This window comes from Plectropomus leopardus, chromosome 12 (genome assembly GCF_008729295.1).
Source record: "Plectropomus leopardus isolate mb chromosome 12, YSFRI_Pleo_2.0, whole genome shotgun sequence".
NCBI classification, from domain to species: Eukaryota; Metazoa; Chordata; class Actinopteri; order Perciformes; family Serranidae; genus Plectropomus; species Plectropomus leopardus.
The window spans coordinates 32,266,360-32,410,538 of NC_056474.1; the positions used below are offsets into that span (position 1 = coordinate 32,266,360).

The following is a 144,179-nucleotide window of genomic DNA, read 5'->3' on the forward strand; positions in this document are numbered from 1 at the left end:
TTTTGTACAAGATGCCAAAAAAAGACAAAACGCAATCATGTAAGAGTCATTAGCCCCCTCCAGTCTCAGCCAACCTACAGGCGTCCACAGTTCAGCTCGAAGGGCAGCAGAAGGGCACTTAGTCAAAAAGAAAAGAAAAACTTGTCCTCCACATTCTCTTAACTTCATATCTGCAGAGGTACTTGTGCGGTTCGCTCCTGGAATAACGTTTTTTGTTGACTGATTAAAACACTTTCCTCCATTCAGTTAGCTGTGAATGGCACATGTAAAGCCACGAGAAACACAAAAATGGTTATTTGGTAACCCAGGAGAGATTAAAGAAAAGCCTCACAGTTTCAACTCTCAATACAAAATACAGATATTTCACACTCAATTCAAGACTGAAATTAGTCTTTGAAGAGGTTACCTCTGATGGAGATTCTTGGACTCCACTGTTGAGCTGGTTAATTTACATTTCTACATCCATTAACCCTTTGAAACCCGGAGCAACATTACTTTTCCTGTGCTGCTTTCATACACATTTCACAAGAATTTAAACCTTTGCACCCTAAACAAATTAGCTTGATTTTTTTTCAAAAGCACAGCAAAGATGCAGTTAGCAACTTTGTCATAAATGTTCGCGAATTGCAAGAAATATGTATATTTAGAAAATTATTTATTTAAAAAGAAAAATGTTGGGAAAAAATGCCTAAAAAGCTAGGGAAAATGTTTAGGGAAAAATAAAAAGAAGCTTTAATAAAAGTTTTAAAAAACACATAATTATGATTCTTTTAGCACTTTTTTTTAGGTCACTTCTGTGTTTTTTTCATTCTCTCCTTTTGTTTTTAAATGAATTTTCACATTTTCAACAGTTCTTTTGCTATTTTATGGGGGTCATCTCTTTCATTGCTTGTTGCCTTTTCCTCATATCCCGTTGCCAAGTTGCATGGGTTTCAAAGGTTAATTCTCATTCCCCAATCAAATATTTAGGACTTTTGTCCCTTATTGAAAATTATTTGGTGAGCTCCATTTTTGGATCCATGTGCAGTGAAGATAGGTCAAGAATCAGGTGGTTTTCTTGAATATCCCATTAAATGGAATTTGTTTATATTTTTAAATGACTTTTCTTAAAACTCATCACAAATGTACACAGTCTCTATATTGAGTTTGTGGTAAGATGATGCTGTCCTGAGCCCTGCATTGGTCTGAATCTTTCCTGAAGCGGTCTTTGACATGAACATGAGTGTGGCTGTGGTGTCTCTGTTAGCAGAAGTCACTGTCCTCAGCCCCGTACAGGTCAGCTAGTTTCCTGAACCTGGGCCCCCAGTCACTCAGGTAGTGGTAGTCCTGCTCGGCCTCAGATGACGCAGAGCCCAGTGAGCTCAGTGACTCGGCCACTGAGCCAGCACCCTCGTAGGCATAGGTGGCCAGTGAGTCATACGGCGGTGCTGTCGGGTTACAGTCGTTCTCCAGCACTCTCTGATTGATGAACTCGCGCACGTCCCCATTATCCCTTGTCGCCATGCCGACTGGCGGCATGATGAGGCCAGAGGCGGCGGGAGGAGGGCGGCGGTGTGGTGGATACAGCAGGGTGTCAGTGGGGATGATGTCACGCCTCTGTTTGGCGGACTCCTCTAGGGCGGCGGCAGCGTCCGGGTGTCGCAGTGCTCCGATGTCGAAAGCCTGGGTGTCTTCCTCGCCTCCGCCCTCGTCATTGTAGCTCACTACGTTGTCCCGCACATCCTCCTTAGAGATGATGAGTGGCTCCTGCTTTCTTTGGCGTTTCAACGCTGTGAACAGAACCACGATCACTGCAGAAGACAACAGCAGAAAGACACACGATTAGACATATTCACAGGGAACAGCACTCATGGCAAAATACAGACAAAGAGGACAGATTGTAAATCTGAAGCCCATTCATGTACCACTGAATTCATCAAAAAAGTACTCTAGCATCCATATGTGGCCATTTTCAAAATTCAGTGTTTCTCAACCTTCTTTCAATTTCCTTTTGTTGCCTTTGGAGTCTTAGTGTCACAGTTGGAGGCACTAAGGTTTTTTTTAATCTTCAATATACCCCTTAGAAACTGTTTGGTGCATTTCACACGCTTTTTTTGTTTAGCTTTTATCTGTTATTTTATTGTAATTGTTTTATCTTTGTAAAGTGTCCTATAGTGCTGAGAAAGGCGCTTATCAATAAAATGCATTATTATTATTATTATTATTTTCGTTCTCTAAGTTTTGATAATTTTGGCTGTGTTCATGCATATGGCATACATTTGGCAAGATTGTGAATTTTTGTTTAATCTGTGAATTTCCAGCTCACCTTCTACAATAAGTCTAAAATACACTGTGGAAACTAAATTGTTACATTCAGACTGTTGAGTGCAAAAAATGCACCAATGAAACCTATCCAAACAGCCATTTTTGATCCCACAACCATCAGAGCATAAAAACATGCATTGTATGATTTCTGGGTGTCATTCTGGGCTTTTGACTTAGAATTGGTCATTTTGGCTATTTTCCACCTGACAACATAATTTTCACCATATTTGGTAAATGGAGAAAATACATGCTATTTCCACTAGATGCACTGTCACAATCAATGTCGATGCTGAAAAAAAAATCAACTTAGCATGAAGTATATTAAAATAATTCAGTTATTTAATTTTTTTTTTTATCCAAAACATTGTTACATCATGACAAAAACCTGGTATTCAAAAGGTTAAAATTAATGAATATTTGATATTTATAATTAGAACTGATGTTGGTTGAAAAATGGAGTCAATGGAAGTAGGAAAACATATTCATGTATAATACTTTTTAAAGCTTGATTTTGACAAGCACATTTTGTATGCAGAGCGATCCAAGTGTGTGCAATATTAAAGCGGGCACTAAGGCTTAATGGATGCCATCCTGTCACATTTCCAGTCTGTATGTGTGAGCATGGCTGCCTGAGTGAGTTGGGGGTATGTAGTATAATAAGTAAATCAAAACGATCGGTAAACTGTGATGGATGTAACAAACACAAACAGATAGACTGGTTTATATTGTTCCTGTCTGCATTAGGTTTCTTTTTCAGTTAGGTGTGGCTAACCTGGGGATTTGTTTGTAATAGCTGTGATTGTGTGACCACTCGTGTTTCTTGAATTGTCCGATTTCCTTTTCGAGATGTTGCCAGATTCCCAAATCTAAGCAATTAACGTGGTGAGTACTATCTTAGGGTACAGATAGGGCTGCGCAGGCCGGTTACAGGCAGCAAGAAAGGACAGCAGCCTTTGATTTCAGAGAGGGCTCAGCCATAAATAATCATGCAGAACATTTGATTGGCTAAGCTCATGCAGGCCAGTTTGAATTTAAATCAAGTCAGAGCACAGTGGGAACAAGAAAGAGCAGAGGCGGAGTTAAGGTCAGGGAACTGAAATAACCGATAATGCATACACAGAAGCACTGCAAATCACAGCATGAAATGTCTGCAAAGGAGCAGGGGAGCGTCAGCTGTGCTGTGAATGAGAGAATATCAGATACTGAGAGAAAGTGTTAAGGTAGATACAGAAATACAAAAGCAGAAAGATTTGTTTAGATAAAACTGGTGGTGACTGCACAGTGTGTACACGGCAAAGAGAGCAAAGGATGATGATAAACAGTGGCAGAAAAAAACAAAAGAAAACGATGTCATTGTAGAGGTGATGATGAATGCATACATATCAACACTGCTAAAATACTACAGCTTAAGGCTGCCTTTGATTCATGTTGATTTCAAATAGGAGCCAGACTGAGAACTAGGCTCAGAATTTGCTATTCTTTCTAGTTTAGATGCACGTCTGAATATACTTCCTCTGTAGGCTTGGGTGGTATCAGTGTATACCAGGGTATTTATATATCCAAAAGGTATGTTATGTGTGTAACTGTCATAAATACAGGTGCTCCTCTTTCTATTAAACTCATTGTATGTAGTGCACAGCACATCAGGGTGATGAGAACTACCTTCAGTGACAGAAATCATCTTTGGAAAAATTGATTCGGTGTGTACATTGAGTTTTTAGTTTGGCCTATGTCCTATTCACTAACATGGAGAGGCAGGCTTTATGACCTATACTGCAGACAAACAGCAGGGGGCGATCCAGACTGAAAAGTTACACTTTGGGGGAGCTGTCATGTTGTCCATGTTTATATAAAGTTTTTGGGTGGAACAAACAGCTCAGTTGAATGACACAGTGACAGCTAGTGGTGGAGGGAGAAGTTACAGGACTATAAACAGCCAGACGCCAGTAGGCAGAGAGAGAGAGACTATAGGTATAACGGCATGTTTTTTATATCGAACTTGGTGAAATGAGGATTTATTTGGGCCAAGCTGGAGCTGGTGATAATTGGAACAGCAGACATACTAACTAGGTTACTAGCAAGAGTAACCAAGCTGGTCTGGTTGAGATTTATTTTTTTGACTTAGAATTAAAAGTGTCAGAATATATTGCATACTGCCCAAGCCCATTCCTCTATTTGTGTGAGTAACATTTTCTTTTTCTTAAAGACACTGTTCTTTGAGCATGATCACACCTACAGTGCAGTTTCTTTGCTGAGAACATTGGTCTGAAAGTTAGTGTATTTTTGTGCACAGTTCCAAGCACACAGGACTCAGCATGATGAGTATGATGGACCTGTCTGCACTTTTTGCTGTAATTTATCTTCACTACTGTTCATCCCAGTTGAGAGCACTTGAAGAACTATTGTAGCTGAACATGAGCAGCACTCCAGAAAGTAGTTTGCCTGAAGTTCATTTTGGAATTGCTGGCTATTATACAAAGTATATCTACATCTATTTCTTTACATCAAAACTTTAATTTTGGGGTGGAAATTATGTTTGTATTCATAAACCCCAGTTTTGGAGGACAGCTGACACCCACATGTCAGTGTCGTGATTGGGGGCCACCTGATAAAGCAGGAAAAAAATATCTGTTTCTTTTAAGGGCTGTAACTATACCTAGTATTGATACCTCTTGCACTGTACCATACTGTGTAAGACATGCTTTCATATCATGTTGTGTTGTATCTAATCAGATTGCATCATACCTCATCATACATTATTAGACTGTGCATTGCATTGAGATGTACCATACTGTCATATTATATCATATCACATCGTATTACATTGTATCGCATCGTGTTGTATAGGGCTGGGTATTGTCAAGAACCTCACAATTCAATTCAATTTCGATTCTTTTGGTCATGATTCGATTCAATTCGATTTTGATTGGATACTGATCCAGTTGCTTCGATATCGACTTCAGTTATGTGTGTTGATGTCAGAAATAACCAAATAATTCATTCGAATACCTTCTGATGTGTTCAATAAAGTGTGTATTTTCCGTACTGATTTGAAAAAAACTGACACCAAAACTTATTTTATGATGACATTATTCTTTTTAAATGAAAATTAAATCTTAAACAAAGTACAGAAAAGTACATGTTTTTGCCTGAGCCGAACTTAACAAAAGTAATAAACATTCATGCAGGATTTGTCTACCTGCATTTGTGTGTGATCCACAGCTTTAGCGTTAGCAACAGATTGCAAAACATCTGCATGTTGTCGGCTCAAATGGTTATGTAGGTTCGTTGTATTGTTGCAGTGTTTAATCACTGACTCACGAGGCTCACACACGATGTAACTACTATCAACTTTGTGTATCCAAAAGTCGGCTTTTAATGTTGTTGGCGCTGATTTTAACACACTGCTACCTCCGCTATTGTCGCCGTGATCTCCGTCACCTCCAGAGTCCAATATCAGACAGCGCGCCTGTCGGTGTCTCTCAGGCTGCAGTTAGCGTCAGACGAGTGTGTCCCTGTCTCACTGCACATCCCTGTAACATCTGTAACAGCTGGTTTACTCCCAGTAAACAGCGGTTTACCAAAACCTGTCCATCACAACTGCCCCCCCTCCCCCGGGGCTTTTAGTAACCCCAATGCATGTACAGTTAGCTCAAACCACACTTCAAAATTCCCATCCTTTTTTGCTCGCCCCCCACTCCTTTCTCTCTCCTCTCTTCTTCTCTCCTTAACCTGACCAACATATCCCACTCTCACTCTCTCACACTAATTAACGGAACAGCTGTGAAGCAGAGTTATACATGCACAGTTAAAAGTTAACAGTCCAAGTGATGTTGTACTCCTTTATCAGAGCCCTTTAAGAGATTAAATTGTTTATTCTAGTATACTATCCTATATCAGCACTCATGGAATGCCTCTCAATCAATCGAATTGCATGGTCGGAACTAACTGTTGTATAATTAAAAATGTTCCGTGTGTCTTGTATCATATTCATATTCATGTTGGTATTTATGCTGTTGCTAGGGCAACAGCTTTGGTCCCTATTAACTTCCTATAGACCACATCACAATGCTTATTTAAAATATCTTATGGATAAAACACTCCATCAGTTAGTTCTGAGCCACCTAAAAAATGGGCCACAAAAAAAAAAAAAAAAATCAGTATCAGTTTGTGTATGCTAATTTTACTATATGTGTAGCATTATATCCTTTGGTGCCATATTTTATCATAAAATGATGTAATAACTTAACATTGGGTATCTTGCTTGATTTTTCGTGCCTTTTGTGTTTTTAGCTTGATGTCTGCATTTTCACATTATTTTATCTTTTACTTTCTGTTTTGTTTTTGTTGTGAAGCACTCTGACATTTGCTCTTAAAGGTGCTATAAATAAAACATATTATTATAATCAGTCTAGCATTTACAACCTGTCATTCAACAAATTCTTTATTTTATAATCCTTATGTACAAACTTGTCAAACATCAAAATAATCACCTCAATTAAGGCATTACTGCTATTTTATCTTTCATGCCTTTCATACTTTCAAAAAAAATCCACATATTCCTGGACAGTTCCACATTCAAATGAATATTAGAAGTTTTTAGAATTAAAATATTTTCATTAATTTTAAACTCACATGTTCTCATCCATTCTTTCTTCTAGAAACTCCCATTTATTTTTTTTTAAATGTTTTACAACTTTCATTCATTGTGGTAGTTATTCAAACACATTTAAACTCTTTAGAATATTTAACCGTCTTTGCAGCTTGGTAAAAGTAACCCTTTTAGATTTTAGTGTAGACTGTAGTGTCAGCTTTTCACCATCCAGCATTCACACTGCAATTTTTAAGGAAAATACCTTTTTTTTTATTTTATAAGAATTGGACTGTTTACATACTTGACATACTACACCCTTTAAAATCCCCACCTGGAAAAAAAAAATGGAATTTAAAAAAAATCCATTGTACTATTCCCAAAAAGTTTTAAAAAATCTTATGATTTTTTTTTCACCATAATTGGGGTGTGTGTGTGTGTGTGTGTGTGTGTGCGTGTGTGTGCAGAGTAGAGGTTGTTGATGGCTGGCTGCTCTCATCTCTCTGCACTCATGTTCACATGGACACTGTATTACTGCCCTGCCTACATCCCTGACTCACATACAGCTCGCGGGTGGGAGCTCACTGTAATTACTGCTGTTGCACGGTGACAACCGCAAATGAGATTTATCGCTCCTGATTGTATAGCAAAATAGATGTGGTAATTAAAGAGTTATTCTAAATCTAAGGGGGGTAGCACAATTACTCATTCATTTATTTTTTCAGTGTCATCTAGCCGACTCTTCTGACAGAGAGCGAGAGAGAGAGAGAGAGAGAGAGAGAGAGTAGGCAGGTTTCCATTACAGATTTGCGCAAAATTTCAGCGATCTTATCGAAATGTTGATAAAACACAACTGTGAGATGACTGTGTTTCTATTGAGTGATGTTCTGTGAATTATCCTCTGGCAGAAACATTCCAAGAAGCATGGTGATGGATGTTCAAAACATCAGCAGCTTTATTTCTATGTAGCCAGCCGTCATTATTTCCAATCCAAGGCCACGTAGGCGTGTTTTGGAGCCATAATGGAAAGGCAAGCCCCTTATACGTGAGAGTGGCCATGTATGAGGTATCTGGGAGGTGATAGTCCACTATTTTACAGAAGAATTATGGATTCAAAAGTTGTGGATGATCCGCTCAACTTTTGAGGAGTCGTGAGATCCAATAACAGCTCTTGTAGCTCCTGCTACATCATGAGGGAGACAGTTCCTACTGACAAGCACATAGTCATAGCATCATGTGACCTTTCTAGGTCACATGATGCTATGACTATGTGCTTGTCAGTAGGAACTGCCCAAAAAGTGTTTCTATTACAGTGTTTTCAAAATATGGCTTTTTTGAATCACCTGAAATGCCACCTCATGAGTGTTTTTGCAATAAATGACAAATATTGACATGTTTCCATTAGGCGTATTTTATCTTCACAGTTTCAATTTGCGTAATTTAACGGTCTGTCTTGTGACAGAGTGACTGCTGTCTCATAGACAAGGTCCAATGCAGGTTAAATACAGATCTGTACGTAAATGCCACTATCTGCATTACAAAAACCACTGTGTGCAGGAAAGCTGTTGCGAATTATGGACAAGGGGACAGAATTTTCTAAATTGGGCCCCTCATCCACACCCACACCTACACCCACACAGTGTTGCATAGACTTCAGTGTTCTTGCCTACATAGTTGCTGCAGCTTCTCTGATACACAGAATGTTGGCGTTCAAGATCTCTGTCTGTAAAATATTCTAAAATTGGTGTAAAATACTGGTAATAACTATAATATACATTTTTCTTCTGGCCATTCAAAGTACTGCAAAACAAAAAAACAAACCATGAATGTGGCACAGCATTCAGTATGACATCATTACACAGACTTTCTCCAGCAGCCCCAATTTCTGGCGTCCCTGGTGTGTGTCCACTAAGTCTGCAATGACTGCACTTTCAGAGGCATAAATATGTATTCATTTTCCCAGCAGCCCACTGGACTGTGACCACTGCATGAATAAGAGGATAAGTGGGGATGTGGTGGCAGATGAGGTGCATTCATTTCCATGTGAAGTTTGATTCTGACGAGCGGCAGCAGCAGAGAAGAGCTATGGACCCACATTGTTTTCTATCACAGCAAATGAGAAAGCATGACGCCAAACAACATGTGTACAGTGCTGTACAAATGAATCCACTGCAATGGCTGTAATCATACATGTTGTGTGCACCCATATTTCCCTTCAATTCTGTAACTGTACATTTCCTGCTATTTAGGGCCAAAAGACAAGTCCAAACTGTTCCTGGCACTGGAAGTGTGACAAACATATTGCTTTTGTAAAAATTATTATTTTGCTGTGCTATCACATGTTTGAAGGGCTTAGGATGCTCAAAACTATACGGAAATTGGCACACATGTCAAAAGTAGCAAAACTGCAAAGATGTGCAGTGATTGGACTGCGCTGTGGCCAGATGGGTCCACAGAACCACCCAATGTGTAAAAAGCCTCAGCTGGGACAAAGCTGCTCGAAAATTAATAAAATTTGGTACCCATATTGCTGTCATCGTCTTCAACATGTTTCTCATTGGCTTTCATTAGCTCCGCCCAACCAGGTTTCAGCCATCTTGAATTTTTCATTTTTAATGTATTGTAAGCACATTTGTTCATACTTCTCACAGAGGGTTTATTGTATTATTTTCAAATTTGGTTGGTAAAGCATTCCAACTAATATGATGCTGAACTGCACGAATGAGGATGTCAGAGGTCATGTGACATTGCACCATTTTAAGTACTTTACAGATATGGGACATTTCAAATCTCCACTGAGGGCATCGTACATATGACTGCATGCCAGAACTGGCCAAATCGTCCAATCTGGTCCACTGGATGACTTTGCACACCTAATATTAGAGCACTAGTGAAGGCTAAGAGGTGCCAGCTTTCAGCGTCAAGTTAAACAGTGAGGAGCCGATGATTCTATACTCACTCAGCAGTATAATGGCACACAGCAGGATGGCAATGAGCGCTCCAGTGCTGAGTCCAGGCGAGCTGCTCAGAGCCTCAGCATTACACAGCTCCATGTTGCCTTCACGGTCACATGTGCACACCCTCACAGTGAGAGTGCCCGTGCTGCTCTGCATGGGGTAGTCGCCATCGGTGATCACCACAGGAACCAGGTAGACGCTCTGGTGAAGACGGCTGTAGCTGGCACGACGTGTCAGGATGCCAGCGGTGTTATCTGAGAAGGAGAAAGTATCATTGTAGCATGCATGCAGTGCACAGTGTGCGTGACACTTTGTCACACAGCAGCAAGCCAATAAAAATCACTTTATTAGCAGGCTGGAGAGAAAAATGTGGGTCCAAAAAGGCAAAAGTCACTTGTTCTGTATCAGTGAGGAGACAGAGCATGCGGATAGAATCTGTTTTACAACTTCAGGCAAAGAAACCATCCAGCAGACTCGAGTGACACAAACTTCATTCATCTAACTTATGTCAGTACAAGAAAGTTTCACAATCAAAAAGCAGAAAGGAACTATTTCTGAGTAAAAGGATCACTGTAGAATCTTCAGATCTCAGAACAAATAATTTAAAAATCTCTTAAAATTACATACCATGTCCTTACGAACTAACAGCCCACACGTAACAGTGGAGTGTTTGTGAGGCAGAAAGAACATGAGCATTTGTTACGAGTACATACATATTGAAGTATGAGATTAATGATGATACGATTTTTGTTATTTATTTGTGGGAATAGATTTTCTGGTTTGTAGTTCTGAGTCATTTATTTGTCCTGGATGTCCTACAAGAGAAATACAAGCGTGAAGGAATAAGCCAACATTTTAAGAAATGCATTTTTTCTTTCAGAGATTTAGAAAAGAAGATTGATATCACTACTCTTGCAACAGATAACACAAATTCAGCCAATCCTTGTGAATTCTGCACAAGCTTGCAATTTTGTCCAATCACCGCAACTCTACCTTTAAATTTTCCATTTAAAATGGGTGAAATGTCATTTTGTTGTAGAGCTGCATGCAGCGCATCGATTCACTCAGCCACTCTCTCTGTTAATCATGGGACTGCTGCTGCAGGACCAGAGCTCTGTTACTGGAGTCACAGACAAACAGTGACAGGGCTAACAGTTAGCATCACACGGCTAATGGTACCCAACAGTTTTTTAAGGTCTAACATCAGTCAAGCTGTTTTGCTGTCAGTGTGAGATTAACAGCTTGGTGTCAGATGTTAACTATGGCTGCAGGGCCTCTAGAGCATATTTTGCAGAGTGGCAAAATATGGTAAGTAGGTGTGTGATCAAGTTGTGTTGTGTTAAGTCTTACTATTCCAGCAAATTGTCTCTGCAAACTCATCAAATGGGCCGTTCTGTCAGTGTTTTCAGTGTAAAAGCGTAATGCCAAAAGCCAACTGGAACACGGCTGGACAGTATCAGATGAGAGCATGCTTGGACAAAACCTGGGATGTTGTTATCATATGCTGGTGGACAGCCAGATGGCACTGGACGTGTCCACATGCAACTCGCACAGGTGGCATCACTTGAGAATGCAGCCGGATGGATCCTATAGTGTACGCATGAAACGCTGAAGGACAGCGTTAGGTAATAACGCTGCCATTAACAACATGACATCAGGAACATGAGTGCACTATAGAATGGGTGGATGGGTCCCAAAAACAACTGACTTCCATGCAGGAATCCAGAGTTCACTTCCCATATGGATGTGTGTTTTTTTTCTATACCATATCAAATTCTGTGGGAAACACTGAAGCCTCATAATGACATAAACTACTCCTTCTCTGAAGCAGCATCACAACTTTTTTTTGCAATTTTCATTTGCCCCCACAATGTCATTGCAAAAAAAAACCCTATAAACATGACAACTTGGATCATAATTTTTTAGGAAAGATGCTATGAAATCAGGCATTTTAGGTGGCAACAATCACAAAAAAAGGCTAGAAAATCCTGGAGATTTCTTTTCATCTAGCTCTTAACCAGAAAGTAAGTTAGCTATTTCCAAATGTCCAACTATACCTTAAAGACAATCTTAACATAAAAAATAAGTAATAAAATCTTTTGAGATGTTGTCCCACCCTGCTATATAACAAAGTATCTGGACCCTAATCACTTCATTTGACAATCACAATGATTATGGTATTTTGCGTTACAGTATGACTTAAGTTTATCAGTGTACTGTCAACTGATACGTTATTATCATTGGGGAATAATGCCTGTTCAGCATGTCTCTGGTTTGTCCCACCTCCGTTGTCTCGGACAGTGAAGTTGCTGCGATGTGTCCCTTCAGGAGCCAGGCTGAAGAAGAACTTGTGTCCCATTGATGGCTCATCAGCGTCCACCGCGCTCACTGTCTGGATCCGCTGTAAGAGACACAAACACATGTTAACAACATGCGAGTGGAGTTGAGTGAATTAAGAGCAGTCAGTGAGTGGGACACAACTGTCAAGGTTAAAGGTTGTGTTCACAGTGACAGTCAACACTGCCGTTCTTGTTGTGTGCTTCCAACACAACAGCTTGACTCTGATCAGCAGCATAGTGTCTGTGCTCTGTAAGTCAGCAATATCTATACACATATTAATATCATACCCAAATAAGACAGCTGGGTTTACTACATCATACACAACAACTAATTCAATGACTGCCGTCAACCCTTTGTAACCTGGATGGACAGTTTTTTTATGTGCTGCTGCATTTCGACACCCTTCACACGCAATTACACCTTTGAAATCTGAGCAAAGAGGTTTAATTCTCCGTGATGATATCGGAAAAGGCAATAAGCAAATTGCAAGAAATTGGTGAAAGGTGACAAAAAACATTGAAAACCTGAACATTAATGTTTAAAAAAGAAGAGAGAGGGGGAGAGGGAGGGAAATAGAGAGAGAAAGTTACTTTACTTTAGAACTGATTTTGAATTAATACATTGTTGTTAATTGCTTCTCTGTTGATAATTATGTACTTATATGTATATGTATATGTATATGTATATGTATATGTATATGTATACATATATACACACACAGAGAGAGAGACATAGAAATATTGATATAGACACACAGAGAGAGAAAGTTGGGCCTGTAAATTTAATAAATATATAATGAATGACTGCATGTAATGTATGTAAAATGATTTTTTTGTGAACTGCTTTGGCAATAACATATAGTTTTTCATGCTAATGTGTAACTATACAGGCAGTGTTTTTCCTTCTTGGCATGTTGCCTGTAACACCTCCACTGCTGCCCTTTGGGTCAGCTGCAGGGACGTCAGCTGGAGCCACCGTTCACTGATGTTTCGCCCCCTACCCAGTACATCTACCAGTGGGGGTGGACAGTGGCCAGTTGGGGACGTCTCCCCGCCACTCCCTGCAGCTGGCACTATCAGGGTGTTGTACCCCATGCACCATCCCTTCTCCGTAGCTACAACCAGGACCTTGACTTCTCGGCTTCCTCTGCACGCTCTTTAATGGCCCTCTTCAGTCTTGCTCCAGTCATCCCAACTAACAGTAGAAGTTGTATTGCCGACTTCCCCACAAAGCCCTTACATCCGACTTCAACTGGGTGAATGGCTGCATTCCAGCCTGCCTCCCTGCACTCTGCTGCCAGCTCAGAATATTTATGCCGCTTGAACTCATTTGCTGCTGGTATCCCTTCCTCCCAGGGTACAGTAAGTTGAATGACGAGGACCTTCCTCGTCGCTGGAGACCACGATGTCTAGTCTTAGAGTCGTCTTTGTGATCTCAGATGGAAATACTAGATGCTTCCCCAGGTCAACCTGCATTTCTCATGCTTTTACAGGTGTGCACAGTGATGTCTTTCTTGGTGTAGACCTCTGGGCATTTGCTCCAGCCCTGACGAAGGACATGAGCTGCTGATGGTGACTTGGAGAGTTGTTTGCTGTCACCCTGCAACTCTCCAGCAGCTCAGCCAGCTCCCATAGAACCTGATTGCCCCACCATGTAAAGTGCCCTTGCGCCAGTGCAACCTTGCACCCTGCCAAGATGTGTTGGAGGCCAGTGTTGATGTTACTGCACAAAGGGCACCTTCCCTGACTCCCAAACCACTGGCAGTGGTTTCAGGGGCATGGGAGTGTGTTGTACGCTGCCCTTATCCGGAAGCTAAGCCGAGCCTGAGGGTTGTGCCAGATGTCTGCGCAGCTGCTGATGGTGTTGCTTCCCACCATGTCCACGGTCTTTGATGGCCCTGTGAGACTGCTTTGATGTAAGCTGCTCCTGTTCCACACAAGAGGCCTCCTCAACAACTATGCTCTTCCTTTGCTGCGTTGATGCTTTGGAACAGAACTGCACAGGTTCGTCACAGCCCAATCCTGCCCCGATGTTTTACACAGACTTTACACAGACTGCAGTGTGGGGATGGCTTTTTCAACTTCTGCCGATGCCCTCCACCTTTTCCCTGTTCGGACATCCACCTCTGCACTTCTTAACATTTGGTCCCTGTACTCCCCCAACTCAAGCACTCCTGCTTGTACCCAATAGTGAAAGACTTCAAGGGAAGCTGCAGCGTGTTTTTACTAAAAAGACTAAAAAGCAGTGGGGGAGGCCCAGCCACTTCCTGATGTAGTTGTTGACAACACCATCCATCCTGCTGACTGCTGATGTTGGCATTTCAGATCTTGAGAGGCCACATGATGCACTGGTAAAGGGGGAACTGATAGCATCACATCTTGTATTTGCCTGGAAGTTGGCTGCTGTCAGTCTTTGCCAGGCCATCCACTAGCTGCTTCTGTACCACTCTCCCCATTTGTCTGTCCGAGAGCTCTGCGGAGTACTCCCTTCCAAGGCTACAGATTGGCTGCTCTTCCAACCACAGAATTTCCTATCCTCCTGCACTGAAGCCTCTCGATCCTCACTCCCTTCTGGATCGAGAGGCTCCGAGATTTTGACGGCTTGATCTTCAGTCTCGCCCATGTCAGCTTATCCAAACGCTTTAGGAGTCTTGAGGTACATGGGGCTTTCTGCAAGATGGTTGTTACATCATCCATGTAACTTCTCAGTGCAGGGAGTCTTTCTCCAGATGGTACCTTCATGCCTCTGGCTACTTGCCTTGCTCCAATTAAGATGACCTTAAAGGCAGTGATGTAGAATATGGGAGAGATGGAGCACCCCATGGCAATGCCAACCTCCCAGATCATAGAGGCATGCTCGATACACCCGAGGAATACTGGGAGACAAGCCTTTAGACAGCCTGTGTCAATATAGTTGTTGCCCTTAATGAAGCTGGCTAACCTTTTCGATAAGACAGGGAAGAAGATTTTCCCCGCCACATTTAACAGAGCTTTACTCCTGAACTGGCTGATGGTTGTAAAATTCTGTTCTTTGGTGGAACTTTGGCTCCATCTCAGTATTCGTCCTTGATATACTGCTCCAGATCTTCTTTGGGGATGTCAAGCATACTACTTCTCTTCTCATCAAGCAGCTGGCAGGCATACCTGAAAGGGTCTTTGAAGAAGTCTCTTCTCTCCTTCTCCTTGCTTTTCCTCCTCCTCCTGATCCGATCTGCCCTTCGAAGTGTAGCGAGCCTCCGTTTGAGATTGTTCCACAGCACCTTCAGACTGGCTTTGTCCACCGGGGCTGCTTTCCTCCACCTCTTGCTCAGCTGGTGTCTGTTGTGTATCAGCTCTTCAATGTCTTTCTCCCTTCGTCCTTTGTTTCTGGGTTGCGGCTTGTCTGGGTCTCATTTCGCCGAATCTTCCTCTGCACTCCGCGTAAATGATGTTGCCCACCATGTTCAGTTTGCAATCCGCTTTCCCTTGCAAGGAGTGCTCAAGGACTCAGATGTTCATCGAGTCTGTGCCAGTCCTCCATGTTGTTTGACCTAGGCCACTTGATTTTAATATAGCTAATTTGAATTTCAATTTGAGAGGCAGAAATATTAGAAAATTACCAGGGGGAGTCTATACCTATGAATATGAGAATTGACAAAAGGTGACAAGAAAATGACCTGAAAATTAATTCAAAAGGAGAGAGAGAGAGAGAGAGAGAGAGAGAGAGAAATATTAGAAAATTATCTCAAAAGGGATGAAAAATATCCAGAAAGTATACTTGTGAATATTGGAATTACAGATTAAAAATATGTTAAAGAATTTATGTTTTTTTAAAGTCTTTGTTTGTTTTTGTTTTTTTCTCTTATCTTCTTATTAATTTGATGGCCATTTTTTGGGTCATTTCTTGTTAACTCATTACTTTCTTCCCATGTTTTTGAAAGAAATCAAGCCAATTTGCTCAGGTTTCAAAGGGGTAATAAACCCTTCTGTCTTTTCTGTCATTATACTTAAAATATTGCTGTTTTCACAACTTTATTAGTTTTGTTTTCATGTAAAAGCTATGTTCTTGCCTCTATTCTACATTATTTGCTTTCTTTCAGTATTTCTCCTGAGTGTGTTCAAATGGGACTGAACAGAGTGCTTCCCGTGGAGCGCTGAGGAATGAAGCAGCAGCGCTTGAAAGCAGTGTATTTGGCTTTATTTGAGCAGAACAATGAATGTTTGGATCTCACTGAGTGTATGGACTGACAGTGGAGGAGCAGATTATGCTACAGTAGAGGTTTGGTTCGAAGTTACTCTGGGTGTTTTGATGCCTGTTCCCACAGTGTAAACTTGTCACCACTGGGATCCATTGTAGCTGAGTGAGCACAGCTGCCATTCTCTGTGAAGAAGCACGCTGCAAACTTTTTACAGCTAGCTTTCAAGTCTACAGGGGTTGAGGGCTTCTTACTCCAAACATAGACTTTGGGTGGGGAATAACTTGAAAAGCCAACCAAAACTGACAAAAGAGCTGAATGGAATCTCACTGGGCTTTAGGGTGTTGGATGGATCTATGAATTCAGTGTGGAATATGAGCTTCAATGTTGAGTTGAAAAAAGGCAACATTAGGGCTGAGTAACAATACTGATGCACACTTTGAGTTTCACTACCAATACCAAAACAATGATGTCTGATATCTTAGTCCAGCAAATTTAAACATATTTTAATCCTTTTTCCTTGAACAGAATGGCAAACCTACACAACACATCTGTGTTAAATAAAAGGTCCTATGAAATCAAGTCTGACATTAGAAATATTTGTTGTTTGAGATTAGGAAATTCTTGATGAAAGAATGAATGAACATGTTGAAGAATCTGACCTCACAATTGATGCCACCTTTACCACACTACACTACACTACACTACACTACACTACACTACACTACACTATACTATACTATAATACACTACACTACACTACACTATACTGTCTGGCTGTCCTCTTGCGTATTATAAAACTGTGACCGATTCTGTTTGGCCTCATTCTCAGTTGATGTTGTCAAGCGGCATATCATGCGCACACGAAAGTGGCTTTTGGCGTCACAATCTTACAATGAAAGCACTATCAAAGCTGCAGCATTTCACAAAGTGAGAATGAGAATGGGCTGATTCATCAGGTGGACCAAACAAGAAACATGACTGGTAACATTTCTACTGCTTCATGTGTATAAGGCGTCTGTTTAACTGTGTTAAATCATAACGACTTTAGAAAGTGGTGATATGTTAACATTGTGTTTGGCTTCCCTAAACAAAAACAATGAATGCAGCTCAGAGTAGCGATAAATCCACATCACTGCACTGCAGGGGCTCTGGTGGATGCTGAGCCCTGGGGAGCTGTACAGAATACTCCTGCTGTTTCTCAGCTGGTGACTATATATGTATTTTTTCACTTTGTACCTACACTCTTATTTAATTGAATGTGAGACACTAGCTTTGAGATTAAAGACTTTAACAAAGATTTATGTCAATAGCACACACGTGCACATGCACACATACGCCGAACAAATCCGGAGCCTGAGGGAAGCAAAGAGGGATATCCAGCCAACAAATACTGATGATTAACAGTGATGGACAGATGAAAGGCCAAAGGAATTAAAGGATAAAAGGACGGCAGGATGACAGGGACCTGAGGAGACCAGTGGCAGCAAGCCACCACAATGAAGAATGTCAGGATGCTGGACTGAGTGTGTGTGGCATCAGCACAGTCTGTTTGCACAGTGACTTGTGTTTTATGGTGTTATTTTTAACCTGTTGTGTGTGTGTGTGATTACACATACAGAATTTAGTTTTTATCCAATTAAATATGGCATGATATTAGATGCATGATATACGTATGTGTGTGTGTGTGTGTGTGTGTGTTGACACCCTGTTTACAATAGTTAATGTATGAAAGCTACTGTCAGCATCCATGACAGATTAGCTAGTCAGCACCACAAAGAAAGAAAGCAAGTGGTCTCCAGGAACACAGCCAATGAGCTTCACAGCTGCAGGAGTGTGTGTGTGTGTGTGTGTGTGTGTGTGTGTGTGTGTGTGTGTGTGCGTGCGTGCATACAGTATGTGCACATAAGCCTGTGTGCTTTAATCACATTAGTTGCATTTCATACAGTATATGATGATTCAAATCAGTGGCATTACAGCAGAGTACAATTACACTAAGTACGGTTTAAAGCATTCAGATTTTTGACTGATGAAATATTCAATATTACAGAGGTCTAACAAAGTCACAGTTGTTTCCCATTGGACACAAAAGTCCTGAATTAGAAAGCTAGAGGGGAAGCTAGCTAACAATGATTTATGCCAACACTTACCTTGGTTCAGTGGCTGTCTAACACACATAAAACAAAACCAGGAAAAAAGTCTGTTCTCTGTTAAAAGTAACGCCATGTGGCTGTATGCCTCTGTGCACCAGTCAAGTTGCACTTACAGTTTGCATCTATGTCTGTGAAAACATGGTTGCTTCAAACACAGAAGATCTCTACAATCAGCACAGTTTCAGCATTAGTGTCATGAATTCAGTATCTGACCAAATGTCCCTTCTATTCCTGAGATATGATGTTGGGTAATGGCCAGAAAAGTGTTTTTGCAGAATACTATAATGTCACAGGTGACCTTTGACCTCTTAGATATAAAAGTCAACATCAGAACATCATTAAATCCTATGAGACGTGTGCAAAATTTGAGCATATGAATTCTTACATTATGGCCAAAAACATGTTTTATCACACTGACCTTCGACCTTTGACCATCAGATTCTTATCACTTCATTCTTGAGTTCAAGTGAATGTTTGTGCCAAATTTAGGGAAATTCCATCAATTCATTCACAAGAATGAGATGGAGCTCAAGGTCTTAGTGGCCAAATTCTAATCAGCTCATCATTGAGTCCAAATGAATTTTTGTGTCAGATTTTTAAAAATCCCTATAAGGTGTTTTTGAGACATTGCTTTCACAAGAAGAGGTGAGTGCAAGGTTACCATGACCTTGACCTTTGCCCACCAATGTTTAATCAGTTCATCCTTGAGTGTATGCAAAAGTTTTTGCCAAATTTGAAGAAACTCCCTTGTGGTGTTCTTGAGATATTACCTTCACACAGTGAGACAGATGAGGTCACAGTGACCTTGACCTTTGACCTATGACTACATAAGTGCAACTTGAAACCTTAAAATAATCCTTAAAAATTTCTTAAACTCTGCAAAAAGGAGGTTGGTTTCTTGCTCTGTAGTGCTGACCAGTTAATCTATCATGGATGCTGACATGAGCCTTCATGAATTAAATATAAATCACATAAACCATGCAAAATAAATTGTGCCTGATTCATGTAAAAAAATTTAGCAGTTTTTGTAGAAAAAAAAGGAATATTTCAGATTGCCGTGATGCACTTGTATATATAAAAATATTAAAAGCATGAGACATGTTGACCTATATTCATCAAACCCAGAACAAGGGTCAGTGTGGTAATAATGGCTGATTCCATGCAAATGCTGTGTTGTTCTATTCATAAGAGGGGATTATCAGCTCACTCTAGCCTCTTGCACTTGGCATATCCCATAAGCGATTCATAAAAGCGCAATAACTGGAGTACCACCTGCTCTGCTGGGTGGCCTATAGAGCGAGGTTGATCAAGTTCAGTGTTTCACACTCAAATAATATCACACAGCAGCCACTGGTTGAAAGCAGTCCACCACTACAGTATGTGTGTGTGTCTGTGTGTGTTTTATATTTATGTATAACAGTGTGTGAGTAACCTATTTATTTTTGTAAATTTTTTGTAAATCTGACTCTTCAATGTCATGGGAAAGGTAACATCACTCTGCAGTAGTCACGGGTATTTATTGCCTCTGGCTCTTATTAGCACTAATGGAAACACAACACCCTAGTGAATGCGTTAATTTCAGCTCCTTAAATGGTAAGTTGCAATTATACGCCACCACTAAAGACCGCCCGACTGTGCCCAAGCAGCACTAAAACATCAATCCAAATTAGTCTGCAAGCTCTCTTTTTTTAAAAAAAGAGAGGGATCTATAAAGAGAAGTAACCACTGTAAAGTTTTCACAGGCCCATGTCAATGCTCATTTACTGTTTACCAACTTATTTTTCAGCTTGTTCGTGATGTGTAACCTGACACAACAAAAAACAAAACAAACAAAAAAAAAACAATCTACACACAAAAAGACAAACTTGTCTGCTGCAGAGCCGTGTACACAGCTCTATTCGACCAGCAATGGGAAAGGACATATTTAGCATGGTAAAAAGGTAAAAAGTGGAAAAGGGGCTTTAGACTGAGTATTAAAGGTGTTCCGGACTAAGATTAGATCAGTCTGATCTGTCTGATTCATGTGATTCCATCCCTCTTACATTGGACAAAAGAGATGAAACACTCCAATTTAACAATTTGTCTTCTTGACTCGTCATGAGCGCTTACTTTATAATAAGATCTGTTCCATCCAGCGCTGTTTGTTGCATTTTGTGGGTGCGTGTGTACTGTAGGTCTGTGTGTGTGAGTGTGTGTGTGTGTGTGTAGGTGCAGCAGCGGCACTGTCTACAGCACTGAAAGGGAGCAGAGAAGATCGATTGACAGACAGAACATGTCACTTAGTTCGGATCCTGCTTGTAGGAAACAGAACTTTCCACTTTCTCGAGGAGAGAGAGAGAGAGAGAGAGAGAGAGAGATATGCAATAGTTGTTTGTATGTGGCTCCCCTGCTGATTCTGACAAAGAATCATTCCTAAGTCAGAGCTCCACGCTCTTATGTGACTGCTCTGATTGAATACATTTATACCAAAATAGGTTCAGATTATGTAATCCTGACATATAACCTATATTATGATGTACTGGAAGAAACCAAACAAATCTATGTAAGATCAGACATTTAGCACCCTCATGTAGACAGAATGGAAAGACACGGACATTTTAGTGTTGATTTCTTGAGCTATGGCCAAAAAGCATGTTTTATGAACAGCCAGATTCTAATCAGTTCATTCTCGAGTTCATGTATACGTTTGTGCCAAATTTAAGGAAACTCCCTCAAGGCCTTCAGAAAATGTGTTGATGAGAATGAGACGAATGCAAGGTCACACTGACCTTGATCTTTGATTTATGACCACTGTCAGTCAATTTTTGAGTCCAAGTGAATGTTTGTGCTTAAGGCAACAGGGTATAGTGTTCAGGAAAATTGTATGTATTGCATAATAGGAGCAAAGTTATAATAACTCCAATTGACTTTTAAAAGTTGCTGCAGACCGAGAGGACACAAAACCTGCAGTTCCACCTCAGAATCTCCCCTCATGCTCTGCCTCCAGCCCAAACACTTAACTCATTTTATTGAACAACAGCCAGAGCACATAGTAATTATATGAGTATGACACAACATATGACATTGTGCTGGTTGCTCTGATTGAAGCATTTGATTATTTTTAGTCGCAGGAACCCTCTAAAATGAAAAATGTTAGGAGCGTTTATCTAATCAATGGCGTCAGCCAAAGCTACAGTGTTTATACAGCTAGCGCCTATTTAGTGTCTTTATGACTATGTTGGTGTGTCTTGTGTGGGATTATTATGTTAATTTAAATTCTAATATACTTTATTTTCCTGACAGTGCAGTCCTGTCCTGTTCCACTCTCTGCTCTGTCTGTCATTTCTCTGCACACAGAGCCCCTGCTGGCTGGGGTGAAGTAATAATTAGCAGCTTCTCCACATAGCCACGGCAGTTACGGTAAAATAATTCGGGTAATTGCTTAGAAGAGAATAACCTGTGTTTAAAACAGGATGCAATAAAATGAGTGCTTTTTTTGTCATCATCTTTTTTCTCCACAAGAAGCACAGAGGCCTGCAGGGAGACCCCGATCTAGTCAATTATGTGTAAAATACTTGGATGTGCTAAGCTATGAGGGCAGCAACACATTTTCATGTGTCTTTTATCTCTCTTTACCCTTACCCTTTCTTATTTTCAAAGTGAAATAAACATTGAGGAGGCAGGACTGTCAGTATGAGAGCGCTCTGATGCTTGTGCTGCTCAAAATGACAAACATAGCTGGTGGCAGATTAAATCAGATGATGCTAATTAATATTAATTCTGTGAGTAACTTGCTTGGTTAATGTGCTCTTTGCGTGTTAGTGTCTGCACTCAGCAAAACACTGCTGGCGAGAGAAAGAAACACCACTATATCAGATTGCGAGTCTGCGGCAAAACCGGCAGTGGTGAGTCTTCTCTTCATGTGCGCATCAGTGTCAGCATTCCTGAACATAAATAACAGATGCAGACGAATACCTAGAGCATAATATGTAGACATCGAAGTCCACTGCAAAGCTGCAACATGTGACAACTTTGCATGATAATGTGTTGGCTGCTCAAATGACCCTCTGTTACAAAATCTCCCTCTGGAGTCAAAGTGCCAAATACTTTTTGTCAAATCTTGATCATTACATCTCAGTTGATCTATACATCTGCAATCTGTATTAAATACTTATCTCTACTCAATTAACTTGTTTCTCTTGATTTAAATAGTAGTGAACCCGAACCCACAGATCTCATTGCTTGGACAACCAATTTTGATGCTGCTTAACCATTTAAAACAACATTAAATTGGTACGACTTCTTTCGAAAACATGGGTAAAAGGTAAAAATGATACAAACAAGAAAATTACCTGAAAATAAGCAAAAAAAAAAAACCATTAAAAAACATTAAGAAAATTTCCTAAAAAGTGCTGAAAATAACAATAAAATATCTAAAAATATTTATATTATTACTATAGCTTTTTGGACATTTTCTTGCAATTTTGAACATTTCTTGCCAAGTTGGTCACCCCCCCCCCCCCCCCCCCAAAAACAACTTTTTGGAAAAAAAAAGAACACATTGCTGAAGTTTCAAATAATGCAGCACAAGAAAACTGCTGTCGATTCAGGTTTCAGAGGGTTTATCAGATCAAGTCTGCTTCACTGTCAGAATTAAAATGGAAAGCGTCCCCGAGTACAAAGTAATCGTCACTCTTGCCTCTATCTGAGCTTTACATTATAACATGTCTAATTTCCCAAAGTGTAAAGTGTTCAAGCATACGTACCTGACCTGCCTTGGTCCTCTCACACACAAAAGTTTCATATGTGGTGGCAAAGGTGGGGGCGTTGTCGTTGATGTCCAGCAGGCGGATGTATACAGGAACATGGCTGCTCTGACGGGGATTATCTGAAAGGCAAACACAGGAGAAATAAAAACCCAGCTCCTCTCTCACACACCTCCACACACTCACTGTGAGCTGTCTGCTTCTCCAGCCACTCCACTGACAGCTACCACTGCGCAGCTCGCTGCCTTGCTTAAGGGCACCTTGTCATTGGCTGATGGAGGAGAAAATTAGTCATAATGTTAGTCACATTTAGCCTCCTTCCCTCCTGTGTCTTCACCCTCTGAACGCACACACAGACAGCAAAGATCAAATGCTGAAACAGGAAAGTAAACAACAAAATAAGTTTTCAAGATGTAAAAAAAAAAGCTATATTTCTGGAGCCAGTCTGTTTATAGAGTCCTGTCATTTTCCCAGCATGACTTAGTGGAAGCCAGGAAACCAATCAGGCGTCCATTTCACACTTCAGCCTGAGTCAAACTGTTTGTGGAAGCTGGCACTATTTGATGGGAATAAAACCTGAAACCAGAAAAATACATTTTTAATTCAACAATAACTAAACATAACAATATTTGGCAGGACTCTGTTTTCATGATAGGATGGGGAATCAGCACCAGGCAGCCCTCATTATTTTTATGTACATTTCTTTACATTGGCTGTACAGTGAAGCTTAACCCTTTCCCCCGAGCAAGTTGGTGCGATTTCTTTCAAAAAAAGTAGAAAAAGGCAAACAGCAACTTGGTAAGAAATGTTCTACAAATTGCTAGAAATAAACACATTTAGAAAACAATTTTTAAAAATCTATAGGGAAAAACCTTATTTATAAAAAGCATTATATTGTCATTATTATTCAAAATTATATTACAAAATTGTAATAAATTGTAAGCATTTATATCGAGGTCATTCACTTGTTTTTTTTTTAAGTTTTGTTTCATTTTCTCACACTAATTTTTCGCTTTCCAATTTTATTTTTACATTTTGTTTTTCATTCTTTTCATTTCTTCCCCCATTAATTTTGCTTAGTTTTCTTGTTTTTGCATTATTTATCATTCTTTTCCCAATAATATTCAAGATTTTTTTTCTTTTTTAAAAAAAATATTTTTTTCTTTGTCTTTTTTTCACTTATTTTCGAGTAATTTTCTAAATGTTTTAATTTTAAAATGCCATTTTTAACTGACTTACTGAACTCAGTGGCGATGACCGAGATGTTGTGCCAGGCGGTCTCCTCTCTGTCCAGGCTTTTGAGCAGGAACACAGATCCGTTCCCTGGATAGACGTTGAACAGGCGATCCATGTCAGTGCGGCGGTCGATAGAGTACCTGTAACCAAACCAGTAAGTGAGAGGGCGAGAGAGGGTCAGAGGGTGAGATGAACCACAGTAACCTTTGGATCTGTCCCTCAGCAAGGAGTCCCTACAAAGAGCAAAATAATTGAATCCTCTCAATCTGAGTCTTTAAAGCAGTGAAAGGTACGATGGGAGATCATAAAGTCTGCATCACAGCGGGCGTGAACTGCTGTCTCAAGCTGCTATGTTGCTTCCCACAGGAGCCTGTGGTCAAATGAGCCATGAGCCCTCTGACCAGACAAAACTAAAGCCTAAGGTTTTTATAATAACCCAAATCAAACTATAATAATCACAGAAATGTTTCTACGGAGGCCTGTTAACTTTTGAGGATAAATAACAAATAGTGTTTGCCATAAAAATATGCAGAAAAGTGTCTTCACTAACCCACATTTGAATACGCCACTGAGAACAAATGGTATTCATCAGGACATAGTTAAAGGAATAACCTCACATTTTAGGAAACCATCTTGTTCACATTATTTCACAGATCAGCTTCATGATACTGTGTTGAGTACAATTTGAAGTTAAAAATATGCATACCAAACCTGGAGTAATCAACACATGTCCCATAAACATTTGTGTTTTAACCCCTTTGAAACCTGAGCAACTTGGCTTGATTCCTTTCAAAAACATGGAGAAAAGTTAGAAGTTGCTAGAAAATTACCCAAATTTTAGCGAAAAGACAAGAAAGAAAAAAACAAACAAATAAAAAGGGTAAAAAACAAAACAAAACAGAAGATAGGTAATAATAATTCTAATAACAACAGCAAAATTTAAATAGTCTTCTGTACATTTTCCCCTAATTTTTAACTATTATCTTCTAGCAATTTCTCTCTCTCTCTCTCTCTCTCTCTCTCTCTCTCTCTCTTACCAAATTTTCAGGGCATTATCTTTTCCCTAATTTCTTTCAATTTGTGGGACATAGTTTGCCAACTTGCTCAATGCGTTTTTAGTCGTGTTTTCAAAAGAAATCAAACCACTCAATGGACTGTAACTACAATTAATTTGTACTGAAACTGCTCCTCAACACTGTATGTGTGTGTGTGTGTTGATAGATAGAAAGATACAGTAGGCTATATACTGTACATTGATATAGTGAATACTAAATGAGATTAAATTAGAATACATTAGATTAAATTCAGAAAACAACCAACATGATAAATAATACAATACTAAACCACAGAAATGGTGATACTTTGATCTGTGAGGCTGGACAGAAAAAGCGCTGTTGTACAATGGCCGACCTTGATATTCTAACAAATGGAATCACATAATTGTGCTGCTCTGGAAGCTGCTGCATTCTGTTCTCTCCTCCTATTCAATCTATCAGTAGCTGGCTCAAAACAGCAGCGCTCCTTGAAAATCTCTACCCAGTGACTGTGGACTGCTCACAGAGCATTCTCTATTTTTGAACTAGTTGCTGAATGCAGCTATTCACGGCTTTACAGCACTCCATAGATAATAGAAGTGAGATGCCTTTGCTTCTGTCTTTTTCTCCTGCCTGTCAAAGCGCAGGCAAAGTGCTCTGTGAACAGGAACTGCACATTGTACTGTATGTGAACAGTGTCAGTGTCTGGATCAAGGCTGGTTTCACTATCGACTCCAAAATATAACATCACACTGCTGTCAGCTGTTAATTATGTACCACTCAATCTTAATTATTGTTTTCCATAGAGAGATATATGAATCTGAAAGGAAACATTTCTACAGTACACCCTGCCTCATAATTAGAAAGCACTCAGCAGTAATAATAGTTCACTGACGCAATGTGAATAGCGATATAGTCACACACACAAAGGCACAAACACAGGAATAATTGGAATAGTGTCTGTGTGTGTGTGTGTATGCGTGCCCCCTTATGACACATCATTTTAAGAGTACTCCATGGTTCCATGCCTGTTTTAATTGGAATACGTTCCTCATCAGTTGCCTGCTTTCAATGTGGGGAAATAAGGGCTTAGTTCCAGTCTCCAGCTGTGCTGTGTCCTGCCTGCTGCTGCTGTCAGCTGTCTATCCATGCAGAATGATTATTTCCGTTTAGCTTATCCTACACGTTTTACCCAATTTTAATTTAGTCTATTACCAGTTTATAGACCAAATCACAATGTTTATTTAAAATAACTTAGGGATAGAAAACCGCTGCGTCATGTACATATGATCAAATTGCACTGAGCTCTGCCTACGCTGCGTTCATGGACCCACAAGACATCTGAATTTAGAGAGGGGACACAGAATGATACAAAGGGACACATATGTATTTAAAATCATCATCAGCCGCCACACATAAACTCTACTTCTGTGGGAAACACTGGAGCTCAAACTGTCCTAATTCCATGCATCATCAGTATTGGACAGTGCTGCGGTGAGGCGGGGGGGGCTTTAGATCCAGCCTGTGGGTGCAGCTTCCTGTTGTGTATGTTTGTAGTCAGCAGTTTTTACACACAGACGGCTCGGTCTATAATCTTAATAGTGATCACTATAGCACCAATCTTTTAACCTACTTCTCATTTCTCCTCTGTTCCCCCGCTCCTCACACTCCTATCAGAGCTCCTCACAAGCCTTTAGAGAATCCAGGTCCATTTGAAGTCAGACTTTATCCGACTTCAATGTCGTTTTGCTGAGTTTTTTAAAACGTCAGGACAAGAAGTGAAGATATGCCAACTCTGGCTCTTGTGTTTCAGGCTGCTGATGATAAAGCACTGACTATTACCGCTTCATGACAATGCAGTTAAAAATGATTTAATTGGCTATAGGCTAAAAAATCTCCATCTGGAGGAATATAAGCCGAGCACCAGCCTTACAGAGTAGATATGTATCCTGTAGCAGAAAAATAAACACGCAATTTATTTTCAGATGGATTTTAAAGCAGCTAAGTACACAGTTTCCCCAAAATGTGTGACTCATCAGGATTGCAAAGTGGGGCTGCAAGAGAAAAGAGTGTACCATCCCCACTGAGCGCCACGCCACACATTCACCTTATTTATCCAGATTTATCTAAATCCTGATATCAGCAGGACACTGGCAGGCTCCAAAGGCTCACATTAGGTAAAGTTGGTACAGCAGCTGTGACCAGATGAGTTTTTTTCTAAATTGAAAAATTAACAACATGTCCCATCTGGCTCTACTGCTGTCAGCAAGCACCAATGCTGACATAAATAATCTTATATCTCTATAATTGAAAAAAAGAGAGATTTGGTGATTTGAATAATAAATGGACTGTCAATCCGCAACAAACTCAAGTACAAAATATAGCTGATAGTAGCTGTCGTCTGTAACTGGAAACTAAAGCTGGACTTTACACACTTTGCTACAAGTTTTGCTCACTTGGGCACACTGCAGGAAAATAAGCACATTTCTCATAATGTGATGAAAACACAATCTCAGCTACAGTCAATAGAATTTGAAAAAATGAAACACAGTCCAGTAAGACTGAAACTCTCTGAATTCCAAAAGTGTCTCTGAGAAGTCTAGAAGTAATTTAGTGGTCGCCTTAAAGCAGTGATATTCAACTTATGGCCCGCGAGCCAAATATACCCTAATACGGTGCTGGGTGACCCCCAACCATTTTCTAAGTCCCAATAAAAATAAAGTGACTCACACTGGGAATTTTTTTTGTACTTTTAGTATACATAAGGTGCCAGAGTGCATAAAAAAGCATCTAAATAGAGCATGTGCCGGTGGAGGATCCCCCACAGAGGTCCTAGCTAAGAAACTAATGTCCTTAAATCCTTGAAAAGTCCTAAAAACGTCCTAAAATCTTTGAAATGTCCGAAGATCCAAGAAATTTTCCAAAATCCTAGAAACACCTTAAATCATACAAATGGCCTAAAATTCTAAAACCACCCTAAAATCCTAGAAACATCCAAATCATAGAAATGTCCCAAAATCCAGGAAACATCCCAAAATTCTAGAAGCATTTTAAAATCCAAAAATGTCGTAGAATCTAAGAAATGTCCTGAAATGTCCTGCTGTGACTGGCCACCTGGCCTCCTGTCATTTTGCAAAAGTGGCCCCAAAGCAGAACAAGTTGAGTGTCCCTGCCTTTAAAGATTCCATGGGTTAGTTCATAATCTATTTTTAAGGAAAGTTAAAAATGAAAATACCACTGAGGTTTTTCCTTACTTGACCATGCTGCGAACTCTATCAGGGTCCATGGCGCTGACCGAGCCCACAGCCGCGCCCACCGCAGCGTCCTCCTTCACCTCCATCAGGTAGCTGGCTTTGTCGAACAGTGGCGGCTCATCCTCGTCTTCCACAGCAATCCGAACCGTGGCCATGTCTTTGGAGCCTGCGGACATGAAGCGAGGGTCCACCTGGGTGTTCTGGACCTGGATCTCCACAGTGTACGAAGGCTTCTTCTCAAAGTCCAAAGGCTGCAAAGGCAAAGAGAAAAAACAGGACACACAGGAGGGATTATAGCGGATCCTCTCTGTTGGTACAATCATGGGATCTGTGGAAACGTAAAGCTCATATTAACACTGCCTGGAAAAGTAAGGTCACCAATCGACTTTATTAGATTTATTATATGTACAGTTATACAGATGGACAATGTACATCTGATAGGACAATATTCTGACTCCAATACAGCTCATGTTAGCATCATGTTCTGTTTAAATATTCTGAATTAGCCCTTTTTCCAAATTTAGCATTTTCTGATTAAAGGGATAGTTCACCCAAAAATTTAAATTCAGCCATTATCTTGTCACCCTCATGCTGATGGAAGGTCAGGTGAAGTGTTATAGTCCACACAACCACTGCTGGGGGTTTTCTGGAAAAAGGCATTGGAGTCATCTCCAAAACGATTGAAGCAAATGGTGACCAGGATTCAAATGTAAAACAGAAACATAATATAACTATAAAATGTCTCCATACTGTTCGTCCAAAGTTGTCCAAGTGTCCTGAAGCCCCAACATGCATTTTTTTTAAATAAAAAATGTCACTGACACTATGTGTTTGGGCATAGTTTGTTCTACATTTTAGTGATGTCCTACATTAGAAGCTACAGGCTACAGTACAAAATATGGCTAAAAATATGGTGTCAGTGACGTTTTTTAAAACATCTTTGCATGCTGGGGTTTCAGGACACTTGGATTACATTGGTCGAACAGTATGGAGGCAATTTATGGTTTTATTATGTTTTTTTTTTTTTTTTTTAAGTTTGAATCCTGATCACAATAAGCTTTATTTGTTTGGGAGATGAGTGCAGCCCCTTTTTCCTGTCAAAACTAAACTATAAAATTTCACCTGACCTTCCATCAGCATGAGGGTGAGTAGAGAATGACTAAGAGTTTCATTTTTGGGTGAACTATCTCTTCCAGACATAAAGGATATGCCTTTTTTATTCAGGCTTTAGGGACATTATTTGGGCATGTATACAGAGCATTCCCGATATAAATCTGAAAAAGGCTTTGAACGGCATTTTGCAGCACACTCCTGTCACAGATAAGTTGTCACAAACCAACTGTCAGTTTCTCAGGCTGTGAGGGAGAGATGCATTGCCAATAGAAAGGCCCACATTTCTGGTAGGAAGGAGAAAGGCGCCTACTTCTTAACATTATGAAAACTTGGGTATTGACAGGTTTTTTGGATATACGCAAATTTCAGACAGTGCTTGCACAGTTCAACAAGTCCACCACCTTTGAAAAACCTTGAAAAGAATCCAATTTTGATGCAAAGCAGCTCCAGTTGTTCCACTTTTTCATATTGTCCATTTTCGATGTGATAAACATCATGTTAGGGCGCGTTAACGGGATGTAAATGGTAATATTATATCACATTCATTTGTAATTAGTCATATAAACAACTTAATGTGAATACTGTGTTTTTTGGAATAAAGCCAAAAACCAAAGACTTTGTGCCTGCAAACCTTCTTACAGAGCATTTTTGTCTCTTTTAAGGCAATGACACACCAAGCTAACCCCCTCATTTCCACCAGATCCGTGTTCAGTCCAGCTCCGATACGTCACAGCAGATGGAGCAAATAGATTACACTCTAATCTATGTGTTAATCACTGGCTCCACTGTGTTGTGGATCGACTCCATCTCAGCACCGACAGTCAGGATGCTTGTGGATCAGATACTCAAGGCTTCTATTTTTGCCGGGCGCCAGAGCACTTTGCATCAATTCAGCCGAATTGAACACAGAGCAGACAGGAAATCAGACAGCGATACAACATTAAAACATCTGGTTAATTTTCAAAAAAAAAAAAAAATCTCTGTGTTTACATCTGATCATATTTCACTTAAATACATCAACAAAAGGTCACAATGAGCAGATCCAGGCCTGTATTAATAGGTCAGAGGTTTTCAGAGGTCACGACCGACAACACCGACGAAGAGAAAACCACAAAATTATTTATGACACTTAACATCCTGTTTTATAGGGAGAGCCACAGAAAGGAAATGGCGTGGAACAATTTATTGGGAGTTATGGGAGTGAATGGAGTTACTACTTCTTCTTCTGTACTGACATTAATTTGCGTGATTCTGCAATTAAAAACTCTGATTGGCTGTTCATCTCAGCACACGACAAAAGAAACATGAGTGAGGAAAGTAAACAAAGAGCTTTAGTCGTAGGAAGAGATTATGAAACAAATTTATATAAGGTCAGATGGTGTTTCTGTAGCAGAATCATTTCCTGGTGGTTTGTGTTGTTGTTCACTGGCACACTGTAAATATGTTTTGTTGTTTCAACACTGGACTGGATTGTGTTGTTAATGTGCTAACTAGCATCACAATTCTTCCTTTACTCTTGCTTCTTTATTATGTTGTGACAGGGTTATCACCTGATGCTTTCCTTTAGCATTTCATGCGAATAGTTCAGTCTGGCCATTTTCTTAAGTTTTCTTATTTTCTCCCACTTGTGCGTGTTGCATGTGGACACATCCAGTGGTGTCTGAATGCATTCTCTTGTGACGGCGTCCAGCTGCATACTTGGTGTCATGCTCACATGCCAAAATCCCTGACAGAACGGCGCTCTTGGATGAGCCTGGAGTGAGAATGGGCTGCTGACCTATATTGACATTTAGACATCAAATGCACATGCTGACAGCTTATTCACTTGACAAGTGGCAGTTCGGGATATATGGTACAGTTATTGATATAAGAACTGCTGTAGTATCATGACATACTATGTTAAATAAAGATAAGCCTGAAATGCAGACTAAATTTTTATGTAGGCAGGACTTGTGAAGCAGGCAAAGATTGTTCTGGCCAGCCAAAACACTAACAGTTTGTTACTGTACATATTCACAGTAGCATTGATATCATGCAGAACATCACATCTACTTGTGATCCATCAAGGGAACGACTTTATTATATGATTTAATTTGATTCCTGAGCTGTAGCGCATTAAAGGCAGGAGTCACAGAATGTGTGAAAATATCTGTATCAGGGTTGTCTGGGTGATAACAGAATGAAAAGAGCAGCTTATGCTGTTAGAGAGAAGTCGAACATTAATAAAAATGTGATATAATTCAGCTAACACATTCAATATGATACGATAATAGTTTTTAAAAAGTGCAAATAATGTTGATAAAATGTGCTTATTGATATTGGCTGTGACAATGCTGCATGTTGTTGTTTCAAACAAGAACAAGGCATCAGATTTAGCCGAGCAGCTCGACATGAGCCGCCGCTGCTTCCTGAAGGAATCCTGGATATTGTGCTCATCTTGTATCCTGCTGACAGAGAATCATTATTTCTTTGTTGAAACTTGAAGATTTTCTTAAGGTTGTGTCAGCAACAAGAACAAAGGAATGTCTTAAATATCAATGGTGATTGTACATCAGTAAACAGGCGCTGTGTGAGGACACTGATAAAAAGCTGCCGTCCTGTGTGGTGGTGCCTGCTGCAAAGGCTGTGACTGCGGGTTGTGAAGGTAAAGATGAAGAAGTTTAATTTGGCTTCTTTCATCTGTCAAGCATGCCCAGGCTTTGCATATTTAACAGTACGTGTAAAACAGACTACGTGGGCAGGATCCTTATGAGTGCAAAGTGTGGGATCTGCTGAATCACTGTGTTACATTCATTTGATTTAACCAATGCCCAGAGAAAAATATCCAGATAATTAAAAGCTAGCCTTGTTTGAACGTGGGCATCAGGACAGCAATACATTTTCACATTATTTACTAAAGATGCAGTTTGAACTCTGCTTTTCATTCTGTGTGTGTGGGCGAAACGGTGGTGCTGTGGTAAGTGCTGTGGCCTCACAGGAAGAAGGTTCCAACTTGCCGGCTGGCTGGGTGAAATTTGCATGTTCTCCCCATGTCAGAGTGGGTTTTTTACAAGTTCTCCAGCCTTCTCCACACAAAGATATACAGGTCATGTTAATTGGTTACTCTTAATTCCCCGTAAGTGTGAGTATAAATGTCTGTCTGTCTCATTAGCCCTTTTTACACAGAGATGGCACTAAAGAGCCACTACAGAGATCCTTCTTTATGGCGTCTTTGCATTTTTACACACAACCAAATGACAGCTGCATCATGTCCCTCCAGTGTGTGATTTTGGACAGCATGCCAACAATGCAGAAACAAAAAAGGCATGACATGTAAAACAACAGCGTCTGCCTCTGGTGTTAGCAGTGCTTTCTAAACATTAACAATGACATAACATGTCAATAACAGTAATTTATTGTCCCTGTTTTACAGTGGGTGCTCTTGTCCTCTGTTCAGAGGGTAAGGAGCTCCCAAATTTTTTCTTCTCTCAATTTATGGACATTTTCGACTACTTTTCTGATTGATAGCTGCTTTTTAAAACTCCTGCAGTGGGTCTCACACATAATACACTGTCAAAACATCACAACCGTCCTGTCCAAAAGCCCATTCTGCCAGCAGTCCCTTTTACACAGTCCTTGATTCTGCGCTGTGTCTACCTCTGTGCCAGCTCAAAGGCAAGACAACTGTGCCCCCATTCTGCATTCTCACCTTTTATACAGAACAGCAAGGTGCAGTAATGGCTGTTTTCATGGACAGCACCCAACTAACTCTAAGCAGGTAGCAGTCTCGCCATCCGCACATTTGACTGTGCAAGACACCAGGGAGGAAGAAGTTTTTAAAATCTCTGTGCATTCAGCTCTCAGGACTTTTGTAGCTTCTGTTTGGTTTGGAGTTCAGTTTCTTTCCTGCCTCCCTTTTTCGCACTTCAGATCTCTGCGTTCTTTTACTGTTTCATGTTTGCTTTCAGACAGAGTCTACTAAGTCACAGCTGATGAAAACCCAACATTTCCTAATTATCCAGCTTCATAATAAAATCTTCTACGTAACTAAATAACAGGGCACTTTTATTGTAAAGCATCTTTAGGAAATACAATGTGTTTGGCACCAAATTAGTGGAAAGTTGTTAGTTGCTTTTCTTCAATAAAATCAAGTCTATTAATATGGCAGGGAGGAAAGTAAAAGCCCAAACAGCCACAGTGAGATGTTAGATGCAGAGCTGGTGACCTGTTAAGGGTCTGCAGCCCCCTGTGATCCTCAACAGGATAAGAACTTAATTTCATTCTGTGATACTGGAATTTACTCTGCTGTTAATTTACTAGCCTATATTTCATATTAAGGTTGATATATTGCCTCTGACAATCACATTAAGAAATACCTTTGTGAAAAATGATACAACATTATAGGCATTAATTAACATTAATGCATGTATTCATTAGGGGGAAAAAAACACATTTTCCTAGTATAATGCTTTGCAAAAAATCAAAACGTCAATGTAATATAATAGAAATCCGAGAATAAAAGTAACTTCATACAGTAAACATATGAAAGTAAATACAGAAAAAAAAATAAATAGATGAAAATAAAAATGAATCTGGTAAAAAAAAAAAAAGTGTATAAAATGTATGATGATAAACAAATTGTCAGTGTTAAATAATGAATATTTGAAAATTAAAGTAACGTAATAAAATAATCATTTAAACAAACAAAATAAATTTAAAAAAGAAAAAAAGAATAAATACAAACAATAATAAATCTAGTAAGAAAATCACGTTAAACTATATGGTGAAAGAAAATAAATAGTCAATTTACTATTAGAAAATAGAATTGAATAGAATTACACAATAATCAAAATACTAATATGCTTTGGATAAAAACATCCATATAGAATGAAAATGGGTTTTGCCAAGTTTTTAGTGGAGCAATTTAATCACAAAAAATTGTCAACCTGTTAAAGGGTTAAAGCTATTAAGATATTTTTCATTGTGTTTCCGTCTCATTATTGCTGTCTGTAACTCTGGCTGTCACATTACACCAGCAGCAACAATTTACAGAGGTGCTCAGTGCTCTGAGCCCAGTTTGGTCCCTCTGCCTCTCACCTTGCTGACACTGATAACTCCCTCCTGGGTGTCTTTGTCGGTGGAGATGTCGAACATGTCCATGCCGTCTCCACTGACGATGGAGAAGTACATCTCAGCATTCTTCCCGATGTCTCTGTCTGTGGCTACAATCCTTCCAACTGAAGTGCCAGCCTTGGACAACTCCGAAATTTTGAACTGGTAAATACCTGAAAGCACAGAAAATGAGACTGTCAGCTGAGTAATAGAAACCTGGTTCTCAGTAATTCTGCCATCAAAGGTTGTTGGCAGATTGTTGCCACTATTAGCCAGTATGTAAAACAGCTAACTGCTGGCTTCGAGGACACCCAATGGTAGAATGAAAAGAGCCCATCTGGACAAGGCCACCTTCCACACTGCATTATTTCAAGGGCCTGTGTTAATTTTTCAAAGATAAGGCCATATTCAGAATGACATGAGAGCCATGTGAATAAAAACAGCTCAATAATGTATATGAACAGAGCCAGTCCATCAGCACAGAGGGCTCCAGCAAAAACAAAAAGTTTAACCTTTATCAACTTTTGCTGTAAGGCAACATGACGTCATCCAGCAAGGGATTGCATTAGCCAGTCAAATACATGTTCCATGGCACAAAACTTCAGCCGCTTGGCAGACATGTCATCAAGCCCAGGTGCCTTTCCAGCTTTGCACCTATTAAGTTGCTGCTGCACATCCCTCACAGTGAACGGAGGAAAATGCAGGTACGTCCGGGGGGAGGGAGGGCCTTAAGCAGCTCCTCACATGTAGCAGAGGGGTCTTGGGTGTCAAAGCGTGTGTAGAAGGAGTTCAGGGTGTCAGCAAAGGTGGTGGGATCAGAGACTGTGATTGTGGAGTGAGCCTGGCTGGGTAACTGACTGGTAAGGAGCTAGATTTTATTGAAAGCTTGTTTTGTGTTCATGCTGCTGAACTGCTGAGAGTGGTCCAGTCCTTGTGCTGAAAGGCTTTGTGCTTTTCCCTCAGGCTGTTTTTGATATGGTAGGTGATCCAGGGTTTGGAGTTTGGATATTTTCTAAAAGTTCTTATAAGGATGGTGTGTGACACGCAGAAGTGAATGTCGTCCATGACCACTGAAACCCTATAATCCATATTTTATATTTGTTATTTCAAATTGTGCATTTTGAGGGTTAATGGAAATGGATGGATGAGGATGGACGGGGATCGCAGGTTAACAGGGGGGACACACACATGCTCTGGTCCTGTCTGAAGCTACGCCTGTGTTGTGTTTCCTGGTTGCGCCGATGTCGTGATCCAGCTCGACGCGACCTTCTGCTGCCGTTATTATGCGTCATGCCTCCAATATAAATATACACAACACCTACAATTTTTACAGGTAACATCAAATGCAATCATAGAGTGCATTTAGTAATTTTACATCTATCACTATTGTGATATGATATGCTATTGTTAACATTATTGCTGTTGCATCTCTCCCACTCGCTCTCCTTCTCTCCTTCTCTTTCCTCTTGTCATTACTGTAATTTAATTGTTATTTACGACATCTATTGCACGTGTGTCCGTCCTGGAAGAGGGATGTCTCTGCAGCCGCTCTTCCTGGGGTTTCTACCATTTTAATTCCCTCATTACAGGTTTTTTCTGGGGAGTTTTTCCTTAGTTGATGTGAGGGTCTAAGGACAGAGGGATGTCATATGCTGTAAAGCCCTCTGAGGCAAACTGTGTTTTGTGATAATGGGCTTTATAAATAAAATTGAAAATCATGTCATGAATGTTGAAATTGGCTCTCAAGAGCAAAACTGTTTGTGTACCAGGCTGTAAACGTCTTAATTTCTGCAGTTAAGTTGTGCATGTTAACATGTGCGTCTGTGGGGATTGGCTCTGTTTTGAAGCCAGCCTCAATTGGACAACAGAGAAACTGCAGTTTTCAGCACTTAGGCATTGGCTTCATTTTTCAGCCTCGGAGGTTGCTGCTTGGTTTAAAATTATTTTTACAGTATTTGTCTCACAGTCTTGTAGAGTTCATATTTTATGAGACTTTTTTGGTTTAGGGATTCATTATTATTTTCTCTTAAATGATTAAACCTCCAAGATAGCCACAGATTTTCAGCTCTGAAAGGTCTAATCTCAGCCATCACAGAGACTTCATATTAGGTTCTAATGCAGACCTTCTTAGCCTTGTTTGGGCCAGCGTCCCCTATCCATCATCCAGGTTCCTTAGCCCAAACTATTCATGTTGAAGATTATTCTCTGTTACATCAATAAAAAACCTGTCATGGAATTCCAAATATCAGAGGTAACTGGAGCTGACAGTGTGAGTATCACTATCATTAGTATCCCAGGAACCAAAAAGCAATGTGAATGGAAATTATATTTATGATTGTTAAACAAATCAAGGGTAGAAATTTGATATTCTAACTTTAATTAGGTCTCATTATTGATCACAACAGCAGCCAATCAGAGAGTGCTTTGGTGTTCCAGCTGAACAAGAAGCCTTCTCATTTAAGGAACAACATTAAAAAAGCAGGCAGCTTACCAAAGAGAGAGTCTAAGTACATATTTTAAAACAGGTAATATTACATATGAAAAAGAATCTAATAATAAAATCATGCATAAAATTCTTATAATTTTTAAGCACTTTTCCAGGCCATTTACTTGTTTGTTTTTTATTTTTATCTATGTATTTATTTTTACTAATTTGTTGTGAATTTTAGGCCATTTCTTCCCAAGCTGAGCATTGCCTTCTTCCCATTTTTTTTGAAAGAAATCAATCAATTTTCTCTGGTTTCATAGGGTTTGAGGAAATAAGTTCATTGCTTTAAAGTTAGCTTGAGCTATCTAAAAATTAGTTTCAGCTTAAGTACTTGTAGATCTAACAAAAAGCAAGGGCAGCCGACTACAGACCTCTAACCAATAGACAAGTCTTCTTGTTATGCAAAAAAAATAACTAAATAAAAAATTAAGGCAGAAGCAGCTGAAATATCTCAAACAAATCTCTCTCGCTTTCCCTCTGTCTGTGTCTCTAGTGCTTGTAGTTCTCCAAAGTGCCCTGCTCAAAGTAGGGTAGCTTTCCACTTTTACGCATGTTAACAGAATTCACGAAGGAGTGTGACCGCAGCGCTGGAGCATGCCGCTCCAGAGGGAACAATGAAAAACTGTGCGCAAGTGAAGAAAAAAAAGCCTTGTCTGCAGCAGGGACAGCCTGGTTGAAGTAAATCATCAGACGATGATGATAAAAACATGTCAAATTATAGAACTGTGTCAGTCTGCATGTAGGACTAGACTGGCATATAAAAGCAGACACACACAAACACCCTCCAAGGACACCTCAATAAACCCCTTTTAAAAATATTGCTCGAGGTGCCCCCTCTGATGTTTGCTGATCGCAGGCCTAGAGGGAGGCACCACCACACTAATGAAAAATCTGCTCATGCTGAGTTGAGTAATGGACAGTTAAGCTAAAGGTAAGTTCACAGAGGTCATCTCACAGGTAAATAAAAAAGTTTGTTTGTGGTCAATGAGGAGCAAAGCTTCTCTCTCCACAGTCACACAACTATTGGAAGTGACCTGTGGGCGGGTCAGAGCTTTTACGTGGCACAAACTGAAGAAGAGGGGTGCAATCTGTCTTCCACCTGATCGCAGTGTGTTGGATCTTCAACTGGAAAGGACAAACTACATGACATATTGTCAGCTCCATGACAACCTGCTAGAGCATCCCTCTCCCATTGGTCAAACTGAAAAACAGATTATGGAGACGAGCAGTGGTCCATTTGTTTTGATTGTAAAATTGTAAATTCAGGCTAATTACCTTGTTAACCCTTGTTCTATCTGTGAATTTCCAGCTCAGCTCCTACAATAAGTCTAAAATACACTGTGTTAAACAAAATTGTTACATTCAGAATTTCATTCATTCAAAATGCTCCATTGAAACTCATTCAAACTGCAATTTTTGATCCCACAGCCATCAAAGTATTAAAAACATGCACTGTATTATTTCTGGGTGTCATTCTGGACTTAGAATTTGTCATTCTTACTATTTTCCACCTGATGATGTCATCTGGACCATATTTGGCATATGGAAAAAATACATTCTATTTCCACTAGGCGCACTGTCATAATCAATGTTGCTGCTAATCATTGACATATCCCAGACTGTCATTAGAAAAAAAAAGATCTACTTAGCGTGAAGTTATATTGAAAATAATTACTTTTTTGTGTGATTTTCATCCAAAAACATCATGACATCATGATAAAAACCTGGCATTAAAAGGGTTAAAATTCTATAAATGTATGGATATTTTGTATTTTTACATTATATTTGATATAAAAAATAAACTCAATGAAAGTAGAAAATTCTGTTAATACATAATATTTTGTATAGCCTGATTTTGAAAAGAGCATTTTGTGTGCAGAGTGGTATTAGTGTGTATTTGACACTGCACTACTACTACTACTAATAATAATAATAAAAATACTACTACTGCTACTATTACTACTACTACTTCTACTAATAATAATGATATTAATAATAATAAGTAGTAGTGTCTGAGTAAATGTCTCCCCCTCAGTTCCTCAGATATGATGCTGAATTATGACCAGAAAAGTGTTTTTGCAGAATATTATGATGTCACAGTTGACCTTTGACTGACTCTTGGATATAAAATCTCATCACTCTATTATTTTATCATATTAGACATATTTGTGTTAACTTTTGTCATTATCAGTGTGTCATTATCAGTGGATTCTTGAGTTATGGCCAAAAACACATTTTGTGAGGTCACAGTGACCTTGACCTTCAACCACCAAATTGTAATATTGTATATTGTATATTGCATTTATGAGAAAGAGAAAGATGTAAGGTTACAGTGACATTTGACCATCAAATTCCAGTCAGTTAATTTATAAGTCAATGTTGAGGGTTGTGCCACATTTGAAGAAATTCCCTAAAGATCTTCATGAGATAACTCGTTCACAAGAATGGCACTGATGAGGTGACAGTGATCTTGATCTTTGAACTATGACCACCAAAGTTGAACCATTTCAATGTTGAGTTCATGTGAACATTGGTGTCAAATTGAAAGAAATTCTGTCAAGGTGTTCTTGAGTTATAATGGGTTGGACGGATCAATGGACAGACAACATGATGCAGAGCTGTCGCTGCTGCTGAAACATAAAAAGACAGACACTGACCAAAGTCCTACTGTCTGCTGGGCTGCAGCTTTGTCCCTCTTTAATATTTATGTGTTTTTTGTTTTCTATCTTTCAGTGTCTTATTGTGTCAGTGACCCTCTACCTTGTCATTTGCTCCTTGCTGCCTTTTAAGCCTAGCAGGGGCTTTGTCTCATGTAATCCCTCTCACGGTTTCATTAATTCTTTTCCTTTGGGGTTTATAGGGGATTTTTCTTGGTGTCACTTAGGCAGGTGTTTGTCTGTCTTGTCTAATGTGGCCCTGTGGGGCCCCTTTAGAGTGTTACTCGGATTAAAAGCTGCACAGATAAGCCTGATTTAACATAAAAGCTGAAACATCACCACCTGAGTCAGACTGACTGCTATTGATCAAACCCCATTAATCCAGCCTTTCATGTGCTGTGAGTCAGTGATGGAGCAGGCAAAGCAGGTCATCAAAAATGGATGCAGCGCATAAACTCAAACCAAGACATTGTGAAAGTTTGTCTCCCCTTGAAAAAAAATCTTTTGACAGCATAAGTGCTGAATAAAGAAACAACATCTTTCTGTTATCTTAGAACTTCATAAAGATGGTTAGACAGGTAGACAGCAAGAACAAAAGAGGCATTCCTGGTTGAAAAAAAGTGGTGTAAATGCTGATGGAAGCCAGGCGCTGGAACAATGTCTCCGCCAGACTGCTGACTATCATTAAAAAATGTGTTTCAATGTATTTTTGTGAGTGTGATGTATCCCTTTGTTCTCCGAAATAAGCACTTACACCGTGTTTTGCCATCAGTTTGTTATGGCAGTTAGAGATGGCTGTTGTTGAGTTTTCCTCTTTATTGTGAAACAAACAGCCTTGTCCTGTGTGAAAGACAGCTCGTTTGAGTCGCTGAATGGAGTGCAAGCACACAAACATGTTTAAATGAATGCAAATGAAATGTCACTCTGCTCTATGAACCCGAGGCACTTCCACATCAGGACGCTTTCCTTTACTCACGATGTGTGAGTGTGTGTGTGTGTGTGTGTGTGTGTGTGTGTGTGTGTGTGTGTGCGTGCATAAACTCTATCTCAGAGATCTTTTGGTGTGTATAAACCACTTGAGTGAGTAGTTTTATGCTGCTGTGACACAGCAGGTGTCACCAGCCTGGCAGCTAGACAGTACTCAACCTGCCACTGTTTTGGTATACTTATATATGTGTTTGTGTGTTTGTGTGTGGTATACTTATATATGTGTTTGTGTGTGTAGCCTCAGGGAGGGAGAGTGAGATAAATGATGCACTTATGTGTAAACACAGTACACACATTATCACACTGCCACAGCTGCAGCTGCTCTCACCCACTATCTTATCATTTAGAAAATTATCATTTCACCATCTTCATGATACATCCACATGAACGTGTTTGAGGCCAGCTTTCCAGCCCTGGGTTCTCAGTGAGGAGTTAGTGAAGTGGAACAGTGAACTCATTAAACAGATGTGAAATCAAACTAAACCTATGACCAGCCAATGATATACCAACTAGTTAAATCAAACCAAGCGTATACCCCTTTTTCATCAAAATTAACACGTCTGTGGGTTTTTTTTTAAACACAGATGAACCTGCTATAAATAGGTTCTAGACTGCTTTTCCATTGCCTGTAGAGCAGAGCTGTGCACACGGTTCTGCACCTGTATGCATTTTTGTGTGTGGGATTTTTTCTTCTTTTTTGTGGTGTGTCACATGCGACATCATGGACAGGATCTGCCGACAACGACATGGAGCCAGACACCACAGGACACCCCCAAAAGGTGTCCATGCCAAGACTGATCCAAGGACACCCTGCCTTGGATGTGGGCCACCAGCACCTCCCACAAATGCTCAAGTAGTGCGAGATGAGTGGAACTGCACGAGTGGATACATTGATGAGTGGATGCATCAAGCTGCGTGTCACATATTTCTCAGGGCATTCCTGAACAGTTTATGTGATGTGGCATGATGCATTGTCCTGCTGTGGGGACCACTGCCATTGGGGAGTGGCATTGCCATGAGAGGAGTACTTGGTCCGAAATAGTTTTTGGATAGGTAAAGTGCATCAGCATGAATGCAAGGACCCAAGATTTCCCAGCAGAACCTTGCATTGTAACAAAAAGATCACAGTTAATCACTTCACCAGCCAGTGGTTTTAATGTTTTGGCTGATCGATGTACAAGGAGATAAAAAACAAGGAAAGAACCAAAGAAGGGAGGACAGGAACACAGACTCTGGAGAGCTCAGCCAACAGCTTCACGTGTTATTTTCTCTAAAGGTTACGGGCTGTGTGACAGCATTCTTTTCCCATGTGTAGTGCTCAATGGACCGCATGTTTATACACTGCAAATATACATATATGCCCAGACTGAACCATTACGACCTCACAAAGTATTTTTACTTTACTATTCCAATACTTTTCCTGTTCTATTTATGGACCTATCTCTCAGCGAAACACTAAAACAAACAAGTGGAGCCTGGTGAAACCCTGAGGAGCCCAGAGGTAAAGAGAGGAGAAACACATTTCATCTCCACTCAGTTTTCTTTCTGGCTGGTTGGAGATTGTGTTGCCTCTTGGCTCTGACACCGACAACACTGATTGGAGTCCTGGTGTGAAGTGAAATGAATTGACATGTGTGGACCCCGCTCAGTATGACTATGTGTTCTGCTCTTATGAGAAGCAATTTCAGAAAGTCTGAGTGAAGGACAGGGTTTGTGGATAAGGGACATGAAACATGCAGTATGTAAATGATTAATTATCTTCATATTGATAGAAATATAAGCACATGTGTCAAGTGTAGGGACTAAACCTCTTGAAAACTGAGCAAATTGATGTGATTTCTGCCACAAAACATGGGAAGAAGGCCAGTGGCCCAAAAATTTGCAAGAAATTAGTGAAAGGTTACAAGAAAATAATCTGAAAATAATTTTTGCAAGAAATTAGTAAAAAGCCAAAACATGTTAAAAGTTACAAGAAAATTAAAGTTAATAAAACACAGACAAAAATGAAAATTACCTTAAAAAGCACCATCCCTTGTAACATTTTTTTAAATACATAGTTTTAAGAATTATATTTGTAGTTTTCTGCATTTTCCCCTGTTTATTGATACTATCTAACAATACCCCCATCCCCAGCAATTAATTTTATTGTTTTCTAATTTTTTTGCAGTGTGCAGCGGGAGTTATTGCTCTATATATTTTTTTCTATGTTTTTTAAAAAAATCAAGGTTCACAGGTTTCAGAGGGTTAAATACTTGTGAAAGGCATCTGAACGTAGCATAAGAAAACTGATGTCTGTCCAGGTGTTAAAGGGTTAAAGAGAGTGCTTAGTCCACTTGCAATCTGCTCAGCACATCCTTGAGTGATCTTGTCTCCCACTGTGAACAGGAGACGGAAACAGTGAGCGAATGGGTGCTAATGCTGGCTGGAGATGAGGAGGCAGACAGTGACACTGTGATCCAGAGGCTGTGATTGAAGCAGGCAGAGATGGAGAGAGGGGGAGGAAAAACAATCAGATGATGGAGAGATGGAAATAGAGAGGCTGAGAGAGAACTGAGTTCTGCCTTTGTGTCAGTTCATAAGGATTAGATGAGAGAATGAGTGATGTGATCGAGGCCAACTGAGCAGTAATTTACTCACTCTGTTACACTGCTGCAGACACACACACACACACACACACACACACACACACACACACACACACACACACACACACACACACACACACACAAACACACACGCAAATGTTACTTTGTGCCAGAACAGTCTCTTGATGAAAAGCTGCCACATTTGCGGCAGCTGTTTCTATGCTCAAACTTTGACTGTTAAAATGCTCGTACTAAAGTGAAATTAGCAGTGATTTACAGCGAGCTGCAGAACACTAACCAGCTCAGACAGACACGAGTCAAGCGCTGCTCACAACAAGCAAGTGAAATGTTGTTGTCTTGACAACTAACAAAGAAAAGACGACATATGGGGGATAACTTTTTTTCAGAGCACTGTAAATGCATATCCTTCGCATTAGATTACAACACTGATGATCAAAGATTAGTCTTGATATCAATTTCAAGTGGAAGAAACTCCATCTGCTGATGAAGACAATGTGGTATGATTGAAAGCTCCAGTACACCTACTAAATGGTTGTAAATGGTCTCTAATGTAAACGTCAGTTTTCTTGTGCTCCGTTAAGACACTTTTAACAAGCATTTAAGTCTTTTAAACCTGAGGAAATTGGTTAATTTCCTTCGAAAACATGGGGAAAAAAGGCATGAGCGACAAATTACTGCAAATTATTGCAAGAAGTTGACAAGAAAATGACCTGAAAATATGCAAAAAAAGAGATTGAGAGAAAGAGAGAGTCTTAAAAAAGGAAAATATGTACAGAAACCTGCCATTATAAATATTATACCTTTATAATTAAAATTAAGGTACCTTAAAATTAAGTAATTTTCTTGTATGTTTTTGCAAATTTCTTGCAAATTTCTTGCAAATTTTTGGGACATTTCTTGTTAGAATGCTAATAACCTTATTTCGATGTTTTTTGAAAGAAATCAAGCCATTTGCTCAAGTTTCAAATGGTTAATTAAATGAATAAAAAAACTGCCTATGAATATAGCACCTATAATAACAGAGTGCAATGCTTTGACAGCAAAAGCAAAGCAGAAGCAGGATAACCCAAAGGCAATCTAACAACAGAAAAGCCAAACACTGAGGCCCAGCAACAGCAAAATTGATGTTCAATTAATAAAAAAACAGAGGACACAAAAATATAGTAGAGAGAAGACAGATTAAAAAAGATATAGCAGTAAAAAGAAATACAATAAAAAGAATAAAAAGTGTGTCCTTCTCACTCTTTTTCCTTTGTGTGTGAATTATGTTGTTTTTTCCACTACAATGCCAGATTAATGGGTATGCGAAGTGTGTTGAGTATAATGCCGAGTTTTCAGTCAAAATTCTGCCTCTCTTTTAACTCATTGAGTGCCAGCCCTATTATATAGTGGAAAGTGGCTTGTGCCAGCTTTTCTGGCTCCGAAATTATTAAAACTGCAGTGAGAAGAGCCGATGCAGCTGCAGCCCACCAGATTGCAGCCATGTTGCTACCTACTGCTGTGTACTCTGTAGGCAACATTCAGTTTGTGAGTGATTCAGATTCTCAGCTGAGGGAAGAAGCAACACAACCCAAGTCACGTTGCTGCTTTGTCAGTGAACTTGTGTGTACACATATTGCACTCTATTCTGTGTCTGCTGGTGACGTCAGAGGGATGTCAACAAAAGCACATGGTGGGATTATGCTACAAAAGCCCACGGCAACAAACAGTGGGATGTCAACAGAAGCATACGTTTAGGATTAGACAGTTAGGACACAGATGGTTGGGATTTTCCCTATTTATCTGATAGTTTTCTAATAATCCTCCTTTTTAAAACAAACTTGTCTGTAATTTTCTTGTCACCGTTTTCTAAATTCTTGTAAGATGTGGGATCTTGTGTATTTACACATGATTATTATTTTCTGTCTGCATTACTCTCTTGCCTTATTTGCGGCAATGTCGTTGCTTTTTGCTGTTATCATTTTTTCACATTCAGAGGTAAATACAGACAGCACCAATTGGTTCTTTTGTTGTGTGGTAGGAAAGTCAAATAATGCATTTCCTCCTTTATGGGATTGCACACAGAGCCTGATGATGTAAAGACCCTCAAAGTTAGTTAAAAAATGCAGAGACAACCTTGAACTCTCTCTCTCTCTCAAGATTTCACTTCATCAATTTACCACAAACTCACACACAGTCCCACACAGTAAACCTCTGGAGGCCCCGAGGGGCCAGGGCCCCAGGGACGCTGACTGCTTTGCCTGGATCCTGTCTTAGCTCACAACGCTAAAAAAGTGATGTTTGAAAAATTCAGTAGCAACATCTTTTCCAGAGACAGTGCTTTTGTTATGCTGGATAATCCAAAAAGCATGCTGTCAGTTTTCATAGGGACTATTTCTTCAGCCAAAAGTAGTTCCACTGAAGCGAACCAAAATTAGCATTTGTACACTGTTATTTAAAATAAAGGTAAACACAATAAAATACGGTAAAGACTGCTTTCCCATTGCCAGTAGAGCAGAGCTGTGCACACATTCACATTCAATATCACAGACAAGCCACGAAGCAGGTAAACAGAAAGAAAGCAGACTGGAGGCCTGTGAAAACTTTACCGTGGTTACTTCTCTTTATGTATCAACGTTTTTTTGGTGCAGTGCAAAACAGTCTTTGGAGACCTTGTCAAATACTCACATGTTAAGTTGAATATGGAGAAAAAATAATAATAATTCTTGCATGCCTCCACAAAAGTTCTTCATCAACATGGATTCAAAACGCTAATTTTCTCAGCCTCTGGTTTCTAAAGAGGCCTCAGGCCAGATCTGACCTGGCTAAATACTTGATTGACTGACTGATTACACCTGCACCATGGAGGAGTCAGCTGGAAGTGAACACGTACCAGCTCACCGCTACAGAGTTCAAACAGACGATGATCACCACTGCTTAACTTTCTGTCATTCTAAGACTGATTGATGCTGTCAGTGTTGTTAAATGTTAGACAGGGGAAAAACCCAACCTAAGGGAAAATAATAAGTCCAGAGGCTGTTATGGTTTCTGACATGTAATCAGAGTAATGGGTGGGGCTAAAGGTATATTCATTTCCCTGAGATCCACTCTGTGCTGAGGAGCCACCCTGCTTTAAAGGTAAAGTTAATGTTAAATTTATTTAGTAATCATGATTGAAATGTATTTTTTGTTTCTTTGTTAGTTCACTCGGATTGAAATGTATTGTTAATTTCATTATTAGCTTTTTTGTGTTGATAACACACTGTTATTTGACATTTAAGGTTTAATATTGTATTCTTGTCTTCACCAAACATGGCAAACATGGAACTGACCATTCATTGCCACTTTTGATTTTTGGGAGAATAAATCACACTAAATCTTGCATGTCTGTGTCTCTGCCATCCTTTTTAATTTTTTTTTTTTTTTTTTTTTTTTTTAAGTCTTAGTCCAGTGTTGTGGTAATACACTAACTTCACCTGAGTCACAGGTGCGACAATGTCATTTTGGTTTGCATTTAACAACAGCCAAAATTTATCAAAACCTACATTAAAAAACTCGTACACAACTCATGCAGTATAATCCAGGTCTCATTTCTCTATTGGAATTCTCAGTACTTCCCAAACACGTGCACTTTGCTAAAATAATGATATTTAAAAGGGTCTCACGCATGGAAGAGTCCTGCACCTGTGCTGTTTATGCACAAGTGTGACTATTTTAGCTGAGTCATCATAAGGAAGGACGAGTAACTGACTTACAAGTGATCAATTTGTGGTAATTTCTTGCAGTTGAAAAAGAAGTCAAGACAATTTTCTCAAGTTCTAAAGGGTTAAGTTCCAATCATGAATATTAGAGTGCAAAGTTGTACAGGCTATCTTATTGTGAACACTCTGTGGGCTGGTGAGAGGGATCTAAGCTCTGAAAATGTGATCAGGATGAAGTCATCAGTTTTATCTTAGTTTGGGTTCAGAGACAGTTTTAAACAAAAAGCCTGAATTTCACAGCTTGTGATGACAAGTTTGTTAAACATACCTGTTCACAGACTAGTATACAGAGTTTCATTATCGGAAGCTAGATTTATTAGTAATTATTTAAATGTAGCTTACATGGGAAATATAGCATCCAGCCTTTTGGAGGATTGGTGTTTACAAGGGATTTAAATTAGGATGCCTCTGCTGCTTTGATTTTGACCTCATGAACATGTAACACAAACTTTTGGATTAACCCTTAAAGAGCACTGCATTCAGGACTGAGGTGGCCATGTTGGTGTGTTGGGTCTTGGGTTGCAAAGACCGAATTTCATGCCATCTGTGATCCAAAACGTTCTCATTCTCACGTCTTTACATGTTGTTGCTTTGTCAGTGAACTTCTGTATCTACATATGATGCCATAGGTGTCATTCTGCATCTGCTCTTTATGCTCAGGGGTGCAGCTACAGCAATGTCAACACACACACATGGTCGGATGATGCTGCATGTGGTTATGTTCAGGCAACAACAACACATGCCAACCAACGCCGGGATGTCAACAAAAGCACATGTTTAGGATTAGGCAACCAGTCCAGCTACATTCTTGGCTGATTCCCGTATCATAATGCCATGAGAGGTGGCTTTTGGCAGTATGATCTTATGCCAAAGTCATTGCAAAAGCAGCAGCATTTGATGACTTTGAAATGAGAAAGACCTATATGCTACTCCTTCCTGGAATTTGTTCAAGTGGCGGTGCCAGATACCAGAGAAATGCTGAACTGGCTGCAGGCTCAGTATGTGCTGTTCTGTTTCTTCTTACTGTATATCAAACTGCTTAGGATTTTGGACTGTTGGCCTAACAAAATAACAAGTTTACATAATGTCACCATGACATTTATCCTGACATCTTATAGATTTTAAATAATTAATCAGAAAAAAATGTCAAGACTAATAAATAATTAAAAGAACCATAACTTGCAGCCCTGAACCAGAGGCAGTCCAATATGTGGAAATTTATGATGAATAGAGAGTAGTGAATTGACAGGCTGTCTCCAGCTAACTCACTGCAGCTGGGGTCCTGAGAGTCTGTGCCGCTTGGTACAAAGCCCACATGTTTACAGTGAGAATGTTCCTCTGATTAAGGATTAATTAAGTTAAATTGATTAAGAAGGCTTTCAGGAAGAATTAATGTTACTTGGACTACACACACACACACACACACACACACACACACACACACACACACTGGTGAAATCATTTCCATTCCCCAAGCAGAAAGGGCTGCAGTTTTAATGACTCAACACACTTTGAGGGAACGGTGCTCCTGGTGTGATGGAGAGGATGAGTTACAGAGGCGGTTACAAACTTCATTGTTTTTGTGCTGTTGCTGCAGTGCAGCAATTTCTGACCTATGACATCTGAGACATGCGACCTCTGAGCACGACATGCTGATCAATGACAAGTGACCTACGCAGAAATTAAGAGCAGATAAAAGTAAACAGTTGGTTGCAACTTACAGTTTACACTCAGTGGGGCATTTATGCAAGAGGTTAATGTTTTTGGCTGGACTACAGCAGCGCAGGGCCGGCCACATCAACACAAGGCGATACCATTGTTTCCCCATAGGCTCACACTTTTTGAAATGAAGCAGCGCTAACAGTCCTCAAATTGCAGTACAGGCACAGAATGACACCCAGAAATAATATTATGCATGTTTTTATGCTTTGATGGCTGTGGGATCAAAAACTGCAGTTCTAATGGGTTCTGATTTTTTTTATCTTAAAAGTATGAATGTAACTATTTTGTTTCCACAGTGTATTTCATAGTTATTTTAGGAGCTGAGCTGGAAATTCACAGATTAAACAAAAAAATACACAATCTTGCCAGAATGTATGTCATAAGCATGAACACAGCCCAACTTATAAAAAAAAAGAATGAAAAGCACATAAATTGCGCCAAACAGTACCAAAGGGTTTAAGACATGTTGCAGTGAGGCTCAGAGCAGACAATCAAAGCTCTATTAGTCTGTTCACCCAGTGCACAGATTTAATTTTTTTAGGGGTCAGTCAGTCAGTAGCATGTCCTGTGATTGGTATTTGTTGGCACTTCACAGCAACAACTCAAGCCACATTATGTTGATCACTGATCAGTGGTGGTGTGCAGTCCATTAAAGGTTTCGCCCCACCTGCAATTCCAAATATGAAGTATAACCCAAAGGATGTTTAAAATACAAAATACAACAATGCAAAGGTGGAAACACCCTATGAGGGCCTTATGCACCATGACGCATGATTAACAGGAAACAAAATATATTGACAAAAGAAAATGAAAAGCCAAAATACACAGATCCACCTTTAGGCCAGTAGCCCCACCTCATGGACAAGTAAGACCACGCCACTGTTGAATAGGCACATGCAGTCTTGTGGAAAGACACAAAGCACTTTAAGATAGTAAGTGCTGTAGTATCTGTTACTGTGCTATAATGATGGGCAGATGGAGCCTTATAAAATTTCTCTTTATAAATGCTGAAAATAGATTTGCTTCAGGGAAAAAAAAGAAGAAAATTGTTGTGTGCCTCCACAGAAATTCTTCATCAACATGGACTCAAAACGCTCATTTTCTCACCTGCTAACTTGCCCTCTGGTTTCTAAAGTGGCTAGGAGGAGAGAGAAATGGCCTGACCTGGCTAAATACTTGATTGACTGATTGATAACACCTGCACCTTGCTTTGAATCTTCAAACGCAGCAACCACAGAAACATCTGGTGATTTGTAAGACTTACAGGCCCTTCAGGACAGAAGCACTAAAACACCTCTCTGATTTGAATGCTTTCACTCTCATGTGGACAAACACCACATTCTCATTCCATGCCATCAAATGTTGCCACTTTGCAATGAACTTTAGCATCTGTCCTTCTGCGTTTGCTATTTATTTGGGCTGGGCAAGTTAACGTGTTATTATCGTGTCAACTCATAAATTAATTAACGCTGACAATTATTTTACCGCGCATGAATGCAGTTTTTATTATTTCTTTTCTTATTGTAAATGTCTGTTGCTCACTGGCTTTATTTTGTAAAAGTCTGTTGCTTACTGCTGCGGCACTCACAGAAACCGGAAAAAGAAAAGAATTGGCGGATAAACAAACATGGAGAAGGGTATGGAACTTTTACATAACCATTTTCATTTCAAAGTCCTTACAGACAGTGCAGTCAACAAAACCAAAGTTATTTGTAGCCACTGCATAGTTGAATTTTCTTATCACCGGAGTACTTCCAGTCTGAAATATCACCTAATTGCGATACACACAGTTGATACCAGCAAATCATTCAACGAAGCGAACAGTGGAGCGAGGCTTCAGCAGACTGTGTTAGATGTGGGAGAAGTATAGAAGTATAGATAAACAAAGGCAAGAGAAGCTAACAAATGCCATAGCAAAGTGGATAGCTACAGACTGCAGGCCGATTAATGTTGTGGAAGACATCAGTCGTTCTCGCAACAAATGATGGCAGTTATGAGATACCCTCAAGATGCAACATCTCAAGAAGAATACACGAGTTGTATGAATAGGAAAGGACTGCAAAAGCGACAACTTTACAACGCACACCCTCTGTTGCTCTCACTGGGGACTACTGGACATCACTGGGTAAAGATAATTTATTCAAATTGCACAGCAGTGGAATGTGTCAAATAAAGTCACCAGACTTAGCACAGATAGTGCAAGAAACATGAGCGCTGCTGCGAGACATCTGCCTTTTGAACAGGTCCCCTGCTTCTTGGACAGTCTCTGGCGTTCTGTCACAGTATCTCTGCATAACAGTGTGTTTGACAATGTCCTGGCCAAGTGCAGAAATGCTGTGGGGCACTTTCAACACAGTCCAGCAAATGCTGCAGAATTCGAGCAAAAACAAGTTAAACATGGACAAACGAAGGACTCGCTTGTGCAAGACATTCTAACCAGATAGAATTCAACTCTGGGCATGATAAAAAGCATCCGCAGAAATGAACAGCCACTGAGGGATGTCCTCACCACACACACCAAGATTGCCATTCCAACTACAGCTGAAATGGACAAACTGCAGAGGTTGGAAATGCTACTGGAGCCTTGCAGGTATATTTTACATCATATTTCTTACTATCCTGTCGAAGTGCATGTAAGAGAGACATAGTGTGTTTATATGTGTGTGTAAATTATTGGATTGAATAGCAGGGAACTCATACGATTAATCATGATTAAAACTTTTAATTGGTGCCCAGCCCTACTATTATTGTTCCGGGATACTGTTGTGATGACAACACAAGCACATGGTGGGATCAAACTTCAAGTGGTTATGTTTAGGCAACAAAAGGCAACCAAATCCCTGATGTCAAATAAGCACATGCTGCCTTGGAGCAAACACTAGATTCCCACATGAAAGTCCGGAGATGGTTGGATCCACCCACTGCCCTTTGCATAGGGGCCTTTGTGCTCCCCACAATATACTATTACTGGGGGTGTTTAAACCTGACGCCGCCCATTGGCATATCATGTGGATGCGACAGGTTCCGTCCAGCCCTGTTCTCAGCTGAAGACATCCAACAGCATAACATGTGGACATGAAAGGTGGCTTTTGGCATCGGGTATTTATGCCGAAATCATTGCAAACGCAACAGTATTTAACATATTGGGAATGGAATGGAATTAGTGAAAAGAACAGGCTTGCAGAACAGAAGTCTGAGAAGAAATGAAGCAAATCACTCAAGGCATCCTTGATGTTGTGTTTAGGGTAATCGGATGGATGGATGGACAGCCAAAAACATACTGCCTCCAGCTATAGCTATAAAAATCACTGAGACCATACCAACCACCAGACACCCTAAAATGACAGCAGAAATCCTGAAACAGGGTATGCTTTGAACACATGTAATGTCCGCTCTGTTTTTCCAGGCCAGGCAGTGTATGAGCTGAGCCATAAGGTCATGCAGTGGCCTTTGTCTGAGATCAGTGGTTTTTGTGCAAATGTGCCATGTGATATTCACTTTAAGTACAAATATTACTGGGACCACTACAGAAAATGGCAGATAACATTTAATATAGCCCCTGAGGCCCCTCTCTAACCCTCCACTTTGACAGTCTCATTGCCGGAGCAAAAGGCTTTGAATCCCTCCATCACCTGTGTGTCCTCACCACAAGCAAGTCAGATATTCAGTTTTTCCTAACATTACATTTATGGTGGTGGTGTGGCACACACTTATACTGTCATAGACTGTATACTGTGGTGAAATTTCAGCAGGGTATGAAGGCATGAAATATTATATATTGCCCAAGGCTGATGCACCCCTCACTCCTCCATAGTTCAAACAATCCAAGATGGCAACAGCTGAAATGCAGTACTCCAGGCTTCAAAATGGCAGTCCACAAACCAATGGGTAAAAAAAAGGTAGATATGTTGATTTATACAGTCCAGGGCAATATGATTCAATTAATACAGCATTTTTTGAACTGATATTCAAACATTGTTTGATGGTCTAGACTGGATATTCATACTTTACAGATGCTGCTCGATCACCGATTCTCATGGTTGCCATGGTCACACAGCAAGCTGCGATGCCATGGAAAGTTGAACCATCATCAACTCTGATGGCGATGGCAAGTAGATGTGCATGTTGACAAGAGCAGCAGCTGCCTCTTCTCTGTGCCACCTCAATCCTGCAGATCTACAACAAGGCTACACACTTCCCTTCCTTTCACTTAGTTCTCAATAACAACTGGAGGCGCAACAGGCTTTTTGGAGGCGTTTAAGACCGACTTTGCTCTCTGAACTTGTGTATCCCCACTGGGACTTGTAAAAGACTGTTTTTCTGCTTGTGTTCCAGAGAGGTTGAAACAACAGCAAAGCAGCTGATTCCATTTCAGCTTGAAATAACATGACTTGACAGACTCTTTGCAGCTGTCAGAATCTGAAAACTCTGAATTCATTAAATAAGCAAAGATAAACTCCCTCATTATATGAACAATGCTTGCTCTGCTTACATAGTGGAGTAGTAACCAAGTGACACGTAATTAAAACCAGTGGTCACTTGTTACTCACTAATCAGTGTCTACACGCTGTGCTGCCCATGGAAAATCCAAAAATTCAAATTTTTCTCATTAATGTTTTCAGAGGTGGTCGGTTGTGTGTTAAAGGTGGTTTTGAGACTCTAGTGCTGGTGCTCCTTGTTCTATGAATGTGAAATGCTGCAATTTAACCCTTGCAAACTGCAAGCGACCTTTGAACCCTAAACAAATTGGTGCAATTTTTTTTTTTAAAATTGGGAAATGGCAATGAGCAACGCGGTAAGAAATGTTACAAACATGGCAAGGAATTGATAGATGTTAAAGTAGTGATGCATGATAATGATTATTTCAACCGATACAAATAAAGCAATAATTTCCAGCTTCTAGTAGCCAATAAAATACAGATAACCCCTTAATTTCTTTTTGTTTGTTTCTCATTACCTGAGGGTATGAAAGGCTGAGATGTAGTGAGTACAGATGAATTTATCATTATAGCACTGACCTAACCAAATATAGCTGACATCACTCAGTTAACACAACAAAAACAAGAACAGTTCTGACTCTCCAAATGGACATTTTGTTTTCAAATTAAATTCTCTGACAATCTGTCAAATCAGAGTAACTGTAAATTGTATCACATAATAATTATATAAAAGTTTTTATACAACCAAAAGCCTACGGCTGCTTAGTCTGTAGATTAAACACACCAGCGAATACAAATAGATCGTTAGTAGACTGCTGTGACCTCCAGAATATTTTGTGTTTTTTTTACATTTTTTGTTTTCCTCCCTCTTTTTTGTCAACTTTTATGTCAACTTGAATTGTAAAAAATAATGCCAAAAATAATATTCTGTTTGAGTTACAGTGGAACTTCACAGTGGAACATTCTCCAAAATGTCAGGAAGCACCACAGCTACAGAACAGTCCCTAAAGTAGGCCTAACAGCTTTGTTGTGATCTCTGCATATTTACATGTTGTTCTGCTTGTTGTTGGAAGGAATAAACATCAGATATCAGTTTATTCCTTCACATAACCGAGCTGGAAACCCACTATACCTGAACTCACACCGCATCCAGCGTGTCCTCTCATTACTGTCATACACACATGGAGCAGAAGGAAAGAGGGGGTAGACGGTGGCCGCTTACACTGGTGTTCAGTGGTTACTGAGAGCAGCAAGCATGGTTATAAATGACAGTGTATTTCCTCCTTTTATTGCACAACATCCATAACAGTGTCCCCTGCACAGTGTCCCCTGCACTACAGTGGAAAAAAGAATTGAAGGAAAATCTGGTCAATGGCAGGGAAAGAGTTAAAAAAAAGAAAAGAAAAAGAAACAATGGGGGAAACCCTGCTGCTGTCTGTGATGACATGTTTTGGACTGATCTAGCATGTGCAGCAGGTTGACATCACGTGCAGCATAATGTAGTACTGGCCGAGCGAATGTTTTCAGAAAGATGTTTTAGCTTACAGTTTAACTGTAACACTAGATCCAGCCGGCTGCTATTGTTTCACACGGACCATTCCACATAACATGACCCAGCAGCAGGAGCGTTATTGGTCCGGTACAGTGTGGTTTTCTTAGGTCATGTAGCACCAATTGTACTACAGAGGTGGCTTAGTTATACGTAAGGACTGTCTTTATATCCGTGAATTACATCTTTAAATGCAACACCTGACTGATTCCTAAGGGGACGTCTGATTGGTGGATAGAAACATGACATTCAGTCACTCTGACATTTGTGTATTAACATTCTGTCTCCTTCTTTGGTTTTGTTTTGCCAGGATGTGGTCAATTTCAAGCTAAGAGCTAATCTCAGAGAACCACTTTAGCAGACATGACTACAAGCATTTTCCTCTCATCTTCATATATAAAAGGTATGGGAAGACAGCGATCATTGAGCTCTGTGATTAATGGGAGTGTGTGACTGAATGTTTCTTACTCTGAACGAAGCAGGGAGGGTTGTCGTTGACGTCAGTGAGGGTGATGTTCACCACGGTAGTTCCAGTGAGCCCTCCTCTCTGTCCAGCCATATCTTTAGCTTCAATCACCACCTGGTAGTGCTCCCTCTGCTCACGGTCCATGTCACCAGGACCCAAGGCTGTCCGGATCACACCTGAAAAAACCACACATTCTTTGGTTTCTATCTGCTCTTCATTTTCTTTTTGTGTTCATCTTTAGCCGCCTCTTAACAGAATCCTCCATCAAACTTTAGAGAGCAATCTGAGAACCCGCTGTTTCCAATTAAAATGTACCAGTTGATGTGAGACTTAGGGAAACACAGCTGACTTTCTCGACTCAAACAGTTGTGTTTACTCTTGTTTCTTCTGTGGGCGGTTGAGAGGAGGACCTGCTATCTGTCACACTGATATTGTGTTTTTTTTTCAATCAATACACAGCCGTTTACATGTGTTCTGCAGATATAATCTGGCATATCTTCAATAGTACTTCAAAGCATCTGATAAGCAGGTCACAAAACACGTTCAATCATTTTGGTTTCCACCACACAGAAGTTAAGGACAAAGCAGAAATTGGTCTTGTGAAGATGGATATCAATCTAATGTCATAAGTACAGAGCAGGAGTGAGGGCATGCTTAGCTTAGCTTAGCTTTAAGACTAGGAACAGGAGCGAACATCTAGCCTGGTCCTGTCCAACGTTAGAAAATACAATACAGTGGTCCCTCGTTTATCGCGGGAGTTACATTCTAAAAATAACCCGCAATAGGCGAAATCCGCGAAGTAGTCAGCTTTATTTTTTACAATAATACAATAATACAATTTGCATTTTTTTTATTTTAGATGTTTTAAGGCTGTAAAACCCCTCACTACATACTTTATACACTTTTCTAGGACAGACAGGCATTATCATCATAACATAACACATCAACACAAACACAAAGTTCAAACCTTCTTAGAAAAATAAGTCCAGTATTATAGAATGAAACCAAAGATCAAAACCTGTTTTCAGGCCCAAACATTTGTTTGAGAAATAAAAATATAAACGTTTTCCTATAAATAATTATGATGGCTTTTAGAACTGACAAATTTAATTTTAATGATAAACCTACGAGGTTGGACACATAAGAAATTATTAATAGTGACTCACGAGTATTTCACAGTTCCTCCGACCATGCCTAGCGATCGAAGATTTATGTAAATTTTGCAAGCTGAACGCATTCTGTACTGTACAGGAGACACGGCACGGAGGAGATTGATTGACAATGGTCTACAGTCCCTTAGCCAATCAGGACGCAGAACACAATGCGCTGTAAAAAAAAAAAAAAACATTCAAAATTGTACTAAAAAAAATTCACAAAACTGCGAGGCCGCGAAAGGTGAACCGCGTTATAGCGACGGACCACTGTACTACAAAAACCTCTAAGGCCATATCCACTCTGATACCTTTTTTATTGTTAGACAGGGCTTTCAAAGGAATAGTTTGTAAGATTAACATCAAGGATTACAGATTGCAACCAGATGAAACTCCTGGTTAGAACTTCTTCAGTGTTGAAAGAGGTCTTAACCAGGAGCCGAGCTAGAGGTCTAAACCAGTCAAACATTGAATAAAGCAGATTCATGTGGAGAAAAAAAAAATTCTGATTCTCTCGTTGTGGAGGAGTTTCTAACTACAGTGGTCGATGCAAAAATGCAGATGTCCTTATGTAGAGCCGGTATTAGGTTTATCTGTTCTAGGCTAGAGCTTTGACACTTTGACCGAATCCGATTGAGCTTGACCCGACCTCCCTGGATTGGGCTGGGCCGGGCTGTAATTTCTCAGGCTTGAATCAGGTCAGGTTCTTGCCAAATTAGCGTTTATTTATTTAATATTTTTATAAAACTGTAGTGACCTGTCTCATGCTTAAATGGCACTTTGGCAGAGTTTTAATGGACTGAATCACAAGAAAGAAAGAGAGAGGGTGGAGAGAGAGAAAGTGACGGAACATGTGGAGAACCAGGAAAGAGACAGCTTAGGCCAGACCACTACAGAAAACAAGAGAAACACAAAGGGGGGCTGGAAGGTGACTTGGTTGGCAGGTTCTGCTTCTCCCTCCCCAGCAGTGGCAGAGATGTAAATAACATGCAGCAGAGAGCAGTGATCAACATCTACGTGCTGCATCACCATCACTGTGCGTACTAGACACACTGGGGGGGCAGCCTGCTCTGCCAAAACTGTCATGCTAGACTGAGATGGCAGACAAACAGAAGGAAGAGCAGAAGGAGAAGTGGTGCCAGGAAACACGCCAGCCCTTGCTAGCCCAAACCTGGGACTGATGATGAAGCGTTACAGATCGCACACATCATGGGTGTGCAGCAGTCAAGGTGGAGCATTCAAACTATTCTTTTTTTCCAGATAATTTCTAATTCAAATCATAAGGTTGCTGATTTCACACTGTATTCTCTTTTTGACAAAGTTCTTGTACGTATGCCTGAGTTTTAATAACATTTCATATTTGAGAGGCATAGCTGATTCTAATCAATGAAAAGATCAACAAATTCTCATCCAAAGACGTTGCATATTGTTGTTTTGTCAGTGGACCTTTCTGTCTACATATTACACCCCAGATATCCTCCTGCATCTGCTTTTAACATGCCGGGACGCTGTGACTAATGCCAGGATATAAACAGAAGCATGCGGTTAAATTTTTCAGCTCCTTATATTTTGTTGTTACCAGCAGCATTTCTACCTGACACTGTCGAGCAGCATATATTAACACATTTCCCAGCCCAATCTTTTTCCTTTTTGAATGACTTCCCCTCCTTCGGACTCTCAGACTTTAATGAACATTCCCCATAAATTCTGCCGTTAGGGTTTGTCGCTGTGGGTTCTCTGAGAAAATAAGACCTTACATAACTTCATACCTCTGATGATATGTAGATATACTGTATCTGAAAGCCTTTGGTTTTCCTGGAAGTGAAAACCATTCTGTACAACATGCAGAGTTAGAGAGATTTCAAAGATAATTGTGTCAAACATACCTGTGTTTGGGTCCACAGAGAAGTACGGGTGTCCCTGGCTGATGCTGTACACTAGTTTGGCACTGTTCCCATACATACTGTCATCAGCATCTGTAGCTGTCACCTGGATGACTGATGTACCTGAGAGAAACATTGACATAGTTATCAGTGACCCAAGAATCACCACATCTGGGCTACCCCTATGATGCTTTAATTACTTGGAAGAATTTTTGAAATAATGTCACTTATAGTGACATAACAAAAAAAAGGGGCAACACTTTCTATGAAGACTACATCTATAATGCATTCATAATGCTTAATGACTACACTCATAAACACACATAACGCTTACTCATGCACTATATCAACAGTCATAAAATATCATAGATGTGACATAATGATTTTAAAGTGGCAAGGGTCTTATGGATGTACTTAATTAGTTATAAAGTAGAGCTTGACTGTTGGGGCTTACAATGCGTTATAAATACCTATACTCACCTAGACACCCATCAACGGTCAACTGTAGTAAGGACTCATAGTGTGATATAACAGTGAATGCAGTATCATAAGTTATCATTCTATTTGTTAAGTAAAGTGAGGTACACATTGATGCATTTCTAATAATGTATGCTTCATCATAATGTTTCATTATTGGTGTTAACTCAAGTGTAATTATTTGCATGCATGAATAAGAATCTATGCAGTATTACAAGTGATTAATACCTAAAACACACTAAATTACTTTAAAAATACATTTTAAACACTAAAGTGTGACACTCTGACATCTAAAGACAATGTGTCAGAGTTTTTAGTCACAGAATCAGATTTTAAAAAGACTGGGGAACTTTCTTGGTCACCATTTGCAGCATTGTTGTCTTCAAAAAGGAGTAAAATAGTGCACAGAAACTGCTGCAGCACTTGAAATCCAAAGTGAGTATGCTATATGCTGTAGCTAGCTAGCTAGCAAATATTGTCCCCATCCCAAACAGGCAAGCCAAGTTAGCCACTGAAATGTTTTCTATTGTGTTTATGTGTGTAGTCACTACAAATGTGGTCTTCATAGAAGTGTTATCAAGAACTCTCTTCTTTCCTTACCAATATCAGACCTCTCAGGCACACTGCCGGAGTAAACTTCTTTGCTGAACGACGGCTCGTTATCGTTGATGTCGTGGAGTTTGACGGTGAACTCTGTCTCCGGTTCCAGCTTCTGACCTGTCCGTTTGTTTACCACTGTGGCTCGGAGAATATAAAAAGCCTTCTCCTCACGATCCAGGCGGCGAGTGGCGTGCAGGTCACCATTGTTCTCATCAATGACAAAGATGGACCCTGCCCCCTCTCCAGACAGAACATACTTGACTAAGCCATTGCCATGGTCCTGGTCTGACTGGAGCTAAAGATGGACACACATACAAAGAGGAAAGGACAAATTATTATCCTGTATCAGAACAGACTTCAGTTCAGTTCATAGTTCAACAGCAGTGTAACGTCGAGGGTTGTACCCAACTCAGAATATCAGATCGAATCAGATTTGACCATTAGCCTATATACGAATATTTGAAGATTTGCTTGTTTTTCCATAAAGGTTTTAAAGTTTAATCGGGGTTCAGCGGGATGTAAATGTAAAAGTGGTCATATAGTAAACAAGCTAATGGCACTAAAAACAGATTACAAATCCACAGAAAAACAAACAAAATCCAGATACTGTACAATATTTAGTTGCTGTGAGCTGTAATTTCACTACTTCTGTTTAGAGGAGAGAAGATGCCGTTATCTCGGAGCCTCACAATGCAGAGTGTCTCTTCTTTTGTGCTGCTGCTGCCTCTACCAAAGAGTAGCGTGACAGTCAAGAACACTCACTCCTCAGCAAAGTCTTGAGACCAAAATGTCCCCAGAAGCACACTACACAGCATACTGACTAGACTGCTTGACTTGAAGCACACTCAGTTGACTGAGGGGTCTCCAACTGATGATTTGAGTCTCCAACTTTCAAGGGGCAGCCCTGGTAACATCCAAAGACTTCAGTCCTTATCTGATCTATAAAACTTGTGCTTTCTTGCACTTTAGAGTTGTCTTATATTTATCTCTCTGCAGGCAGTTTGATGCGGCCCACTTCTTCCTCTACAGTGTACAGTTTAGGATAGGCTACACCCCCAAACTTTAAAGAGATGGCAGTGCCTTTTATTGTGGATATAAATGCTATTTTCAGCGTTCTACTATTTACAGAGCTACAGATAATAACTCAAATACACCAAGTAATGGCTGGAAAAAAAAATATTCCTGAGATTTGTTACACTGTTTTACAGTATGACGGCCTTCCCCTCCATAAATTGATTCTCTAAATTTTTATTATTTCCTCCATAGTCTAAGGGGCTCCCACAACCCATGTTTATGTCAACCACTGAATAATGGATTTTTCGCTAATATCCGATATGTTGATATGTAACAACTCATATGGCTGATAACAGATATTGATAAATCCACTTTTTTACCCTCTTTGTAATCACCAAGTCTCTTTTGTAGTGGAATTAACATCATACTTTTATCCTGGTCCAGCAGACATGCAAGACATGAAACACATTGTTTTTCAATGTGTAATATTCATTCATTTTGAAAAATAAGAAAAACACTTCAACATGTTTTGTACATGTTCACTTTGTCAATGAAAAAAAAAACAGTTTGTGACACAGAAAGATATCAGTATGTTGGATGAATCTGTTATTTCAACCTTAAAACCAATATCTGCTGATGACAATGATGTGCAAATATTATCGTGCATACCAATTATGCAACATTTGTAAGTTATTAAGCAGAAACTTAATATTTCACTGCAAAATCCTGTGGTTAATGACTGGTTAGTTTTTGGTTATTAATAGTAAAAAGTTTTTGTGCCAATATCCACCATGAACACAGCAAGGTTTCTGTAAAAACAATGTTTTTCTGTAACACTATTCAAAATATGGGTCACGGTTCACTAAAAAAAAAAAAAAAAAAACATGTTTGGGGGCTGAAAAGGTAAAAAAGGACAACAGGCAAACTCCACACAGTAGGGCTCCTCCACCCCCAGTTCGAACCGAGGTGCGACAATGCTAACCAACAATGCCTCAATGCCATTATTTTCTTTGAGTGATTGGGATGGCCCCAAACATGCAGCAAGGCTGTCCTCAGAAGAAAAACAATAGATCATTTGATCAAATGCCTAAAAACACCTGTTTTTATCTTTATCTTGACCATGACCGTGGCCTGTCAAAAACAACAGCAGAAGGACCATAATGCTGTTATAACCCCCAAAGCCTCTTAGGGAGGTCTTGGTCAACATAGATAATGGTTTGGTTTCCTACTAACAGTTTGAGTTGGTTACTTTTATCCACGACAACCATCTTTTCCTAAAGGGTAAGTCCAGTGACTGTCTATATTTTTATTATTGTCAGTTAATCCCACATGCAGACAAAACAACACTGAATGTCTATCTAACAAGTACTGTGTGTATCTTCAGCCTGGTAGATCTCCTTACTCTGAGCCACAGAGCTTCATTGTTGTTAAAAACACATCAGTGAGCCAAACTGTTGCATTGATACGCCTTTTCCACCAACATTGAACCAGTTCTGCTCTAGTTCCTGAACAAACATTTCAACCAAACATAATTAGTATAGAATGTGAAAAGTTGGTTCTCAGCTAGCACCAAAAACTGCAGTTTTTTCTTGACCTTAAGGGCAAACAACTGATGACATCAGTGGGCATGTAATATCCTTCCGGTTGGAAAGACAGGATGGAGAAGTCAAGAAATCTTCAGAAAAGTCTCAAAAAGTCTCATTAATTGTTAGTTCCTGATGGGATTTTTTTTTGGTGATGTACAAATATCTTTAAAAACAGGACAAATTTTTGCAGGTCATCAATACAATCTACGATTTTGCTTCTACTATTTACTTCTGTTGTGCACTGTGTGACACCTTCCTTGATTACAATGGTTCCACTCAAAACTGATGGAGATGCAAGAATCCTGAGTGATGTTTGATAAACAAAAAAAGACATGCTTGTGAGGCGATTTTAAAAGTTTACATCGTCAGTGGGCACAAATGAAATTGAGTCGGGGAGCCACAGAAAGGGCAAGGAAGTCAGACACTATTGAGCACATCTAAGCTGCATTTCCAAAAAAAGCATTCAGTATAGTACCTTTAGAACCAAAATAACTCTAGATCTGTTCAGTGTTTCCACCGCAAACTACTGTTACATGTGGGCGGTGTTGTTGTCACTTACTGCTCCGCCCAGCAGCACTCGCTGTATTTCTTTGTTCACCAGTGATAGAGAGTGAGGTCTGCACCCTGTTAACCGTTCACAGAACGAGGCTGCACACCAACATTTACAGAACAAATAGTCTCTCACTATGGGATATTCATTCTTGTCAGGCAAGAACAGGGGTTTAGTGCTGCTGAAGCACATAGGAACAACTTTGCACCACCTTTATTTCTCAAAGTGAGGATTAGAATAGGATTAGAATGCCCTGTACCCTGCACAAAACTAAAAAAAAAATGTATCACAAAAAAAAGGTACCATCCATAACTTTTTACTATGGAAAACAATGCATACTGAACTGAACTGAACTGAACTGACCTGCTGGTGGTAATGCACCAGTTGTTGCTTGTAGTGTTTTTATGGGATTTGTCGACGATAACAGAATGAAATGTTAACAGCCTCATCCTCTTATAGATTGGAAAGTGCTCAGCTTCTTTAACGCTGCCATGTACTTTATGTTATATTCTGCCACCCTGGATGGATTACACTCTCCTTCCTCAGTGGACTGACATTAATCATCCCTGTTAAAGTATAAGGACCAAGTATATGTGGTGTTTTAGCCCCGTCTGGTCTTAATTAGTCCATTTAGTTCGTTCATATGTTAATCCTTCACTATGGTTTCCCTCTCTGTATGGAAAGGGCTTACTGATGGTACACAGATGGAGGGAAATGAGAACACACAGGCCAGTGGATGATAGTGACAGGTTTATATAAGACAGAAGCAAAGAAGAATAAAGAGGGAAAACATAGAAGAAAACCAAGAGTCAGCTCAGCACTAAGCAACAAAACAAGAATCTTCTGAAGGCAAAAAGTGTGGCTGCAAATGAAGAGAGAGCAGCAGAAAGCCAGAGTTGGTGTTGTGCCTGAAGGAGTAAAAATCTATCGGATCTGCTGTGAGATCTGCTGCTTTTACTCTGATACCTGCAGCAATAACCTGGCTCTTTCTCTCTCACCTCATGTCTTTGTCTGTATCTCTCGACCTCAAGTAGCTCGCTGTTCACCTTTCATCCCTTCATCCCTGCTTCACTCCTTCAGGCCAGGTGTTTGGGTGAAGCCTTTGATTGTATGTGTGTGTTTGTGTGTGTGTGTGTGCGTGTGTAGAGGTGTGTGTGTGTGTGTGTGTGTGTGTGTGTGAGCCATTATAGCTGCTTTTTTTTTTTCTGAAAGATGTGAGGTACTTACAAACACAGGCTCACGATAGCATTACAAAAGGACCTCATAGTTTTATTTTAGAAAACATCTGACCCCGACCTGATTTATTCAGAACCCATTTTCATTTAGATATCTGGAGGTTAGAGGTCAAAGAATCCCTGTGAAATGGCTATGCTGTTTTTCCTCGCCAAAATTTGGCCTAACTTTGGAGCATTATTTAGCCCCCTTCCTGGGAAGCTATGATATGGCTGGTACCACAGGATTCTTCGGGTCTTCTGGTTTCATATGAAACCACGATCATCAATCAAGCTTTAAAACCTAGTGCCATACATTCTCTTAAAGAAAGGAATGTAAGCCAGAAATCATGGCAATTAATGCAATTTATTAAAAAAAAATCCATCATCTATGGATCTTGATCTAATCACACTTAACATGATGCTGATAGCCCTCATTGAAACTTAACTTTTTAACATTGCTGTGGTATGTGATGTGTAATGTGTGGTTAGATTTAGGCACATAAAGCACTTGGTTATGGTTAGGAAAATATTGTTTTGGTTTAAAATACCAATTTTTGGGAACACAATCCCTGCTTGAAAAGCAGCGATGTCTGTAAGAAACAACTGCTTGTCGTGGCAATATCAACACTGGAAACACAGCGATGGGTCTCTGAAAAAACACCCAGCGTGGGTGGCTGAAAAAATATTGGAAAGCCATCAAAGACTCATTAAAACACAGCACTGTTTGTTAGATTCTAAAAGTGGATTGCAATATGGCAGCCGTCTTGCCTAGATGTCATGTCATCCACTACCCCCTTCCCCTCCTTATGACGAAGTCAGCTAATATATTCTGTCACTTCTGAAACATTGATGATACATATGAAACCTGCAAATGTAACTTATCCATGGCTTGCAGAAATGTGCAATGCCAAACTGGGCTGCATCCAGCAGCAGCTTTTTAGATGGAATCACTTGTCAATCAGTGTTCAGGGGAACAAAGGATGAAACACCACGCTTATGTTTTATTCATTCAGGGACTTTACATGTTAAGGACTCTGTGGTTGGTTATGTGGGACTTTATTAAAAGGAGAAATAAGTGGGTTCTGCACTTCCCCACAGCATGGCTTTTTATCATAACCAATACCTCGATGAGTGGCTCAGCTTCTCAGTTTTCTGGCCTTCAAAACTCACTTTCCTGCCCATACCAATGAGCCTTGATGGGAAACAAGACTGCTGACTCACAGCCTATCTTTCTTCCTCTTAAAAAAAAAATCAAATTTGCAGACTTGGCCAGTTGGAGTTTTGCTAGGTTGTCAATGAGAGGATTTTCCTTTCAACTTAATATCTCTGTTCCCACAGAAGTCCTGTTCCTCTGAACTGAAAAAAAAAAAGCCATGGCCAAGGTCTTTTTAAGCTATTGATGTTAATACAATGCAGAGACGGTCTGAAACGTGCTCAGGATGACTGCCTACTCCACATTACTCATACGTGATCTGACCAGACCGACTGAAGGCTTTGCCCCTCTTCACCTTTCTGAGCATTGCTTTTTACTGCTTGTTGACTTGGTGCCCGCCACACTGTTCTTCTGCTTTGGTTGACATTGATTCCAATTAGTTTCTATCCAAGTGCCCAGCAGATAAGAGACAAATGAATGAAGAAACATACAGAAAGACAAAGTGCTCCATGGGCCACCAGATGCTTCCAGAAAAAGCTTCAATACCCCTTGGCATACTTTTCACATAGCTGAGTTCTTAACAATCTTTTTCCAGTGGTATCAACAGTCAACACATTTTCATCCCAAGTAGTCACATATTGCAGCTTTGTCAGTGGACTTCTACATATTTCATATTAGGTGTTTTTCTGCATCAACTATTTCTGTTTCAGGATGCTGCTAACGTGATGTCAACACGATCACACAATCACCTCAACCCCATAGGTGCTCTCGCCCTCCTTTTATCATTACCAGCAGCATTTCAATCTGATTTGGTTTGGCTAATCCTGTCCACATGCATTTGTTGCACAATGAAATGTAAATAAGAGTTGTTTTAGCGGTGTTGTACTTTTATTTTGAAAGACTGTATGCATCTCACGAGCAGAAACTGTTTTTTGTTCTGTTAAAACTGAAGTGTATTTTGAAAAGACACAATGCATTTAACAAGCGTAAACTGACACGGCTTCCCAGAACATCAACAACAGACACACCCAGAATACCTAGCATGTCATATGTGGACATCAAAAGTCCAATTAACACACTGTAATATGCGATGAGTTGGGAGTGTGAATGTGTTGGCACTACACTTCCCATGATGCCATCAAATTGTATCTGTTTGTCAGACCTTCCATGTCTTAATGGCCACACATTTTTAAACTCATGCAGTCAGTTTGCAATGTGGGTTTTCTGTAAATGATAAAATTATAGCCTCCAAGCCCAAGGTTATAATGACCCTGTTTGACTGCCTGTGATTGGTAAAATTGTTGTAGTTCCCCTTTAAATCAAGATGGCTGGGTTACTAATGAATGACTGACATTGGCTATAAAGCTTTGTGAATGGAGTTGAACTGCATGTATTAAACAAATACTGGAAAGCTGCTCCAAACTGAACACAGGTTGAGTTATATAGTGAATGATAATGATTTCATTGAAGTCTCTACTTAAGGTGGACATGCTTCTGGTGGATTATGGATTATTGAAGGAACAACTAAACCACTCGAAATAGAATTTTGTATAACTCTGATGAGGATGTGGGGATAATTAGGCTCATACACACTTGCACCACATTTCAAAGAAAGCAAAAAGGTAAACCAGATGCATGCACACACACAGTCAAATATATTGACAATGTGAGAGCACTGAGGTATGTTTAGAGACATTATATTTCACACTCCATCATTTACAGCTCCTTTTCCCTCCACCTTTGAGAGGGAATACTTGGGAAAATTCAGATATTATTTTTCCTGAGCATGTGAGCCAAAGGAATTGTTGAACAGATTGTGGAACAGCTGCAGTGATAATGCAGGGTGTGTTGCATGAAATCTGTATGAGGAATCAACACTGTCATTTATAACAGCAGTCAGGATGAAGGGGATGATGTTTCTGATCTCACTCAAAGTCAGGTACACTGAGTACTGGAGTGTGCTTTCTCTCCGTTGTCCTACCTTCAGTTCTTTCTTTGTTACTTTATTTCCAAAGTATTGTTACAAAGATAAAGGGTAATTTTGCCCAATAAAGCAAAAACCAGTTTTCCATCTTCTAGTACATCTCCCTCAGAATCTTCTGCTGCTACCCAGATACAACAGAGGTATAAGGGATTTTAATATTTCATGCTCAAAGCATTAAAAATGTACATTTGAACTAGAATAACCGCCAAGCGGTTGTATACCTTTGGGCACCAGTCAACTTACACTCACAGCTGAACATTATGATGTCACAGTGAAGTTGGCCTTTGACCACTTTGATATAAAATGTCATCACTTCATATTAGCCATTTGTGTGATATTAGAGCTTAGAGCTATATATATATATATATATATGTGGCAAAAATAACTTTGTGAGACTTACATGTTTTGTTCAACATGATAATCTTCACAGATGAACACAACTTTTGTGTGTTTTGAAGTGTAAATTATATCACCAGAAGCAAAAAGCAATTATTAGGCTATACACAAACTACTTTGTGATTGCGCGTATTAAACATCACCACTACAAACACTGTAAAAACACGTTAAAACACAATCGAAAAATATTATAAACAGATAAATCTACAACTTCGAGTGGGACCCTGTAAAGCTGTAAAGGCGGACAAGTGGGTTGAATGAGTTTCTGTGTCTGCTGTGATGACGTCTAATGTGTCCGACAAACACTGTAGTCCCATTTAGCCACTTGTTAGCAACCGCCTTTTTTAAGACAAGTAAAACCTTAAAAGTTCAAAAATTGGGTTTAAGCGGACGTATGTTATGTTGTAGAACAAAACATATCAATACCTTTAGCCTGTGTTAACCACAGGCCTTATTTGAGGCATCTTACCGAAAACCATTCAAAAAATGCATAGACTTTTAGACGAGGGAACCGGGAGTGCTAAGGGGCTAACAGACTTCCGCGTTTTAGGACTCATTACTTCAACATTCTATTGTCCTGGTTTCCTGATGTTCATATTCAGGACAGTGTATTCACATAAAGAGAAACATGGTGATAATACGTCCATATGCATGACTGTCATAGTGTTTTGTGATTGTGTGCAGTGGTGCAGGTGTGTATATGCAGCATATCTCATGTCATGTCTGATGACTGTCAGTGTCTGTGTACACACTGAGTTACCTCCACAGCTGAGGATCAGCTCAGTTTGCTCTCTGGCTGTGTGGACTCTGCTGTATTTACCAGTCGTCTGGCTTCACGTCTCCATCTGAACACCAGTAATAGAAGACAAAAGTGACAATAAAAGCTTTGATAGCAGTCGAGGGAGAGCTGGCAGAGGACGGGGCCTGCACTTTCTATTGGAGGACTCCAGGTAGCATTTTCAGTTTCCCCAAAGCTGGAATAAAATACTTGGAGACAAGTAACTTTTGAAAGTACATCTATGATGAGCATTAAAGTTGATTCTTCACCTTGGAAATAGTTTGGCAACATGCACTGACCCAAGGTTGGCTTTGTAGCTTTTTAAAAAGCTTGTGTGTGTTATTTTTTCTAACTGTTATTTCCAACTTTAATCTTTCACTCTTAGGCAGATACATAGGAAAGGTCTCCAGTGCTATGGATGGATAACTGCTGCTGATCACACATGTCAACAACTTATAAGTGCATTTAGAGAAGAAATCCACCATTCCAATGTTTTTGTGTGTGTTAAGACCTGAAAGGGTTAACATATACGTATGTACAGTACATCGTTATGGTCTAATTAGGCCATAAATGCTGCCTTCCCATGCTCTTTGGAAATATTGTATTTACCGGATTTAGGAGTTATAAGCACATGAATGGTGATAATTATGAGTAGGAAATTGGTAAATTTCAATGACACCCGAGCTGCATGATGTTTCAGGGTGGCAGAAATGGCGGAAAGCATGAAAACACTGTCAACTATTGACAGTAAACTTTGAACTATACCTGGAATCCCTGATCCAGGTCTACTCTCCTTCTCGCCCACTACGCTCTGCATGCGAAAGACGCCTGGTGCTTCCAGCCCAGCACGGCCCTAAATCTCTAGCCAGACTCTTCTCTTCTGTTGTTCCCAAATGGTGGTACAAACTTCCAAACTGTGCGTTCTGAGTCCCTTTCTACTTTTAAGAGACAATTGAAAACTCAATTGTTCCGAGAACACCTAGGCACTTAACCTGACTCTTCTCCTCTTTGCCCTTTGGGGTAGATTAAGTCAGATGGTCCAAAACCCAGCACTTAATGATTCTCTAGCAGTGACAAAGTTGTGTGATGTTGTATGTTGACTGTCATCGTAAGTAGTGATACTGAGATTGTTGAATCTCAGATGCTGAGATCGCTACTGGTTATTACTTTGGTTTCAAAAAAAAAAAAAAGGGGGGGGGGGGGCTGTGCGGCACTTCTTCTGCCACTAGACGGCAATGCCTGTGACCAATCACACCTGAAGCACTTTTTGCACTTACTAAGGGTTTTTTTCCTTAAGTCTAAATTCTTGCTTGTGTTGTACGTCGCTTTGGATAAAAGTGTCTGCTAAATGAAATTGTAGAATTGTAGAATTGTATAAAGCGTGCCAGGCGAGTATACTAACATTGATAACAATGTTTTATCATAACACAAGTTGCAGACTCAATGTCATATATACATAAACAAAAGTCAATGTTAATGGTCAATGGTAAAAAACTTTAAATATCAATTTTTTATCACATCTTAAATGTAATCTTGTTTTAATGTTAACTGCTGTCCATGTAGAGTGAACTAAATTAAATATTAAAATCTATATGTAAAAAATAAAATATATAAAAAATAAAATAATACAGCGATCAACCTTTTGTTTCCACTTTAGGACCTCAAAGCTGATTGAACACAATTACGACGAAAGAACGACTTCCAGACTTGGAAACTATGACATTCCAACGTCACATGGATGTGGCAAAAGACGAACACAGTGTAACTCTGGATCTCTGAATCTTTCCACCACAGTCCGGCCCAGTGCTGCAGACAGTAAAGAAATCCTAATGAGCAAAAAAGTCTTATGGTACCCAATAAATGTGGGATCTATGCCAGTATGACAGTGGTTGTATGGTGGAGAAATGGTGGAGACATGGTGGAGGAGACAGGGATCTGGGACACATAAGGACTCCAGAGAGCATCCTCTGTGCCGTAGTGAAATGTCTGCGGGCTTCGTCAGCTCATGTTAGGTGAAAGCATGGAGGTGTTGCAGCCCTGCAGACTGACAGATCAAATCAGACTGAACACTGCTGGAGAGAAAAGGCAGTGAGGATCAAAAGGAGAGAGAGAGGGAGGGAAAGAAAGAAGGGCAGAGTGTGAGGGGGAGGGAGGAAAGCAAGAGGAGCAGAGGAAATGAGGAAGAGGGGAAAAACAGAGGAAATGTAAGATTTTGTGATGTGAGGAATACACACAGAAAAGGTGTCGTTAAAAGAAAAGTTCAGCAGAGAAGAGGAGGACAGACAGAACAAAAAATATCAAGAATGAAACAAGAGAACAAGAAGTCAGCTGAAATAGGACAAAGAGGTGAGGGGCAGCAGAGAGAGAGAATACTGAGAGGAGGAGAGTGGCGGTGAAACACTGCAGGTCGACAGAAAAAAAAGTCTCCGTTCACAGCTGAACAGAAACAGCAGCTTTTAGCAGCATTTCCTAAACTTGCTTGAAGCAGAATATTTGATGCAGTCGATAGTGATTTGGTGTTTGAGTTGTTCAATAATAAATGAAACAGAATGGTGCGATGTGCTGAGCGAATTGTTCACTTGGCACAATAGTTGCAGATTGGTCATGTGACATGTTGTCTGTAAATATCAGCCCAGCGTGAGTCATTTGATGAATAAAATATAGGAGCGTCTGTGTTTGTGAATGTCCGACAAATAACTGAGCTTTATCACACTGATGCTAAAAATGACTTCAAAATCCAATGTTGTTATTAATCAGAGCTGCTCATGTCTCACACAGTGGTCTGATACACCCAGAGATCTCACAGTGTCTACAGGATGCCAACTGTTAGATTTTAACCCTTTGAAACATGGATAGACACCAAGTTTCCTGTGCAGTGTTTAGATCCTCTCACAAGTTATTCAACCCTTGAAACCAAGCCAATCTGTTTTGATATCTTTTGAAAATAAGAGGAAAAAGGCACATTGGCAAGAAATGCCCCACAAATTGCAATAAATAAGTAAAAGGTGGCCAAAAATGACCTGTGTCTACAAAACTAGATTAACAATTATTATAAACCTATATTTTAAATGATACAGAAAAAAACAGAGACTTTTTTTTCACTATTTTCAGAATTTTTCAGGTAATTTTATGTTACCTTTCTCTTTTGCTAATTTTCAGGCTGTTTTTCTGTTACTTTTTTTTAACCTCTTCACAGATTTTCAGCTAATTGATGGGCCATGTCTCATTAAGCTTTCTACCCATGTTTTTGAAAGAAATCAAAGCAATTTGCTCAAGTTTCAAAGGGTTAAGGTTAAACCATGATTTTATATCTGTCAGTTGATAATTTGTTATTTTGTCAGTAATGATTATTGTCTGAACATATTTTTAAACATCTTGAATAACCCTGAATCAATTCAAAATATCTGGAGGCTAACATCATTACTGTCTTTAAGAGGCTATGTCATGTCATGCCATTTTTTTTTAACCCTTTCATACACAAGCAAATTGGCTTGATTTCTTTCAATAACATATTTTTTGTTCTTTTTTTGTTTTTCCTTTTGTCCTGAAGGCATTTTTCCCCTGGCTTAAAAAAAAATTCTAACTAACTTCTAACTTCTCAGCTAACCACTTGAAATATGTGGAACATTTCTCACCAAGTTGCTCGTTGCCTTTTTTCCCCATTAAAAAAATCCAACATAATTAATAAGGGTTCAAAGATTGAAATACTTGTGGCAACTGGACAATCTAAGGCACCCACTGGTGCAACCATGTTGGCATAGCTTTTAAAGGGGGATTAATAACACTGAAATTTGTTTTGATTTGATACTAATAATATGTCTAAGTATGTTGGCTCTTTAAACTGATACAAGGTAATTAATTTCTAGTTCAAATTTGCCTTTTCAAAAAAAAAAACAAAAACATGTTGTCGACCCACATTTTGCACTTTATTTTGAAGAGAAAAAAAAGTATTTTGGCACCAGTATCAGAAAACCTCCCAGATGATACTGAACCCTAGTTCTATGAGTTGCCATGAGTCACCTCCGAATCTGAGAAGGCTTGTTCACAGTAAATGATTTGTACTTTACCATCAATTTACTCCTTCACATAAAAACTGTATATTTGTCTTTTTAAGGAAAAAGACAGCCTATTTGAACAGCAACCTAACATGTAAATACAGATACAAAACACACTAATGTTGACTATCTCAGCATTAGTGTATGTATATCAGATAATTCGTCATATTACCTGTAAAATAAGAATCTTCAATATATCTGCATGTGATTCTTTCATTCTCTTATTATTTGAGTTTTGAATTAGCCTATACACTACAAGAGCATACTTGGATTACTGATATTCAGTTCTAACTTTTGGTTCTGATGGTCCACCCCAAGATTTTCAGAGGCCCAACCCCCGGGAAACATTTCTGGGAGTGCCACTGAGGCTTCCAGCCATGTCATACAGTCTTCACAAACAGATTTATTCTGCTCAGTTGTGTTACATTTTTCCCTTTCTTTTCTGGAGGCTGTGAATGCTGCTGTGGGCTGTCAGACATGGAGCGGACTGCAGTACGATGGACTCAGCTGATGCCTCCAGTTGTTTGTTATTTGTTGTTTTCTGTTCTGACATAGAAAATGATGATGTCAAGCAGAGTGGAGGTACTGCTTGCTGTGTTTCTGAATATTAATAAATTGAGTCAGGACTGGATAAATATTCAGAATCAGTCGATTCTCAAATGTCTGCGTTCCGTGCTATCAGGAGTAAAAAATGATGTTGATGTTTGTCTAACCATATCATAGCCTCTTCTCAATGTGTCCCGTCCCTGCTAATCTGTCTCTCAACAACATTGTTGTCACCATGGCATATCTGAAGCACCCAGCAGCCCCCCTGCAGTGAAGGCAACACCCCAGCAGGGAGGAAGGTCTGCTGACTCCGTCTTGCTTCTCTCTGTGTTTACCTCAATCATAGCAAACTCCTGTTTGTTTCAAAGCTGACTTTGTTTTGTGCTGTCAGACAGCAGGCTTCATACAGAGCTGCACAATACCTCCCGGCATCTGGCTACTGATCAAACAGCACAGCTCCCACTATCCTCACGCTGTACTGTGTGCTAACTTCACTAATAGGCCTTCGAGTGAGAATCTCTTCTCAATATTAAAAAGAGCAGCCAGTTAGATAGAAAATCCCCTGTATAACCCTACTATCTGTGCACAAGGTGAGTGAACATTACATGCCTTATTACTGTTGCAGTAATCCATCATCAAACAGCATATTTCATGTCTGCCTTCACTGAGGGCCTTTCTTTCCTTCAGGTCATTCATATGAACCACACTGTGTTCACTGTATCAGCTTGTGTATGTTGATCGACTTCTGTCATTCATTCATTCGTCACCATAATGACGCCGCCTCAGACACTTCGCTCGGCAGCAAGTCACAACACCCACATTTATAACCTGCCAAGCAAAAGATGCCACTGAAATAACTAGTCTAGACATTCCATTTTGCATCAAAAGCAGCAGCTGTCATCACTTCTGGGTTATGAATATCATATGCAACAAATAGATAATGGAAGAAAAATTTAAAAAGTAGCCTGGTTGTCATGGTTCTTCTCTCATTGGTTCAGAGCTCCAGAGTAGCTACACGGAACGTAAGATGACATTGTTTTGTCAACTGCAGTCAGGCCAGCCGTTTGGAATTTCTGGCAGGGGGACAAAGTTTTCAAAAGCGGGTCATCATCAAGTTGAGGGGGGCTAAAGAAAAAAAATCACAGTAGGGGATGGCTGGGGCAAAATGCATGACCTCTCGTTCACCATAAATGACTTAATTTCACGGTTTGGGAAAAACATGCCCTTAAAATCCAGTTGTGGATTTTGGACACAAAATACATCCACTTAACGGTAACTGTCACTCCACTAAGCCAAATCAAAAAACATTACTTCTGCCCCAGGGTTTAAATATTATTTTAAGAGTCTAACCTGACAAGACATGGTTTATACCATTTGATGCCTTAGGTCGTCCAGTTTAGGATGATATGTGTATCTTTACTGTAGTTGTAAAACTGAGCCCACTGCAGCAGGTTTTATCTGCTAAAATCAGTCTGCCTAACTCCTCACCTGCAGCTCCGCCTGTCACACCTGCTGCCTCTTCACACTTTCTGTCCAGACATTTGTCCTTTGTCTCTCTGCTGCTTTCATTTTCCTTTTCTCTGTCCTCTCTGCACCCTGGATTTTCTTTTGGAGCCCGAGATTTTTGGTGAGGCATTTTGAATGAGCTAGTCAGGCTGCAGTTCGCTTCACATCTTTCCATCAGCAGCACATGTGACTTCTGCTTGTCTCTGACCCACAGATGGACTGAACCATCTCACAGTAAATGCGGCATCAGATGGAAAGCTGAAATGTGTTTCAATAAAAAATCTCTATATATATTTAAGGTCTATATATATTTATCATGTAAATACATAAATGGTATTGTCAGTGCTAAAAGTCAGTGAATGAATTTTGTAAATGTCATTGTAGACACCTGTTTGGACCTTCTGTATGACCAAGAGAGATGCTGGCTGACTTTGAGCCCTTTACAACTTCGAGAACGTTTGTTTCAGGAATGAAACATAATGAGCCATGTGACCACTGTTGCAGTAGTGCTGTAAACTTTAGGGACTGTATTCTCTAAGAGTACTCTCAGAGAGCTTCTAAATTTGCCAAAAATGTCTAACAAGGAGTCCTAGCTTAGGAGTGATTTCAGACAATTCTCAGAGCAAGAAGGGGACAGAAACTTTCAAAAAATCTCAGTGAGGAGCTGGGGTTGACCCCATTGTTAGATATGCCACATTCTAACAGATGACATTAGTTATCACAGACATGCCCTTTTGTGAACGTGCAAGGTGTGGACATCCAGTGGAAATATAATGAACTGCATCACAATATGAAAGTGTGAAAGTGTTTCCAGTTGCTATGTAGTATTCCTGAAATTTGGAAGATTGCTTATGTTCTACCCTTTTTAACAGGAGGGGACCCTACCTGCTTGAATAATTATCAACCCATTTCCAAGTTATCCATTTTGTCAAAGGTTCTTGAGGGTCTAGTTAATGATCAGTTAAAGGATTTCCTCCATACTAACAATTTTCTCTCCCTATATCAACCTGGCTTCAGGAAACGACACAGCACTATCACAGGCTCTCTCAAATTCACCAGTGATATAAGAGACTTGCTATATCACAAAGGAAATTTGTACAGCCCTCTTTGTTGACCTTTCTAAGGGCTTTGACACAGTGAAGCACTCCATTTTGAAGCAACGTCTGCTTGATATTGGTATATCTGAGCAGGCCGTTGGCTGGTTTGATAACTATCTGTCTGACAGAAAGCAATGTGTTCATTGTGAAGGCAGCTCATCCACATTGCCAAATGTTTCTACTGGCATCCCTCAGGGATCAGTTCTGGGCCCAGTTCTGTTCAGTATGTACGTGGAAGCATTGGGCAGAAATGTCCCTAACGCCAAACATTTTTAAGCTGATGATACAGTCATTTGTTGCTATGGCTCCTCCCTTGTCGAGGCCCTTGGCAATTTACATTTCGCTTTTAAACTTGTGGAATGTCAGCTCATTGAACTACAGCTTGTTTTAAATGCTGCCAAAATTAAACTGATTATTTTTTCCAATGGTATGAAAGCAACTGAGCCCCATTCCAGCATTTTGTCATTACAAGGTTGTGAGATTGAACTTGTGACCTGAAACAAGTATCTTAGCATCTTAATTGATGATCGTCTTTCTTTTAAATCTAGGGCCGGGGCGACGCGTCGACATAATCCATTACGTGAATACGATTCACATAACATGCGTCGACACGTCGCACCATTTCACACAGCGCGCCTCATAAGATCGTGAGCAGCGCCAAGCATGTTGTTTTTTATTTTGCCGTTCATGTTATCAAGTTAGAGTGTGCACACTGCACGCTCGAACAGCGCTTGTCAGGCGTGTCTGAGCTGCGTGTCAGCTGCAGCACATCTAGAGAATCGGTGGCTCACCATTTGTATAGGCATGACGCTCGCGTTTGTTGACTCTATATCACTTTATAACATAGTTTAAAGTCTCTCTGTTACACAATTGAGGAAATACAAAAGAGTTTGTTCTACCTCAACTTCCTTGCTTCCCTTTCAAAACAAAAGCTATCTGTCTGTGCCTCTGTAGACAGAATGCCATCCGTTGCTGATACAATGTATTTTATTTTGAAAAAATTTACAGGATGGGGTTGTCAGCTGTGCAGGAGCTTGTATAACTTCATAAACAAGTGGAATATGTGCTTATAAATTTGAAAAAACAGCACTCATATTAGGAGTTAAGACTGGGCTTTATGATGCAGAAAGAATGTACTAGTTATAATTATTTATGTTAGAGAATTAGAAAATTAGAACACTAATTTTACTGTAAGATGTTTTGTTGGACTGCTAAATTTGAGGTTTGTTACTGTAACAAAGGGTAACTGTTTTGTTACACCTCCTAAAAGTGACTTCAATTTTACATTGTTTTATTTATTTTGCTGTTGGATTGCTAAATGTAGATTGCACTACATTCCTTTTACTTGAGTGGAACAAGCTCTTGCATTAATTTTATTTTGGAGAGACTTCATATCAGACTGTGAAACACAGATTACCAGTTAAGACTGGGCTATTTTTTGTTGGGGAATAATGCCCTGTAGTGTATGACAAGTTTTAAAATGTTATTTTCGGTAAATTCGTTATATTAATCAAGTAAAAAAAAAATATTAGTCCAATCAATTAAAAAAAATTAATCGGTAGATTAATCGATACGAAAATAATCATTAGGTGCAGCCCTATTTAAATCACATGTAGAAAACCTGGTAAAAAAAAATTAGGGTTGAAATTGGGATTCTCTTTCCCTCACAGGTCTTGTTTTTCTGCTGCCAGAAAAAAGTTGGTTGCTACTACCTTCCTCCCTGTGTTTAATTATGGCGACCTTTTATATATGAATGCCCCTGCAAATTGTCTGCGATCTCTGGATTCTGTGTATCACGGTGCCTTCAGATTTGTAACGGGCTGTGGAGCCCTCACTCACCACTGCGCCTTATATGCTCGAGTTGAGTGGCCCTCTTTGGCGCTGCGCCGCTTTACGCATTGATACACCTTTATTTATAAAGCAATTTTAGGCCTACTCCCTCACTACTTATATGATTACATTTCAAAGACTCAGAGCAATTACTGTTTATGTTCCACTGATTTGTACTTACCAAACATGCCCAAAGTTCATTCTGAATTTGGTAAGCACTCTTTTAAGCACTCTGCACCTGCTGCCTGGAACTTACTGCAGAATGTCAAATGTTGAATTTAAACTCATCACCCCTGGAACTTTTAGAAAACTGTATGAGAGACTTTGCTACATATCGCACTTGTTCTTGCTTAAATGTAATCCTGTTGCTTTTAACTAGTATGTATCTTATTTGTTTTGTTGTGTGAGTTGGTGTTGTTTGTCTTTAATTGCTGCAGCTTTAGGCTGCTGTCTTGGCCAGGCTTTCCTTGAAAAAGAGGTCATTGTATCTCACCGGGACTGACATGGTTAAATAAAGGCTAAATTTAAAAAAAAAATGTATTGAAATGTTGTCATGCCTTTATTTCTGGCATTATAGCATTACAGCATTACTGCATCGAGTGGGAGATGAGCACACTCAAACAAGATCGACCACAGACATTTTCTTCAACCATTTAATCTGTAGCATTTTATTAACTCACTGTCATTCAGCGTTTGAAAAAATTTCTTCCATGTCTTTCTCTTTCAACCATGTTCTTCTCTGCTTAAGAAAGTCTTAGAAGTCCTCCCTCTTACTTTTAACAAGTTTTCACCTTAGGAGCTCTCTTAAGGGCAAAGATTGTTCATGAATAACTTTTACCTCTATCTAGTCTTTCTTCTTCAAAAACATCATATTTTAAAGAATTTTCGTGAAGGACCACCTGTATGTATGACGTATTGAAAAACATACCTTGGGGATTTCTAAATACCCTTATAAATGGTAATACCGCCCAAGCCTAATGAACAACCTGAACACATAATACCTCTGCTGTCACAAGCATGGAGGCATACCAACCACTGAGTGCTGAATGCTGAGTGTTGTCCGAGGCCACCGTCAGCCTCGTGCCTTCTCCAGCATCTGTGGATCCCCGCTGCCATATGAATTTGTATCTCATGCTCATGTAAAGTAGTCATTTACAGGATCATTACATATGTACAGACATCTCTCGGCATTGCGAGCTGAAAACAACTCAACAACCTCCCGATATAGTCACTTCACACTGCACTGTCTTTGTGCCCATTGTCTTGCTGTCAACCTCTCTGCCTCTGTGCCCTGAATGCATTCTGCAGTTACTGGGCCACAACCGCATCATCATCGACACAAGATTTGGAAGAGCAAAAATATCACACCGTAACAGTTTTAGAGATTCCATTATTGGTGTTGCGAAAACTTCTCAGTGAGGGAGCAGAGCTGCAGCAGCGGAGCTTTCACTGCTCCACAGCAGCTCCAAAACTCTGACACACATCCAAAGGCACCTAAAATACACACTGTATAGTGTTTGCTGTGCTTTGGGTTCAGTGGCGTTGTGAGCTGAAGTTAAAATCCTTGTGAGAAGAATATTTGTGTGATTATGACATATTCCAAATATACCACAAAGACTTTGGTAGTATGTGTTTTTGTTTGAAGGAAATAATCAGCAGCCTTGCTGGCATAACTAGGGACACTGAAGCTGAACATCTTCAATTTATACCGACTGTAAAGCTGTTATGCCCTATTTTTTTAATCACCACCTTACAACCGTCTTACAATGGGATCATTATAGTGAAACAAATGTGGGACAGAGGCGTAAAATGGCGGACACCTGATGGCCCCTTCCCTTCTCCCTATCCCCCTGCTTCCAGCAACCTTGCTCAGACCACACCCATCTTTGAACTGGACTTTGATTTTAATCTCAAATGCACACCTGTGAAGTTTTGTGACTGCATCTTGCACGATTGTGACACTATTCTATTGAAAAAACCTGGGGCACCTGGTGGCTCAGTGGATAGAGCAGGCATGTATAGAGGCTGTGTCCTCGCCGCAGCGGCTGCAGGTTCGACTCCAGCCTCGGCCCCTTGCTGCATGTCATTCCCCATATCTCTCCACCATTACAGATTTGTGCTGTCCTATCAATTAAAGGCAAAATCACCCAAAAAACAAAAAAAAAGAAAATAGCTGTCACAGACAGACAGACATAGGCCTTTTTAACACAGAGATTGCACTATAGAGTCACTACTAAGTCCCTTCTTTACGCCTCCTCTGTATTGTAACACAGAACCAAACAACGGCGTCATCATCACAGGCACAGCATTCCAGCATCACAGAATAAAAAGATGCCTGGCGGGCATGACATGTAACACAACACAGTGGCCTCAAGTTTGACATATAGCATCTGCATCAGTATCCCTCTCTAAACTATAACAATGACTTAACATGTCAATAACATTCATTTAACATCTCTATTATATGGCAGCTGATCTTGTCCTCTGCTCAGAGGGCAAGGAGCTCCTGGACTTCATTGTCTCCCTAATTTGCAGACATTTTTGGCTGCTGTTCTTGTTCTTTTAGTTAGCTGCTAACTGCTGCTAGCTGCTTTTTAAATCTCCCACACATAACACGCAGTCAAAACGTCACACCCATCCCGACCACAATCAAATCCTGCCAGCTGTCCCTTTACACAGACCTCCATTAAGCGCTGTCTCTACCTTTGTTGTTGGCTCAAAGACAAGACAACTCTTTCCCCCTTTCTGTGACCATACGGAACGGCAAAGTGGCTTTACAGCAAGATATTCTGGCCTTACACAGGGTGTGTGAAAGGGGCTTTATAAACACCTGGCAAAACACCAACATGTTCTCATCCCATGTGCTCATGTTGCTGCTCTGTAGTAGATTTCTGCATCTACATATCACGTTTAAGTATCCTTTTGCATCTATTTCCGGGATGCTGCTACAGTGATGTCAAAACAAGCACATGGTGGGATGACGCTGCATGTGGTTATCTTTAGGCAACACAAGCACACGGCAACCAATGCCGGGATGTTAACAAACACACATGCTGGTGAGGATGGTTAGGATTAGGGGAAGGAGGCACATGGTAAGGTGCAGAAAGAAATCATCACATTAATACTCCTGCTTGGAAGTCTAGGGTTTTTTGGACACATCCCGCACCCCTCTGGCCTACCCTGCGCCTTTGCACTCTGTATATTGCCAAGTATTGTACGGATGCAGCATGTGCCGTCCAGCCTTCCAACGGCATATAACGATACTGCAATCGGTTCTGTCTGCCCATGTTCTCAGTTGACGCTGTCCAGTAGTACATCAGGCGAATCCTCAAAGTGGCTTTTGACAGCTGGATCTAATGCTGAAAGCACTGCAAAAGTGGGAGTATTTGGTGACTTTGGAATGAGATTGGGTTAAAAATACTGAAATACGGCTTCTGTCCCCACTACAATGCCCATACCAGACAAGTAAGTCTGTAGCAGCAAAACTCCTGAGCATGTAAAATGAAACACAGTTGGTTTTCATTGCTTATAAAGTCAACTTTTCATTTATAAAATAAAAACTGTGATATCATCTCTACAAAGCTAATTGTGTTTTTTTTGTGTGTAAATCTTCACATGAGAGCTAAATCAATGGTAGATGAATCTGAACACACTTTGTGGCAGAGATCATCAGCAGGGGTCATTCATTATGCTTGCTCGCACAGAAGTCATGAGCAAAATGGGTAAAGTGTGATTAACTTTTGCATAAATTCATATTAACAAAGTCTGCAATTTAGGAAAGAAGAACAAACATTGCTGATGATTTCTAACTAATCAAGGGAATTTTATTTTCTGCATGGGACCACGTCAACATTCAGTGGGAGGCAGTGGCACAGCTCCTACCTTGCCGATGTATTGGTAGTCGCTGCCTGTATACTCCTCCTGCAGGAAAAACTGGTTCCACATCCAGCCTCGTCTCACTCTTTTGAGCAGCTTCTCTCCTCTGATCACCGCTTCAGTTCTCTCTCCATCCTTTGTCTCTTTTCCCCGTCCATTGAAAGACAAAGCGTGCAAGGACAGGCCAAGACAGAGCAAAACAACGCCCAGTGAGATAGTCCTCATGTCTCTGAAGGCAGTGTAGGACGTACAGGACATAAATGTCTTATCTTCCCTGCTGGATCACCTTGAACTGGGAGAAGGCTCTATCAGTCATAGTCCTTCAAGTTCTGATTGACTGGGGAAGGAGCTGTAACACAAGCAGAGAAACAGAAATGAAAAAAATATGGCAAGGCTTCACATAGCAACTCTGAGTTCCACATTTAATAAGTTTGCCTTGTGAGGGCATTTTATGGATTTCTTGGCACCTGAACTGCTTGATGTGGGAGGGCAGGATTTTCATCTTATTGATTTGGAAATGTATGCGGACTAAGTTGTGGTAAACAGAAAGAACAGCACAAACAATCATTTACAGTTGCACAGTGGTCTGAGTGGGAGGCCACAGGGCTTACCAACCCTTCAGCCTGAAGCAACTTCTGTGGAAGGAGCATCAGACAGAAGCAGAGTTCCTATCATTTGAGAGGCAAGTTGTGTGCCATCACTTAGATACAACCCTTTACTTCAGGCATAGGAATTTAAAGGAGGATTGCCCGTGTGGAGATGTGATATGTATCAACACTTTCTTATCCCAAGATGTCACATACTGCCACTTTTCCAGTGGAGTTTCAACCTAATGCTGTCCAGCGGATGCGACAGGTTTCGTCCTGCTGTCTGCCGGCACATCTAGCACAGCAAATGATTCTGTCCTGCCACCATCTCACCTTACAACATACAGCAGTGTACCCCACAGTTGCAAAAGGTGGCTTTTGGTGTCGCAACTTACACTGAAATAACTGTAAAAGCAGCTGTATTTGATGACTTTGGAGTGAGAATGGGTTGGAAGTGCAGCTCATCGAACATTTGATTTAAAAAATAAAACTCAAGAAGAAAAATTTAAGTTACCTCTACATTGACTACATATTGGAGATGCTCGACATGCAGTAACATCCACCTATATTTCAGCATATACTTTACTATCAGATACTTAGCATCATTTAATGGTACCTTTAGCATTTTTCAATCCTAACATTATTTTCCCATATTTTTGTATCTCAGTGGTAACTGATGTGGTTTCAGAAAGTGTGCAGACCACCTTTGTGACCTGCAGTGAAGCATTCTTTGTCATGCTGCTCAGGAGGTATTGTCATCCACTAATCGCAAGATCGGCTATGGGTTTCTATTTCACATGTTGAAGTATCCTTGCGGAAAGATACCGAAACTTAAATTGGTGGAAGTGCATGTGAATAAAACTGAGTTGGTAGCCTTGGCCTGCGCTGTATGAATGTTTGTATGAATGGTGAATGTGACATGTGGTGTAAAAATAACTTTAAGTGGTTAGAAGATTAGAAAGTCGCCATATCAAGATCATGTCCTTATACCATCTGCACCTGAGTATGTTTGCTTGGATGTGTGCACACTTGGTCCGTCCTCTCAGTGACCGATGTGAACAGCATTTTTTTAAATTGGTCCAGTACTGAGAGAGAGGGCTGCAGCCAGCAGCCCAGTGTAACACTGTGTAACCAGATGGGGCAACTGTGCACCGTCACTGTACACCTAGTAGAAGAGGTTATTTTGGCCACAGACAGGTTCAGATTGTTTTTATTTTATTTTATTGTATTTTATTTTATGAGCTTTTATTGCCTTCTACCATAGACAGTTGGACATGATAGAGGGAGAGAGGACCATAGCAAAGGGCCAAGGTTAGGATCCAAACCTGGACGGCAATTTTTTTTTTTTAATTTTATTTTTAACTTTTAACATAACGTGTGCATGTGTGTGTGTGTGTGTGTGTGTGTGTGTGTGTGTGTGTGTGTCCTTTTATCATTCTGTGTGACCATTTCTAATTTCAAAGGTCCTAATGAGCCAGCTCCAAAACTAGAAAATCTATTTGTGGCAGCAGATGTTATATCATGGTGGGCCATAACAATTCATGAATATGTGGGACACCGTGCTTTGAATTCAATGGCCACCCAAATTCATTTGCGCTGTAGTTTACCTTTTGTGAGATTTAAGAACAAGACCTCCACTTGAGTGAGACTTAGACACAATAACAAATCAATAAAGATAAAGATAAAGAGATGCTTCAGACACTTAAAAATAACAATATGACTCTGGCAAAACTTGTAATGACAGTGCCTCATCTGGTTACATTGTGGGCATTAAGCTGCATTCCTCTGGACCCATTTTAAAAAGTGTTGTTCCCATCAGTCATTTCAACACAAATATGTGGCAAAATGCCAAAGTTACTCTTAAGCAGATCCATTATCTTTTTACCCTCAGTGGGTCCTCCTGAAGTATAAAGTAGGCTTGGGCAGTATCACTGTAGTATGGTATACCAGGGTATTAAGAAATCCTGAAGGTATGTTTTTCAATCCCTTTATAAATACAGGCGCTCCTCTTTCTTTTGAATTCATTGTAGTGCACAGCACGCACCACCAGAGCTCAGTCTGTAGTCTCTACTGGTGAAAGGCAGCTGAGCTGAAAGACACAGGGACACCTAGCGGTGGAGGGAGAAGTTACAGGACTGTAAACAGCCGGTAGGCAGAGAGAGAGTGTGGGGAATAACGGTATGTTTATACAGCTAACTTTTTGGACCAAGCTGGAGCTGGTGAGATTCATTTTGTTCCTGTGAAGTTTAAATGAAGTGTGTTTTATCATGAGTTAATAAGTGACAAAGACTCGTCAGTCTTAAGCGCCCAAAATAAAGTTGAATTCAAGAGGTGTGCAGATGTATTTATCTGTTTAATAATGAATATAGGTGTGAGAATATTACGTTTCTTAACATTCTGTGGGTTTCCATTGTTTATTCATTAGTCTGAAAAGCTGAACGTAAGTAACATACTCGCTGCAGGGTGGGGGATATTAGCACTGCACACGTATAATGTCATATACTGGGTATGAAATATTACATACTGCCCAAGTCTAGTATAAACCATGGCTAAGATGAAAATACTGTTCTTACTCAGAATTTATTTCAGTCACTAGTACTCTGCTGAGTAGTTAAGTTACCATCAATAAAACACAACACTATAGATGTCAGACGATGCACTGAAATACCACTTTCATTCACTAAGTAGGTCCAATGACTTCCTATTTATTGTTTTCCTATCTTTGTCAAGAGACTGTTAGTGAAACAGGTCCTGCAAATGCTTCACATTAAAAGCCATCCAGCAAACAATGAACGATACATGCCCCATGATGTATAATTTGATCCAACAAATAAAGCAAATCAAACAGCCCAAGCACCTTGGTTGAACAGCCCTATAAAAAGTGAAAACTCAAGTCAGACACCCACACAAGAGAGTTCTCTGAAGCTCAAAACAATTTGTACACACACACATACTCACACAGCCTTTCTCTCTGACAACGTTGAATACTCCCATTTACCACGTCCGTCTCTCCATAAACACAGCTTTCTTTTTGCTTGGCATGAAAAGGACGACACATAAATGCACTCCCACACCCAGTGCCCAGCCTTACAGTCATTAGTAACACACAGGGGGGAAAGATGCTTAACAAAAGCAATAGAGTCAGACTCTGCATTAACACAACAAAGGCAGAAATCCATTGAAAAGGCCACCGTGAGGCTGTAATAACAGCAGACACACCAAACATTTCTGACACTGAGAGGAGATACTGACAAGGTTAAGAAATATGAAAGGTAAGTGGCAGGTAAGTGGCAGGTAATCTGCGGTATCTATGGCGACTGAACGCTGCGGCTTGAAAAGGCCTTTTATCAAGACGTGTGTTTACACAATGACAGTGAATTATTAAAATAATAATATTCTTTGACTGATTTTAAAGTGAATAACGAAGGTAACACTGAATACCTCCTTTCTGCTCAGTCTCTGTCTTCAGTCTCAGGACCTAAACCTCCCTCTTCAACCCTTTCGAACCTAGATCCACATCACTTTTCTTGCGCTGTGTTCTTTAGGCCGCCTTTCACAAGCATTGAAACCTATGGAACCTGAGTACAATGATTTGATTTGTTTGAAAACATGGGAAAAAGGCAATGAGCAACTTGGAAAGAAAAGTCTGGAAAACCAAAAAAAAAAAAAAAGTGAAAAACAATGATGAGACAGTGACATAGAAATTGGCTGCAGGGAAATTATTAAATATTATCCAAAAAAAATCTAGAAAACTATATTTTTAATTGCATTTTTGATTGCAATTTTTAATTTAATTGTGTAATTGTAATTTTACTATTGTAACTGTAAAATTGTGTTACGGAAAAAATATGTTCTATTTTATTTCATTTTATTTTTCACTCTTTCTAAAAGTCATTTTCATGTCTCTTTTTGTTTTTTTAAGGCAATTTTCTTGTAATTACTTATTAATGTATTGCTAATTTGGCAGGGGGGCATTTCTTGTTCAGTTGCTCATTGCCTTCTCACCATGTATTTGGAAGAAATCAAGCCAGGGTGCTCAGGTTTCAAAGGGTTAAGCCTCTGCTGACTTACACAGCTGAATTTCTATTTGAAGCTGTATTATTGGTAATGGGTCAAATGATTGTGTGTAATGTGTATTAGGTTGCTTGTTGTGATGAATCCACATGAACCATGCAGTTCTCAGCTGTATGGAGCATTTTAGCTTCTTTAAGCTCATTGTTTTGGTTTTTCAGCGGCTACTATTTTTCTGAACCACAGGAGAAGCAGAAGCTATTTTCAGTTGAACTAGCTCTGATAAAACCACTGTCCACTACCGGTCCAGCAGCAACCAGCAGGCAGACAGTTAAAGAGCAGCTGGTGAACAAAGTGAAACATTTAGCAGCTTTATTTTTGGCTTTGGAGCATACACACATTTCACTGACTGCAGCTCGTAAAACTGTGTTGATTACAGAATTGGCCAGAATTCTCTTCTCTCAACATGGGAGATCAAGGACACTAAAAGGAAGGAAGGGTCATAAGTGACAGCATTTGAATTTTTTTCATTGGTGCCAGACTCCTGAATATTATTAACCACGGTCTATTAATTCATTATTATTATCATAAACAGCTGTAGTGCTTCAGTGATTTCACTGTGATTTGGTCATAACTGTTGTCCAGTCAGTGAAAACATTGGGGTGGAGGAGTTTGCGTGTCCCAGTGATCCTAGAAGCTCAGTTGTCATGGGCTTTATGGGTTAGGGTCACTCATGGCAAACAGATCCTAGGGGTGGGACCAGACCCTAACCCTAACCCAGACCCCCAAACCGCTAAATACATAAATGGTTTAAAGTCCCCCCCCCCCCCAGGCAGGGACCTTCCCTCGCGGTTCGATCCTCGGCTGCAGAAGCTAGCTCTAGGGACATGGAATGTCACCTCTCTGGTGGGGAAAGAGCCTGAGCTGGTGCGCAAGGTTGAGAAGTTCTGACTAGATATAGTAGGGCTCACCTCGACACATAGCATGGGCCCCGGAACCAGTCTTCTTGAGAGGGGTTGGACTCTCTTCCACTCTGGAGTTGCCTCTGGTGAAAGGCACCAGGCAGGGGTGGCAATACTAATTACCCCCCGGCTCAGTGCCTGTATGTTGGAGTTTACCCCAGTGGATGAGAGGGTAGCCTTCCTCTGCCTTCGGTTGGGGGGATGGATCCTGACTGTTGTGTGTGCCTATAGTTCAAACGGCAGCTCAGAGAATCCACCCTTTTTGGAGTCCTTAGAGGGGGGTGCTGGAGAGTGCTCCTCCTGGGGATTCCCTTGTTCTGCTGGGGGACTTCAACACTCACGCTGGCAGCGACAGTGAGACCTGGAGGGGCGTGATTGAGAAGAATGGCCCCCCCGATCTGAACCCGAGTGGTGTTTTGTTTTTGGACTCCTGTGCTTGCCACAGATTGTCCTTAACGAACACCATGTTTTGGCATAAGGGTGTCCATATGTGCACTTGGCAGTATGATTACACATTGTGACCCGAACACATTGTGAGGGTCTATTGGGAACGTCTGGCAGAGTCTCCCATCAGAAGGAGCTTCAACTACTACCTCCGGGAGAGCTTCAACCATTAAGCCAAGTGGGCCATGTTCCGTGCTTCTGTTGTTGAGGCGGCCAACCGGTGCTGTAGCCGTGAGGTGGTCAGTGCCTGTCATGTTGACAACACCTGAACCCATTGGTGGACACCTGCGGTGAGGGATGCCTCCAAGCTGAAGAAGGAGTCCTATCAGGCCTTCTTGGCCTGTGGGACTCCGGAAGCAGCATACAGGTACTGGCAGGCCAAGTGGAGTGCAGCTACAGCGGTCGCGAAGATCTGGGCATGGGAGGAGTTCAGTGAGGCCATGGAGAACGGCTTCTGGATGGCTTCGAAGAGATTCTGGACCACCATCCGGCATCTCAGGAGGGGGAAGCAGTGCTGTCAACACTGTGAATGGTGGGGACAGTGCGCTGCTGACCTCAACTTGCGACATTGTGGATCGGTGGAAGGAATACTTTGTAGACCTCCTTAATCCCACCGACAGGCCTTCCAGCGAGGAAGCAGGGCCTGGGGATTTGGGAGTGGGCTCTCCTATCTCGATCTTCATTCCTATCCTCACCTATGGTCACGAGCTTTGGGTAGTGACCAAAAGAACAAGATCACTGGTACGAGTAGCAGAAAGAGAAGCTTGGTCATTGAGTTGAGAAGAGCCAGATGAGGTAGCTTGGGCATCTAATTAGGATGCCTCCCGGACGCCTCCCTGATGAGGTGTTCAGGTGTTTCCACTGGTAGGAGGCCCCGGGGAAGACCCAGGACACCCTGGAGAGACTATATCTCTTCCCCCAGGAAGAGCTGGATGAAGTGGCCGGGGAGAGGGAAGTCTGGGCTTCCCTTCTTAGGCAGCTGCCCCCGCAACCCGACCCCAGATAAGCGGTGGAAAGGTGAAAATGTGAAAGATGAAGATGACTTCATATAATGTGTGGGTTTTTTATTTTTTTTATTTTGTGGAGGCATTTTTCAGTTTACTATGGGTTAACCTTTTGATGCCTTGACAGACTGGATTGATAATTTTCAAAAACATGGGAAGAAGGCAACAACCAATTTTAATTCGCAAAAAATATATAAAAAGTATAAGAAAATGACCTGAAAATTAATTCGGGATTTAAATACCTGTGGAAGGTGTGTGAATGCAGCAGAGGAAAAGTTGCTCCCAGTTTCAAAGGGTTGAAGTGTGGTTTGCCTCGCCCATCCCATTAACTTCAATATAAGCAGCACCAATATATGGCTCCAATGCAAAATCCGAACACGGTCACTGCCATAATGACCAGTCTTTCTTTTTTAGTTTCCTTTGAGATGATGAAATCTACTAACATTTTTGTGGTCACAAGATTGTAGATTATTGGAGAGGCTGACTGATGCTTAATGACTAAAATATGAATTTATAATTTTTGTGGGCAAACACTGAATCATTTATTTCATTTTATTTGAACTGAATCCAGCTTTTTAATGTTTAATCATCATTTTTAACAGTTAAATCTTGATAATTAATCCTCATTGGTTTAATCGGGCAGAAAGGTTTAAGCCTCATTTACAGAATGTCCTCTGCTGCTCACAGGAAATAACATCTCGTCTCATTAAAGTTGTGAGCAGGTTGTCTGGAGTGTGTAGGGCTAAGGATTACTCGTGGTAAAGGTGTGTAAATATTCACCGACAGAGATCTTCACTGCGCACACAGCCAGCTCATCCTCTCCTCTCTCTTGCATGCAACATTTCAGGTGTCTCCCTTATATGATGAATTGTCTTGCATTAAATAAACATTTCCTCCCAAAAAATCTGATTGACCACTAACTGAGGGGTTCTAGCATCTGAAAAACACCTCCCCAAAACTGCATTTGTGCACTTAAAAACTGCACTGGATCAATAAATCCATACGCATTCACATTGAAGGATCTGGAAGGAACGCTTACACAGCAATTACTCCACTGAAAGGAAATATGCTTTTATCTTCCCACACAGAGCTCTGTAAGTGTCTTGCTGCAACAAGCAAAAATAATGTCCTTTTTTATCGGAGCTATTTCCATACAAATGTAACCCGCTGCATTCAGTTGACACAGCATCGAGAGGCTTTGTTCACAGCAGATCAACGTCACATTGTCAGGATTCAGAGTAACTTTTGGACAGTAAAGAGTGGGGGGAATGCCTCTGTGCTGCTGCTCATCAAGGAAAACCAGACGCCATCATGAACCCACTGATTAAAGTGACTAATCAACTACCCTGGTTGGCTGTGCACTGACCTTGCAGAGCTTGATTTAAAGGATAATCCCACGCATCAGTTCACATTTTCAGCACTAGGGTGCAGCCCTGATATGCAACAGTTTTTCTGAACTACCAGCCATCACAATATGACAGTGGTGAAGGCTTCACCAGCAACACCTAAGCAATGCAATTCCTGTATCCAAAGACAACCTTTCGCCTGACCAGTTAACTAAAATTCCTCTCATTCACTGCATTGTAGAGACATTCAATCTACTTAATGTTGTTGAAGTTAAGTTACTGATGTTGTTGAAAGCTTTCTCACTCATTCTTCCAGTCCTTTAGACTGTCTTGTCTCTGTCTTGCACTGTCTAATATTCCCACTCTCTGCCTGCACTACATTAGGCCCATTACGTTGATGCTATATGAAAAGGCTTTAATTTAATCAGGTGAAGAACACACAGGAGACTGACTGATTCTGGCTGGACGCCTTCACTTGCTTTTTAACAAGCCTTACCAATCCATTATTGTGCACTGAAAGAGGCTGGAGCCTTCAAGTTTTCCGGTTCAAAGGGATTTCCCCCATTGCCTAGTTATTCTAGTGTGTATTAGCATGTGCGTGTGTGTGTGTGTGTGTGTGTGTGCGTGCGTGCATGAAGTCACCAAAATGCTGTACTGGCCTAAGCCCTCAAGAAGCCAGCATTAAAATCGCAGCAGATTAGCCCCCTAACATCTGCTGATAATTCACTTTCATTTTGGTCCTGTTAGTGTATCAGTGTAGCTCACTCACTCTGTGTTTTTCTTTTTATTCAAACAACTGAACAACAGATATCTGAATCTGCAGTGTCTGGAGGTGAACCTTTAGAGCCCGTTCTCATTTGTAAAATACCACCACTTTGACAGCACTTTTGGTTGCCTTTTGCATCCTTATGAAATGCTGCTAGACAGCATCATCTAAGAATGCGGCCGGACAGAACCAGTCATGGTGGTATTATATGCCGGCATCCTGCCACTTCACCAGTAATGACGCGATATATGGAGCATGAGGGCGCGCATAGGGCATGCACAAGGGGTTGTGGATGGGTCCAACAAACCCCTGACTTTGATGCGGGAGTCCAGTGTCCACTTCTTGTATGGATGTGATGTTTTTTTCTACACCTTAACATGTAACCCCCCTTTCCCTAATCATAACCATCTGTGCCAGCATGTGCATTTGCTGCCGTCCCGGCGTTGGTTGCCATGTCTCCTGTTGCCGAAATATAACCATGTGCAGCGTCATCCCACCATATGCTTGTGCTGACATCAATGTAGCAGTATCCCTGAATGTAAACAGCTGACACAGAAAGACACCTAAAACATAACATGTAGATGCCTATAGCATACACAGTTGATATCTGTAAAGGACCTCAGCACTGTGTTTAAGATGTTATACCACAAATCACTATCTATTTGACATCACTGTGGATCATTTTTTAAAGCACACCAAAGTATTTTAAAATCCAAATCCATCTTTCCAGGCAAGGATTTCAAATCATCCTTTGCAGTTCCTCTGACAGCCACTTGAGGCTAGCTCGAAGAGGGAATCAGCCCCCATAGAGCCCAATGTTAAAATATCCAACTTTGTAGCAGAAACAAACATGTTTACAGCCTGATAAGAAAAAACAGTTTTGGTCTCTGTACTAATTTCAACATTTATGACAACTGTGTGGGGGCGGAGTTTGTATATATAACTCAGCAGTTTACATATTATTAAGGCAAAAATGAGAGCCACTTTGAGTGAAAGGTGGGTGCTGTGTTTTGGCGACAACGTTGGTTTGGTAACGTAACCATTTCATTTCATGAAAGCCTAATCCCCCATGCAACCTGAGCCGCTTTAATCTGAACAAAGGGGAGAGATAATAGATGTTGAAATGTGTGTGTGTGTGTGTGTGTGTGTGTGTGTGTGTGTGTGTGTGTGTGTGTGTGTGTGTGTGTGACAGTTGCAAGTTGTTCACCTTTGCAGAGTTTAGTCCTTTGATTTTTTTAGAATTTTGTGAGAAGGCAATGAGCAATTTAACAAGAAATGATGTAAAACTTAGCAAGAAATTAAAAAAAAATGTTGCAAGAATATCACCTGAAATTAGCAAAAAAAAAAAGACAGAAAGAAAAAAAGAAAGACAGAAGGAAAAGTGACAGGACCAAAACGGAGATGACCGGAAAAATTGTTGGAATAAAATAAAAAAATAAATAAAATAAAAAACTAAAATAAAATAAAATAAAATAAAATAAAATAAAATAAAATAAAATAAAAAAAAAAATAAATCGATGTGTTTTTCTGTATACTTATTTTAAATATATCCTAATAGTAATTGTAAATATAATTTTCTTGACATTTCTCCCTAGTTTATGATTCTCTCTCACTCTGTTATTCTTATTTTTCAAGCTAATTTTGCAGTTATTTTCTTGTCACCTTTTACAATTTTTTGCAAATTGCAGAACATTTCATGCTAAGTAGCGGACTGCAAGTTTTTCCATGTTTTTGACAATAATCAAACCAATTTGCTCACATTTTAAAGGTTTAAACACTTGTGAAAGGAGAAATGTTCAACTTCTTTGCCAGGCAACCCTGCATTGGTTTGCCAGTGCCCCCTGTGTTGCTGCCTGTGCTGATCCCCTGTCTCTCTCTCTGTCTCTCTCTCTCTGTCTCTCTCTCAGACCAAACCTCTGTTACTGCACTGCTGATATCTCAGCTAAAATGTCCAAGACGCATATATTTTACTGTACTTTTGGGCTATAATATTTGTGTTTGTGAGCTGGGAGTGGGCACCATACTATTTCTTGTTTTGTGAAAAACTCATGTATATTCTAGTGAAATGTTAGGCAGGTATAAAACAGTCCCTCCAGGATTTTGCGGGCTGTTTTTTTATTGTTGCAGCCTGAAATGCCTGATTTCGCAGTACCTTTTCTAAAATGTTGCAATGCAAGTTACAATATTTTCAGTTATTGTTTTATCATGAGTTGGTATTTTTTTAAGTTACAACTACACAGATTCACATTGTAATATGATGCATTTTCAGAACCAATGTTGGTTTCGAATAAAACAAATATTATGTTTATAACAAACAGAGAAAGAGAGGGGCTGAGCGGATCAATACGCTATGCACAGCTGCACAATCAATGAGTTACACTGAAGTTGCGGCAATTGGACAAATTGGGTGCTTGAGTTTGCACAAGTTGTTGCGATTGTAACATTAAAAAATCCTGGATGGACTGTATTAAGGTATGAAAAATTAATACCGCACAAGCCTACTCTGTTGTACCTAAAATGGATTCATGCACTGATTGTGTTGTGTAGTTGTGTAGTCAGACTACCTGCTGTTGCACTACATGACATCATGTATGCACAAAGAGTTAAGGGGAAAGTCTCAGGATTCCAGAACAACTGCCTTATTTTCCAGCCAAGGCAGCCAAGGAAGAGATTTATTTGCCCATCTGGTGCAAAGAAGGACTCATGGAGATGTTTAAGTAAAAGAGAGAGCTGTCATTATCATTCTACAGGCTCCTTAATGACATATGTCCAAAGCAAACACCCAGTGAGCCTTTCCACAACAGTGAAGCAAGCAAACATCAAGCTGCCACAAAACACAGGCTCCTTATGATGAAATGTTCCAGTACAGCACAGAAATAAACCACAAAGTCTATTCAATTGTTTTGCCGTGACTCATGCTGTACATTTACACTATCAATCTCAACTGCAAAGAGCTGTGCACATCACATGCAGGCCAATAAAATACAGTTAGACTTCCGGCCAGGCGCATAACTACGCGGCCTGTGCGAGTTGATATGCCTTAAACAGTGAGTCTGTTATTAAAGCAGACAGGATTCATACAACAGTCTAAGCCAGTTTAGAACTGCAGCACAGGCCAACATGATGCTTCCCCTCCAATCTCTGCTCCTTTGTCTCGACAAACAGTGATAAATGTTCATGACCTTCAGGTGACAATCATAGCACCTCCTCTGCTCCCTCCATCTCCTGCTTCTCCTGATGCATGGCTGTGTGTGTGTGTGTGTGTGCTTGTGTGCATATGTGTGTATGTATGTGTTGCCACCTTGTAGACAGCCAATGAGACCTCTGACAACTCCCAGAGGACCAATTAGAGGTGAAAAAAGGAGAATGTCAGCCACCGAGCAGCTTGTGTGTGTGTGTGTGTGTGTGTGTGTGTGTGTGTGTGTGTGTGTGTGTGTGTGTGTGAGACAAGAACAAACCCAGCCACCCCTTTCCATCAGAATAGACCAGCCATCTGAAGGCAGCCAACAGCATCCACAACGCCTGCCCAGTTTTAACTCACACACTCTGTCTCTCCGTCAGAAAAAAAAAACACACACACACGCACACACACACCACACACACACTCACAGAGCCGTCAGATAGTCCAGTCCCTGGTCCTTGGGAGTGTGAAGTCTCATTATGAATAAACCATAAACGAGGTGCAGAAGCTGCACCTTGACTTTAGACACTTGACTACAAGTTTTTAAAGAGTGAACTTTTTCTGCAACTTTTTTGTGATCCGCATGACATCGCCATGAATCATTCTCTGTATTATAGGCGACATTAGGAACATGGGGACACAATGTAACTCCTCACAGTCACAGCAGATTCATGTCGGTCTACCTAATCCACATACGTTAGTCTGTCAGTCATGTTGTTGGATATTCAGTCTGAGGGAAGTGCAGAAAAAGCCAGGCACTCAGTAACCCAGTTTTTGGCTTGGTGTATCGTAAACATCTTAACTGGGTTATGATTATGAGGATCCCAGATAACTAAGTTTAAAGTCACACAGGCATGGAAATATATTTCTGTTTTCAATGAGAGTTCAGACATTTTGGTGTCAACTACATGTGACTACTATTAACACTCCTGAGAAGAATATTTAGCTGCATTCACACTGACCGTTCATGGGATTATCACGTCGATATTCCAACTCGCCATTGTGTATAAAATAGTTTTGTGTAAAAATTAAAGCTGTAAGACGTGGCAATGGGTGGCAAAAATGTGAGCTGTTAGCATAGCGGCTAATTGAAAGAAAAAGAACGGCCGCCAAATATGACCACAAACTGGAAAAACAATGAGTTTTGGGAGCTCCTTACCCTCCAAGCAGAGGATGAGAACAGCTGCCCTATAACAGAGATGGTAAATGATTGTAACTGACACGTTCTGCTTTTGTTATTGTTTAGAAAGTGCTGCTGATACATATATTACAAGTGACAGTAGAGGCAGATGCTCGTGTGCTAAACATCATGCTGTCATGATCGCAGGATGGCCTGATGCAGTGTATAATCACACACTGGAGCGAAATGATGCCGCTGTTGGTTGGTTGTGTGTAAATACAGGGGTGGTATGAAGAGGGGACTTTGTTACGCCCTTTGGCGCAAAAGTGTAAAAGCGACTTTTGTGTCTACTGTGCAGGGACTGGAAATGGACATTAGGTGCAAATCCTCTTTCACAGCAGGCTGTAGGTCACTTTGTATATAAAATATCAACGTATATTAGAGTTCTCAACACGCTTAAAATACTAAAACCCAAACCAAACTGGCTGGTGTGAGCTGAAGCCCAAATCCAGCCCATCTGAGATCATCACACAAGTCCGAACCTGACCAAATCTAACCCCCCATAAAAGCACTGGTCGGCTTCTACTGCCCAGGACACACCGTTGTGTGGCGGCACAAGTGACACGTGCCTCCAGCGGAAAACGGACCAGCTCAGTGGATCACTGACTTTCCACACAATTTCTTCCAGAGAAGCTCCCTGCTTCAGCTGGGAGGAAGGACAGAGAGCTCAGCATGGAGCCTGGCTGCTCCCTCTGCTTCTCTCCTGCATGCAGAGGAGATACTGAAACGGGAGGTGATATCAATCAGTTCATCAATATATGATATCTATATTAGATATTGTATTCACAGAGCAGAGTGCTAACCTTTTTTATGTTGTTTTTTTTTTTTTTTTTGCAGCCCCAGCCCTACCCGAACCAGCCAATCAGCGCAAATTTTCGGCCCAGGCTTTTCGAGAACAAACTATGTCACTAAAAACAACGGCGAGAGGCACACTGGCTGGCGGAACATTTCCATTTCAACAGCTGTAGAGTCCTGGGGTCCCCCCTGAACCCGTTGATTGGAGAAGGAAGATGGAACGCCGCTCCAATCACAAACTTTACCTCAAGAAAAACCCTCACCTTCCAAGGAGGAGTCAATCTGATGCAAGGGACTGCACATTCATTTGTGTTATAAAATCAATATGAATCTAAAACCTCAACCAATATGTGAAATATGGCTAAATTAAATGTACTTTTTGTCCAGTAAAACCATTTTTTGTTCTTTAAATGTTCTCAAAAACATATTTACAACGGCAGAAAGCAAACCTAAATGGATTGTAACGTATATGAAAACATGAGAAAGATTCTGTAAAATGTAATCAAAGCCCAACCTGACAAGCACCTCTTACCCCATAGATCTCTACACTGAATCGGTGGAGTCACTACAGCGTATATCCTACATCACCGTGGCATATGCCACAGCCGGATGTGCAAGACAACCAAGCCCCAATAAGACAGCATTTGAAGTCTCCTGTGTGATTTATCCTGGCCTCATCTGAGTACAGTAGGCTAAAGTCAGGCAGCTGCTAGGCTAATTTATGCAATGTAAATTTTCATAGGCTAATGCTATTAACATTAGCATGTTGTCTATGTGGAGAAAATGTCTCTGGCAGAAAATAATTATTTTGTCTATGAACAGAGCCAAGTTATGTATTTCTGTTTAATGTTTCTGCTTTTACAGCTTGTTTTATGTGCATTTTAGGTGTGTTATATTTATCACTCAAACCTTACTGCACTTCACAGAAAACTCAACACAGTGGAAATATAGAAACAGACACCCCAAAGCCAACTAGGTGCAACTACAGAGTAACACAGACACACCACCACTCAAGTATAAATGTTCTCAACAGCACAGTCCACTTGTTTAGGCTACCTAGTACTGTGTAGAGCCTATATACAACTGTATCAGCCTTTAAGAGTTTACAGTCAGGCTAACATGGTGCCAGTATATAGGCATAAAATCAATACAGGCTGACTCACTGATTAAATGATCACCTCCAAAAGCAAAACAGCACATTTGCTTTGGTTGTTTGGTTGAGAAAGAAAAGTGAAATGTTGACATGCCATCAGCTGTTGACATTTATCCTTGAACATGAACCGATGACCTCCAATATATCTGCCAAAGGGCAAATTACATCAAATTAAGGCGCTATTGGAAGCGAGCCACTACTGCCCTGGCAAAGAAAAAGGGAGATGCTACATGTCCTTTACTGATTTATTCATGAAATATCGATTGTTACTGATCATTTCTCTTCCATGGATGTAGCACAGCTGTTTTTGTTCGGCACCCTTGTGAGCCCCCAAGCTCCATCAGTTACTCAGTATTCACTGTATCCAGGTAGTCAGCTGGTCATCAACCCAGACATACTTTGCAGCCCTTTCTGACAGCAGAAATCAATAATGCCAACACATCAATATACACAGATGTTGCCCAGACTGACACACAAACGCATGAGTTGTCATCTTTGTGTATGAGGGGCAGCCAGTGTGTGGTCTGCAGGCCATCACAAAGCATCCTGACTCAGTTCTCAACACTCCTGCTGTGATCAAGACCCTTATTATCACCACCCGCTCTCTGATGCTCCTAAATCCAACAAAGAACCCAAAATCAACACTTCAGTTCTTTCTTAAACAGAGACCAGGTTTCATAAGTTATGCAGGGCAGCTCTTAAGTCCTAAAGCAAAGACCTGCAGCTCTCGCGGGTCCACATTAGTTTGAGTAGCGTGGTCTCATGATGTTCTGTGAGAGAACAAAGAGGTTTCAGATGAAAATAACATGAAACTGACAGAAAGACATTTTACAGCCCAGAAAGTGTCTCCTTCACACTGATGTGCAAGAGGCACTGTAAGAGACATGGAGGAACTGGCAGTGGAAGTTTGACTAGAGAGATATGGAGAAGTACATTTGCCTTTAACACCTAAATGCAACTTAAATTTAATCTAAAACAAAGTTTAGCTGACGTTAACATGAAGCAGTTTCAGCTGGACCCATCGTGTGGGTCTTCTTGCTGAGCCCAGGCCCCCAGGAAAGCCATTCCGCCCTGCAGCAAATTTTTGCTACAAGCAAGATCAGTTGCCTTCGATATAGCACTTAAAATACGATGCCAAAACACTGTTTACTTAATGAGGGCATAAACATACAGTCACTAATCCAAATTGGGAACTCTATCACCTAGTGTGTCTTTGGTAAATATTAAGTTCCATGTAACCCATAAATTAAATATACTAGTATACCTGATTTCCACATGAATTAGTGTGTGTACATGGGTTTTTTAAACACGGGAAAACCCACTATATTTACACAATATACTGCTTTCCCATTGTCAGTAGAGCAGAGCTGTGTACACCAGTGTATCTTTCTGAGTGTGTTATGTTTTTTTATGGTGAGTTACTAAAATGCCAGAAAACAGGTTAGTAAACAAAAGCTAGCAGCAGTGAAAATGTTATGGGCGGTTACTTCTTTTCTATATCTCTTACTTATTCAGTCTTTCTTTCAAAGATTAACACACTAAACTTGGAATGATGTTTGAGCCTTGCTTGGGCAGAGACAGATGGTATGTTGTGCGCCCCTGTTAATGTTATCTCACCAGTAAAGGGGCTAAAATTCGCTAGTTCACATGGGTGTTGTATTTCCATCAATACCTATCAGAGCAGGGGATAAATACACGTGACTACTGCAGAGTCATGTGTTACCTTTACCATTACATTAAAAAGAGAGATGTATGTGGGTTCTGTTGTGCAGTAGAGCAGTAGAACTGTTTGAGTACACAAAAAAGAAAGTCAATGCTCACACTGAAAAAACAGTAATATCACAAAGGTGCAGCACTCTTGTTTGTGTTGTACTGTAGCTTTTCACCTGAAGGTATTTTCTACTGAAGTCTGCAGTACTAATACGAGTCTGATGCAGTACTGGATGCACCTCAGCAAAGACCATTGTTGCTTCGACTGTGTAGGAGAAACAGATGTGGGGGAAATTCAATTAAAACTTTGAAAATGACACTGTAAAGTATCAAATGAAAAGTTGCAAAGCAGCACATGAAACCAGCTTCATCTACTTGATGTGACTGAGAGCAGAGAGGAAGAGATAATTGCCTCATTGTATCAGTGAGCCAAAGACAATCTTGATTAATAGCATACTGGTAATTTGCATTCATTGACTTTTATGATATGGTTGTAGATACTCCCTTTGACCGCTGTCACCAATCCTTTGCTACAATATTTATTTGAATTAATGAGTTTCTTTTAACAAGTAGAAATACAACACAATAACACATTTCAATCCTGTGAGTCCTGAGTTAAAATCATGATAGTCATTCCTGCAGCTGAAAGGATCAAGAATGTGCATCAATTTACATCTGAGAAACAGAATTATATAAAGAAATTGCTTTGTAATCATTGTAATTCTACTGAAAAGATTCTCTTGACTTACTGCAGATGCATTTTTTTCTAAGTGCTCATAAAAACAGTGTGCTTTATCCACAGAACACCTTCAACACAAGTGCACAAGTCTAAATCAGTCAGAGGATGCTCACAATGTTAAAATAAGTCTAAGCCAAGGAGGTCACACTCAGATCCAGCTCCATATCAGGCAGCCCAGCCGAAATAATCATAACAGACCAGTGTTATAGCACATCAATATTAATGATCTCTTGTATCTACCTATGCAGCACCCCATTGCCACATTCACCCCCTTAATATTGTTAAGTAATAATGGTCTGCACAGGTAACCTAAATGTAACAGGTGACAGTAAAGGAGAGTTATAACAAGCAAAATTAAAACAAATGGTATACACACTTTCAAGGTTCTGTTTTTATCTATTTTTATTCCATCTGTCCATCCTTTCTATCTGTAGGCAACCACATTTTTCAATCATCATTGTCAATATTATGTATTACAGCCCCCACACTGTTTTGCCTGGGGGGTTCCTTTTTAAAAAAAACAGCAGGACATTTCACTCAGATATTGACCTATTCCAGATCTGTTAAAAGTGTTTCCAAGCAAGGGCTTGGAAGGTATGTTTTTATTCCTGTCATAAATACAGGTGCTCCTCTTTCTATTGAAGTCTTTCTAGGCAGCGCACAGCATGTACCATCAGAGCTCAGTCTGTGGTCTCTACTGGTGGAGCTGAAAGACAAAGCAACACCTAGTGGTGAAGGAAAAAGTTACAAGGCTGTAAACAGCCGGGAGCCAGCAGGCAGAGAGAGAGCGTGAGGAATAACAGCATGTTTTTACATCTACCTCTGTGAATTATGGATTTATTTCTACCAAACCAGAGCTGGCAATTGTTGGAACAGTGGGCTTACTGACTATATTACTAGCAAGAGTAACCAAGATGATTTGAGTAAGATTTATTTTGTTTCTGTCAAGTTTGAGTAAAGTGTGTTTTGTGATGAGTAAATGAGGCACTTAAGCCTCGTAAATATTCCGAAAGTTGAATTCAACCTATGTACAGATGTATTTCTGTTTTATAAGTAAAGTAGGTGTATGGATATTGCTTTTCTCAACATTTTCTGGGTTTCTATAGTGTATTTATTAGTCTGAAAAGTAGTGCTGGCGCTGCTCACATATAGTCTTCAGCCCCAAAAGATGTAGCAGGATCAATAAAAAATCTACATACTGCCCAAGCCTTATTAATTTTTCTATATTTATTTATTTTGGAATGTTTCACTTTCTGGTCTGTTGCTCAAATGACATGGTGGTGGTGAAGTTTATCCCTGGACCCACTGAAGTTTTTATTTCATATTCACAAGCTATTTTGCCCTAAAAATCAAAAGCAGAGACAAAACTGTACTCACTGTACTCTTCAAAAAAGATGTGACTTTGAAGCTTCTTCTCTTAAAATGACTGCTGTTAAGTTTTGGAATGTTGCACCCACAGCACATGAACACACAACATAGCAACACAGCTGTGGACCTAGAGGAGTCTGCAGCGGACTCTTTAAACCTAACGTAAAGACACAAGCTGAGGCTGACCACAAGCAGCAGGATTACTAATTACAGGTAATCACAAGGATATATATATGTACTTTGGTTGAGTGAACTGCTCTATCCTGAAGCCTTGACACTTTTCTAACAGTAAAACAAGCCTGTGTAATGCCAGCCTTTGACTAATCTGCCCATCCATTTAAATGCCTTCACACCTTCCAACCAAAACATTTTGTTCTGAAACTATGCAGCTGTATTTATTATATTGTAATTATTCTGCAACAACTCCACAAACAGTTGCAAGAACTAATCATCATTCAATTACTTCAAACAAAATCATCCAGCAAAATGTCAAAAGGCAGCTAAATAATCCACAAAAAAGAAATAGTGCCAAATTTATATTTACACATATTTAATTCATTTCCAACATTCTTTTTAGATTTTATCTGGCTGTGCTGCTGATGGACAACTGGTCAATATGGTACAAACAAGTATCCACAGACGAACACACAAACTGGTGACATATCAAGATGTATGCTGACAATGTCCACGTGAGGTGCACGTGAGGTTATCAAGTGTTTGTCCACAATGAAGTATGATGGTGAACATCACTGTTATATTTCACTAACTCTTGCTTTACTCATTTGTGAGGAAAGAAAAGTTTCAATCACTCTGGTTTGACTTCTTTTGAAAGGTGCAAGAGGCCAAGATACTGCAGGAGTCTTGCTTTCAGCAAAATCACATGATCAAAAAACATCAGTGCATTAGTGTAAACCTGATTTTTGCACATTTCCTTTCATTTTTAGTTAGTCAGAATGCTGCTTTGCCATTTCATGATCACCCCACACAAAACTTGCAATATTTTCTGACAAGCTCACCTGACACGAATGAATGGTCATTGGGATGAATGGTCATCCCAAATTTCTGACACAGTCAGAATTTTTTCCCTGGCTGTCTTTGATTGCAAGACAATGACAACGGCCATCTCACTGTGCGACGTAGGACCACTGATTTAGAGCTACGACCAAAGAAATCGCCACATTTCTGTCACAATGGTAATCTTTTGACTTAAACAGCCCAAAATCTCACACTGTGATCCTGGCTTAACTCATTATTTAAGTTTTTATGTCGTCTCGTCATGCAATTACTGTACGAGTACCTGGAGTGGCCAAAAATCAAGAGAGCAGACTCTCATTACAGCAATAATTTATTACACACAATATATTTTATTTAAGCCTTGTTAAATGCGTAATGTCAACAAAGAAGTCTTAGAAACTGTTTCTATGTAGTGTTATGGCTTGGTGAAACTGGATTTCTTCTCGAAATGTGTCTGACTTCTCTTCCTATTGTGACCATGTCAAACGTGAATGACATAAGTAGTTTGACCATGGCTACAGCAGTAGTGCATGCAATTTTAAGAAGGTCCTTGTACCCGTGCATGAGCACAGAGAAAACTATTTTGGGCTCTGCACTGAGTCATTCAAATCCAGCTGGTAGATGTGTGGCAGCTGTGAGTAGTGAATGATGAGCATGCGATCCATACAAGATAAAATCAGTGCCCCTGCAACAAAAGCACAGCAGCATGTGGGGATCAGGCCAGGTTTTGAGGTCACTCAGTGTTTAAGGAAATCAATGAACTTGTTGATGGTTTTGCTGACTGTGTGGCAGCGGGGTTAGTGACTGGAATCAGTCAACTAGCATTGATTCCATGTTGCAAAGCAGCTACTGGGATGGTCATTAGGATGTGTTTGTCTTTGATTTTACTGTTTGCATTTACTGGCTCTAATCAAAACCTAGAGCATGACATGATTAGCATCATGTTTAAAACCTGCAGACTGTCCTCATCCCGCCTGTCCCCTCTGGTGTAGCCCATGTAACAGGCGTATGGGGGAGGGGCTGCATATGCAAACGCTTTCAACAGTGTGTCCATAAAATGACCTAAATACTGAATATGGTATTTATTGTTTGGACAATACAGAGTAAATGGATGTCAAGATCTTTACTGCATGCAAAGTGAATGTTACTCAAGCGCTGATGTGAGTGGGATGTAAACATTTGATCTAAAGCTCTGAGATCCTTTGCATTACACTGAAGCCATTTACAAGCAGGCTTTTAGTGGAGTGAAGCGCTTCACAGGCACTGACAAAGCACACAACAGGACATGTACATTGTGGGTCATGTAATCCCTGCCCTCTGTGCTTGACCCCAACACACACAGACACACACACACACACACACACACACACGCACACACACAAAAAAAAACACATTCTGGGGTGAACCATTCCCAGCAATTACAAATTCCCAACCAACCAGACTAATCCCCCATGCAACCTGAGCTGCTTTAATCTGGACAAAGGGGAGATAATAGATGTTGAAATGTGTGTGTGTGTGTGTGTGTGCGTGTGTGTGTGTGTGTGTGTGTGTGTGTGTGTGTGTGTGACAGTTGCAAGTTGTTAGATACTCAAAATAGAAAAAAAGACAGAAAGAAAAGTGACAGGACAAAAAAGGAGATGACCTGAAAAATTGCTGCAATAAAATAAAATAAAATAAATCAATATGTTTTTCTGCATACTTATTTTAAATATATACTCCTAATAATTCTAAATATAGTTGTCTTGATATTTCTCCGTAATTTATGATTTTTTCTCAATCTATTATTCTTATTTTTCAAGCTAATTTTACAGTTATTTTCTTGTCACCTTTTACAATTTTTTGCAAATTGCAGGACATTTCATGCTAAGTAGCAGACTGCATGTTTTTCTATGTTTTTGACAATAATCAAACCAATTTGCTCACGTTTTAAAGGTTTAAACACTTGTGAAAGGTGTCATAACTGTACAAGAAAACTGATGTCAATACAAGTTTCAAAGTGAGTCAGTTTTGTCCGAGTCTGTACTTTTGGGGTTTGAAATGTTAACAGGAAAGTCCTCACAAGGATACATTTTAGACAGTGTTTGTGTGAGTGGAGCGAGCTCTGATGATTGATGCCATGTGCATCAACAACAATTAGTGATGGATAGTGTTGTTGGTAGCAGATGGTACTTTAGGATTTGCAGTGTTATATAACCCTAGAGAGGGCTTGGGGGGGGGGGGGGTCAGCAGGACTGAGGAAGATGACAGACCTGGCACATCACGAGCTGCTTTCATCACACATCAGCAGACCCAAGACACAGCAGAACACAGTTGGGAAAATCATTGACCTGAAATCCTGAGAGGTAACGTCACAGTGTCTTGCCTTGATGGGTTGAAGGGAACTTTTAGATTTCACAAAGACTGCAACCATCAATCAGTAATTTAAAGCTACACTTGGTGACTTTGATGGAAAGAACTTTTTGTCATATTTGCTGGAACTATCACCTCAACCACGCAGTATAATATCAAACAGTCTGTGAAAAAAAATCATGTCCCTCCTCCTCCTATTGCCAGTGGCATTTGCTAAAATCCACGGCACCTTTTGGAAAACAGCCAATCAAAGCCAAGGAATCAAAAGCAGCTGTCAATCATGTCAGTCACAGCTCGTGAACTGAGATCCAACAGTCCTGCTCGGCGGCACTGATCAAATATGAATCCAACTTCTGTTACTTCATTGCCTATTTCTCTCCTCAGATGTTCTTAAAAACATATTTTAGTGTACTGTTTAGTGGTAACATGAGGTAGTTTGTGACGCAGCTGCCATTTTGGAAAAAGATGAGCTAAAAAGAAGCACTGCCCACCGGCCAGAACACATGTTCTCATTTAAGAAATTATACATTTCAGTGTGCTGTTTAACTGTAAAATTAGAAAGTTTGCACTGGGCAGTGGGTATTGCTTCGGTTTTGCTCCACTGTATCCAAATGCGAGACTGGGACACATACTTTCTCATTTAAAAATACATATTTTAGTGTACTGTTTAGCAATAAAATGTTAAAGTCTGCTATGGACAGTGCTTCATTTTGGCCCTCTTTCTAACATGGCAAACTTTCTCATCTTATTATAAAATGTTTCTGAAAACTTTTGAGATGACAAATAGGCAATGCTGTAAAAAAAATCTTGATCCATATTTATATTTGCATATACACTGACAGCGATGCATAGCCTATTGATTGATCGATTAAATTTCACACTCGATTAAATTATGAACAACCAATTAATAGCTCATTGAATGATTATCTTTCCAAAAAAGAAAAAGATCTTTTTCTGTCTGTGTCCTTCTCCTCTCTCACAGTAATAGTAACAGCTGATCATTTAAGACACACTCCCTGATTTGAAAGTAAATCAACCTTCTGAAACTACACTTTTCAACACCATAACAAAAGCTATACAAACATTAGCTGAAGGAACAAAGATATTTGAAGAAGGCAAACGGAGGTGTAACACTGACTTGTTAAGGTTACTTCAGTAAAAGTAAAACTCCACTATGTGCTGAAAAGGCTTTAGTCTGACATTGTGTTTGGCAGCGAGAGCCTGCTTTAAAGGACTGTTTTACTGTGTTTACGAAGGTCTGTAGTGGCGCTCTATTTGCAGTTCTTTCATTCACAAGGACATTTCATCATGTGAACTTGTGTTTTATGGCTGCTACAGGGCCGAGAAACAGCAGGAACACACATACACAGAGACAATGCTTTTGTCACTCTGCTTTGGAATGTAGCAGGCCATTACTATGCAAATGAGCAAACGTCTCCTCTTGTAAACTCCTGTGTGTGTTTATATGAGTGTGTAAGGAGCGCGGGGATGGTTAAGAGAGTGTAAAAACATACAAACAGGACAAGGCCAGGTTTAAAGAAAGCCTCCAGCTGAGATGAGCATCTAAGATGCTGTCTAGCAATCCACTGCGTTCCTTTACTATGGCAGGAACACGCACTTTTCAAGAACTTTTCAATACCTTCCCCTCCTCTCACTGCAGGATGTCTGTCTTTTATCTTAATCTCTTCTACAGGGGATGGATCCAATTTGGAAGCAGTTTAGGAGTTGAGTGAGAAAAATCGACTTGTTCCAAGAACCACAATCAAATATTTATGTTCTGCCAGCTCAAGCGTCCAGGCCACTCATTTCTGTGTCACATCCAAAAATGACCAATATTAAGCTCTTCGGTGACCGTTCCAGCTCCAAACTGTCTGATAGGGAAGGAGAAAACACCACATGCATGTGCACAATAATGCACATTAAAAGCTGCTCTGTGCACATAATTCTCAGCTCTAAATGCAGCGGTGCGCATAACTTTGTACAAAAAATATGTTGTACAGAGCTGACCGCACTTTCCATATTTACTCACACAATGAAAAATGTAACAGATAATGCTGAGGTGTGAAAAGAGGAAACTGACAGCACACAGACACACAAGACAGTGCAGCAGCTTGGTAAAACAATGTAGTTAACAATGTAGTTAACTGAACTATGTTTAGATTTTGATGTGCTGTTACTGTGGTGGGACTCTGAAAAAAGCACAATAAAAGACTCATATTACAGCAATCATTTATCACACATCATCTATTAAGTAATATGTGTTGTCTGTGTGATTTTACCAGAGAATTCCTAATATGACATAAGAAAACAGCAGCAGTTGCTGAGAAGCAACACCAAGTCATTTCAAATGATATTGTAATACATTAAAAATGTTTAAACGCTTTATAACTCCAAAGATTTGGGGGAAACTGATATTGAGAGAGCAACCATGTTGGAGGTTATATGGACATATGGATGTGAACCATACACATATATTATGGACTATGTATTCAGAGGGCATTAAAAGGGTCTTCACTATGTCATGGTGTTAGCATTAGCCACCCTTTGCTTTATTTGTAATGTACAGCTAAGTTAACATTAATGCTTTTCAGTACGGTGGGATTTAACTACAACCTTTTGCTACAGTTAACACTCACATGCGACTGTCAAGGAACAAAAATACTAAGTTGAACAGCTGACATAATGAGCTAACGTTAACAAGCTGAAGTTGGCCATAACGTTAGTGGCTGTTAACTAACATAAGCTCACAACAGCAAAGTTTGCTGCAAGGTGACGTTATACGCAATGTTACCAGTACCATGTATGAGGTTATATAGTATACTTGTCACTTTGCAGCAATTTTTTCTAACAGGATGTTGCCTTACCGCAGAACAAATACAGACATCCTTGTTTATCTTCTTTACGTTGAGCTGACTGTGAGATCTGTCTCACCTCTTAATCCAAAGGAGACATTTTCCTCTGTTTATGTGCGGTTTAGGGAACGAGATCAGTACACTCCATTCTTTGGCCTCTCAGGATACCTCGTATCAGTGTTGCATTTACCTCATGCACATCATTTGACCATTTTTGAAGTCATAACTCCATAGATTTAAATGAAACAGCAGGAAAATCAAAATTTCTGTTGCTTTTCCATGGAGGTCTACAGACAGGATGTCTGAGTGCATCTTGCAGCTGTACAAAATGTGATTGGCTCGGGGCTTACAAGGGCGGGGCTAAGCAATAGGTCAATTGTTATATGCCCGCATTAAGAAACGGATGGTCGTAACAAAAACCAACACTACAGCTGTATCTGGAGCGTCACAGTTTGAAGCATAGGGCCAAGTTGCTGCATTTGAGATGTACTGATTCTGGCTCCCCCACCTCTCACCTGATGCATGCTGGGATAACCTATAGAAAATGGATGGCTGGACTGAAGATCAGAGAGTGAGCAGCTCACAGCCTTGTATTGGTTGTGGGTGGTGGCTAAAAGAAGAGCCTGCTGTCCAGTATACGTATTATCTAACAGAGGAGAGTGTATTGTGTATGAGGAGAGTGGAGAGCTCTTGGCTCTGTGTGCTAGTCTGTTGTCCTCAGGGATTAAAGTTATTAACTCAGCCTGACTCACAGGCCTCACAAAACTACCAAACAAGACCGTGGCAGGCAGGTTAGAGCTCTACAACAACACCAAACATTTAGAAACGTTGCAGTTAAGATGAGCCAAAATGGGATTCAGACACAGCTTCAGTAAAATAAGGACTCATTAACACATAGCTGACATATACAAGGTGAACCACGAGTGACAATAGGATTTCTGGTTCAATTTCCATCATTGCTGGCAAAACATGTAGTATTTTCTATTTAAAGCGCCTCACAGAGGAATACACTGAAGATAAAAACTGGGCCAGAAAACATGTAAAAAAAAACTGACAGCCCATCTAGAGTGCAGTCCTAAAAGCCCCCTTTGAAATACAGCCTCTTTTATTACACTGTTTTATCGCAGCAGCATGTCCAATCCAATCCAATGAAAGTGAACCATAATCAAAAAAGGAATAAAATTGAACTACTTAACCTTTGTCTTTGTACTGATACACTCTCCAACTGTTCTCACAGCCCCTCAACACTGAAATACAATCAAGCTCAGTCGTGGTTAGTTTATGCAGGAGTCTATTAAAGCTTCTGTTGTAAATGACTTTTAGCCTGCAAACACGCTCTGTCCCGCCTGCTCCTTTCACCTCCAATTAAAGCAGATGAAGGCTGATGATGAGGAGCACTTCACAGCAAACAAACAGAACAGTCACATGGAGAGAGTTTCCTTGTGAGCATGTTTTTCTTTTTTCTTTTTTTTATTTTTAGTCCTCTAAATTTGAGTCGAGTTCACACACTGCCAGCTTCTCCTTAACACCTGTAAAGTGTTTTCTATCTGTGTCTCTGCTTCTTTAGGTGACCTCCACTTGAATGTGCCATCATTATCCAATTTTCTTTCACAATGCACTATCCAACAGAATGCAGAGGAAAAAAACATTGAAATAGAAATAATCTTTAGAATTCTCACCAATTCTCTGACATTGAATTTTGTCTTAATTTCAGGGATTTTCTGTGGATGCAGCATTTCTCCATCAGGCGCTGATGCTTGTTATTTCTGTAACAGCTGCAGTATGAATTTCAAATGTGAGGGTGTTGACAGTGACTTACATAAATTCTAAAGGAATCCATCGCAGAAAATATATCCTTGGAGTAACACTTTCTCCCCACATAAAACCCCTTTTCCATCAAAATCACGCATACGCAGGTTTTTTAAACTGGCTAAATATGTCCTTTCCCATTGCCAGTGCAGCAGAACTGTGTACACGGCTCTGCAACAGACGAGTGTGCCTTTCTTTGTGTGTGTGTGTGTGTGTGTGTGTGTTTGTTTTTTTTTTAGCGTGTCACTTTTGATGTCACAGACAGAGAGCAGGTTGGTAAACAGTAAAAAGCATTTTGGAGGCCTGTGGAAATTTAACTTCTTCTCTGTATCTCTTACTTATTCAGTTTCTCTATTAAACGTGGTGCAGACTAATTTGTGTATTTGAGTGCTGCTTGGGCAGAGAAGGACAGTATTTAGTTGTGGCACATCAATTCATCTCAGTAGTAAAGGAACTCAAATTAGCGTGCTGACCCAGGTGCTGTGTTTCCATCAGTGCCAGTCAAAGCCAGAGCTGATAAATACCCATGACTACAGCAGTCATTTGGTGTGAATGACAAACATAACCCTTTCCATCACATTAAAAAGCAAGATTTTTAGGATGATGGCAGGTCGCATTTGTGCTGACTAATTTAGAAGGATGTCTGAGAACTGCTAGGACAGAGACGGACAGTATTTTTTGGTGGCGTTTTGATGCATTGTTGCAGAAAAGGGACAAAAAATAGTGCGTCCATCTGGGGATCATTTTTCCATCAGAACATTTCCATTAAAGACAAAAGCCAAATGTTAGTGGGTGCTAATGGGTTTTTGTTCAGATGATGAGGCTACAGAGAACCTATATAGAAAGTATCAGCAACTCTGCATCACAGTGCCTTTTTGCATCTTTAGTTACTGGCTTTTTCTTGCTTCTAACTTCATCATTTCCAGCAGCAGCACCAGCAGCAGTTTACAGTGAAGCAGCCCTGTTAGGCCACAGTGCAGTGTACACCACCTGCTCAGCTGCATACTGAGTGCACACACACAGTTACAGACTAACTGGTGAAGACAATGGAGCATCCAGCTGTCTATTAACTAGATATTCTGTCTCAGGAGTTTCTAACCAAAGTAAAAAAAAAAAAAAACAGGACTAAAACATTACTCAGCACATGGTAATGGAGCACCATGTCAGCTGGATGTGTCAATAAGCAGCTGTTTGCTAACATATACCACAGAGCAACTTCACAATGTGCTAACATTTCAGAAGTTGTATTACAGTTGTAATACAGCTATTATGCTACTCTGCTATTGAAATATAAGTGCGCTATACCACACTTACTGCACAGAGCATAAGACTCCAGTTTTGTAGCCAGCTGTGACAAGTTTCCAGTTATTAACAGAGGTTTGGTCACAGCTTGTGATTAAGACTGCTGTCTGAGTCCACCTGAAATCACGTGGAGTCAGCTCTTCTTATAGTCCAAAACAGTGCCAATTGAGTATAGTTTTTTAAATAATAAAAGGGAGAAAAATTCTATTGGGGAATATTAGAAATGCTCCTTTTCCTCTCAGCAGCCGTGTGTGTTTGATTGACAGCAGCTGGCAGGCTGCCGAAGTGTCTCCGTTAAACCATCACACAGTGAACAAAGTTCTCTGTAGCCTACACGTCGTGAGCAGACACCATATTGTTTGAGGTTTTAAAGATTAAGGACTATGTCCTGCAGCAGACACTTACATTCCAGTTTACATGCTGTTAAATGTGCTGCAGCTGAGCAACTAATTCTAGCCATCAAATTGACGTTAGCAGCGCACTTACCTCCTGTTTGGTGGATCGGTCACCTCTCTGCGCTGCAAGACAACACTTTGTTCATGCTGATGGAGGAGACTTTAGCAGGGAAGTGTTGAGTAGCTGCTGTCTGCCTCAGTCAGTACAATAACAGGATGTTAGAAAAAGTCAAATAATTTTGCTAGCGCAACTAAAACTCTAATTTTAAAGTACATGTGAACATGTTAGTCTGACTGAGACTGTATTAAGTTGAATTTCTCAAAGTCACACTAACACACCTAGATAATGCAGTTGGAAATTGAGCAACTCTTTCATCTTTACGCCTCAAATAGACCTGAGTTGGCCTATTCTGCACATACTCCACTGTCGCCACACTAGCCTTTGACCCAGAAGTCAAACAAGAATTCATCAAAGAAAGCCGGGTAAAACAAAAACAGAAAAAAAGAATAGAAAACAAGACAAAGGTAAAAAGTAAATGGTAGACTACGTACAGATGTACAGCACAGAGTCAGAAAAACTTCAGTTAATGAATGGATTAAATTGCACAGTAGTCCAATTTAATGGCCTTATGTAGCTCCATTTAACTGTGCATGGAAATAGACTGCGTCCTTGTTTGTTTTGTTTTTTTAGGTCATATTAATTTTGTTACTACAGATGGAAAAACAATTCGATTGAGTTTTGTGATTTTTTAAAAAAAACTTTTTACGTGAATATCAGCAACACAACCTCTTCAGCTTCTCTTTTTCTAAGAAGACACCACGAGACGATGATCAGTTTGCTGTAGAAGACACAAAGGATTCAGTTTCATTTCATTTGCGCAGACAGTCTTTTCACTTGAGCAGTGTTTTATTATGTTGGTGAGACTACCTTGGCAAAGCTGTGTGTTCTCTTCATGTCCCGGCACTCCCCCTCCACTGCTTATTTCGTCTGTTCCCTTTTTCTCCTCTTTGTTACCTCAGGTTAGCTATCAGACACTAATTAGATAGCTTGCATGTAGGATCAAAAAAAACCTCTCATCTGATTTCAGTCAAAATGGTGAAGCTGTCGAGAGAATTTTGACACTCTTTGTGACCCGGCTTTGATGAACAGCGATCTACTGTATTTGCAAACACTGCGCACTGGGCCCACAGAGCTGTAATTGGAGGAGCTGTCAAGTCAGAAAGAGGGAGGCTGAAGTTGTCTTCCAACAACAATTTAGCTGCTCCTTTCCAGACAGATGCAGCTGAACACCTGTCAGAGAAAAACTGTTCATTTGATGTAAATGCTTTCTGCAGTGTGTTAAAAGCTGCTGCTATTCACATGCACACCATTTTAGTATGTGCTGCTGCCTCCAGTCATGGACAGGAGGTGATACCTAACCGCTAACGTTGTCTAATATCACGTCTGTGCGCACACACAGTTTAAATAAAACATTGCTTCGCTGTTTTCAAGCCATTATACACAGTAGTGGCGATAGAGGTCTATAGGTTAGAAAACAGACCTGGGAACTGTTTGAATCAGCAAATAGTCCAGGAAAGTGTGGACAGGAAATGTACTCTCCATGGAAAAATAATGATCAAAAGAACACACACACACACACACACACACACACACACACACACACACCTCTCATGTAGCCAAACTTCTGCTGCCTAATCCACTTAATGTCCCTGACGATGCACCTGGACCAAATCGTCTCACCCTATTCATTCACCCCCCCCCCCACACACACACACACGCATACAGAGCACAAACACTGTTGTCGGGGCAGTTGTAGGATGTCAGCGTGAATAAGCACACAGAGCACTGTCAGGGCTTCATTAGCATTCAGAGCTTCATAATGAAATGTGTGTGAGTGGCTGCTCTATCAGGACATATCATGTACTGAGTGTTTTCACTGCTTTGAAGAGACTGTCCATCTCAAGTGATACCCGATAACAGTGTTTCTCTGTGACTTGTCTGCTTGACCCTCTAAAGCAGTGATACTCAGGCTATGACCTGCAGGCCAAATGTGGCCCCTGATAGGGTGCCAGGTGCCCCCCCCCAATAATTTTCTAATTCACAATAAAAATAAAGTGATTCACACCTGGAATAGTTTTTGTACTTTTAGCATACATAAGGTCCCAGAAAATGTCAGTGGAGTAGGTCCTAGCTAAATGTCAACCTAAAGTCCTGGAGAACATTCTAAATTCCTAAAAGTGTCCTTAGAACCTAGAAACATCCCAAAATCCTAGAAATATCCTGAAATCCTCAAAACATTCTAAAATTATAGAAATGTTTTAAATTCCTGCTCTAAAGACTGCACACAGTTAGAAATAACGAGCAACTGGCACTATGCCAGCCAATCTAGCTTTGTTGTAAAGCATTTTAACAACTCACACTTGAAACCTCGTAGATAGAAGCTCTCAGTGTCAGAGGCTGGATGTTTTGTGTGTTCCAGCAAGCCTGACAGGTACTTTAGTCATATAACATGTCACAAGTTCTTCTTTTCTGTTTGAGGCTAAATATGTCTGGATTAAGAGGTCCTGGGCAGAAATGTGCTTTCGGGTCCCCACTGACTCATCCAGCCTCGATGCTGCCTGTGATATCTCACGTTATAAACTGGTTCCCCACAGGACACAATCACTACAGTCTGTTGAGCGCTCACACACTGCTCAGCTATCACAGGCTACAGTAATGGTAAATGGACCTGCACTTGTGTAGCGCCTTTCTAGTCTTCCAACCACCTAAAGCACTTTTATACTCCTAGTCACATTCACTTATTCACGCACACTTGTGGCCGAGGCTAATCTACAAGGTGCCACCTGCTACTCAGTTTTTCTGTCATTCACACACTGATGGAACAGCCATTGGAGGCAATTGGGGGTTTGCCTAAGGATATTTCAACATGCAGACCGGAGGAGGAGCCGGGGATCGTCTGATTAGTGGATGACTTCCTGAGTCAGCTCTCATGTGAACATGTAATGTATGTATCAAAGAAATGTAGACACATTTTAGTTAACCACCAACATCTTGTGCCACACTATCTCAATAACAGCACCTCTAAAAACAAGATCCCATCAGCAAATCACCTTTAAGGATTGAAACAGTGTCGGAGAGCTGAAGGAAAGCTAAAAATGCAAATGAACATCAGTTAATGAAAGACGCATTAAATTATTACATAATTTTGCATTTCAAATATTAAAAATTTAAGACCTGACTATGAACCCCCCCCCCCGATAACATCGATAACATTAAGCTGATCAGATGCCTGGATTATCTTATCACCGTATCGATTACTTGTGTTGCTGTAGGCTGAATTTATGTCGCACGGGACTGATGTCCAGCTGCCCTTACAGAATGTCTGCCAGTGTTCAGCTGTTGACTCAGTATATACCAGATGAGATTCTTGTGACTGTGTACTAAATGTTCTCCAGCCTGCAACTTATGGCATCATCACACACTTAGACTTAGTGTGCATGTGCTTTTAAAGGACAAGGTTAGACCAGCTGTACATTTACTTTGCTGATATAACCAGGGGTGGGCTATAAATCGAATATACTTGATGTATCATGGCTTTTTCTACGTGTCATGTATAAAATGGCTTTATCACAAACGTCGATTATAAATTGTCTTTTTGTTTTTTTAGCCATGAGCATGAGACTCATTTCTACATTTCATTTCTTCCTCTTTAACCAACGGCTCTCTGCCTCTCACAGACACACACAGATCAGGGCTTTAGCAGAGCTCCAGACTGTGTCTATTTAGTCATATTTTGTGACCATGGAGCACCACTATGACTTGCAAAAACTATTAATATATGAACTGGAGAGCTGTTAGTTTGTTTGCAGCTTACAGAGAATAAACTGTCAAGTTTAACTACGCTGCAGTAATAGTCTAACTTAATGAATGGTAGCGGTGGTAAACTGTATTTCCTGTGCTATGTGTTGCACATGTACAAGCCTGGCTGTAATGTGGTTACTGTAAAAACAAACTATTGCTTTTAACTTGAAAAGTTAGTGTGCTGGCTGCCTTATGTTTTTAGGTTCACTGAGTATGACAAGGCAAATCTAATAATCCCAAAATTACCTCAAGTGCTCCTGGCTATTTACCTGTTTTTTTCCAAAACTGACTTTACATGACATTTAAGAAATCAGGTGACAGCAGAGAATAGAGTCCTGATGTCCTGCCTGCATTCACTGAAACACTGAGGAAAAAACACATCAGTGTTTCCAGCCAAACTGAAGTTGCCCTCAGTCAGCTTGATAAACACATTCGGCATGTTTCCAGTCCCTAATTTGGAATGACACACTAAAATACTTTTTTACATTCAGGCTTTTCTGGTCATCTCAGGAGCATTGCTATACTTAGATCCATCCTGAGTTTGAGCGATACACAGGATTACACGCTTTTATCTCTTCTTGCCCTAACTGCTGCAGCAGCCTGTTTGTTTGCCTTAACCGAAAGGAGAGCGCCTGCAGTGTGGGGAGAGTGCTGAAAAAAGGCTTTTACCTCCAACAAAGACAAGGGCCAAATATCTGCCTCTGCTTGCTGATGGCTTCACTGACTTCTGCTGTGATTATGTACAGATGTTTCCGTGCCTGGCTCCAGGTTATCGCTGTGAACTTTTGACTGCATGACTGACCTGACTGTGTCCAGGCGTAAGACTACAGGTGACTGAGCTTCTGCCATCAGCGCTCTGTGGCTCTGCAACTGCCACTGACTCAGTCTTCTTCCATAAATCTCTTAAGATAAGTTATATTTATTTGTTATTACCAGTTGCCTGGTATTCTACTTAATTTTCTCTCCCTACTTCTTTAATTTGCAATATCTTGTATTGTTTCTATTGATGCTCTTCATCCTTCAATCATCCAATTAATCTTTGATTTTTTTTTTGAAAAGCTAAAATTATGTTTGACCAAAGACTACATCAAATAATTTCTTGCAATTTGCAGAATTTCTTGCCAAGTTGCTCACTGCCTTTTGCCCATGTTTTTTTTTTCAAAATAATTCTAATTTACCTAGATTTCAACTCATTTGCTAAAGGCTGAAAGGCATCTGAATGCAGCACATGGAAAGTGATTTTGTTCCAGGTTTTATGGATTTAACTCCTGCTTCTCGCATATTCTGGATGACATTTTGATGAGATTGAAAGCAATAGAAACAACGTCTTTATGCTTTTGGTTTTTGCCGATATTCTGCAACTTTGACTTTGGCATGTTGTTCGACACTAAACTGTAAAACGTGCATGTTGATGAAGTGTTAATCACGGGCCACGAACCGTGGCAGTCCGCCAAACTTGGGGAGTTTGGCAGAGTTGATGATTCATTTTCCATAGTCAAATAGCCGGTGGTGTCAGCAAGTACAACAGCAGTTCTGTCAGCATGCAGCTCCAACAAGGTCTGCTATTGACGAGAAGTGCTTTGCTTCAGATTAAAGACAGTAAAGGTTGGGGTCAGGACCACCCTGGGATTTAGATCCAGCCTTCCAGGCTAAACTAAGAGGAAACAAGGTCCCTATTGTAGTTTGGAGAGCTGACCACTGAGGTCACAAACAATACATGGTGGTACATGCTGGCACTGTAGGAGAGGCTTCCTAAGCCAGCATCTCTGTCTGTATCAATGTCACACAATTGGCTGGACCTTTAATGAACTACTAAGCACAGCAGCTCAGAGTGGGTGCTCACAGAATTAACTGCAAACGGCATCTATTAATATTCCTGTTTTTTGGCAAGTACATCTAGAAGGACTAGACTTTTTACAAATTGGCAGTGTCTTCTGGTAAATTTAGCATGTTTACTCTTCACAAGAAACTTCTGTTTTAATCCAATTATAATGTATAGAACATATTCACAGTGGTCACTGCAGCCTGCCAGAGCATGCTGCTGGGAAAGGATGTTGTTGGATGAGTTGTCCTGGTCCAGACCTTTAGCCCTTTGAAACTTGTGCAAATTGGGTTGATTTCTTTCCAAAACATGGGGAGAATGCGATAAGCAACTGAACAAGAAAAGGCCCAAAGATTAGCAAGCACTTAGTAAAAAGTTACTAGAAAATTACTTGAAAATAAGCAAAAGAGATAAACTAAAAGAGGAATTTGAAAAGACAAGTGCATCTGACAGAGGATGACATGGATCGATGTTTTCAGTTTGCAACGATATGTGATCAGTGCTCATACATCATTGCTGATATATTGATCCAGTTCAATGGATCGTCATACGCCTATTTCTCACTGCACTAAAAACCTACTCATTCTAACATTTTGTTTTTTAATGTCATGGAAAATTTACGATCGCTTTTCACACCAAGGTCACACGACTCCTCTATAGTCACAGGTATTATTAGCTCCGCCTCTGATCAGCATTTATGGAAACACAACACCTACATGAATGCACTAATCCTAACTCCTTAACCAGCAATTTGCAATGACACGCTGAAGCTAAATACATCCATCTCTTCCCAAGCAGCACTAAAAAATTGTTACAAATAAGTCTGCCCCTAGTTTGAAAGAGAGACTGAATAAGTAAGACATGACGAGAAGTAACCACCATTAAGTTTTTGCAGACCCCTGTCCATGCTGCTCTCTGCTGTTTACTAGCCTATTTACCTGCTCGTCTGCTGCAGTACACACAGGGAAAAGAGTCTATGGCCAGTTTTTAGGTTTACCCATGTTTAAAAATCCCATGTACACGCCCTAATTTTGGTGGGAAAAGGGGTATCAGACTGACGGTGGAAACAGAGTGCAACAATGTGACCATTCTGCCTTCTATCAGGCAAGAGTATAAGAGTAACACACAGACAAAACCTCACAGTTAAAAAAGCATGCTGCCCAGCGGCAAGAATACATTCCTAATTCCCGATTCTTTAGTCAAACTAATAGTTACAATAAACCCATTCTGAGCCAACCGCCCAGCAGGAGACTTGTTTCTCTCACTCTTTGAAGGCTGTAAGTTCAGGGCTGTTTGGCTGCACAGAGGTCACACCTGAGTTAATGAGGAATGTTTGTGCGGACTGACTCAAACCACGAAACAGGGAGGATGAATGCTAACAGGAAACCCCACAATCCTACAAAGTATAAATCAATGATCTCAACGTGGGGTCCAGGCTTGGAATTCCAATGGTCTGCTGGCTGTTTCCACGGATACATTTTTAGGGGTTGAGAGTTGAATTTCACTGTTGTGCATGTTCCTATTATTCTACAGAATCAGTAATTGAACAAATCATAACCAATCTCTCCACTAGTGTATGCATATATTGGCCCAGTGTTGATGTGCTGTTAAAAACCCAGATAGTCAAGTCACCAGATATTTCCTCCTAGCTCTGACTGAGCACTTTCAGAGGTATCAGTCAGAAAATCCGAAAATGAGTGACCACAGCTGCATTATCCTGCTTTCAACCTCAACTTTCATGAGTATTTTGTCAGCGGAGAGAGTTTTATGATGACTAACTAACCCTTTCAAAGGCTTTCACACCATAGGAAAAGACAAATTATAAGATTAATTTAAAAAATCCTGAATACCTTTGGAAATGGTCATTAACACTTTGAAACATGAGAAAAATGGCTTGGTTTCTTTCAAAAACATAAAAAGAAGGCAGTGGGTAACAAAAGAGCAAATGACCCCAAAATTAGCAAGAACTTAGTAAAAAAGTACAAGAAAATTACATATAATTTAGTTTAAAAGATGAAAAAGAAAGCAAAAAAACAACAAGGTAAACAAGTCTTAGAAAAAGTGATTAAAAATATAGAATATTTAAAATTCATAAAATGTATATAGTCTATAACATAATATTAAAAACATTGAATTGTTGTAATTATAATATAGTTTTGTTCCCTAGATATTTATCCTTACTTTTTTTTAAGTTGTTTTTTTAACACTAATTTCTTGCAGTTTGAGGAACATTTATTACTACGATGCTCATTGCCTTTTTACATGTTTTTTTTTAAAGAAATCACACCAATTTTCTCAGGTTTCAGAGTTTGAAATACTTGTGAAAGGCATCTAAAAGCAGCACAAGAAAAGTGATCCAGATGTCAAAGAGTTAAACAATAAACATACAGTGTAAAAAGATGTTGCCCTTTCTCTGTTTTTGCAAAACATGTGACAAACCCCCCTCTCTCAGAGGTAGAGAATTTGGAATCATTTTCTGTGGTTTAGCCTTTATTGTAATCAACACTGTTGCTACACAACTGCCCAGATGTTGGAAATCCCACCCCTGCGGCACGCCAAGCAGGTCATCTCCAACACTGACCCAAACCTGCTGCCGTCAACATGCAAGCTGTTCAGTCTAAGACAAAACACACGTTCGCCAGCCAGCTCTGACCCGAGCTGACAGAGCTTCATCAGCAGCCACCAGATACAGAGAGTCACAGACACACGAGGCAGAATGAGCTAAGACCAAGGAGGGAAGCAATGCTGGAATCGCTTTTCAATGTAAAAATGATGTGGGTCACATGTGGGTGTGATATTTCAAATGGCTGAAGAGACGCAGGGACATGGATGTGAAAAAAATCTCTTTAACCCTTTGAAACATAGAGCCACATCACTTTCCTTGTGCTGCTTTCAGATGCCTTTTACAAGTATTTCAACCTTTGAACCATAAACAAATTGATGCAATTTTTTTCAAAAACATGGGGAAAAGGCATTTGGCAACTTGGTAAGAAATCCCCCCCCCCCCCCATTTTTTTCAAAAAGCTAGGGGAAAATGTCTGGTAAAAAATAAATAAAGGGAAAAACTATTTCATAATTAATGTGACAAAATCAGTAGAATTAAAGCACATTTTTTCCAAGTAATTTCACTGTCCCTTGTTTTTTTTGTTTTTTGTTTTACAGATTTTCTGGTATGTGTTGTACTCTCACTTCCTAATTTCTTGCTACATTCTGGGTCATTTCTTCTTGTGTTGTTCATTGTCTTCCTCCCATGTTTTTGACAGAAACCAAGCTAATCTGCCTTTAGGTTTGAAAGGATTATATCCTTTGATTAGATGCTACCTTCACGAAAGGGAAGGATCAAGATGGAGTCAGAGAAGGAGAGAGAGAGGGAGGGAGTTGAAAAAGACAAGAAAATGAGTCGGAACGGATCAGCATCACTCCATTCTGCGCCGTACTCTCTGCCTCTCTCTGCTCAAACCACAAAGACTGATATAGAAAACTAACAGTGTCATTAATGTTTCAAGCTTTTCTCACTGATGAAGTCCAGAATATCAAACTCACTGAGCCACAAGATTTCACCCACTTACAGAAACATCCATGTTGTTATAATAACACGCAAATTTACATTTCAGATAGAAAACAAACACTAAACCAAGACAGAAAACTTCCACTATAAACACACAAAGCGTCGTTTCAAGCGACCATTGTAACTGCAATTAACGCGTCTTATTTTAACCTATTTAAAAATAGATCCCAAATAACATGTAGGTGGCATGTGGAGCTCGCCACGCGCATTTATTACGATTCGTGAAAAAAGTACAAATAAGTCATTCATAAAAATGCCACTAATTTATTCAACATTTATTTATGATAACTTCCATACACATTACTGGTTTCTACATTTCTGTTTATGTTAAAACAACGACAATCAGCGCTCCGCGAGACCTTAACTTCGTCAATGGAAAAGAGAGGCAAAAAGAGAAAATATTAATAATTTTAGTAAGAATATGTCTCTTTTTTTAATATTTATACAGCGTGGGATTTCCAAAAACTATCCCCAAAAGCGGCTGAAGAAATCCTGATATGGAAAAAAAGTTCCTAACTACCTTATATTTCCTCACTTGTATCATCAAACAGCCTCACTCGGTGCCCGCGTGCCCTCCGTCACAGTGCACCAGTGACATGCTGCAAAAGACTCCGTGAAGAGAAGAGCTTCTAAATGATGCTACCACTACTTTGGCAAAAAAGAGACCAGGAAACAGGGAAATAGCAGTGGTGTGATGTGTTGAGAAGCCGCTGCAGGGAGCGAAAAAACAGCGCAGAGCAAGTTGACTTACCGCTGAGTGCCGGGGATGAGGCGAAAACCAGAACAACCAACAGCGCATCCAGCGGAGCCCGACTGCTCTCTGCCTGTCCCCCCCCCCCCTCCCCTCCTCCTTTCTTCTCTCTCTCTCTCTCTGTCTGTCTCCCTTGCTCTCTCTCTCTCTAGTCCCGCCCCACCTCCCCCCCCCCCCCCATCCACCCCACCAAATTGAGGAGTTGAAATGGCTGCTGATTGGTCATTACAGTGCCGTCGGCGATTAAAGGGACATACGCGCGCTCACACGCACGCGAACAGACACCACGGGCTCCATCTCCATCCCAGCTCCAGCCAGCAGTTTCAATCAGCCCTCATTTTCAGGAGCCAGCTTTCTTAAGGAGAAGTCCGGCTCATTTAGAGAGCTTTGCAACAAGTAGCTCCTTATGAAAAGGCCTGTGTGGTTTTGGGATGGCTGGAATAGGCAGGAGCTGGAGGATCTCAGTCAGTACCTCCAGTCTGCAGGTCTCACAGCTGAGGACGGCTGCTCCTGCCTGCAGACTTCTCTGAGGCGCAATGACACTCTGAATGTGGCAGGGTTACAGTATTCTGCACCATTAAAGGGGCACTAAGTAAGTTTGTATTACTACAACAAATTGCTGGAAAAATCCAGCCAAATTCTTACAGTAATGTAGGTTTTTGAAAATACAACAAATACTGCAAATTTAGATGCTTTTTGGAGACAATATCACAAATGTGTTGAATTATTTTTTATTGACACTGTAAAATAATGGTCAGATGCTGGTAACTGCATGTCATTCAGCAAAAATCTGTGCTGTTATAACTTGCTGTAAAAATACGAAATAATTCTAATAGCAGTTTTTCCAAAATACAGTGAAAAACTGTAAATCTAGTTGCTTTTTATAATATTATTGCTTTAACAATAATGCAAAATTCAAACAGTAATGTAATTTTTTGTGGATGCTTTTTAAAGCAAGTATTACACTCTAGATCCCATATTGTAACATAAAATACTGTTTTAAATTTAACAGTAATATACTTTTTATGTAACTTATGGTACTGACACTGCAAAATAGCAATCACATGCTGACAACTTTAGTCATTTAGCAGAAATCTACAATGACAAATTGCTGTAAAAACAATTTCTAACAGTAGTGTTTTATTGTTAGTTGCATAAATACAGCCCCAATATAACTAAATGGAAAGGGTTTTTTTTTCAAAATACAGTAAAACACAGTAAATCTCGATGCTTTTGGTGACTATTATTTCACTGCAAATCTCATATTCTATTGTCAAATACTGTTAGAAATTTAATATAATGTAATGTAATATAATTTAAATGTTTTTTTATGGTTTTATGGTATTAATATTTATGGTATAAAACTTCACCTGACTTTCCATTGGCAGGAGAGTGAGTAGATAATGACAGAATTTTCATTTTTGGGTGAACTATCCCTTTAATAATCCTCCAAAAAGTAAATAAACCACTGTACCTATTTAATTGTTTGACATTTTGAGAATTAAGCTTATTCTCTACCTTTCCTTTACCTTTTTAACATTTTCCTTTCACACATTGAGACCACTGAGACAGAACAGGATCTCATCCTGAACATATAGACAGTGATAAAATGGCGGCTGCTGGTCAAAATGGTTTTCTTTCAACACAGGGCAGCACCACATCAGGTCATCATGGACATGAATCAATACATTATCGATCAGTGGCACAGTCACATCCCAGTGCAGCATTATTAGGATAAAATAGGGCACGTGTTCTGGATGGTACAACATCATGGAGTCATCATCAACATGAATGAATGCAACACCTGCTGTCACAGAAGATGTTGCAACATAAGGTTACAGGAATGTCTGTGGTAATTTGCTTCTGTTCATAAAATGTACCTGTACTCACTAATATGAAGGATAATGTGTGACAGAGACTCTTAGTGCAGAGCTTCAGAGAACAGGGGGCGGGCAGGTGTCAGATCTGTGCAGAGCACCAGCACAAAAACACTGACACATCAGTGACAGTATGATAATAACACCCTAAACACAAGTCTCACTTTATGCAGATCAACAGCATTGAGAGAAGGTTTAATGCGTCCTTTCAGATTTTAAGGCATCAGGGCGGGGGGACGTTATGGCAAACTGTGAGACGAAACCCTTTGAGACCATCCTGATGACCTGAGCTCTAAACTCTGCTCTGCTCTGCATATCAGTCTGGACCATAGACTACATGTAAAGGTCGTAACATGACAGTTCCCCTTAAGTGAAGCTTTTCAATCTGGATCGCCCCCTGGTGTCTGATTGCAGTAAAGGTCATAAAGCCTGCCCCTCCATGTTAGTGAATGGACGTAGGCCAAACTAAACTAAAAACTTGACCTTGATTTCAAGAATGGTGTTATATCAATCCAATGTATTATTATTATTATTATTGTTATTATTAAAAACTCGTTGTTTGTTCAAGTGTTATTTTTCTAAGTTCAGTATTAATGAGTTATTTAATTACACAAAAAGGGGGCGCCTGGTGGCTCAGTGGATAGAGCAAGGCTGAAAAATAAAGGCCACTTGAGGCTTGCTCCAAAACAGAGTCAGTCCCCATAGAGCTCCATGTTAAAATGCCCAAATTTACAGCAAAAAAACCACAGATTTACAGCCTGGTACAAAAAATGTTTTGGTCTCTACAATTTACCAGTTTATGACAATTATGCGGTGGTTAATTTTCATAGAACTCAACCATTTAAATGTCATAAATTCTTAAAGTACACATAATAAAGGATGTGATTGTTTGACTGACAGGTGGATGCTGTGCATTACTACAACAACATTGTTGGTTAGGTAATGTAACCATGGTGTAACCCCAAATTTAAACAGACAGTATAGGTCAATTTTATTTGTAAAGCTCATTAATACAAATCACAATTTGCCTCAGAGGGCTTTACAGCGTAAGACATCCCTCTGTCCTTAGACCCTCACACAACGAAGGAAAAATTCCCCAAAAAACCCTGAACAGGGAAAAAATGATAGAAACCTGAGGAAGAGCGACTGAGGAGGGATCCCTCCTCCAGGACGGTTGGACGTGCAATAGATGTCATGTGTACAAAACAGATCTACATAATAAAATTACAGTAATCAACAGACGTAGCCATAGCTGTTGCTATTTCAGTGTGTTTTCAGTTGATTAAAGTTATTAACATTTTGGTCGCCTAACAAAGACTCCTTCAGTGTTTTGTCGTACTTTACCCTTTAAAACCTGATAAAATTGGTTTGATTTCTTTAAAAAATAAAGGGCGAAAGCAAAAAGCAATTTAACAAGTAATGACCAAACAATTAGCAAAAAAAAAACAAAGAAGTTGCAAAATCCACCTGACATAAGCACTTTAAAAAAAGAAAACACATGAAAATGACCAAGAAAAAGTGCTGGAAAAGAAACTGTAAAAAGTATATTTTAAGAATATATTGTAATGCATTTTGTTATATTAATATTATGATTACGACTTACTACTTTTGGGAGATTTTCCCCTATTTTTGTTTTTTTTTAAACTTTTTTAAATCCTCCCTTCTTTTTAAAAATAAGAAAGGGGGTTGTTTTTAATTTTTCACCTTTTTTGATTTGTGAGAAGTTTCTTTCCCAGTTTGTTATTGTCTTTTATCCCCATGTTTTCAAAATCAAACCAGTTTGCTCAGGTTTTTAAGGGTAAAACAGCTTTTGAAAGATGTCTGAACGCAGCACAAGAAAATTGATATCAGTCCAGGTTTCAAAGGGTTAAAGCACCCCTAATGAGACGCAGGCTCCTTAGTCTGTTTTAAGCCTGTTTTGGCTAGTGAAAATTAACATTAGTATTTTCACAGTTAACATAGCAGTTAATGCAGTGTGCTAACCTAGCTAGCTGCTACATTAGGGTTATTCTCACCCTTTGATCAAGAAATGGTCACTTCTGGCTCCAAGGTGGCAACAGCCCAAATGCTTAACCTGAGATTTCAGAACAGCAGTCCAGAAACTAATGGCTGACATCACTGTGGCTATAGTCATGATTTTATTCAGAATTCAAACCTATAGACTACACTATTTCTCTACAGATGTCTCATGGTGTAAAAGGGCCACCACATTTCACTCAGCAGTGTCACGGCTCACAGATAATGACAGAATTGTTTTTAATTGACCTGTCACTAAGCCCCGCCCCCTCAGCTCACTCAAACAAAGTCTCGGCGCGCTGCCTGCACTCCCAGGCCCCTCTCTCCACACATCTACCATCATCTATACTACAGAGCCATCACTGCTTCAATCTACCGGCAGCAAGGAAGATTTAAGTTGAGACAAAGGCACAGGCTGCATGGCACTCATTTGAGTGAGAAGGAAGGCTGACAGCCTCTGATTTTGGAAGGATAATAAAAAGAAAAAGGTTACAGCGGAGTTTTTTCAGTACTTTTTCAGTTTTTTCAATACTACCCCTAACTCTTCACTGCTAAAGCAACAAGCTATGGCACTGCCAATGAACCAAGGCCAAAGCAAGTCTACCAAGAGAAATACCCAAATCCACATGTACATGATGCTGGCCTAATGCTACAGCCACAACTGCAGTTTCTTGGTGCAACACCAGATGCCATCATATATGATAACGGGGAAGCGAGAGTGCTTGAAATCAAGTGCCCTTTTGGAGCAAGAGAGATGACCATAGCAGAGGCAGCCTCAACCACTAGATACTTCTGTTTGGTCAACAAGGGACAAAACAGTAAAGTGTCAAAAAGCCACAACTGCTACTTTTAAAATACAAGGCCAGATGCTTGCAACTGGACTTGACTTCTGTGCTTTTATTATTTACACAATGAACAATCTATACACTTTAGAGAGATTACAAAGATGTCCCGCTCATCAATGCAATGATTTCAAAGCTCTATGAATTTCATGTAAGAAACGTTTGTGATAAGAAATTTATCTAACCTCCTCCGGTCACTTTGTGGCCCTTGGTCCCTCCAGGAGCTGATTCACACCCTCTTTTATAGATAAATGGGAGATAACTTTGTAGCTCTAAAAGTTACAGAAATTAATTAATCAACACATGCCAATATTTTTATCATTTGCAGTTTGCTGTACCTGTTTTTAGGAGATGGACGACACTGATTTGCTGCTGTAGCCCTGGTGCTTTTAGCTTGGTGAGGATGGTGAAACTTCTCACTGGGTCCTCCACTGACAAAACAACTAAACAAAAAAATATAAAGTTATATTAGAAAACTATGGACTTTATTTACTGGGTCAGCACAAGTTAATCAACTTCTGAACACTGACTAGCATATTTTACACTTGTGTTGTCTTGTTTTTCTGTATACACCACTTCTCCTAAGGGTCAAAAATGACTCCACTAAACCCCTAAAATGAAACAGTTTGATTGAACTTTAAACCCCAAATCTATTTTGCATGAAGAAACAACTTGTCATTCACCACAAACTTTGTTAATATCCAGGTTTTCCCTCTATATAGTGTGACAGAAAGTGAGGTGAATAAGGACCCAAATGCAAAACACAAAAAAAGCAGACTGGTGTGGAAACAAAAAGTGAGCATTTAATTCTGATAATGTCCAAAAACAAACAGGAATCCAAAAACAACATGAAGTACTAATAAAAGATCAAAGTGAAACAAACCAAGATTATAATGTGCAGGCAGGAGCAAGAACAGTGGAAACAACAGGGAGAGCAACCATGCAGGATTGCAGGGTGAACAGAAGCAGGGACAACAGGCAGAAACAACAGACAAACTGACAAAAGACAAAGGGAAACACAGAGGTATATGTTCACCGGCAACTAATCAAGACAATGAAAAAACACTGAGGTGGGTGGACACAGGGACAGGAGGGAAACGCAGGGATTGGACAACAAATAAAAGTGAGGCAGGAAACACAAGGGAGGAGCAAATGAGACTAAAACAGAGCAGGTGTGCATGGGAGACCAACAAGGAAAGACAAACAAGACTGATACAAGACAGGTGAACCAAATCAGGGTAACACGGAGACAGGAAGAAAAAACACAGGCTGCATATGAGGAGTAAAAATATAAAATAAAACATGAAACAGAACATGAGAAACAAGAAACAAGGAAAGCACAAAGTCCACACTATAACAAAAAAAAAAAACTAAACCATGACATAGCATAGAGAGACTTCATTTAATCAGTGGAAGCCACTCATTTTTATTACAACACACCTGTCATAATTGGGGTTTTTTTACACTAAAGTAGAGGTTCATAATTATTATATTGTTGTTACTGTTTTGATTATCATTGCTAAAGGTACTGCATAGGTGCAAACATTATTTGTTAGCAAGATGTTTAGCCTAAGAAGGTAGAAGAAATGCATGAGGGTCATTTTAAATGCATTTTGTTACAGGGAAACAATATCAATCTTGTGCAAAATAGTATATTATAGTGTATAGTGAGCACAGTATGGGGGGCTATAGTTAACATTGAGGTGCAAATGTCAAAGAACAAAATACTACGTTGAACAGCTGACATTATGAGCTAATGTTAACAAGCTGAAGTTGGCCATAACATTAGTAGCTATTAGCTAACTTACGCTAACGTTACCTAAGTTTGCTGACATAATGTATGAGGTTATACTTGTGACTTTGCCAAGCAAATTTTGTTGACACTACGTTGCCTTACCTTAGAACAAATACAGACATCCTTGTGCTTGAGCTGACTGTGTGGTCTACGTCACCTCTTAATCCAAAGGAGACACTGTGCTCTGTTTATGTGCGGTTTAGGGAACAGGATAAAAAAAACCCTCAGTTCTCTAGCCTCTCAGGATACCTTGCATCGATATTACATAACCCATGCACGTTGTTAGACCATTTTTTAACTCATAGATTTAAAGAAAACCGCAAGAAAATCAACATTTATGATACTTTTCTCTGGAGCTCTATGAGCAGGCAGTGTTGCCAACTCCTCTGTAAGTGAAGTAGCTATCGGCTCTCCCAAAAGTAGCTAGAAGTAGCTAGATGACATAATCAACTTATTTGCGTAATATGAAATTCTTAGGGAGGCAAAATTAATAGAAAGGGCTGACCAGGTAGTTTACAAACTATTTACATATTTAAAAACATTTTTTGTTGCCATATAACTATAACATTAGCTTTTTTTCTTTTCTTCTTTAAGTGACCTAATGAATGCAGAGCAAAACAAAAACGTGGTCTTGTAGCTTATATTTGGATAGAGGAGAGGGACAAGAAACTGACTGAGTGTGTGAGTGAGACTGACTGAGACAGAGAGAACTGTGTGAGGGATTTTGGGGTGTCAAACTAAAAAAGAGTGAATATTTAAACAAAAACGTAACGTCTCTACTGTAACTGTACAAAATCATCGTCTGTGATTGGTTGTAAACTACATATGCGTGGTTCATCTGCAGGGCAGGCAGCTCTCAGAGCGGTCACGGTATCCACTGCAGGTTGGGACTGTGGGGCTGCTGGTCAGACTGGCCGCATGAGTGCTGTGTGAGGGCAGAGGAGGAGGAGACAGCAGCCGCCCTCTCTGTACTTGGCATGGATCTATTATAAATCTGGATACAGCCATGGAGACGGGGCCTCGTTCATTTCTATGAGAGCTGCTCAGTGGCGCATGAAGCACAGAAAGCTTTTTCCGGGTTTAGAAACATGTAAAATATGCAGGTCTACTGGCCCATAGAGCATGCGTGGTAGAGATTAACGGCAGCTGAATGCGGTCGAGCACAGCCAGATGTGGCTGAGCGGTTACCTCCCGCCAGCTAAGCAACCGACTTCCGATTTAGCACTTCGGCTAGTTTTTGAATGGCGGTCTAAAACATTTAATCTTGCGGCTCTTTTAGATTTTCTAAATGTTATCGAACCGGATGGTTTACATCCAGACAGGGATAGAACACATTTCGTGGGGGTTTTGATGCTCACAAAAAATTATTAACAGAATTACAGACGTCTCTTTCCCCATGTTCGCAAATGATGAAAAGTCTTTCTGGGCCGGTGTGCATCACGTGACCGACTCAAACATTGAATTTCCACTTCCAGCCACTATGTAAATTTTTCATCAACACATGGCGCACTTCCTGGGGGCTTGGTACTTGGCCATGGATCTGTTCTGGATCTGGAATCTGGATCAGCCGTGGGGGCCGGGCCTTGTTCATTGCTATGAAAGCTGTTCAGTGGCGCATGAAGCAGAGTAAGCTCTTTTTCCAGGTTTAGAAATGTGTAACATATCCAGGTCTACTGGCCCATAGAGCATGCCTAGTAGCAAGGGCGTAAGTCAAGTCAAGTCAAGTCAGTTTTATTTATATAGCCCATTATCACAAAACATGGTTTGCCTCAGAGGGCTTTACAGTGTACGACATCCCTCTGCCCTTAGACCCTCACATCACCCAAGGAAAAACTCCCCAAAAAGAACCCCTGTAACGGGGAAAAAAAAGAGGAAGAAACCTCAGGAAGAGCGGTAGAGGATAGTGAGGGATCCCTCTTCCAGGACGGACAGACGAGCAATAGATGTCGTAAATAGCAAGTGAAATACAATCATGGCAAAAAAGGAAAGAGAAAGAGAGGGGGGGAGAGGGGGGGAGATGAGGGGGGGGGGCACAGAACAATAGAAAACAGATGCATGTCATATTACAATAATGGTAGGTGTGAAATTAGTAATTGCACTCTATGATGATGTTGATAGAGATGATAACAGTCTCATGCATATGTGAAAGGGAGTTGTCCAAAGGCAAGATCACAGCATCGGCGCAACCAGGACCAGACCACGATCAGGGCGAGCGGGGGGCACAGAATCAGTACAGCCACAGCACGAGCACAACCAAAGGCAGGGTCGCAGCATCAGCACAGCTATCACCACAGTCAGGCACAGTCAAGGTTACGGCCAGGATCCAGGGAAACTAGGAAACAAGGGAGCAGGAACGCTCCCGAGAGGCAACAGGATTAGCGTAGTGCATTTCAACAGACCCAGGCTCTGTAATCGCGAGCCCCAGGTAGTGACAGTACCACATGGCTATCACAGAGCTAAGCTAAGCTTGCACATGGCAATGCAGTAAACAGACATGCATGATTTCTGATGGCAGCATTGAGAGAAGGAAAGGAGCTCAGCATATCAGAGGAAGTCCCCCGGCAGGTTAAACCTATGTCAGCCTAACTATGGGCTGGTCCAGGCAACCTGAGCCAGCCCTAATTATAAGCTTTATCAAAGAGGAAGGTCTTAAGTCTACCCTTAAAAGTTGAAACGGTGTCTGCCTCCCTGACCAAAACTGGAAGATGGTTCCATAGGAGAGGAGCATGGTAGCTGAAGGCTCTGGTTCCTAACCTACTTTTGGAAATTTTGGGAACCACAAGTAACCCTGCATTTTCAGAGCGCAGTGATCTTGAGGGTTGGTAAGGAACTATAAGCTTTGACAGATAGGATGGAGCCTGACCATTTAGAGCTTTGTAAGTAAGGAGGAGGATTTTAAATTCAATCCTGGATTTCACAGGGAGCCAGTGCAGAGAAGCTAAAACAGGAGAAATATGATCCCTTTTCTTGCTTCCCGTTAAAACACGAGCAGCAGCGTTCTGCACCAGTTGGAGAGACCTAAGAGATTTGTTTGGGCAACCAAATAATAGGGAATTACAGTAATCCAGCCTAGAGGTGACAAATGCATGTACTAATTTTTCAGCATCTGTTTGGGATAGGATATGTCTAATTTTTGCGATGTTACGCAAGTGAAAGAAAGCCGTCCTTGAAGTTTGTTTTATATGGGAGGCAAAGGATAAATCCTGGTCAAATAAAACTCCGAGGTTTCTTACAGTTGTGCTAGAGGCCAAGGTAATGCCGTCTAGAGAAATTTAATTGTTGGAAAAGGAGCTTCTGAGGTGTTTTGGGCCAAGAACAATAACTTCAGTTTTGTCTGAATTCAACATCAGGAAATTACGGCTCATCCAGGCTTTTACATCCTTAAGACATGTTTGAAGTCTAGATAGCTGATCAGTTTCATCTGGTTTCATAGATAGATATAATTGCGTATCATCAGCATAACAATGGAAATTTAAGGAATGTTTTCTAATTATGTTGCCTAGAGGAAGCATATATAAAGTGAAAAGGATTGGTCCAAGCACCGAACCTTGTGGCACTCCAAAGCAGACCTTTGTATGTGCGGAGGGTTGATCATTGATGTGAACAAATTGGGAACGATCTGATAAGTATGACTTAAACCAGGCTAGTGACGTTCCTTTAAGGCCAATTGAGGATTCAAGTCGGTGCAGTAAGATTTGATGGTCAATGGTGTCAAATGCAGCACTGAGATCTAATAGGATTAAAACAGAGACCAGACCTGTGTCAGAAGCGATAAATAAGTCGTTATTAATTTTTACTAGTGCCGTCTCCGTGCTATGATGAACTCTAAAGCCTGACTGAAAGTCCTCGAATAAACTGTTGTCTCGGAGAAAGTCACAGAGCTGATGAGCAACCACTCTCTCAAGGATTTTAGAAATAAAGGGGAGATTAGATATCGGTCTATAGTTAGCTAAAATTTCAGGATCGAGAGTGGGCTTCTTTAGAAGAGGTTTAATGACAGCTACTTTAAAAGACTGGGGTACATAACCTGTCAATAAAGACGAGTTGATTATATCTAATAAAAAGTTGTCTAATAAAGGTAAAACTTCCTTAAGGAGCTTAGTTGGGATGGGGTCTAGCAGGCATGTTGATGGCTTAGATGCAGAAACCAAAGTATAGAGTTGATGAAGGTCAATGGGGGAGAAATGGTCTAGATAAATTTCGGGCCTTGCTGCCATAATCAGGCTATCTGAGTCCGGGGTCAGGTCAGTTGAGGGTAAGAGGTGATGGATTTTATCTCGAATAGTTATGATTTTATTATTAAAGAAATTCATAAAGTCGTCACTGCTTAGGGCCGAAGGAATACAGGGCTCTATAGAGCTGTGACTCTGAGTCAACCTGGCTACAGTGTTGAAAAGAAACCTGGGATTGTTTTTGTTTTTCTTAATTAGTGATGAATAATAGTTTGCCCTGGCATGGCGGAGGGCCTTCTTATAGACTTTAAGACTGTCCAGCCAGACTAAACGGGATTCTTCCAGTTTGGTCGAACGCCAATGTCTTTCAAATTTTCGCGATGTTTGTTTCAATTTGCGAATCTGGAGGTTAAACCATGGGGCTAATTTTTTTTGTTTCATTATTTTCTTCTTGAAGGGTGCAACAGTGTCGAGAGCTGATCGCAGTGAGCCAGTAGCATTAGCGATGAGACAGTCAATTTGGGAATGACTTAAGTTAGTAGTAGTGTGCTCAGGAGTTGTAAGACATGGTAATGATGTCAAAGCAGAGGGAATTAGTTTCTTAAATTTAGCCACTGCTGAATCAGATAGACATCTAGAAGAGTAGCTCTTACTGAGAGGCTTGTAGTCAAGTAATAAAAAATTAAAAGTTATCAAATAATGGTCAGACAGAGCAGGAATCTCAGGAAAGACTGATAAATCTGCAATATCAATGCCGTATGCAAGGACTAAATCGAGGGTGTGATTGTAGCGGTGGGTGGGTTTATGTACACACTGACTGAAGCCTATTGAATCCAAAAGTGTGGAGAAAGCAAAACTAAGGCTGTCACTATTAACATCCATGTGAATGTTAAAATCCCCTACGATAATAATTTTGTCTGATTTGAGCACTAAACTTGATATAAGCTCAGAGAACTCAGATAGAAATTCAGAGTATGGGCCGGGGGCGCGGTACACTATGACAAATAGAATTGGCTGTAAAGTTTTCCAGGATGGGTGAGAAAGACTAAGAAAAAGGCTTTCAAATGAATTATAGTTTAACTTGGCATTAGTGTGAATTGCTAAACTTGAATCAAAAATAGCAGCGACTCCCCCTCCTCGGCCAGTGTCCCGCGCAACGTGACTATTTATATGACCAGGAGGAGTGGATTCATTCAGGCTAACGTACTCTTCAGGACAAAGCCAGGTCTCAGTGAGGCATAATAAATCAATATGGTTATCCGATATTAAATCAGTGACTAAATGAGCCTTGGTTGATAAGGATCTAACGTTCAAGAGTCCGCATTTAATTCTCCTGTTATGATGCTGTATGACAGGAGATGAGTTAATTTTTATGAGATTTTCATGTACAACTCCCCTTTTGTTTATTTTAGTATTAAACAAATGAAGTGGTCGGGGGACAGACACTGTTTTTATAACATTTACATTATGGGTGTGTGACTGTGCTAGAGGAAGCTCAGAGAAGCGTGTAAGACTGCGACTCCGAAACCTGGTCCCAACTCTGGTTTGTCATGGCTTTGGGCCTCTAATAAAATCGGCCAGATTCTTAGAGAGGAGAGCGGCTCCATCCAAAGTGGGATGGATGCCGTCCCTTCGGATAAGACCAGGTTTACCCCAAAAGGAGCACCAATTATTAACGAAGCCCACATCATTTGCTGGACACCACCGCGACAAACTAAACTTTCTTGTCAAAGCGACCGACGAAGTTGAGCGAGCCGCCGTAAACACCGCCCGGTCCGAGCAGCATCTGCCCCGCAGCATCAGCAGCAGCAGCAGGCTGTGTTAAATAACAGCTCAGAGACACAGCACAGCAGAGAGGAGGACTAACTTTCATTCATTCAACATTTGACCACGAGTCAAATGTTGAATGAATGAAAGTGGTGGCACTGAAGCTCTAGTAATATCGTACCTCCTGTTGGGAAGACATTTTCATTCTTTTGCCCAGCCAACAATTTAAAATTGTTGGCTGGGCTTTCTTTTTCCCCTCAGCTCTCTTCATACCACCGCGAATGCTTCCAAAACATAATGTTTAAGGGACGCTCAGGTCCGTGGTGGGCGAAACCAAATCTCAGTGCTGGAGGGGGGGGCGCAGACCAGTCACTTTTTTTTTTTTTTTTTTTTTTTCTTCCCTTGAGAAAATCTCTACCACATTGTCGTGTTTATTATACCAAACATTCATTTTAAATAATTATGATATGATATGGGGGGGGGGGTTGTGGTGGCTGGTTTAAATTATTGGGTGGGTTGCAACCCACCAATCCCCCCCAAAAATTACGCCTATGCCTAGTAGAGATTAATGGCAGCCGAATGCTGTTGAGCGTGGTGGAGCCGTTAACGCCTGCTGGCAGAGCGACTGACTTCCGGGGATTAGCGCCTCGGCTAGTTTGAATGGCAGTCTAGAAAATTTAATCTTGTGGCTCTTTTAGATTGCCAAATGTTATGAACCAGATGGTTTCGTCCAGACAGGGATAGATTTTGGGTTTCGAGCCTCACAAAAAATTATTTACTGATTTACAAACGTCTCTTTCCCCATGTTGGGAAATGGGGAAAAGTCTGGACCAGTGTCATCACGTGACCGACTCAAATGATGTAATTCCACTTTCGGCCACTATGTAAATTTTGCATCAAGTAGTTTTTTTTTTTTGTCAACACAATCATTCCCCAAATGACCATAAAAAGTCGCTAGATTTGTTGCTGGTCTAAAAGGTGGCTAGATATAGCGACAAAATTGCCAAGCGGGCAACACTGTGAGCAGAATGTGCATTGTGCAGCTGCATGAAGTGTGATTGGCTCATAGTGTTCGAGGGCGGGGCTTAGCAATAGGTCATCTACTGCCTCAACCATGATCTGACCCTTAATGTGTACCTGACACTGCACAACTGAATGCACACCTCTCCAGGTACGTATCCACTGCTGTCATGTGTTTGAGCTCTTTGGGCCCCGCCTGCCCTCCTGTGGCCCTAAAACACCCATGGGCCCTCACAGGAGTCTTTAAGTGCTTGTTGATGCTGCATGACATGAACTGGTGACAGGATGTATTTCTTCTTGGTGTCCTTTTTGGGATGTTCAGCCTTCCACATGTGTGTCTTCATACCACTCTGAGGCTGCCGTTTATATGACGGGTTGTTCTCCCTAATGACATTCAAACCAGAACACACTTGTAATTTAAGGGCACTCAGGTATTGACATACCAGAGGTGCATACATGCTCCTGAACGAGAATTTAAGCATCTTTATTTCTCTTTCAACATATTTGTGAGAGAAAACGTTTTTGAATCAGGCCAGTTATTCAGGAAAACCTTTATGAAATCGCAAAGGTCAAATGGGACCTAAGCAATTGGAAAATTGTCAAACACAACAGCATCAAACAAAACAGCATCACACAAAGACAGCAGAAAAAAACTAGTAAAAATTCTGTTGGGAAATATTTGGACAATATCCTTGAAAATACAATTTGAATAATTTAACTCCAGTGCACATAAAAGAATAGTGGGGAAATAAAGCTTTAAAGAATTTGAGTATGAAAGAGCTTTCATGACTTAACTATTTAGCAGGCACACAGAAATACATTCGCCAAAAAAAATGTCTCTGATTCTACTTTGTCAACTTTTCAGGGTTTTTGTAGTTTGTTTTTAGATTACTCATACATGAAATGGATACACTACTCAACCAGCCAGTTGTCTTGCCATGTTGGGGTAACTTTAGCATTAACTAACATGTATTAGGCATCAGTTTTTTATTTGTTTGACCAAAGTTAAATTTTTTTTGTTACCAAAACACATCAATCTGTAAAATGCCCATTTAAAAATGCAATACTACTTAAAATTTACAAATTACTTTCTGTAAATTATATATTTAAAAATAGTTTTTAGTGAGAATAGTTTTTTGTGATTAAATTTTCTTTAAGTTTTGTGCAGACTATAATAATAAATCATACATACATACCCACATCTCATCCATATGTGCCCCGATGTTTTACAAATTTTGTAGGTATTGATACCCCAGATGGAAAGTTAACCTTTTGTCTAAACCTCCCCTTCCCACCCCAACCTGGCTGGTTTAGAATAACGTGTGATGTCTAAGTCATACTTTAAAAATAAATAAACAAATAAAATTAAGAGTAACTTAATAAAATACATGAACAAATAAAGACTAATAATAACAATAAAAATAACAACAATAACAATCTTAAATAAAAATGTGTGGTAAAAAAGGAATAGTCAGTGTAAACCAAGTTTACTGTGCTAAATAAAACCAATCCATTCCTTTAAAATCACAAAAATCATCTAAGATCAGAGGTTACTGGCTTAAAGGCCTTTCATCTGCATCGTGCTGTCTTCATCCAGCTTTCATTCAGTTGTTTGTGGAGTGAACATGTGAGATTAGATTATTTTGTTACATATGAAGCTGAACTGTATCTTTTGCAGTGTGTTTTAAATTAGTACCAAGATCTTTGTACCTCTAAAATCTCCCTCTACCCCAAGTGATAATAATGGACCTTTAAACTTAACCCTGTCACATCAGATTCTCCCTTGAAATTTGATGATTGCACTTTTCACATTTTAACTGGAGATTGTGCTCCCTCTTTGTTTTGTTTGATAGTTTAATTTGTCTGTCTGTATTTATTGTTGTGACCTTGTTTTAAGCTGCCCTCTTGACCTTGTCACTCTTGGAAAAGAGATTTTAAATCTCAGTAAGTCTTTTACCTAGTTAAATAAAAATATATATACACACACACACATATATATATGTGTGTGTGTCTATATATATGTATATATGTATATGTGTATATATATGTGTGTGTGTGTGTGTGTGTCGGCCCTACAGTGCTAAATCTAAAACACAAGTGCTCTCAAGAGGACCATTATGTGCCTGTTATGGTACATGTGTGAAACATGTACTCCTGCGTGTGTGTTTGAGGGTGAATTGAGCGCCTGCAGGTAGACCAGCCACGTCATTATAGTCTGAAAGTATGTTGAGCTTCCAGCAACTCTCCGACACTTTGAATCTTCCTCTTGCTGGTGATGGCGTTGGCGCTGATTAGCAGACTAACAGATTAGAGGAAAAAGCAAAACTGTGGCTCAAACCATTCACATGTGTTATCTGTGTTTTGATGAAAGTTGTGTTTCTGCCATCCAAACTTGCCAGTTGGCTCCTTTGCACTCTGAAGAAGTGCTTCGACTCCACATTACTTCTGCCTCACGAGCAGCTCTGCCTCCCAGAAATACTCAACGTGCTAAAACAACACTGATTCAAAGCACAGCCTTCAGCTTTTTTTGGATTATTTTTGCAATTACTGCAGCCAAGAATGTTCACCATTTTTAGTAGATTCTGTAAAATATTCCAGTTCAGCGTATGTCCTTTTATTATTGGCATTGGTTAAACACACAAGTCAATGAAAAAAGGGTTCCTAACCACATCAAAGTGATAGACAAATATGATTAGCATGCCTTACTGCTAACAATGACTTGTTTCTAATGACTTTTGTTCAAAGAAAAACTAAAACGTCTGTACTAATGTGCTAAATTTAACAAAAAGTGAAAAATATTATAAAAAAAACGAAACTAACACTAAAAACTGTTTTTAACACTCTTAACATGGTATACAACATTGTTAATATTCCCAGCCCTGTTGTCGCCTTGTTTAGCCCGATTTGTCTGGATGTATGCAGTATGTCATCGCCTATAGGTGGTTGAAAGACATTTTACTGTTTATTAGACCAGAGAAAATTTGATTTTCCCTGGAAGCTTCCCTTCATTCTTTTGAAAATGTTTGGAGACCTCTCCAAAGTTATATTGATTCTTTGACCTCCTTGCCTGGTTGTATGACAGAGCCTCCTCGTTTGTTTATTTTCAAAATTTTCCTATTTGTTTGCTTTATTTTTTTAGTCATTTCATCCAAATATTTATTCATTATTTTCTTATCTTGTGTGTAAGGTATTGGTAAACATACTATCATTGCAACCCATAAGTTTTGTCATATTTGTTGTCATTGGTGTGATTTTCGTTATTGCCTTTGTTTCTGTTACGGTCTCTCTTTGGGGGCAGAAGGGTAAGGGGAAAATGGAGATGGAAAAAAAAATGAAAGAATGCCTGGGTGCTCTTTGTATTGTATGCCCTGCATTGTACTTCCATTAAAAAAATAAAAAATAAAAACACTTAACATGTCCAGGGTGGTTTATAACTATCTGCCAGGTTAATGTTGTACAGCAGAATATAAAAAAGTTTAAATCCTTAATGCATTCATTTATCGGCCCCAACTGCTTATCCTCTCAAGAGTCAGCTGGGTAAAGTGATTTAAACAGTCTGCGACTCAAACCTGAGCAGTTTGGTTTAACTTGTGTCAAAACCATGGGAAGAGGGCGAGGAACAACTTAACAAAGAATTGAAAGTAATTAGTGAAAAAAAGAAAAATTCCCGTAAATAAGCAATAAATAAATAAATAAATATTTAAAAACACTTTTATAAAGTTTGAAAGACAACAAAAAAAGGAAATTATCGCAAGAAAATGCTAAAAATATATTTTTTAATAATATGTATATTTACTTTTTTCCTGTAATATCACTTTAAAAATATAATCACAAGAATTGTTAATAGTTTTCTGGGCATCTTTTTTTTTTTAAAGATATATTTTTTGGATTTTTCAATGCATTTGTTTGAAAGGACAGATATAGCACAAAAGGGAGAGAGAAGGGATGACATGCAGCAAAGGGCTGAACCCGGACTCTAATCCCGCGGCCGCTGCAGCAAGCACACAGCCTCTGTACATGGGGCACCTAATCTACCAAATGAGCCACTGGGCGCCCTGGTTTTCTGGACATCATATCTATCTAAAAATCCTCCCAAGCTAATTTTCAGATCATTTTTGCATGTCACCTTTTACTATTTTTTTTAAACATTTCATACCAAGTTGCTCATTATTTTCTTTCCCATGTTTCTGAAAAAAACATTAGATATTCTCAGATTTCAGAGGTTTAAATGCTTGTGAAAGGTGTCTGAATACAGCAAATGAAAGGGTGATGATGTAGGACGCCACCACATGTCTTTGCTAAGTCATGTTGAAGTTATCCTAATGACCAGTTTCTGACCTGTAAGTAGCATTCACACCAGCATCTTAATACCAAATACAAATGGGAATTCCACTTTTTCTTTAAGTGTTTTATCCTCAACAGAAATATCCACATGACCAATAAGCTGAATCATGGAAGGTGACACATTTTGACATGTCTATGCGAGCTTATTGCTGGTACAGAGCCAGACTTCTGACGGGGAGTCTCAGTCAGCCTCAAAATCAGAGTAGCCAATGCAGGCAGCAGACCTGTATGTGGTTCTATAGATACTCCATTAGATTTAATATCATGCTGTAGCTCTATTCTGGTGGCATCGTGGTGTTCTTAATGTCTGCTTTCGGTGTCGGTGGTCTTATAGTCCTCTAAAATATTTTTTAAAAGAGTGAATGAAAGTTTTTTTTTATTTCATTCATGAGTCATTTAGTTTGGGAGTTATATGTGTTGCAGAATATATATGATGTAGATCTATTTCCAGTTTGCTCTACAATCGACAACACTGCCCATTTCATTTATACTGGAGTCCAGTTCAGAATGGTACTTTTTGTTGCAGCTTTCACACAGAGAAATCTTATTTCTTGATAAATTCAAAACAGTCGGGTGCACTCTTCCTGGTACTGAAGTGTTGTTATTGTTGTTGTTACTGTGTGGATTACTGCCTTGCATGGCCTCTTGTTTCTCAGTGGTTAACTTGTAGTAAAGACCAGTTACTCTGGGCCGGGTGTAGTGATCCTGATGTGGGTGTTTTATGAATATTCTGCAGACTCTATTCAGCTGCACTGCAGTAACTCTTGTGAGTGGCAGGCAGGCAGATGGAGAACTGTGGACAGTAAATATAAAAACTGTTCAGTCACCACTAATGAACAAAAAAAAAGGAGGCGCATGGTAAGGTGTAGAAAAGAACATCACATTCAGATAGGAAGTGAACACCAGACTCCTGTAGTCCTGAAGTCTGGAGTTTGTTGACCCATCCACCCCCGGCCCTTGAGCCCATACTAGAGGGATCTTGGTGCTCCCCATATAACGTTGTTACCAGCAGAGGTTCAACCTGACACTCTCCAGCAGTGTATCATGCTGCCATGGCAGGTGCGGTTTGGCAGCATATAATAACACTGCAGAGAGTTGTGTTAGACTGCGCTCTCAGCTATGGTGGCTTTTTGCATTAAATTGTTATGCCGAAACAACTGTGGTATTTGACGACTTCAGAATGAGAACAGGCTGAAACATCATGACAGCCACACAATTTCTAACATCATTAGACCTTTAAAATATTGTCAACCCAATTTTTATTCAAACCAAAGTTTAACATCTTACAGACGGAAAAAATCCAATTTCTGATGTAAATGGAATGGAAAATGGTCTGCACTTGTATAGCGCTTTTCTAGTCTTCCAACCACTCAAAGTGCTTTAGACTGCATGGTGACATTCACCAATTCACACACACATTCACAAACTGGTGGCCGAGGCTACTGCAGAGGGTGCAACCTGCTACTCAGTGACCATTTACATGCACTCACACTCACAATTTGGGGTTCAGGATTTTGCCCAAGGATATTTCGACATGTTGACTGGAGGAGTCTGGGATCGAACCGCTGACCCTCTGATTTGGGGCCAACCCCCTCTACCTCTGAGCTACAGCCACCCGATATTGACATCCATTGCCAGCTGGAATGGCTTTTAATTAGCTGTGTGCACAGAGAGTGGACTGGAGATACTACAGGAACAATGCAGGGTGTTAAACTGTGAAGAAGTGTGGAGTTTCTATGATTTAGTAGGCATACTGTGGCAATATGGATATATTCCAGAGATACATTCCAGACTGTATATTTGTTGTGTATGTGTTTGAGATAATCATAAGAAGAGGCAGCTTCCCTAGATGTATTTCTCATAGCTCATGTTTTCATGTTTTTACAGTTTTCATATCTGAAGGGCCTATCTGGATCGAAAGGAGGATATTTCATCTTTACTCTATCCATCTCTATTATAAGTTGCTGTTTATTGCTTTTAGAGCTGGGTTGCATGAGGAAAAAAAGATTCTAGTGCTGAGCATGTCTCAACTGTTATAAACTCAGAGCAATTTCACTTCCTTTGAGTCCAAAGCTTTCCTGAGACTTAGCTAAAGTCAGAGTGAAGGAAAGCCGGGAGAAAACAACAACTTCAGGCTTGAGGAAAACGCCTGTCATAGTTTTTGTAAAGCCAGTGATGTGTAATTTTTTAAACCATGCTCTTGTTCAAATATCATAAAGAAATGCCAGGATTTGAGCAGCTTTAAAGTATAATCATGTCACATGTTCTGCAGACTTAAAGCCAACCACCTACAGTGGCTGCAAGTATCACAGGACACAAACATTTTACATAAGATGCATTGAAAATGGCCATTGTTTCTTTCACTAATTCAGTCCGTCTGTGAATATTTGAGAGGATTCTCTCAGGCTTAGCACAGGAATCTCTAATCCGCCTTAAATCAGTTACACCATATTGGCTGACTGGCTCTGGCAGTGCTGTTTACTGTGCCTTGCCAAGACAAAGTGAAAAACTGGAGCTCTGACTAAATACGGGTGCTGGGATGGAAGCAGCAAAATTCACTTCTCATTGGGGCTCTTTCTGTGGCTGTATAAACACAGAGATGGACATTTTCCACAGCGTTATGGCACAATTTCAGTAAATCTTTTGCTTGAAAATAGACCTGAGAATTGTGACACTGTTGATATCTATCAATACCCATTTTTGTTCATTCAGTCATTCCCCTTAGTTACTGGGGAAAGTCATTTTCTCCTCTGTAGCAACAATCGTCAAGTAGCAGCTGTAAGATAATATTGTTAGATTTTGAAAAAGTAGGTAACTGAAATATTTTGCAATCCATTTTTGGTTTCCAAGAGCTCCATTTCAGCCTGGTATTAAAATGTTATCTGGATCTGTTTCTTGCTATCCTAATTCTGTGCTCAGATGTGAATATGCAAACAGCTCAGATGGAGCTGCCAGACCACAAACAGTAAACCTCAGGGGAATGGAAGCAGAGCAGGATACTTTTTAGGGATCACTATAAGGTGCACAACTGCAGGCTGAGGGTCACGTGACAGATGGAGAGGCATCAGTAGGCTGTTTGTAGTAATGCTAACTTGGCTATGCATTACTTAATGCTGCGTGAACACCAGGGACAACAGACAAGGGAAATTCAGGAGTTGAACTCTATAGCTGAAAATGTCTTCAATGTGTTCTATAAATACTTTATAGTGTCAATAAATTTAGAGCCAGAGGAGAAGCTTGGTAGCACAGGTGGGACCAAGTAAATCTCAAGTAGGTCACAAGTCTTTGCACTCGTGAGTCAAGTCGTGAGTCAAGTCCCACGTCAAGACAGGCAAGTTGAGTCAAGGCTTACAAGTCCCAAGTGTATTGACATCACAGTAACAGCATCCCAGAGCATAAACAGCTGATACAGAGGGATACCTTCAATGTCATAAGTAGACGCAGAAGGTCACTGACAGAGCAGCACCATGTGACGAGTTGGGAGTATGTTGGCTCCTCACCGACTAAAATGCAGTTTTAACAGTATAGTAAATATCAGTGCTTTTAAAAATGAGTATATATTTGTTAAAATAAGTGTGACTAAACTAAATCATAAGTTGAAGCCTATCTCAGCTGATGTGGTGTCTAAATGATTGAATGTTTAATGTATAAATGAAATAAAAAGATTAATGTTAACATTAGATTCAGGAAACTGTGGCCCCTGTAAGAGCAGCAGCAGTGCTGATGTGTGTCAGTTTTGTTTTGCTTTCCTCGAAGATATTTAGCACGTCTGCTAACAAGAAAATGGCCTTTTCTTGGCCACATTTTTGTACACAGTTGCAAATGTCTATTTAGATTTGATCAAATGCTTTCCATCGCCTTTATGCTGTAACATTCATTCCTGTATGTGGGGACAGAAGTAACATTTTACATTGAATGTCTAAATCAATATTGTGACTCTCACATTGCCTTTGAAAACAACTAATTGACTGAAGTTGAACACAGACACAAGTTACCTACACAAAAACTGTTTCTGAGCGACAACATCAAATCTATGCCTGTCACAATGACTACTTTTGTTTCAAGATCTGTCCAGCAGTAACTGCAATAAATGATATTATTTACATTTTGATACCACTGACATGGCAATATAGTAGCATAATTATGGAAGTGAAACCTTTCAAAAGAGCAAGGAACTGTTAGTTCTTGAGAATATTCCAACACTGGAATTGGAAAATGAAAGAAAAAAAAACAACTTTTTTTTTTTTAAGTTATTAACATCTGTTAAAAAAGTGTATATAAAAACGTAGTACCTTTATAGAAGTAGCCCACAATTACAGAGTTCATACAAAAGTTGTCCAACAAAAACGAAACCAAGTCATCTGGGCTGTAAATACAGACAGTGTGGGCAGGGCAGTGGCAATGGGGGCCCTGGGGTGAGGGGGCCCATAGAGAGAGTTTGGGCAGAAAAGTAATTAAGATTGCCACCTTAGATATATTCCTATGTTCAAAGAATAATTTACACTAATTTACAAATGGTGCCATCTTCTACATAAACCATTAAAAAGGCAAACCCATCTCCATCATGGTTTCCTTTTTTTCATTTTAGTAAAATAGTCAGCAGCAATCTGTAACAAAATATGTCATAAAATATATGCTTATTCTATATGAAGTATGACAGTGGAGTTAATGATTCCCTCTAAATTCATTACTACAAGTGACACATTTAATGATTGTACATTCATTTAAGAATATGGTTACACTGGCATTCCAACAAATATGAGCCCCAGGTATCATTTTGTGTCAGCTACAGGATGCTGTTACCATAATGTCAACAAATGCACATGGTGGGATGAGTAATCCTTATGTTTACACAAGAACACATGGCAACACGGACCGCCACGATGGTAGGGATCAGGCAAAAGACAACAAAAAAAAGTAACGGATGGTTATTTAGGCATCCACCTCTCCGCCCACCTGCCCTATAAGCACACTCATGCTCCTTATATCATGTGGCATTCAATGCGCACGCTGTTGGTCCTGTCCAGCCGTGTTCTCAAGTGACACTACCCAAGCACATTGTATGTGTGCATTGCCAGACGGCTGGTGCCGTCCAGCCATCCTCCAGTGCATAATAACAACACCACTGGTTCTGTCTGAGCGGGTTCTCATCTGATACCACCCAGCTGCGTTCCAGTTGAACACAGAAAGTGGCTTTTGGTGTCACTCATGTACGCCAAAAGTACTGACTGGACGTATTTGATGCGTTTGGAGTGAGAATCAGCTGGAAGTACATTATGTACTTAAAGGGATACTTCATTGACTTTCAGCCAGCTTTGTATCAAAACAATGTAGGTGGGACGTGTAGATGAACTGTAGTAAACTTCCTTCCATCTAACCAGTACTGATATATTGCCTTCCTCCATGGTGAAACTCTGTCAGATGATGCAAGTTGATGCAAAGCATGTCATCCGATGGACTTGCACAGGCTCTCAGGGCTGTTGCTCAAACTACAGGCTGTGCCTCTGCATTTTCATATTCCCGCCACCCACAAACACAAAGAATATAGAAGCTGATCAAGAGACAGACCTGCCCCTCCTTCTGTCTTTCAAACTTGGACTAAAATCCAAGTCAGTACTGAGTGATTATAAATCAAGATCACGTCACTAAACTGCATGTATCTGAACTAAAATGTTTTTAGAAACACATTTTAGTGTTGTGTTTAGCTGTAACAGCGAAAGTTTGTAAACCGGAATTAGGAACCATACTGCTTCCTGCAAATTGAAAATGGATACCAAAAACTGGGACCAAACGGTAAAATTAAGCAGAGCTGATCAAATATAAACCAATATTCAGTTACTGAGTTACATATTTTTCCCCTCAAATGTTTTCAGAAACATGTTTTAGCTTACTGTTTAACTGTATAAGGAGATTGTTTGTTGCAGGCCAGCCACTGTTGTTCCGAATGGACAGGGATACATTACCACACCCAACAGTGGGATTGTTTATTGGTCTGATGCCGAACAAGTTATTCTGGTAGTTGTAAGTTTTCAAC

The 144,179-nt window shown here is 40.1% G+C and overlaps 1 protein-coding gene across 1 annotated transcript; it reads right to left on the reverse strand.

The window, feature by feature from the left end:
• Positions 1 to 845: 845 nt before the first annotated feature.
• Positions 846 to 120,388, reverse strand: cdh6 (cadherin 6). The gene is made up of 12 exons (XM_042498026.1): positions 120,313 to 120,388; positions 81,349 to 81,691; positions 59,758 to 60,052; positions 58,684 to 58,803; positions 55,649 to 55,822; positions 34,978 to 35,165; positions 28,789 to 29,039; positions 24,504 to 24,640; positions 23,265 to 23,386; positions 12,136 to 12,253; positions 9,855 to 10,106; positions 846 to 1,790 (listed from the first exon to the last, which is right to left on the reverse strand). The coding sequence occupies exons 2-12, from the start codon at positions 81,598 to 81,600 to the stop codon at positions 1,243 to 1,245; spliced, it is 2,457 nt and encodes an 818-aa protein (XP_042353960.1). The 5' UTR covers positions 81,601 to 81,691; positions 120,313 to 120,388; the 3' UTR covers positions 846 to 1,242.
• Positions 120,389 to 144,179: the final 23,791 nt, after the last annotated feature.

Bases quoted from the DNA above. Each gene is read 5' to 3' on its own strand.
- cdh6 (XM_042498026.1), bottom strand. From the start codon at position 81,600: ATGTCCTGTACGTCCTACACTGCCTTCAGAGACATGAGGACTATCTCA. The intron at 58,804-59,757 runs GTAAGGAAAGAA...TGTTTCTCTCAG, and splicing joins GCCTGAGAGGTCTGATATTG to GTACATCAGTCATCCAGGTG. The intron at 35,166-55,648 runs GTAAGAAACATT...CTGTGCTTTCAG, and splicing joins CCCTCCCTGCTTCGTTCAGA to GTATTTACCAGTTCAAAATT.